Source organism: Acipenser ruthenus, chromosome 1 (assembly GCF_902713425.1).
Source record: "Acipenser ruthenus chromosome 1, fAciRut3.2 maternal haplotype, whole genome shotgun sequence".
NCBI classification, from domain to species: Eukaryota; Metazoa; Chordata; class Actinopteri; order Acipenseriformes; family Acipenseridae; genus Acipenser; species Acipenser ruthenus.
This window is the reverse complement of record NC_081189.1, coordinates 8,454,182-8,555,581: the sequence shown is the minus strand read 5'-3', so window position 1 is coordinate 8,555,581 and position 101,400 is coordinate 8,454,182. Positions and strand designations below refer to the sequence as shown.

At 40.2% G+C, this 101,400-nt stretch overlaps 1 protein-coding gene across 3 annotated transcripts; it reads right to left on the bottom strand.

Annotated features, from left to right (window-relative positions):
* Window positions 1-413: 413 nt before the first annotated feature.
* Window positions 414-97,274, bottom strand: LOC117403502 (synaptic vesicle glycoprotein 2C). 3 transcript variants are annotated; one of them, XM_058992839.1, is made up of 13 exons: window positions 97,252-97,274; window positions 49,078-49,775; window positions 27,733-27,913; window positions 25,059-25,210; window positions 16,456-16,589; window positions 15,505-15,594; window positions 14,973-15,083; window positions 14,031-14,119; window positions 11,415-11,579; window positions 9,968-10,101; window positions 6,175-6,378; window positions 5,357-5,516; window positions 414-4,096 (listed from the first exon to the last, which is right to left on the bottom strand). In XM_058992839.1, exons 2-13 carry the CDS (start codon window positions 49,655-49,657, stop codon window positions 3,913-3,915), a joined length of 2,184 nt encoding a protein of 727 aa, XP_058848822.1. In that variant the 5' UTR covers window positions 49,658-49,775; window positions 97,252-97,274; the 3' UTR covers window positions 414-3,912. The 3 variants fall into 3 exon arrangements, with proteins under 3 accessions (XP_058848822.1, XP_058848778.1, XP_058848872.1); XM_058992795.1 differs by lacking the exon at window positions 97,252-97,274 and adding an exon at window positions 60,663-60,896; XM_058992889.1 differs by lacking the exons at window positions 25,059-25,210; window positions 27,733-27,913; window positions 49,078-49,775; window positions 97,252-97,274 and adding an exon at window positions 17,298-17,624.
* Between the last annotated feature and the right edge of the window lie 4,126 nt (window positions 97,275-101,400).

Genomic DNA, 101,400 nt, shown 5'->3' with positions numbered 1-101,400 from the left:
ATTAATATCCGATATCATGTTTTTGAATTTTGTATATGTTTTAAAATGTTCAGTAATAAAGCAATAAAAACATCACTGAGGGGATTCCTCTCTCCTAAGCGCAGGAATCTGAAGCTGCTAACTGAGTCACTGGTTTTCTTCATGCTATGCAGGGGTCATATAAACACAAAACTTTCTCCCTTTGTCTTGCAACAGATTGTGCATAACATTACGGTGCACTGTTGCTGTAACCAAGGAGACATTTATTTTCCCAACAGGTATGATTAACCTAATGAGAACTTGGGTAAATTGTCCATAAAGCAATTATAAAGATGAGTTTGCATGATCAGCGGCATGAGCACTAAACGCACAGCTCATTGCTCTTCTTTATGGTACTGTATACCAAGGTAGGGAATAAACTGCAAGCACATAAGAATTATTATAGAGAACATAACTCTTTATTTTAATACCCGTGGAGCAACAAAATGCAACCACCTCTATAGGATTTACATTACACCTTTTTTTTTCTTTTTTTTCCTTATTACATTAATTATAATTTTGGCAAATAATTTTATACACACTTTCACATATTTTATATATCTATACTGTACAGACAGTCATCCCACACATGGCATGCCCATTCACAACTATAGACACGACTTTTCAGAGATTCAATGAATGTACACACTTTTTAAATTTTCAAAAACAAATACATTTAACAATAAATAAATAAATAAATAAATAAATAAATAAATAATAAAAAAACATACAACCTGGAAACCAGACACTGAATAGCTTTACCAGAATGACACGGTACATTCACATTGTTTTTTTAAAAATAAATTATTAAATTATCCTTTTTTCAGGCGCTCCAGAGAACCTAAAAATGTAATGAATCGACAAACACACACACACACACACACAGAGAGGACAAAGATGACAGACTTTGTTTGTACTGTCAATCACAGAGCTGGTCGAGAATAGAAGGACCATTGCCAAAATCTGGTCAAGAGAGTTGTGGAAGTCACCAAAAAAAATGTAAATAAATAAAAGCTGCGAATAAATTAATCCTCACGACAACGCCTACCGATATATACAATGTTTACAAAAAATAAGAAAATAAAACATTCTTACAAGACAATGTGAATCACAGTCCTAGGTGTAAGTGAACACCCCTGGACTTTTTCAGTACCCTCACTACTAACAGTTGCCTCCTCCTGCATACGTAACACATATCATTATAAAAGTCAATTTCAACACCACTGTGATTGTTTTTTTAATCCACGTCATCTTTAATCAGCTTGAAGTAATTTCACAACAGAAAACGCGCGCGCGTGTGCGTGTGCGTGTCTATATCTGTGTGTGTGTGTGTGTGTGTGTGCGCGTGTGCGTGCGTGCGTGTGGCTGTGCGTGTGCGCGCGCGTGTGCGTGTCTATATCTCTGTGTGTGTGTGTGTGTGTGTGTGCGTGTGCGTGTCTATATCTGTGTGTGTGTGTGTGTGAGTGTTGCTGTTTTTCTGTTTCAACAACAGCAGTGGTTCTGAGAGACTTTTATTTCGACGGAAGCAACAACTTTCAGTGTTCCGAATGAAGACGTTCTTTGGAGGTTGTGAAATGACTTCAGTATAGTAATGACCAAGGTCATCAAAGCGTAAACACATTTTCAATTGAATGTCGGTCACAAGAGGAAGCAACAGAAAGGAGTTGCTAATGTAATCAAATGAATTCAAAATGACAGCGCCGCTATAGCCATTGTAGCACTACAGAGCTGCTATGTCTATATAATAGTATTTAATTCAGACATCATTCAAAGGTTTCTGTAAAACAGGTATGCTATTTTTTTCCCCCAAAAAGTCCTGGCAATGGGTCTTTGCAAGCAAACCAGAGTTGACACATCAGAAAGATAATTGTTACAGTTGCGGTACGGGTACAGTACAAATACAGAAACAACAGGCAGACACAGAGGAGACAAAATGGGTGTATAGTACAGAGAGGTTAATATGTTACAGAGAAGTGACGGGTACTACAGGAGAATCACAGTCGCGAGAGCGCAGACTGGTAATTGGTAATTCATATTGATGAGGAATTCATACATTTTTAAAACATGAAAATATGTAGAAAGTGAATTGTTAATAAACTTGGATTTGGCACTGCATGAAAACAAAAATCATCATAAGAGATCTAAAAAAAAACAAGGACGCTATTCCTTGATATTAAAGGATTCTAAATGAAACAGAGGCACAGCATTAAAAAGGCCATTTAGTGTTTTAAAGGATGCGAAGATCAGGCTTACACAACAGGTACTGCCACTTTAGAGGCATTCAGTACAGAATATGCACACACAGTAATGCCAGATAAAGATGAATTCATTGACAGAGGAAGCTCTTAACAAGCTTGCTTAACTGGGAAACAATGAAAGTGTCAGAAGACAAGTCTAATGTGTGTTCCCTCCAATGCATTGGTGTTTAGAATTATTGTTACTTCATTATACCAACAAAAAAAGCAGAAACACAATCATATGTTTAAAATGGCACACAGTTTAGATATCGATATGGAACTGCATTTGTATTTGTATTTACTATGGCCTTTTCCATCTTAAAATGTAATCTGGTGCAAAAGGTTCAGATATCCACAGCTTGATTCTCAAAGATATCAGACTTAAGGTTTTGAAAAAGCCGGGGGTGTATCTGTATTCAGATTGTGGCATGTAATCTGGTATCCTATTCCTAGATACATTGCTATATGTCTATATACTGTACCATCCACCTCTACTAGATTTGCATCAGACTGCATTTCACAAGTGAGCTGTAATGTGTTTAATACACAACAGGTGGTATACACATGTATCCTTTATTTTACTACTCGCTCCCAGCTCGTTCCTACCAGTGCCTAGTAACTGATTGATCCCTAAACTTAAAGGCTCCCAATGACTCAACAGCAACAACATGGCTTGGTAACTCTCTGTGCAAAAGTAATAATCAGGGATAAATGTAGAAAATATAGATTGTATATGTTGATAGAATAAATTATATATTTTTTAAAAAATCAATAAAACAATGTAATTCATTTTGTTATTTGTTCAAAGTTCCCCTTTGAAAGGCTGCAGAGAGCCTTCTAACATATGCATGCTGGTATAGAATGAGCACGCTCAGTGGAACAGAAGTGCCCCACACACGTGGATACACAGGTGACCTGCATGTTTGGACAAAAGTTTTGGCTAATGTCTTGATCATTGTCAGAGCATGACACACTGAGACATGAGCCAAGATGTTTGCATACTTGATACATGTCTTACTGTTTTAACTTGAACTCGTTGTATCTAAGAGTGTATTATTGAGTGTTTAAGGTTGGTTTATAATGCAGAACATGTGGATATGTGATGAATATGTTGAAAAACACTTTGCAGGGATATGTGCCGCATAGGAGAAAGCAATGCTATGTACTGTAATAAAGTCTAAACTCTGCACAGGGTCCTATGTTTCTGCTGTAACCTGCTACAGATTTAAATACAGCTGCCTTTTAACTCTTGATTAATCCTGCTGGTGTTTTTCCCCCAGCCTGTGTGATGTATTTAACCCACTTTTAAACATCACAAGACACAATAAGAATACAGTGATAGGAGTGGGTTGAGAAGCTTGAGGGTCGCTGTGGGTGCTTTCTTAACACAATACAGTGTCTCAATTAATGAATGTAAATAAACCACATACATGTAGTGGCATCAAAGTGTACATGGAGAATAGGCTGACTAAGAATGGGTAATATTAGTGACTGTTTAATTCTTGTTATCTTCAATCCCAAAGCGGATATGCTGGGACGGTATTTAAAACATTAAGAGATGTGAGTAGTTTCTTTTAGCTGCTGAGTATCTAACCCTTTTGAACCTCTACAGCCCGCGAGCGAGACAGCCGGAAGCAGGTCCTCAGAGCTCGGCTGGTTACATGAGCACGTTGGCTCTCGTGTCCGGAAGCCGGAGTCCCACAAGGCCGCCCAAGACCAGGACAGTGGATGCTAGTAGAATGGGGATGGCCTTGGTGATGCCAACCAGCGAGCCGAATATCAGGTTTCCAAGCACTGCTGCCAATTTACAGAGTGCATTGCAGAATCCAAACCCAGTCGCCCTGGAACAGAAGAACACAAAAACCTTAGAACCTGAAGGTGATTACAAACATGCACGCACGCACGCACATTCATAAAGCACAATATGAGTGCCTCGGAACAACATTCCGGATCCACTCCAGGATACATTCTGAATGAATGATGAATGTACTGTATAGTTTTGTGGTAATATACCTAATGTGTCTTAATTAAGTAAACCAGAACATTAATAACAGTACAGACTTTACATAAATGTGAATAGATTTTGTTTGTAAATCCAAGTGTTCACAATCAGGACCAAGCGAAAGTTCTTCAATTCCAGTAAGTTAGCGTGACATTGAGCATGCAGTTAGATACTCCTACCCTCCTCTGTGCACACATACAGCACACTACAACCATAGATAAAACATGAGCTCCACTCTAAAAAGAAATAGCAGCCTGTTTTCAATGTACAGCACTGTGTTTCTGTGTCTGTGGGAGAAAGCCACACTGTCCTTCCATAACATATAACCCCAGTTTGCTGCATTGTGTTTACTCCCCATCGTGCTTACTACATATCTTGGGGTATCCCTAACAGACCGACAGAGAGTGACTGGAAGGACATTTGATGTTTAGTTCCTACCCGGAAATTGTTTTCTGCCATGGTGACTGCCAAGACTTCTACTGCATTGAAGGACAACACAATGGTCTCATATCTGGTGGGGAACCCTCATGGCAAGACTGTCTACAGTAGTTTAGTGTTACAAAAGCTAAACTCAAACCCGACCTGAAACCCAATTCTGGGCCTCCCTCAAGTAAAGAAGTATGCTGAACTGTGTGACGATTTTGGTTGATAACACCAGACTCAATTCAAGTGACACCAGCAGGCCAAGAAGCTAAGGAATTAGCCTCCATCACCACCTAACCAGGTTTTAGTGTGACTTTCATTGTAAAGGGATTTTGCTGAGGACCTGGTTCCACCTAGTGGATACAAATTGTTACTGCGTTATTCACTTTTAAAGGAAGTGCCATGTTTCTCCACGCAAGTCATAATATAAAGTTCACCACTTCGCAAAAGATTCCCATTGACCCAAGACGTTAAATCCTTATACCCGATATAAAGATGATTATACATCTGTGGTAGCAACATTGTACAGCTAAAGGTTAATCTCTACTTATAATAAATATTGATCTTTGATTTTACTCATTGGAACCAGATCCCTCTCCTCTTTAAATCTGCAATGAGAGCCTGAGCAAAGTGCAGTGCTGCCTTGTTCAATGCTGTGCTCTGCTGTCACTCTTACCTCCTGTCTGTTGGATAGAGTTCCACAGTGATCACATCCAGGGAGTTCCAGGCTGATATAGTAAGGCCATTGTAAAGGCACAGCATTCCTATCATCATTGACTCACTGGTTCCAAACCACAGAAAGAAGCAGCTGATTCCAGAAAGGACCATAGAGCCACCTACAAACAGCAAGCCAGCAGAAACGTTATCACAAAGAATTGAGCCTGAACGTCTCAATGTTAACAGTGTTGATACGTGCTGTGTGAAATACTACATTTTTAATACAGTATCAACTATACAGCATAGGGTTATTTATTGAATATTCAGTATTTATTCATAGTCTACACTGTATGTACGTTTCTGCTGTTCACCTGTTTTTTTACACACATGGATATTGTCGTCATGTATCTTAAACTCTATTTGAGTGCTTCTTGTTATGGGATATCAGATGCCCACAGTGCTGCAGTGCTTTGAAATGGGGCGAGCTGGTTTCCAGTGTAGTTAGACTGCAGTTAGAACCGACTACTGAATGCTGGCTAGGGAGAGCCTTACTCCTGTAACACAACATTAGCATTCATCCTACTATAACAGGAGCCTTCACTGCAGTCTCAGGAAGGTGGGCTGTTATCGTGAGTTATGAACAGACGGGTGTCTCTGATGCTGATTCACAATCCAAACAGGAGATGCACTGACGCCAATCATAGACATGTGTGTTACACTGGTTACAGAAGTGTCTTTATAGCAGAAAGAGGCAGCAGCAGCAGCTAGTGAACATCTACCGTTCATTTGTGTTGCTGGAAGTGCTCAGCAGTGCACTGCGTCAGGGGGGCACCATACCTAACATTGTCAAGCGTCCAATCTTGTCCATGAGAAGCGCTGACACAATGTTGCCAGGCAGCACTGCTAGCGTGCCCAGGAAGTTGACAAAGTAGACCCAGTAGGCACTATAGTCATCGTCAAAGGTCATCTGACAGCCGGTCTTGTTGTGATGAAACGTGCTGTTTATCACCTCTGTGTTGATGAACTTGGAGTCATCGATATCTAGTGGAAGGGAAACGGTACAGTATGTAAAGAAACAACGCTCATAGATTGACTTCATTGCTCCTTACCACTGTAAATGGATTAATGACATTCCATAACTCAAACTCTGTATTTTTTCGGAGTCAGATTTCTGCACATTTGTTGCTGAAAGATAAATCCCAGTGGTGTGACCCCCCCCCCCCCCTCCAAGCTATTATAACTTTCCTGACACCTCACATTGCAAATTGTGTTTGGAGACAGTTTGGCGAATCCTTTTGTGTGAAGTGTTCTTAATTGCTCCATTTACTGTCCCTTTAATGTCTGGATGACAATTTATTAGAACGAGTTTTACTGACTCATCTGTGGCATTCAAAATGACCAAAAGAGGCGCAATAAAAACTGTCCAGATATGGTTGCCTTGGAAACTTTAGAGTCAAAGCCTGAAGTACTAAGTATAGCTATAGAGTTTTAAAAAACCTAGTGTATATACAGTGTAAAAGAATCGAACCTCTTCGCGGTTCTTTGCCCCTTTAAAAGCACTGACCCAACACACAGAAATGGATTTTTGAAAGCGCGGTTGCGCTATTTTTAATGACACAAAAACAAAACAAACACCTAGCTCTCTTTGAGCACTAACTAAACAGAACAGGAACCTAAACTAAAACAGGACAGCTAAGCTGTTTACCTGCATCAAAAACAAACAAACAAACAAAACAGCACACACTCAAAAAGGCTTCACTCTACCTTTTCTTTTAATTACAGCTGTACCCACACACCAGCACAGTCGGGCCTCTGCCCTCTTCAGCAGCTGCCCAGAGCAGACTGACTGCTCTCTTTTTAAACCCTGCACCTGGCTCTAATTTTCAATAATAGCCAGGTGCAGGTACTGATTAAACAATAAAACAATTAACCAAAACAAGTATCAAAACAATTAAACAAGACAAATGTGCATTCCGCACATGTTTTTTCCCCAGAGAGGTTTTAACCCCCTCCCTGCCATCTCACACATCCCCCCCCCCCATGTCTTTTCAAGACACCGGCCATACAACGGCCACCTCCCTCCACCCTTAAAAGACCACCCACCCTCAAGTCCACAAATGTCAATTTTCGCCCTCTTCCACGGGCGGGCTTGAGGGTGGGTTGGTCCCTCCGGTGTTTCCAGGGAGGGACCCAGGACCGGCGAGGAGGGACCCAGACGGCTTGTCCAGGGCGACCATAGCGCGGACCGGTGACCGGGAGCCAGGACTGGCAGGCAGAGGCGTGCGCCTGTGGACCTGCGCAGCGACCTCTGGAATTCCAGGTGGAGCGCAGCACGATGCAAGGGGAGCGGAGCAATCAGCAGGGGGAACGCTAGTGACCTCTGCCCCTTGCGTAGCGACGTCTGCCTCTTGCGCAGCGACGTCTGGGATTCCAGGGGGAGTGGAGTAAGGGACCAGGTAAGCGACTGTGCCTGGCAGTGCTGCGACCTGGGAGCAAGGTCCAGCGCAGGGAGGTCTGGGCATTCCGGCCAGGTGTCCACGATGACGGGACTGGGGACCTCCCTCGGCAACGCCGGACTCACTTGCATGGATGATGGTTCTGGGAGAGGCGACTCCTCCTCTCTGGGCTCTGGTAAGAGCAGCTCCACCCCCTCTGGCTCTCGGGACGGCAGCTCCACCCCCTCTGGCTCTCGGGACGGCAGCTCCACCCCCTCTGGCTCTCGGGACGGCAGCTCCACCCCCTCTGGCTCTCGGGACGGCAGCTCCCACCTTTGTAATAGCAGCTCCAGTTCGGTTGGCTCCCGCTCTGGTATTATCAACGGAGCCACGCCCAGCTCCTGTCTCTGCCTCTCCATCTTTCTTGTCTGCTCCTCCTGAGCAGCGGTGTTTTTATTAAGCCACTCTATTAAATCTTTAAAATCCATTTTTGGGTCTCCAGGGGCGCCCACACTCGCTGCCACCATATGTAAAAGAATCGAACCTCTTCGCGGTTCTTTGCCCCTTTAAAAGCACTGACCCAACACACAGAAATGGATTTTTGAAAGCGCGGTTGCGCTATTTTTAATGACACAAAAACAAAACAAACACCTAGCTCTCTTTGAGCACTAACTAAACAGAACAGGAACCTAAACTAAAACAGGACAGCTAAGCTGTTTACCTGCATCAAAAACAAACAAACAAACAAACAAAACAGCACACACTCAAAAAGGCTTCACTCTACCTTTTCTTTTAATTACAGCTGTACCCACACACCAGCACAGTCGGGCCTCTGCCCTCTTCAGCAGCTGCCCAGAGCAGACTGACTGCTCTCTTTTTAAACCCTGCACCTGGCTCTAATTTTCAATAATAGCCAGGTGCAGGTACTGATTAAACAATAAAACAATTAACCAAAACAAGTATCAAAACAATTAAACAAGACAAATGTGCATTCCGCACATGTTTTTTCCCCAGAGAGGTTTTAACCCCCTCCCTGCCATCTCACAACAGTTACTAATTTAAATCTTGGAAGCATGGTAGATATCTTTTCAGGTGCTAGAATATGATACCACTAAGAGTACGGAAAGATCCATATAATAATGCACAAACTGCATTGTACTATTTTGATATTGTGATTATGTTTAAGCAGTTTAAACTACTCCTATGGAATCTCTCTCCCTCTGTTATGTTCTTTCTATGTGAAGCAGTTCGCTTAGAATCAGATAGACCAGATGTCTACTGAAATGAATGGGTTATGTTATTGAAAGTCTGTTTTTCAAGAGTGAATTTCCATTCCATGCAGAAAAGCTTATTGTAATAAAGGGTGAAAGGTCTTCGTTGTTCCTCGTTGTTTCTGCAGGTTACGACTGGTGTGTTGAATCTTAGCAATGTGCTTTAGAGCTAGGACCTCCGAGTCAACGGAAATACTCCATGCACTTTAATTGAGCTCTCTCTCTCTCAGAGGACTTTGCTTTTAGACCTACTGCTGTACCTTTCATTTCAGTACGGTCAGCACTCGTGTCACGGCTCTTACTTCAGGTTGCTTTTTAACCTCTGCAGTGCATTATAAACTGGTGGGCAGATGGATCCTGCGGTTGGTATCTCCCAGATGCTTACAAGTCTGTTTGGGAATGGGTTGGTTCTCTAAGCCGTTTGAAAACAGGGATTGCTATTTCAGAACAATGGGCTAGATTCTCAAAGCTGTTTACTTCAAATCGTCTATAGAATTCTAAAATGAAAAATAATCCACCCCCAAGCTCCTGAATAACATAGTTGTTTTCTTCTCATTCAGTACCGTTATTGGGTCATCCATAGCTATTTTACACTCAATAGTACATCATTTAGAAATACTACAAGAAACTCAATAAATTCAATGACCAATGTTTAGACTTCCTAAGTCTCAATGTCTTCAATCACATTGTTCATGGACTTTGACAATGTGTTCATATACGGTAGAGGCCACTTTCCATACAAAACCAGCTTCGATTGAAAGGCTCTCGTGAATCCAATCGTTTCAACACACCTTCGTTGTCAACTACAGGACATTGCCTCTTTATGGCCCACATTATGTCCCTGTTCCACAGCTCAGTTAGCACAGGGGGCCAGCGCTTCACTAAAGCGTCTTTGCTGCAGTAAAACAGCTTCGCAAATCTCACCTGTGTTATAGAAGGTGGCTTCTAAAAAGGTACAGTTCCTGAAGTACGTGCCCAGTGAAGTAACATCGTCAAAGTAACAGTTCTTGAAGGTGAAGTCTATATAGGTTACTGATTTGAATTTCATGCCGATGAACCTGTTAAACAGAAAGGAGGATGGTTATCACAAAAGGAGTGTTAGGGTGGATATGCTCTCACAGATGGAAATGAAAGCAGGTAAATCAATCCACAAAACAATTAGTGTGTGCCAAACTATTTGAATTCAGGACCTTGACTAGAAAGATTTATATTGAGTTAAGCTGCCAACTTTTTACAAAGTGTTAGAGAACACCCTGGTGTTACTGAGAAATGTATTACTGTACCTGTGCTGCCCCCCCCCCCCCCCCCCCCCCCCCCCCAATGTTACCTGTATTGCAGCAATATCTTTAATTTTAATGCCAATGGTTTGGATATTTTATTCACACATTATGGGAAATAATGATCTGGGAAATACATTTCCCCAGGGTCCAAAAGCACAAAGGGCTAGATTCTCAAAGCTATTTACCTCAAAACATCATCAGCATGATATTTTCATACAGAAATAACACACCGAATAAAGTTAACAAACCGGAAATAAACAATGGTTTAGAATTGCAATGGTGTTTTTACCTCCATCGGACAAAACTAATGCTAATGACGATTTGCAGTAATTAGCTTTGCGAATCTAGCCCAATGTGTGTTAATGATGATTTGGAGTAACGTTGAGAATCTGTTCTATAGTGTAGAAGTGTGTATAATGGAAACATTAAAATAAACAGGATTATGTCTAAAGTTACATCACTGCAATGCAGACAACACAGGACACAGCAAGCATTTGTTTCTTGGAAACACTGCATGTTGTTCTGTAACACTTTGTATTCTATTCATTAAAAATGCTTTGTTTAATTTGTCTGGGTTCATTAATGGAGTGTTTTACCAACAACGGGTATTGCTTTATATTCTTTATTATGTTTTACCTTTAATTTGACAATTATTTGCCTGAAAACGTTTACCATGGAAGTTTCCATACCACCTAACACGCAGACAGTACAGGGCAGTGAACTCAAGCTACAATACATTACTAAACCCCAAGGAAACGCCATACAAGGCTGGGAGCTACACAATTATTATTATTTGTTTATTTAGCAGACGCCTTTATCCAAGGCGACTTACAGAGACTCGGGTGTGTGAACTATGCATCAGCTACAGAGTCACTTACAATTACGTCTCACCCGAAAGATGGAGCACAAGAAGGTTAAGTGACTTGCTCAGGATCACACAATGAGTCAGTGGCTGAGGTGGGATTTGAACCGGGGATCTCCTGGTTACAAGTCCTTTTCTTTAACCACTGGACCACACAGCCTCCTCAATGAGAAAGCAAGCAAAGACAAAACAAATAAATAAATCCTGGCACTGCAGTCTGATGTCTAACCTGTTGTTGATGTATTCTCCGTCACTGTGGATCTGGTTCTCCAAAGTAAAGTTGAAAGTGAAATTGGCGAGTCTCTCCTTGCTGAAGGTTTTGACCCTTGATGCGTACTCATCAGACTGCAGGTGATTGATGACATCAGGAAACCAGACGGACAGGCCATAGTAACTGTTACCAACAACACAAATGAAGGGTTACACTGCCACTCATAACAGACATCATATTATTAGCTCCAAGGGTGCATTTTTAAACTAGACTGGAAGTCTGGTTAATTACTGTAGTTAATATAAATGCATGTCTATACAGTAATTAGTGCCTTTACTGTATTTTTGACAGTGCTGTATATTAGAAGAACAATAAGCTAATAGTTCAATTTTTATTTATTTAAGCAAAACATCCTTACACAATAATACCTCAAAACAGGTCTAAATGCCCAGTGCACACAAATATGCTTCTTAGGTAAGTGTGGTGCTGCTGGGAATTGTTTTGAGTGCATCATGACAATAACCCATCGCATGTTTCCTTATCTTAATAGGACCCGGTTGCTTCAAAAACAACAACCCTGTTCTGTTCACATTGTCACAGGGGAGCCCTGCCCTGACAGCAGAGCTCAATGTGCTGCTGCATGATGGGTATTGCTGGACTGGAAAGGGTACCTTTGTTGCCAGCATCATAAATCACACCACAGTAAGGCAAGATTTTTTTGTGTTGGACCAAACATTCCTAAAAAATGTTATTGTACAACAACATGTTTGAATGAAAGCAATCCTTGCTGCTTCTTCCACTGAAACACTCATTATAGACTGCTATCCATCTATCGCTATGGACCTGAATCCATCAATAAATAGAGCATAGTATGTTGGTAATGGGGGTTATGAAATGTGTGATGTAATACATTACAGATCCAATCCCACTGTAAACTTGGTCAAAAGTTGCTACTACAGTTGAAAACTTGCATGACACTGCCTTTAAATAATACAGTATTTGCTAATTTAACGTTTTAATGAAGTATTCAGCAGTATATCTAGTAATCTTATATAAAGATTAGCTCTGAATTTCAGAGGTGCTTTATTTTGTTAAACTCTGTCTGATTCTCAAAACCCAACCTTTAGAATTGCAGGAGAAGTCCTGTGTTTTGTTGTTTAATTTCTCTGTCTCATTCACAGAGGATGTGTCTGGAATGGATCAGCAGATGAACAGGAATGAAACGGAATGAATCAGAGAAGAAAACAAGCTTTGAAAAGGTTCTCCTCCCATTATACTTTCTGCGCTTTCTTTTCTGCCCTAGGTTAACACCTATACTGGGACCTCATGCAAGACTATGGGATTTTCAACACAGACATTCAATAACCAGCACTGTCCACCAAACACAATCTTCAGGGGACTGAGAGGATTTTAATACCAACATATCTCAGCCCAAAGAAAACTAATATTGCTTAGCACCAATACAGAATCACTCCAAGCCAGGGGTGGTAGCGGTGAGCTGAGCCTGAAAATAATTGTCCATTTCCAAATTGGGGAGAAAATAATTGGCAACGACTAAATTTATTTAAAAAAAATAGATGATAAACCATGTTTTTTTTACAATGCTATATACCTCACTGGCTCTACTAAGCTTTCCCTTTTTTATTACGCTTGTTGTGCTTTGATAATAGTAAATCAATAGGGGCACCTTCTAAACATGCTTCTTTAATCAATGTTAATTATTGATTATTAAGGTAACCAAGTTTGGGTATCAGTGGAAAGTTACAGTGCCGTTCGAGGGTTTACCTAGAAAGTCTCGTACATAAGATTTCTTCCTGTGTCCTGTCTGGACAGACAGAATGGCTGAAGCTGATAGTAAGTGCTCAGGCAGCAGATGCCTATGTTCCCTGTACAGGGACTGACAGTCTTCCTCACTCCATTTACGTCTTAGTTGGTGCTTATCTTGGCGAGAGCTGAGTTCAAATCAGCATGAAGTTTTAACATCTATTCTCGTGTAATGGAAATCATCATGTGACAATGCGACCTTTCAACTTCGTCAGCCCCGCTGCTCTCAGTCTATATCTATGTGGAGTGGGTGGGGTGAGCGCAGTTGAAAAAGCACAGTGTTACGTGATTTGAATAGAATGAGGATGGCAGTTCAGTCCATGCATTTAGGTTACTCCAGACCAGCTCAAAGCAATCTCAAAGCCAAGAAAAAGCAGATTAAGAGAAAAACATAACAACTTATTATGGGAGCAACAGAACCCAGAACCACTCAAAGTGATTACTATAAATATTACGAAATTAAGCTGCCAAAAACACACCAAAAAAAATCAGAGAGAGAACTGACAAGAAAACAAGCTTTAAATGGGTTTTGTTCCTGCCATTCGTGTGTCTGCAGGGTCATGCATGGCTAGTATCAAACCCCCAGACAATGGGAATCCTATCACAGCAGAAGATTTCAATACTGTACATTATAAGCCCCACGAATCGACTCAGCCAGTCAGGCACCGAGTATATATGAGGGCAACAGAACACAGAACCACTCACACTGAGGGCAAACACCATGACAGAAACCATGCTTGTTTTTTTAATTTTTGTAACTTATTGACTGGTACTTTTTCCAAAACAAATCGACCACATAATAACACTTACCCAAAAGACAGTGTAAACCAGACGATCGCAAGCTTAATGGTATTATCTTTCACAGGGTAGTGGAAGCATCTCATAAACGTCAACCAAATCTGCGCAGAAAGGAAGGTTCTTCCATTAAAACAGTGCCATGTTCCATGAGGCCAAGAGACGTCCAGTACAGGTTTGAAGAAAATATATAATTTGCTTGGAAAGAGACATTTTGAAGAGAATGTCTCTGTGTTACAGCAATGAAGAGAATGTCTCTGTGTTTAAACAAAGTTCACTGATTTATTTTTGCATTGAAGGGGCGTGTCGATTACCCTTGTGTAAAATAGGCTTCCATTAAATGTCTCTGTTCTTTCCATTCTAAGAGTTCTCCCTGGTAAAGCTGTTCAGTCATTTTACAGTTTAACTAGCTTTCCCTTGTTTGTAATATCATCTCAGTGATTAAATCATATTTGTCTCTGTGGTCTCTCTTTGTATTAGTGCTACACTATTGAGATGTACCTGTGCTGGCCCTGCAGGCACAAAGTGAAGAAACTAAACTAAACTAAACTCATTGTGCTTTCTATCCTTCCGCTAAGATTCACATTCTTATTTTGCAATGCTATGTATGCATGTACAGTGTGTATTATTAAGAATATGAAGGTTCTGGATTGGTAGACCACAGAGCAAAGTCAGCACGGGCAATTGCAAGTGTAACAGGCAGGGCTGTGTGATACCCTGCCGTTAGCGATTCTGTCCCGTGTCTCTGAGATGGGAGTGCAGGCGAGCCTGGCTCTTTTCATGCTGTTAAGACTATCTTGCAGTGTGCAGGGTCGCTGGTGTGCCTGGTTACTCACGGTGTCTTGAGATGGTCTGCAGAGTTAGTGCACGGTGTGCAGGGCTGTGTGTTCTTACTCCCACTGACTTTACATTACATCGGGGAAAGAGATTGTGAAAGCAGAACCTGGATGCACTCACCCCATAGAGCTCTGAGCGGATTTGTACAAAGCCCCTTGAAAACCAGTTTCCAGTCTCAGTCTGCATTTCAATCAGCTCATTAATCTGCTTTGGAGTCTTGATTCTGTTAACCTGGAAAAATGAACCAGAGCAGAGGGCTTGGAAGCTGCTCGCAGAGCAATGCAAATACTCTGCCTGCTTTTACATACAGCTCTGGCCCTATAACTATATATCAATCCTAAAATTCTAAGTGTAGCAAAACATTTGGCCATAGCTGTATATATAACAATTCTTGTAAAACTAGAATCCTTAGTGAATCTCCACTATACCCTTTTCCCCTGCAAGTGTTTATTTAAAAAAAAAAAATCTGAGCATATTTTTGTATTAGTCAGTATTCATATTTAACTAAAATCCTTTGCAATCCCTGTGCAATGTGTCACATCTACTGCACAGTAAACTATGATCTCTGTGCATTTCAAGGAGGATTAGAATGGATAACAGAACAAGCTTCTTAATGTCTGCCCCCCCAAGCTCCTCTCTGATCGGTACTCACAGTAAAGACCTTCTCCGGCTGCCCACGAGCTCTCATGTTGGTATCGTGGATCTGTTTAAGAATCATCCAGGCTTCATCATGCTTTCCAACCTGTTTAAAGAAAGAAGCAATCAGCAGAATAAGGTCAAAGGAGGCTTAAGGGTCTGCTCTTGAAGAGGGATTTGTGTCTCCCAAGCCCATACACCTACTCTGCTGAGTTCACACAGCCAAATACTGTATGTGGGAAATTTAGACCTGCAAGACTTTAGCATGGTATATGGTGTGTATCATTAGTAAAGCAATGTTCTTGTTAAACGCCCCACTCCAAGCACAGTATACCGTTTCTTATATTTTTACATATAGTTATTAAACTGAACAGACTGAAACTCGAACTGCCAGCTTAGCAGCTTTGCAAGCAAGCCCTCTACCCTCAAGACTTGAGCGGGCAGAGCTCCATAGGCGAGCTAGCTAAAGCTCTTGAGAGCGAGTATTCTCTGCAGTCACTCTCATCGCCCACTAGAGGGAGCAGAACACCAAGTTCCTTAACCCTGCCTGTAGGGAGGAGCTTGTGCTGACCAACCACATGTCTGGAATGAACTGAGCTCTGTTGTAGTGGTAGGAGGTCAGAAATGGGAAGGTGTAGGTTGAAGATGTTGTAGTCCTCAGGTATTAATCAAAGGAGGCTAATATCTTTAGCCATATCTTTCAATTTATTTCAAATCAGAGTATATGCTAGCTAACATGGCTATCAATATGGCTGTCTTACACATAGAAGTATGCTATCATTTCTCTATTTGAAGCTCAGATATGGACTGAGGTGTTTTATAAATAAATACATACATTTTGAAATGCATTCAGGTGTGTAGGCTGTAGTTAAGGAACACAACAGTTTAGAAGAGTTTTGTGAGTATTAACACAGTCTTTAAAATACCTTGTGGTACAGAGTAAATACCATTAAAGCTTTGTCCTTACCTCCAAAAAGTATCGTGGGCTTTCTGGCATGAAGGTGAGAGACACGACAGAGCAGACGCAGGGAAAGGCACATACAACCACAAACACTCGCCAGCTGTGAAACTGGTAGGCTGAGCCCATGCTGAAACTCCAGCCTGTTAACAGATAAATGAACAGCGTTAGTGTGCCACTGGGACAGAGTCCCGTTCGTTTTCATCAGCAGCAGACCAAGATAAAACCACTTTCAAATAGGACTCTGCCAGCCCCAGTCCAAACTGTAGGCTGGCAGAACAGCTCTCTTCACTTTGCATTGATGGGAGAGAAGCTTCAACTGGAGAAAAAAATAGGGTTAAACAAAAAAAACACAAGGCACACAGCTGATCTTTGAACTTTGTGTGATATCCGGTTGCAGGCTGCAGATGGAGCTGATATTGGAACAACATGAGATTGTGTTTTACAGATTGGCCTCATGGTGCACATTGTCTGCTTACTATTCATGGAACACCCCTTCTTGGCAGCAGACACAGATCTGAAAGAGTCACTGCTATTCTAGACGGCTGTAGGGCAGCATTGGCTACATCATAATAAATGGGTCTAGAAATGTGGGGAAAACACCAACTGGACTGATATAGTTTAATAGTGGCAGTATTTAGATCCATCACTGTTTAGATCATTAGAATATACCTCACTATCTTTTACTAGGAACTTTTAGGAATATACTCTAAAATAGTTAAGACAATTACGTAAGTATTAAGTAATGCATCTCTCAACAGCCTTTCTCTGGGACGACTTTTAAAATCAAAACTCCTTAAATCGTCTCCAAATAGCAATGCATTTTAGTGAAACTGTCAAAGATTCCTTACCTGTCAATAGCTATTTTAAAAGCGTTCCTAAAACCTAATCAATATCTACGTTACCCTTTAACAACAATAGATTTTCAGCCCAAGGATACATCCCCTCCCGACAACATGGCAGGTTATAGTTTTTTTAAATTTTTTTATTGCAGTTCCGATTGCGTGGTTTTCCTCCCTCTTTCATTAGCACTAGCATTATTATCATCCACTTTTCTTCTGGTTCTTTGCATGTAGTTTATGCTTCCGTTTGGAATACATGCTATAGATGAACACGTGCTGGTGCTGCTGCTACGCTTCTGTTCAGACTCGCTCAGTGGTCTTCCAGCCGCAGTCGTGCGCCCTACTGCAGTAGTGCAAGGATGCACCGCTGTGTGTTAGACTATCTGCATGTCCTCAATTCATGTACAAAAGACCACTGAAGAACCAAAACATTACAAGGGGGCAGGGTTAATAGAGCTAAAAAGAGGTAAGCATTCGTCCCTTTAAGTTAGCGATTATATGAAAATTATCTAAATACGTTGAAATGAATGACACACTAATACAAGACAATTACGTTGCCTAGTTGTATAAGGAAATGATTTGTCCAAGTACACAGCAGTTAAGTTGTAGTTGCTATTTTATATACAGTGCCCAGATGAACTATAATAATAATCTATGAATTTAAAAATAGTGTGTGTGTGTATACTGTGTCCCATACTGTACCCACGACTCCAGTCTTTTCTGGGCCATGACGTTTATAAAAATGCATCCTAGATGCTCATTAATCTTTAAGAAGTAGAGCTGAAGCTTTTTGCTGAGTTTCAATGACACGGGTACCATGAAGTTCCCAATGATACCCCAGGCTCCTAACAATAGCACCACTCTGTATTGTAGCCCAGCTGATGTCTTTTCTCAAAGGACCTGCAGGCGTTCTCCCCAAGGACACTACATTCTTATGGGGTGATACTGCTTCATACATAAAAGATGCTCGATAATCCCTGATAACCTACTGAGTCCTCATCATCGGAAGTTGCAAGTAATATCCCTACGCACCAAGGAGAACAAAAGAAAAAGAAGAAAATCAAACTACTTTCCCCAAGCGGAATAATACAAAATCTTTGACATATGATCACTGTAATACCCTCTTGGTTAAAGAAATCTGTGTAAGCCCTGCTTTCAACTTGTCTTGCATATCATTGTTGATTTTATCTGGAGTGTGTCCCCGCCCCTTCAATGCCTTCTTTCCTGTCAGTAACCAGCCAGCTGCTTCTATTGACTGATGCGCTTTGCAGCCAGTAACACGCTTGACCCTGAAGATTCTAATCAAAATGACCAAGGGGAAGTGAAACAGTGAGAGACTTCCTGAAAAAAGGCAAGCAAACTGTAAACTTTCTTTAACCTGCCCCGTGCAATGTTTTAATATTAAAATACATACTTGCTATAAAATGTGTTTATTTCTCAATAAAAAAAGAAAGTAATCCTATATTAAAGACTACTTGTAAAGAAGGACCACTGTCTTAAGTGTTACAAACATATCCTCAGCCCACAATGTGTAGCGTGAGTCTGGCATTGAATGTTCAGAATGGAGTGAATCATGTATCTGCACTGAAAGCACAAGGTGTAACTGAAGTAATTAAGCTACTCTTGAAGTGGAGGAAAGGAAATCTGTGCTTGTTGTCTGTTAGCTGAATGATTGCTATCAAACACATCTGCTGTGGGGGTAGTGTTCCTGGAGTATGAATACAAAACGGACTTCAAAAGCTAAATACATGAGAGCACATTAATGTAGGGTTGTGTTTGTTTGCATTCTGCTGAATGAATTCAAGCATGAAAGCCTTGAAGCGTTGAGGAAAGACAATGTAATTGAATCATTTTCCAAACGGCTATTACTGTGGTTTCCCCAGAGTTAAACTCTGCCCCTTTCAAGTGGTGCAGCCTCTCGTCATTAATCTTCACAGCAGCAGCCAGTTCCAGGGGTGTCACAGAGAGTTAAAGCCATCGTCCCAGCTGTGTCTTGGGAGCGCTTGTTCAGGACCATTGCACAGAACAGAAATCTTATCAGCCTCAGAGACCACAGCAGCCTTCCCCCTGCTCAATATCACCTTCTCACTCTGCTGAGTACCAAAAATGACCACATGAATCACAACGACAAGGCCTGCAGTGCGAGATATCAGGCTCTGACAGAGCAAGAAAAGATTGGTGCGTGGGCTTTTTCTGTTCGAGACACAATGAAACCAGGATAATACTACCATTATCAAAAAAATAAGATATATTCCTTTCAGGTGCATAGTCCAGCTTCTTCAAAATAATAATTAGATTTCCCATGCAATATCTTAAACGCTTTGGAATTCAGTGCACTTCGCAAGGTATAATAAATCAATTGACCTGTCATTAAACAAAAACACATTAAGCGCTGCTGTAAATCTGGGTAAAGCATCAATATTTTGCAGAGTCTGGTAAGGCTGGTAGGTTGTATTATTCCACTGCACAGATCGGATATGGTGTAAGCTCGCTATTTTTCATGTCCTGACTAAGAGATCCTATCAACGCTTGAAGCAGTATTATACTACCTCTGGTGTGCACTGCAATGCTGTGCCTTAGTGTTCAATAGATAGACAGATAGACAGATACTGTATATAGATAGATATTGTATAGATATATGCCTGAAGCTTCACCAAGGAGTGAGCATGTCAACATTTCAGCAGTGACACACAAGATGTGATGTTATAATTGCATTTCTTTACGAATGTAATGGAGATCCCCAGAGGGTTAATGCTGAGCTGATACCATTGAAAATCTCATTACAGGGATTATGTATGTAATTGAGTCGAGTGTACGGCTGGCTGAGTCAGCAGCCCATGAGATTTATGTACCTACAAAGATCTGCAGAGTCCTTGGGCAGGACTCCCTGACTCACTGACGCTGCCACTGCACCTTATGTTCTGCAAACAAGCCTTTTTGAATAAGCACTGAATCTTCCTCTGGTGATGCACTGCCAGTGGCAAAAGCAATGCAGCAGAACCAATCCCACTGATAAGGCTGTCACTGGAAAATGAATGCACTGCATATTTTTAAATCTGGGTACAAAGAGCAGCTAATCAATAGACCTAAATTATAAACCCACACTGCATTTCTTTATTTGCAATTGCAGTCCTTAAAGGTTTTATTTTCCAATTGTAAGCTTCTTATGTAAAATACACATGCACACAGAAATGTCCTTTTCTCCCACCTTGCAAAGCAGATGCTGCATTTCTTTACCATGAGGTGTGCAAGCTCAGTAAGACAGCTAGAGGTTTCAGCACACGATGCTGTGATTCTTAAGAAATAGTTGTAGTATTATGATTTGTGTTGGCATTTGCAAGTCTGTGTTTCACTAAATAGAATCCACTGCAGACCTAACTTTCAGCATGGGAACAGTGCAAAGTAAAGAGACCAACAACTGCAACATGCCAGCTCTGAAAGTGCTTTCAGTGCATGCTGTACTCTCATGGGAAATGAGGTAGAATTAGAGTAATTCTGTATACATTAATATAGTGGCACTCGTAAACCAGGGATACATGGGGGTTGTTATCGAGTTGAGGATGTTTTAAGTTAAATAAAAGTTAAATAAAATTCATAATTAGTTAAATGCATTTAAATAGTTGTGTGTAGCTTTCAATAATTAGTATTGTAGTATTTAGTAAATTAAAATGTAACTGACCATTTTCATAAGTACTCCATTCAGTAGTCCATGAGCACATTGTTGTTTACATGCTAATGATCTGTTGGGAAGAACTAGCAGGGATTGTGGGATAGTGGAGGACTGGTGTTCCTGTATGGTGAGTGTTCCATACATGCTAATCGCTGTCTGCCTCGTACCCCCACTTGCTATCTAAATGAAGCTGGTTGTTACTCCGAACCTGACACTGAATGTAATGTCATCAAAAGAGGGGGGGGGTTCTAGTTCTTGAATACAACAATTCACATAATGATTCATCCACACCAATCACTTGATGAACAACAATTTTAAATTCAATTTGGTTTACAAGGACAAGGACAAACTGCATTTACCTTTATAAATACCTCCCTGCATCCTTTTGGAGGTCAGAAATGGTTATTATTTATGGTTTACACAATACATTACCAGTCACCACATTTTGAGAGCTTCTACTGTATTTAAAATGTGTACCTCATTCATTTTTCCAGTTCCATTTCGTAATGAAATGAATAAAGCTAATTAGAACAATGTGTAGCATAGCTGGTGTGCAAGCTTGCCATTGCATCGTTTGCATTATGCTATTTTTTATTGATGATCCCCCTTTATTTCCTGCTTGGTCTGTGATAAATCACTGCTTGCTATCCCGCACTCCCCCTCTCTATTGCAGTAACTGGTTCATCCTTTAAATAACCCCAGCTCAGCTCCACATTAATCATTTAACCTGCACTCACACAGTCCAATCACTTAGAGAAATGACAGGTCACATGTGATTTGTGCAAAAGAGACTGAGAACAATCCAGCCGCTTTCCTTTTAGTGTCACCAAAGCACCAGCCTTGGCAACCCATTCACAGAAACACTGACACACATATGGGTCTATGCAGCGGAGTTTCAACTCAAAACATCAAAACGTGTTACTTGCTGTTTGCAACACTGTCTTGTATTCTGTGACAAAAAGTGACTGCGATAAAATGTGATTCAAAAAGACTTCAACATTACCTTGAAGGAGTGCTTGATGGTGGCAAAAATCTACTTTGAGTCAAAAGATATGTTGCTAAATGAATGCTTGTTTCCAAAAAAAGAATATAAATCCAGAAATGACAAAGACTGCAAAAGCCTCCATCTTACAGTTTCATATGTCTTCCAGCCTCCTTGACTGAATATTCTTTAATTTCCAACACAATAATAACCTAGTGCATGATACCATGGGCCATAGTGAGTGTTTCCTTTTCACTGGTGCCATTTGGGGAGAAACACTGTCAGAAACAGCACCCCCTAAAGTATAGGAGCAGTCCTACTGGGTCATCCATGTACAAACCTTAACCAAAACATGTTTGCTTATATTTTATATAATACCCCTTTGTTCAAGTCAATTCGTATCTGGGGTCTATTCAATTGGTCTAAACGCTGGTGGGTCTAAATACTGCCATTGTATAAATCATTGAAGGGAGACTGAGAAAACCAAGTCTCTTGGATGCATTTTAGCCTGTATTTAATCTTTGGTTCTATTTAAACAAATTCAATTTGTGGCTGCATTTAGATCCTCTACTGTTTAGACAATTGAATAGGCTGGACCTCCCATTCGTGAAGCCTTCAAGCAACCTCTCATATCTAATTTCATATCTAGGCAGTTGGACTGTCTCCAGGCCTATATCATTTCTCCAGGTGCAGTATTTGGCAGCAAAGTCACACAGGCAGTCCAACCCTGTCAGGAGACTGACACACTATCACTGTCATCGAAGGTCATCTGGGATTAGAGAGAGGACAATGAGACTGTACCTTGACTGACTGCAAGGTAGCACAGGGTTCCAAGACCTCAATGCCATTACTTGTGCTGTGATGTTGCATGACCACTGCATTGCTCAAAGGTGAGGGCTTTCGATGATGATGACGATGATGATGTGATGATGATGATGATGATGATGATGATGATGATGTGATGGTGATGATGACGATGATAATGAAGTGATGACGATGACGATGATGACGATGATGATGTGATGATGATGATGATGTGATGATGATGATGACTATGATGATGTGATGATGATGACGATGATGATGATAATGTGATGATGATGACGATGACCATGATGATGTGATGATGATGACGATGATGATGTGATGATGATGTGATGATGTGATGATGATGATGACTATGATGATGTGATGATGATGTGATGACGATGATGATGATGATGATGTGATGATGATGATGATGTGATGATGATGATGACTATGATGATGTGATGATGATGACGATGATGATGATAATGTGATGATGATGACGATGACCATGATGATGTGATGATGATGACCATGATGATGTGATGATGATGACCATGATGATGATGATGTGATGATGCTGATGACGATGATGATGTGATGATGTGATGATGATGATGATGTGATGATGATGATGATGTGATGATGCTGATGACGGTGATGATAATGGTAATGACGATGATGATGATGATGTGATGATGCTGATGACGATGATGACGTGATGATGATGACGATGATGATGTGATGATAATGGTGATGACGACGATGATGATGACTTTACTAATTAAGGGGGCAATCTTGCTTTAAGTTCAGGGCTGTTTAGCTTGAGAGCTCTGGGACAGGAAAAGTACAATAGTTGGCCACCCAAGGTACCTGTGATTGTATCATCTATCACTGCTCTCTCCCTCCCTGCATCAATACCAACAAGATAGTTCAGAGGGTTCAGAGGGAGCAGAATGCAAATACACACACTTTCCAGTTATTGCAACCAGCTTTTAGAAATATGTGACATTTTAAGCTGATATAACCATTGACTTTTAAAAACCATTATACCACATGGATTAACAGGATAGCTTTTTTTAAAGGACTACATCTTTGTGAACCACTTTATCTTCCACTAATGAAACATAATTACCAGATTAGAACACTAGGCTATGGCAGGCAGGCATTAGGCAGAATAATTAATGAGCTGCAGTGAAAAGTTATGTGTTATTACAAGCAAGTCCTTCAGCTGTTAAAGCTGTACCGCTATGGACAAAAGTTTTGCATCACCTAGAGTTTTTGGAAAATAAAAATATCTATACATAATTTAGATCTTTTATTTAACAACATGTAATCAAAGAAACTACAAAATGATTCAGAAGGGTTCATTCGACTTTATGAAGCAAAATTAGTTAATTCTATAGGGTGATGCAAAAATGTTAGTCATAGCTGTTGCCCCTCAGGGTTATAATTTATTTATTCATTCGTTTATTATAAACTAATTAACTTCCTGAAGATTTCATTTCAAATACATTTTCTTCACTTCGATGTTATAGAGTAGCCATCTCTTCCATGTTGGTTTGCCCCTACTGTATCAGCGTTCTGTATGTTTCTTTGCTAGCAGATAGAGTCCCTTTCCAGAAACATGCAGGGCTCTATTCAATTGATCTATTATTATTATTATTATTATTATTATTATTATTATTATTATTATTATTTATTTCTTAGCAGACACCCTTATCCAGGACGACTTACAATCGTAAGCAAATACATTTCAAGTGTTACAGTACAAGTAATACAATAAGAACAAGATAAATACAATGACTTTGGTCAAGTAATACAATAAGAGCAAGATAAATACAATGACTGATCTACACCAGTGATGCGCAACCCTGACCCTCAAGATTCTGCCCAGTCCAGGTCTTTATTCCAAGCAGGTCCAAAATGAGTTAACTATACCTTCTGAGGGAGCAGCCTGACTGGAACACAAACCCAGACTGAATGCATCTCGAGCCAGCATTGTGCACCACTGATCCAAACGCTGGTGGATCACAATACCCTCCTTGTCCCTTTACACATTCTTACTGGCAGAAATCCAGACTCACATGCACGGTCAGATGTTAGTTTTGTTTAATTGAATCCCCTTCGCTGTGCTTTACTGAAACTGGGTGAGAGGAGAATGAGAACGAGTGAGAGTGACACACATTAAGGGTCTAGCCCATTAAGCATCGGGGGGCTCTAACACCTGTTAACCAGCATCATAATTGATTTTCAAAGCTGCGTGCAGATATGCCTGGTGAAAATGATCTGATCATGTTTATTAACTTACCATAATGTGGTATGATGGCCCAAGCCATGGCTGAAGCATAGATTCCTCCTATCATCCAGAACATGCACAGCCAGCTCAGGTGCTCTCCTCTCTTCCCCCTCGCCAGCACCTCAGCGAAGTAGGAGAACACGACTGGAACGGCTCCTCCGATTCTGCAGGGAGAGGAGACCAGATCACTTTCTCTAGATCCAGAAAGAACAATTACACCTGACAACAAAATGTATTAGCATGTACGCTTCACTTCTGCTTGTTGTTCTCTTCCTTGAAAAACATCTGGCAGGACAGTGACTCTGAACACACCACAGTGACATTCAGATGTGCCTTAACCAATGTTTCAGGTTCAGTTAAGAGCATCACTATAATTTTAATATTGTTGCTGTTGTTGTTGTTGTTTAAATAATACACCTGGTGCTTAAAACAAGAACTGCTTCACTGGAAGATAATGGAGGCCATCTCAGTTACTGGCAGAAAAAAAAGAAAAGCAGCAATAAGCAGGACATCTGGGCTTGAGGAAAGGATGGCAGATGGAAAATCAATGAGACAAATAACAAGAAGCAAAGATGAGTTACGATGTTGGCTAGGCTCCGAAGGGCATGATGTTCAATCGGGGAGCTTAAAGTCCAACGTAGTCCAGTGAGGATGCTGATTAAATGTATTGTTACACAAGATGGTGAATTTGAGGGGTTGTTTGAATGATCTAACTGCCTCTTGTACTGAAGGCTGTGTTACTCTCTGGTGATAACATGAGAGACTTCCATCCTGCATAATACTGTATGCATTACCATCACTGTGCAGTTATCTCATTTTCCTGAATGAAAGATGCACACATTATGGTAAAGGTGCATTTGATTTTTTTAAGGATATTTTTTCTAATATGTGCCAATTTTAGCTAGCTGCCATCATATTGTTGGGAGGGCTCTTTCCACTTCAGAATGTATTTATTGCAAATCAATTATCTAAGGAAAAATACCCCCTCCTACCTGCAGAGCAGACTCGTATTTCAATGTGTTCAACAATTAGATTCATTTGAGCCATGCACGTACTTTCGGGGCTAATTCTGTATTGAAAGTACATCAGAGAATGAGGTGAATTGAATACTGCAGTAAGTACTGGGCAGTGTGAAATAATGCATTGTCTGTCAAGAGAAGTCTATTATGTAAAGCAAGGAGAAAAGCCTTTTTTGTCTCGAGCTGACAATATAAATGCTCTTAGCCAGCTGTCCTGTGTGTGTGAACACTGTAGACTCCAAATAAGCTATTGCATTAAGAACGTTTGAATAAAAGGTGCCCTGTAGTAGTATATTATTTACACTGACAGTATCACCTAAGGCTGCAAATAAAAAGAAAAAACTGTATAGTGGTTCACTGTAATTTACTTCTTATTTAAAAGTAATACTGGGATATAATTCTAGCACTGGGCTACTATAAGTAAAAGATGATTCCTGGCATTCTTTCAACAGATAAAATGTTCTCAAGCTGTTACTGAATGTCAAAAATAATGGTCTCTATTAACATATTATTTATAATTGTATCCTGCATTTTGACATCCACTTTCCATCTCTGTTACCTCTTGAATGCTATAAGGGAACTAATAGCTTGATCATATAAGTTGTTATTGTATTGTACCGAGAGATATTTGGGTCAACAGGCACTTTTCCCAAAGCAACAAAAACACCAGTTGGCAAAGGTGTGTATAATAACTCATGAGCAATGTTTTCAAAGAGCTAATCCAGCTGATATGTCCTGTAAAAAACAGTCAGTTATTATGCTAAACACATGCTCATTAACACCAGTAACAGAGCGACCCCAGCGTGAGCCGTCAAACTGAAAGGAATTCCACAACAAGCAGCACAGCACTCTGGCAGGATAAATATGCGCACCAGAGATGCTATAAAATACTGCACAGGGTAGTGTGTGATAAATGACAATGTAATGCCCACACTCGGGGTGGGATGCTTGGGTAAACCCCTCAGGCTTCACCCTCTGGGTTTATGCAGCAGGTGTACATTACATTCTCATATGACACACTACCCCATGCATTATTCTCTATATAATGCACTCTTTATAGAACATGTGGTACGGATGAAATCCTTCAAGGAGTTTCTGATTCTAAGTTACGTGTCCTTGATATTCCTCTCGTGGCCTCTAAGAAACAAGCTTGTCAGCTATAGCTCTACAAATGGCCAATACATGTTAGCAGTTCCAATTGCAAGGACGTGAATAGAAGAGTAGATTCAATTAATATGGAAAAGGTGTGACGCACATTTCCTGAACTGTTTATATATTACATTGCTTCTATTTTAGAAGTGTCAGCACTTTGTTATTAAATCTGCACACCTGTGCGGCGTGTCAACACCAGTGCTCTGTGTCTGCCTCAGTATTGTTCAGTGACGTCCCACACACGTAACACTTCACCCTGTTACAGGGAGCCATGAGGAATATTCTCATTACATACAGTAAAATGAACGAGAGAGAGAGAGAGGGGTACAACGCTACCCCTGGGTACCGCGTTGAAATTGCTAGTTTTACACAACTACAGCCTTGGGAAAATGATTACCTTTCAATATCAGAACAACAGATCTCAGAACCACTCTGATTGATTGGTGTTTTTATTCTAACTGCCAGTGGCAATGCATTAATACAGAATGGAAGACAGGAAAGAAAAGATGGCTTACCCAAACCCTGAGAACACGCGACAGAGCAGGAACAACCCATAGCCTTGAACAAAGGAGGAGAGGAAAGCGAAGAATCCATTGACAGACATGCAGATCAGCAGTGTCTGCCTCCGGCCCACCTTGTCCGCCAGGCCGCCCCAGAAGAACGCCCCCACCATCATCCCCAAGTACACAACACTGCCTGCAGGGGGAGGGAGAGAACACCTACATTCAGTATACCTTCTTCTACAGGAAAAAACACATGACACTGCTTACATCACTAAAATAGACACTAATTTGCATACAGGCTTGTCTAACCCTTGAGGCTTGCCACAGATTTTCATAAAACCACAAAATGGGGACTTGTTTAACAACTGTTTTAAATCGTTCATGACTTGACAATTACACCATTGGATTTTAGTGGAATATCCAATGTTAGTTCATGTAATGCAACACATAGTATTTGTTTATGTGAGTCAAGGCAGCTAATAGGCAGGTTAGTTGGGAAACCCACTATCATGTTCTCAACATCACCTTGCCAAGTTTACCAATGTTGTTTCTGCATTTCTACAGTTGAACAGTAGTGCTACATAGTAAGTAGTCAGAATTCTATTACTAGCATCTCTGACTGCAGGTACAGTAACCCCTTTGAAACATAGCACAGTAAGTCATTGCCATATAGCTGCTGGATGCATCTATGATCTGTAGGGCAAAAATAAATTAGAAAACGATTTGTCAGCATCTTTTGGTGAATAAGGATGTTTAAATCAGGCTACTGTATATAGAAATTGGACAAAAAACAGACCAAAAACAAGATGTTGCTTTTATTAAATCACAAATTATATTAATGTTATTATATACAAAGAATAAATGCTTCCAAAAGGCCATTGCATTTGCTCAGTAACACTCAATGGTCATTTTAAAGTTAGGCTGTATATTGGTACAGCACGATAAAGTCATCACAGCTTTTATACAATATCATCCCTGAACTCACAAGAATCTCACTCAGAGACTTGTATGGAGACAAATGAGAAAAGACATGCTCTTCAAAGCTATCTACTCAAAATGAAAGTACCAAATGACAACAGCAAGCACATGTTTCCATGTCAACTTCAAAAGTGGTATACAAATAGCCCTGTTGATTTATCAATGATTAGCTCTGCCACTGTTTAATTAATTGCAAAGACCTGTAATGATCCCTGGTTTCCTGATTACAGTGTTGATGGTTCTTTGCCACCACCTACAATCTCCCAGCGGCACAGACTTTTCTTAGCTATATAATGTGGGTTAAAGAGTAAGTAACGGGGTTCCGACAAATATAGAGATATACGTCCCCACATGTTGCTACAACTGTTTAAAAAAGCGTACCTGTCATTTCTCTTTTCATTATTAATATCCTGACAGCTCTGAGATCTTCAGAAATCACTGCAGGAAGAGCGATTAAAAAAAAAAGAGTGCTCTGGCTTTTCTGTTCCATACCACATCATGGATCGTTATTGCTGTGTTACCTTTTTGACAATGTGGACAATAATCCTCACACTAGCAGTGCACTAGAGCGGACCTTTTGAAAAGAGCTTTGAAACAGACTTTAAAGTTTAAAGGTTGTCAGGATGTTAACCACGAAAAAAAAATTATAGGTATGTTATTTAAACGGTTGTAGCAACACTTGAGGACGTGTAACTATACATTTATCAGAACCCTGTTACTTACTCTTTAACTGAAAAAAATAGAATTGTCTGACTCTGTGGAATATATGTTATTTAATGGAACTGAGGGACTAGGCTGTGTTTGGTGTGAAGAAGTTGACAACTAAAAGAAATGTGCTTGTCCAACACATCTCTGGACTGACTGCCTTCTGCCAGTCCACCGTTACAGACAAGAGTGCTTTCTGTTCAGCAGAACTTTCCTATGTTAAAGTGTAAAGTGTAAATAAACTATTAGCTTAGCATTAGGTATTCTATTAACATTTCACATGAAGTCTATCGGACCACACTGTATTGCACTGTAATAACATATACATAACATATTTCATTGTGTGGTTATAATACAATGCTTAATTATGAAAATTAATATACAGGAAGCCGCTAACGTCTTTTGTAATTACACTGTATTCACTCACATGGGTGTGTATTTACATTGTTATTCCAGTGTAACCACATGTCCAGTTATTCTGTAATTACAGTCGGGTACACTGAATGTAAAGTATACCAGTGTTGCTTTTCAAGGGGAACAAAAGACCTGATGCCTGTAAATTCCTCCTGGAAATGTAACATGGACCTTATTCTTATTGCTGTGTAATTCTGTGAATTACTGTTATAATAGCATTTGTATAAGAAAGTGATTTGGTTTTCGTACTGGAAATCATTACACCTCCCACTCGATATATCGCGGGTGTCGGGGTCCAGTATAAATCTGCTATATATCGAGGGCCGCGATATAGCGAGACCCATAGAAAAACAAATAGGCTAACAAATACTGTACAGCCACTCTCTCGTGTTATCGGGGGCGTCAGGGTCCAGTATAAATCCTCTATGCAACCCGCTTTTTCTCATTTTTCATAAAAAAGCAGCACACCGTTTTAATTCGTACTGCGGAGGGTAATTGCTTCTCATCAACTTAAGTCTCCAATTAATTTCATGAGTCTTCCTCTCCTTTCTCAAATACACAAACCCGCTACATTGAAAGAATCCATTGCCCTGTGACTGTTGCTAGTGCATTGCTGCCACAAGTGAAGACCTTGTTGGCTAAAATAAAAACTGCTTCAGCAAGTAGATATTTAATTTGCTTTGTGTTATTGTGCAATGCATGTGTATATAACAGTATGATATTAATGCTTTGTTTTTAATTGTTTTCTATATTTTTGTTTGTGATGTGCAGGACGAAATAAAGCGAACAGTAATTCTAAGTGAACTATATTGCAGCAAAGGCATACTCAGTTAGACTGTAAAAATGGGGAGCCAACTCCAGGACCGCGATATATCTGAATCCGCAATATAGCAAGGGGCGATATAATGAGGGGTGGGTGTATATTATCCTTAAAATAACAAGGTGAGCAATCGCTTATGGAGAAATGAAACCCAAGAAATGAAACCTTTCTTACTTTGACAACATGATCTCTTACTGGAAATGACTTACTGCAGATAATACTTTATTAGGAACAATTAAGAAATATATTAGATCCAGACAGTGAGGCGTAATATGCAAAGGTGTTGAACTGTGCAACATGTCCTGTAACCTGTGCAGTACATACAGTCTGGAGCAGTTAGCTTGAGTGGTCCATGATAGCTGGTGCTCATCCAGTGGAGTAGTTCTATCCCAGATGCTACACAAAAGGGCCACTGTTTCACTTTAAGAAAGGGCAAATACCCCAGAAGACAACTCTTATTGGGTCTCTGCAAGACTGTGAACTCACCAATCATTCTGCACAATAACCCAATCCACTGAATGCAGACAGTCAGAGCAATATCCAGAACAATGACAAGGGAACATCGTCTTTCTATGCATTGTTCAAAACCTTTCAATGGTAAATGCTGGCTGGATGCTTTTGTCAAGTGCTTTGAGATTGCTTCATAGCAAATGCAACATTAAAGGTATTGTATTGTACTGTGTTACCAACGCAAGCATGCACTGGGTAATTGTACTACTTATGTACCTTTAAGTTGCAGTAATACCAGTACTGTACAAACATAGCAACGAGCCAAAATGTAGTAGAAGTTCTTGGCATGCTTTTTAAATGGGCACTGAACCTGCAGAGGTTTATTATGCTGCCTGTAGCCATGACAATCACACATAGTTATTCACATCTACAGGACATGCTACAATAAACTGCCATTCATAAATGATGCATTTTTTATAAAAAGAGGCTATATATAATACTTTAATCATACATCAGATTAAAAGCAGTTTAGTGGTAAAACACTTCTTTGCTTAAGTCCTTTGTGGTGTGCGAGTCGCTTTGCAGTGGAGAGCACAGCCCTCCAGCGACTGTCAGATATAATGGATTGCAGTGCTGGCTGTGAAGCTGCCTCATCACATCTGTACGCATTGATAAGGAAACAAAGTTCTGGATTTCTTCAATATCAGCAGGGAAAAAGGGCAAATTCTCTTGTCGGTAGGGGGTTAAGAAAAGAAAAAGTACACTTGTTCTCATTCGACTGAAATTAGCATTTATGAAATCGGATGATTCTTTGATGTTGCCACCACTTGTAATATGGAGAGAGATCACTGGCACAGAACTTCCTCTAAATGAACTCAGCACAGGAAGTGTAGTGAAGTGCTCAGTCCATCGCTGCTCACAGTCGGAAGGTGGTGCAGTATTTTGTAAAAGGGGGCAGGGGTGTTTTCAGACCGCACAATTAATTTCAAGGATACCAAGATATTTAGTAAGCAAGGGGTCTGAGAGGATGAACAGGCAACAATTACCCCTTCTTCAACCAGTTCTTGATTTAGTGTGCCCAGTTACATTTTACCTCTGATGAATGTTCAATTAAGTTTCCCCACTTTGCTGCGATTCCCACAACAGCTCAGTAGAACTGAAGGTCATGTGCGGCCTCCTATCCCAAATTCAATTCATCTGTACACCCAGGAGTTTTACAGCACATGTCGGCAAGCTACTGGGCCCCAGAGAACAAAGGCCAGCCCTGCAGATGTCCACTTTGAGCACACTGGGCACCTGGTCAGTAGGGTCCACTGCAGCACTGTGAGGAGAAACGGTTCCTGTCGAATTTGCTTCCCTAACTTGTGGGAGCACAAGAGTCAATGCAACGCTCCCTGTGGAATCCCCAGCGATGATCGGCAACTTCACCAGCTGGTAAACCTGCACTCCCCTGACTGTATGATTCCATTAGACCACACTGCTTCCACCCTTTGCAATAGGACTACGCACTGTGTGACCTTTTGACACAAAAAAGCAGAAAATGCAAAACAGAGATCAATGTAATTTATGAGTGAGTAGCCTGGGCCCATTCCTGTAATAAGCAGCAATTTGTAATTGGATTCGTGACCTCTGTGCTGGGCTCAGCCCTCTCTTTCTTTAGAGGCTGGCTTTCTGTGCACGACTCTCCTTGTACAGCAGCATTATTATACAAGAAGGAGGGAAGTTCATTACATGAATGGTAGCCCCACTTATGAAATGGTCAAATATAAATAATTGGTCCCTTCCCCACCCTATTCCTCTAGGAGCTTGAATAAAGCAAATATTTTTTCCAGACAAATGAAAAAGAAATATTCATACTAGTGCAGTAGCTCTATTTTCATTTTCATTTGTGAATCCAAAAGGTTCCAGCTAAATGTACCCTTAATAGAACATGACCTTACTCCTGAACATAGCCAGAATTTTACTAACAAATGAATAAAATTGGGTTTTGATTATTTAACACTTTATTGAACAGTTTACCTATTACCTAACATTTATTTTCTTTTAGTTTTCTTTTATGCAAACTAATTTACTGTTCCAGTCAATTCTCGGTTTTAATTTCAATCAGGGTTTTTTTCAATATTTTATTTTTTGCAAATCAAATGTGTAAACGGTGAAACCGTGTGTGAAGGATGTTACTCAAACACAATATTTAGGAGTTTTCCATACATGTTGTAAACTATGCCAGAGCCTTTCTGTACCGTATATGAGGCTGGTTGCCAGCTATGATAACCACGCCAGAATTGAAACCAAATGCAGCCGTTAACGTAGATATTGATTAATTAACACTGTGACAGACATTACACATATATTGAATTGAAAGCTAGAATTCTGTGAATCATATGCTTTTTCGTACCTCTGAATGTCTTCAATAAAAAAACATCTACTGTAAATTAAAAAATAATAATAATTGGAGATAATTAGTTCACTCTGGCGGACGTTAAATCAAACCAAAAAAAAACAACACACACCATTTTAAAGTAGAACGCTTTTGGAAGAAATCCAGAAACTTTTGCCTACTGGACTAATTAGCCTCTGTATGGCTGGTTCTGTCTGATGCTAGAATAAAAATGACATTTATGTTATCTGTCATTTGTTTAGCACACTCAAATGCAAATGCCGGCACTGTTCATCATAGTTTTGCCAAAACTGCAGTCCATACTCTGTTCTTAACGCACCCCCCCTCTTTAAGATCTAAGGTCAGCAAAAGTTCCATTCTCAACACCCTTTGACATTCTGGAACGGCCACTTGTTTCCTGCTGGACTGGCTGTCATGCATTCCATTAACACTTCTTCTGCTTCTCACTCTTCCAATGGAAATGTGCTGTCCAGTGGCTGGGCATTCTTACACACATCACACTCCCCAAACTTACACTTCATTACTCCTGTCACAAACAATGTTCTCAATCCATGCTGATGATTTGCATGGAAATCCAAGAACATTTTGGGTGATGTTTGCAACATGGGATATATATCTGATATTGGTACCACATATTTAGGCTAATGTCATCACGAATATAAAAGTTCTGCACAGCTTTAATAATTGGCAATCTATTTCCAGGAGTGATCCTTTTGATACATTTAGGATTGCAGATGATGGCCTTAATACTGAATACACTGGAGTCCTTAATATTAAAGGTGACTTTATATTGTCTGAAAAAAAGTGTCCTTAGTTGTGATGGGGCCTTTGTTTTGGCTCCTAACAGTAATGTATGTATCCTCTTCACTCAGTGTCTCAAGACACTGTTATCAAAATTAGATCATTTTACGCAATATTCTCTACACAAAACGCCCTGTAGAGAATGTAGAAATGTGATTATGTTTTATTAGACAAATCCTCTTCGTCTGGTAGGGGTCTGGACCTGTTAACTTGCAAATGGCTAGAGATAGAGACTGAGCTGAAATTTAGTACAGCACAGTGTGCTTCTAAAGTAAACAGAAATGTTACAAGAAGCCAGCATTGCAAGTGAGAAAATGACTCGCACTGCATGTGGACCATGATATTTCTGATGTGGCTGCCGGAAGGAGAGAAGCAGACAAGTAGTGTGATCTGAAAATCTAAACTTAGCAAGTGAGAGAATGTCTAATAAATGAAATGGGCAGTACAGCAATTAAACCGTATCAGAACATGTTGTTCTGCCATTGATAAGGCAAAAGCACAAAAACACAGCCCAGACAATCCCAGACAATGGCTAGAAACAGCCAACTAATTGTGTTGGTAATGAAGCTGAACACATCCTGCTACAGAGGATCTTCCTTAATCCAATATCTCCCAGTGGTACTGGAACAAAAGGCCTAATTGACAAGTGTGAGATAAAGCAGACCCTGAATACTGATATTGAAAGCTCCCCTCCCCAGTGGAATTGAAAGAGGCCCTGCACAGCCTCTGGAATATTGATATTGAAAGCTCCCCTCCCCAGTGGAATTGAAAGAGGCCTGTCAAATTTTATTCTAATAAGGGTCCTAAAAACAGTACCTTTCAAAGGTGTAATTTACAGCATGCATGTTTTGTGTTGACCCTGGTAATGTTTAATGCAGTAAAAGCCCCAGGTTGCCTCCCTATCAGGGTAGCTGGGCGTTGCTATTGTGTTGGGAGGGGGTGTTGTGTGTATAGACTGAGTTCTAACAGGAGGAGTGAGCTGTTTAGCACGAGGCTTGAATAATAAACACCTGTTCTTCTTCGACATTTACAATAGGAAATAACGAAAGATTCATATGACATTTGAAGCTACAGTACGTACTCTTAAATTTACCATTTTAGCCCTAACCTTTAAGTCACTATCCGATTGAAAACTGCTATTCAGTCCCCCTGTGGGACTATTGAAATGTTACCCTCTACACAACAGAAGCCATTCAAAGGGTGGATTCTTCTGGTGCATTTAGTACTGGATGAATTGACAGACTGCTGACCACTAAAGATTGTGTGTGCTTCAATTAAATCACCCTTGACCAGCTTTTGTTCTGGGCTGAAGAGATTTTGTTTTTTGAAAAATTCAGTATCCTCCTTGGTCATGCTCTTTAAGCCTTGGGTCAGTCCTTCTCTGCACCTTCTCAAGTGCAATAGTAATGTTACAGCAATAAAGCTGGGAGATCCATGTTGACAGCTGACACTCGGGTTGTAAAGGAGAAAACGTGATGACAACACGTATATATTTTCAATAGGGGGTTATTCTTACACCACCTCTGACTGTAGATCAGTAAAATCAGAAAGACAGCCATAGTTCAGAAGGATTTGTTGTCAGCAACGTTATTCACAAATTGCACACGCAAGCACTTTTCATCTGCTGAATTTCTTTATGATTCAATTCAAGGCAAACATTCCTCTATCTGGAACAACACATTGGTGCATAATTACATTGCAGCAAAGTCCAATGTTAGTATTCACTAGAACGTTTAGTCATCATCCGTTTTTTTGTTCATTTTAAAATTAGAAAGAAAGTGTATTCAAACAACCTGCTAGCCTGTATTTGCACATGTATCCCAAGTAAATCTTTAGGGGAAATCAATATGAATTGAAGGTGTGCTTTCATTTTAATATTATCGCTGTTGACCTTTGAGCTAAATGCTGCATTGTCCTTGCAGAAGTGATCTCTGTATAACACATGTAACACACACAGAGGAAGATTCTGCTGTCCTGAATCATAACGGGCCCCTTGTCAATGAGTCTCGCTTACCCACTGGCCAAGGGTGCTGTGCTCTGGGGAGGGGGTGGGGGCGACTGCTTTAATGAAATGGATTTAGCATGCAGAGCTGTCGTCCTGGACTCAATCATTCTGTTCAATTCTCATCAGCGTATATTGAACATGCAAACAAAATAATAAATATACATTTCCAAAGTAAAGATTCAGAGCCCATCTTACATATGCATGCATTTAGTTATGTATCTTTGGATGTAGAAACATGTTAGTAGCACTGTCAAAGATGATTCTGAGGTTTAATATATTTTGTATCTTGTATTTTTTATAAGCTCTGTGTCATGCCAGTTATAAATCCGGTTAATGTCTGACAAGAAAGAATGATGTCAATATATACTGAGTAACTCCCTCCACCTAATCTTTAAACATACCAAGCAATGTAAGACTGTAGCCCAAACATGACATTAGCAATGTATTACTGTACTGTGGTCCCACAAGCAACAAACGTTTTAAAATACAGCTTTTTTAATAGAAAAAAACAAACATAAAATACATCTAGAATATCTGACTGCAAAGGGAACACTTTTAAAAAGCTGGTAAAAAAATATATGTTTTCCATTATTTAAAGTGCATTTAATTAAATGTTTCTGTTTTCTTCCATTTTAGCAGATATTTCTTGTGCAAATATCTTTATTAATATCAAGTATAATACTACAAAAATAGATTCATACATAAATAACATATGAAAAAGAACCAGTGCAAGGGTTGTTTTTTGAAGAAACATTTTATCCTCAATGCACTCATTAGGTCGTCAATCTCTGTGCTTGCAGCAGCAGCAGCAGCAGCACAGGGATGCCCTGCCAGCAAAGCTGATCCATAACCTCCCCTGCACCAGACTCCAGACTGCACCATCATGATAGACTCAACCACTGCATTCCGTGACCTTCTGACCTCTGTGAGGAGAACGACGCAGACGTTTAGCAGGAGCCCATCAGTGTCTCTTCTCTCTTGATGTGAGACACCAACACTGCGGACGGCTTCAACCCCCAACTGCAGCATGCCAGCCCCAACCGCGGGGCCCTTCACACCACTCTGCAATCTGTGATCTCTGAGATGAAAAGGGAAATGCTCTGATAACAAATCAAGCCTCCCTGTACCAGCCGTATTACACTCCACAGCCTCCAGTAATGAATGAAGGACGCGCGGATGATTAAGACCTTTTTAGAATTGCACTGTCCCCCCACATTAGTGAGACCTTTCCATTGATTTCACCTTCTCCCCAAAGATGGGAATTCATGATTAGCAGTAACCTGGCTGTGTGGGATTATCAGATACAGCAGACTGCAAAACCAGGTTCACTGATCAGCCTGTCGTATGGATCCCCAGCAGGGTTAGATTATATGTATATGGACCGTGTGTATCATGGGGTCCCTATTTTCATTATATTTTGAGAGTAGCACAGGTCTGTTCACACTACAGCTTGTGCTTAATAGGCCCACCCAGACCTTTTGCATACTTTGGACTGTTAGAAATGTTCATAAATACTAAAAGAAACTTAATAAAGTCAATGAAGAAAAAGTTTCAACTTGAAGTCTTTTTCAATGTCTTCATTGAATATATATATAGTGTAGCTGTTTTTGTTTTCACCTAGCAATTCTTTCAATTAAATCTGTAAACATTTGGACTGCGTTTTACCTATTAATTCCCCAGTATAAACGATACAGACTGTATCAATAAATTCAGTAATATGTGCAAAAATGAATGAACTCGAGTCTAAGTCAGAATAAAGAATGGTGAAAATGTTTTTCACAGTTTTTTTTTTTAACTGTGTGGAACAATGCAGGTTAAATAGACAGGCGAGAGACTCATTGCTTTACTCAGAGAGGCCCATGGGGGGAATGAATCACCTGCAGTGACAGAGCACTCTGGTGACCCTAGTGAGCTGAGCAGTGATACAGCGTCAGCCTCAGGATGCAAAAGCAATAAGGAACAGTGTGTGGCTCTGCCAGACACATTCAAATGAATTATCCTCTTCACAAGCCCGCTCATCTTTTCCATCAGGATCCATTTCAGTAATCCTCCTGTTTGTGTACGAGGATTCATGAATGATAAAGAGCTTCTCCAAGGAACGTCTGTGAGGTTTACAGCATTCACTTTCCTAAAGAAAGTGATACAGAAAGGGTTGAAAAAGACTTTGTGCTTAATGTTTCTATCCACTGCAGGGCTGTCTCTTACCTCCTGAACCTCGCAATCACAGTGGATTAAACCTTTTAGGATGCAAGACGTTATTCCAATGCTGTAAACGTAGTCCATGGTGACCTGCTGCACTGTTACATGGTACTAGTCAGACTGGTTAAGTCATCAAACTACTCTGTAACAACATTATTAAACTTTGCATGGATATTTGGTACAAGATGTCATTACATATGTTGTGAATGTAACTTACAGTGACCATTCATTGTTCTAAAACGTTTTTGTCTGCCTTATTGAAATATGTATCTATCTTGGGAGCCACTTGTCTGGTTTTGATAAATCTCCTATGTGAATTTGTTGGTGACTTGCTAGTTTGTTATGCATGTACATAATAGGGACCACCCTTTTCATGATACCTATCACGTATTAATCATACTTATGTTTTCAAATTGTGCTTGAGAACAAGAGATGCAAACAAGCTAGCATCATGATTGAAAAGTGTTGTCTTGTGTACTCGGGTTTGTGTTTGCTTTGCATGATATGAATGCAGCACAGACAAAGCAAACAACTAAGATGTGTTTTTCATTAACAGTATATTTGCACTAAAGCACCCCTACTGTGGCGAGAATGGCTGTTGGTACTGTTGCCTTAGCAGAAGAAGTGCCTGCTGTATATATTCTGAATAGACTGGCATGAGCATGCTGGGATGCTCCTATCACAATGAATGGTGTTGATTGTTTCAAATGGGTACGTCTGACAAAGCTAGAAGCATGGAGGTGAAGGTTATTAGTATTCACCTTTAAAGGGCAGCACACTCTTCAGCAGGAGGCTAAGAAACCCTTACCGCCTCTGAGTCATGTCTTCATCTCAGTGCTACGCTAATGGATTATATAGCCAGGTTATCCCAAGGCAGGATTTTAAAACTCAAACTTCTAACCTATTATCAAGTACATGCTCCCTTCATGCCCCCAACTGCCTGAGAGATATAACAATATGGTTCCAGGGAGGGGGATTCTGAGAGATATAACAATATGATTCCAGGGAGGGGGATTCTGAGAGATATAACAATATGATTCCAGGGAGGGGGATTCTCAGATATATAACAATATGATTCCAGGGAGGGGGATTCTGAGAGATATAACAATATGATTCCAGGGAGGGGGATTCTCAGAGATATAACAATATGATTCCAGGGAGGGGGATTCTCAGAGATATAACAATATGATTCCAGGGAGAGGGATTCTGAGAGATATAACAATATGATTCCAGGGAGGGGGATTCTGAGAGATATAACAATATGATTCCAGGGAGGGGGATTCTGAGAGATATAACAATATGATTCCAGGGAGGGGGATTCTCAGAGATATAACAATATGATTCCAGGGAGGGGGATTCTGAGAGATATAACAATATGATTCCAGGGAGAGGGATTCTGAGAGATATAACAATATGATTCCAGGGAGAGGGATTCTGAGAGATATAACAATATGATTCCAGGGAGGGGGATTCTGAGAGATATAACAATATGATTCCAGGGAGAGGGATTCTGAGAGATATAACAATATGATTCCAGGGAGGGGGATTCTCAGAGATATAACAATATGATTCCAGGGAGGGGGATTCTGAGAGATATAACAATATGATTCCAGGGAGAGGGATTTTGAGAGATATAACAATATGATTCCAGGGAGATGGATTCTCAGAGATATAACAATATGATTCCAGGGAGGGGGATTCTGAGAGATATAACAATATGATTCCAGGGAGGAGGATTCTCAGAGATATAACAATATGATTCCAGGGAGGGGGATTCTGAGAGATATAACAATATGATTCCAGGGAGAGGGATTCTGAGAGATATAACAATATGATTCCAGGGAGAGGGATTCTCAGAGATATAACAATATGATTCCAGGGAGGGGGATTCTGAGAGATATAACAATATGATTCCAGGGAGAGGGATTCTGAGAGATATAACAATATGATTCCAGGGAGAGGGATTCTCAGAGATATAACAATATGATTCCAGGGAGGGGGATTCTCAGAGATATAACAATATGATTCCAGGGAGGAGGATGGAAGTGCAGGGCAGTCATTCACTACACATGTTGTCAATAGTAATTAATAACAGGAGCCTTGTTTTCCACTTTGCTGCAATATAAAAGGCACATCTTGTTCAAGAGCTGGTGTGAAAACCCCACCCTTTACTCCTGGGACATTTCACTTTTTTACTTAAATAAATGGCCAATTTCAATACTGCTTAATTAAGGAAAATAAAAAAAAAACTCAATGTCCCCATGCTCTTTAAAAGATATTGATTTCTGATACTGGTTTTCCACACAAGCAAAGCGTCCACTGAAATCACTAATGAACCACTATTGAATTACTATAAATCTAGTACATCACCTAAAACCATATTAATCTTTAAGTAGTTTGTAATGAAAATCAAACCATATATTACCCTACTGTAAATAATTAGAAGAAGAAGCAGAAGAAGCAGAAGCATTGTTATTGGTGCCTAGCTCATGTGTATCCATTTCCCTTTCCATCCTACCTAGTCCAACACAAAACACAACATATTCACTGTGTTATGTTTGCATTGCCTTTTTGATTCACAAAAACTAGACTGTCTCCGTTTTATTCAAGAAGCTTCTGTAGCGTCAGTAAGAAGCTGTCGATCAACCTCCTGTTTTTTTTGTGTGAAATGAAGATCCCTGTGCATGATAATAATTGTTGTCTTTTCACAAAATCAATATTTAAAAATAATTAAAAAGGAAAAGAACGGTATTTAATGCTGGTGTCCTTTAATCACTTACTGTATGTCGGTTTCATTTTTAGGAGAATTTTTCAAACTTGTTGATATCTATATTGCATGATTCATACACTGAAGCGCTTCAAAGCTCTTTATAAAGCAAACGAATGACAAAACAGGCAACTGCAGCTGCAAATACCTGTGTCGCAATTCTGGTTGTTCTGCTGCCATTTTTTCACTGTGTTTTCAAGTGAGGTGAATTTGGAATAAATACGACACGCCCCAGAGTGTATGGGTAGGAGGGACGGTGTGGAAAGGTCAGAAACGCAGTTGGCCAAATTTTCGAATGTGACGGCTAAACAACTTCTCAGTGGTTAAGCATCTGACAAATTCCAATGGCGAAGGGGAGGTTTAACGAGGACCAGGCAATGCATGCTATTATAGTTTATAGTAGTGTTGCATTGTATCACATGGCTAGTATCGCATGGCAGGCTTGTATTGTAATGTGAATGAGATGTCAATCCACAATCTGGTATGCACCACTTGAGGACAAGTTCTAGATAGCACTCTGCCTTCTTTGTTGTGCTCTAGCATCTTGCATTGTACAAACATATTCTCTATATATAGTACCCTACAGAGGGGCGAATCAACAAACATCAACGACTTAAGTGTTCAAACATGTCTGTGCTGGGGTTTCTTTTTTTTTAGTCTCCTTTTAATTATTCATGAACTAGCTTTTTAAAATGTAATTTCATCAGCAGTTTAGAAAGTTGGTTTGATGCGTGTCAAGCAAGAAATGAAAGAAGAAGAAAAGACAGGGTTGCCTCTTCATGCTGGTCAGCTCTTGTGAGCAATAGCACTGAGCTGCATTGTGGAGCCTTTTCTGATTTCACGCCCTGATGCTTCCGCTGAGAGGGGGAAAATTATATTAGCAGCAACTAAACCAATTCTGGTAGATTCATTTTACCTGCGTCTTGTGTAAAATGCTCAGTCACCTGTTATACGGCGTGAACACAATTTTCTCCATTGGAAATGTAATATTCCTCAACCGCATAGTGAATACACTCAGCATGTAATTAAATTTGTTAAATATTATGTCAGGCTTTGCTGAATTCAATGTTCTCTCTGCAAATAAACCTTGTAACATTTTATTTAGTGGGAAGGAAAAAAAGAAAACGCTGGCAATGACAGGAAAGGATCCTTTGTATTCATCTCAATTATTACAGAATTCAATCTCATTTATATGAAAAAAACGAAATGGTAAAAAAGCAAATTCGCTGCTATGAAATTAGGTTCCTGAGACACGGAAAGTCATTTTTAATGTCAAACCCTAAAATGAATTGTGATCTCTCTGTTTTCCAAAGGTTAGCAGCTGCACTGGTGGTTATTGTTGGTACCAGTATTAAAAGGCTTGGTATGTTATTTGTTGTTTTATTAACCTTTATTTAATCAGTTGTTTCCATTGATTCGATCACTTGCTCTCCCTTTACTTACAATTGAGGAGAGGAGCCTTCAGCTACAGCAGCCTCAGGGAAGTGTCTCTGCAATGTGTTGCATTCTGCTTCAGGAAAGCCGTTATGTATTTGTTATTGATGACATTGTTCCAGGGTTCAAGAATCTGGAATACTGAGAGAGGTTACAGGCCTTTCAGCACAACCGTTTCCATTTTTCTAACGGGTCTAAAACTTGCAATTCCGTTACGCATGTAGCAATCAGTCCATTTTCAGAATTCATAAAAACAAAACACCTGACTACATAAAACAAGTACAGGTCATGCAATTGAGGCTGTACACCTATGCTTGACTGATAAAACGTTTAAACCAGCTTTGTAATGGTCATTATCCGCTTCCACTATCCTACACATTCTTGAGAAAGAATTTGATTTAGTTCTTGAAACTTTACTTTGGTATTTATTTCAAATGTGAAATTGATTTTCACAAGCAGTATTCAATTACAGTTATTTTAAAAGACGTCAAGATACTACAAATTCTGGAACTTTTTGAAAAAATGGGAAAATCAAAGCAATAGCCTCATAAAACAGGACATTTTGGCTTTAACGTTAGGTAAAATGCTATGCTGTTTAAATGAGGAGCTAACGGCAGACTTAACACTGTAGCATACAGAAATCATAAATAGTGTATTCACTGTTGTATACGAATAATCTTGGGGGTTTGATCAAGAGGATAAAACAGGTTTAGAACAGAAGCTGAGCTAAATCAGATTGCCCAATCTGAAACTGTGGTTAAAGATGCAGCCCCAGTGGTTATAACCAGAAGGTCACTGGTTCAAATCCCACCTCTGTCACTGACTGACTCACTGTGTGACCCTGAGCAAGTCACTTAACCTCCTTGTGCTCCATCCTGCAGATGAGATGTTAAATCAATGTCATATTGTAAGTGACTGCATATAATGCACAGTTCACAGCCACTTTGTGATGTTGGTCCACTATGAAAGGCGCTATATAAAGATTATATTATTATATAACAGGGCAAAGGCTCGGCATCTTCACCACAATGCCAAAGAGCTGCATTCACGGTTTTATAGCTTTTAACCTAATTTCATCTCACCGACAGAGGAGAGTCCGTATCACACAACACTGCTCGTTACACCCACAGCTCCCTATAAATCAAAAGGTTGCAGATTTCCCTAGATCTCTTTCTGTCTTTCTAAATTAGATCATTGGTTGAATGGAGATGTGTGGATACAGAGGGGTGCGTGTATTTGAAAGTAGCTCAAATAAGACCACAGGTACCTGTAAACGACAGTGCTGTAGAGTATCTCATTCTCCTAGATTGGAATGCAAGGACTCCCCACAGAGCTTATTACAGTGCAAGCGAAACCTTGAGATCTCAAAGGGGGGTTTAGTTCACGATTATTCTAACAGGGGCTGTTATGTGCAAAGACATGGGCAGCAGTGTGGAGTAGTGGTTAGGGCTCTGGACTCTTGACCGGAGGGTTGTGGGTTCAATCCCCAGTGGGGGACACTGCTGTTGTACCCTTGAGCAAGGTACTTTACCTAGATTGCTTCAGTAAAAACCCAACTGTAAAAATGGGTAATTGTATGTAAAATATAATGTGAAATAATGTATAATGTGATATCTTGTAACAATTGTAAGTCGCCCTGGATAAGGGCGTCTGCTAAGAAATAAACAATAAAATGCAAGGTATGAATTGAGGTACGAGGCTACTAGCCAAAGAAAAACTACGACCAGTTTATAAAACATCAAAATAAAGATGACACTTACAACAGACTAGCTTCTCGTTGCTTTCACTTTTGAAGGCTTGGGTTTGGTGGCCCCAAATAGTCCCCACTGGACAATAATCCATGCCATAAAAGGATAAGACGATTCAGTCCAGTATGTCAAATTGGTGGCCTCAGTTTAAGAAGGTTTTGTGGCATCTACCAGGACCATGCCTGATGGTAGTTATTGTGTCTCACCTTTCATGAACACTGAATTAACAAATGTATTAAACACACGCATACACAAAAATATAATCTGATGGAATACATACTGTAATAGTATGCAAGATAATTCAATTTCCATTTCAATGTATTTTATTTATATAGCACCTTTCATACCACAGTATCTCAGAGTGCTTTACATGTGGGTTCAAACAGAAAGAAGTATGAAATATCAAGAAGTAGAACAATTATAAAATACTACTACTAATACTACTACTACTAATACTAATACTACTACTAATAATAATACTACTACAATGTAAAATAAAGCAACTGAAGAAAGCAGAAAATTAATAAGAATGAAAGATAAAACACAAAATTACAAAAATAACCAAATAAAATACAGTAGATCAAAACAATTAGATTTGTAAATCAGGTTAAAAAGGCTAAACTATAAAAGTAAGTCTTTAATCTTGACTTAGAAATATTGACCAAAGCAGCATCTCTAATAGAAAATGGCATTGAGATCCACACTCGGGGGCATCATAAACCCATGCACTTTCTCCTTTCCTTTTACATTTTACCTTTGGGAGACACAAAAGGCCAGCGTTAGTTGACCTTTAAATGCTCAGTGGTTTATATAGGGACAGAATCCGGTGCCAAGCCATTTAGCGCTTTATATGTCCGGAGTTATACGAGCCTGTTTCGTTGCTGAAAGAACCCTGGCAGCTGCATTCTGTACAAGCTGCAAACGTGAGCAGGCAAGACCAGAAGCTAAGCAAATAAAGCATTGCAATAGTCAAGCAGACTAAACAAAAGCATGAATTAACTTCTCAGCATCAGACGAAAAAAGAAAATATCTCATTTCAGCAATGATAATACTCAGACAGGAAAATGACCTGGTGCTAAAAAGAAAAACCTATTTTATTAAGTCTTTTAAAATCCCATCTCTTTATTGTGGCCCTGCCTGTAACACTAGAATAAGCCATCAAACAGTCAGCTGCGCCTTCACTGCGCTGTCTGATGCTCAACAGAATGTCACAATGGGAGGTAAACAATTAAGATTGCTTTTTCAAAAGGATGAAGTGACCTTTCAAATCAGTCTTAATGGGCATGTGCAGCAGTGATAACGCACTGTTACCTTCCAGCAACAGTTTCCAGCCTTTCTCCCACCACCACTAATCTATAAACTGAATGAGTACAGTTTAGCATGCTGGTGTGTGGTGAGCCGTCTGTCTGCAAGTTCTTAATACTGGTTCACACCAGGTCTCCCTTATAAGTAAAAAAAAAACAACAGTGTATTTCAAGACATTGCACGATTACATAATATTTATTAAAACAGAAAAAAACTGCGTTGTCATGTTCAAAATTGATCATTTTCTCTAGAGTTATGATAAAAATGTTCCTAAATATTTAAATGCTTTACCTGAGAAACAGTAAATGTTAAATTGTGAAATATTTAGTGTTTATGTCTACCTTTTAAAGACATTCTATTTTCACCATCAGTGAATTATCAAACAAAATAAAAACATAAATAAATGTTAAAATAATAACCACAGACACATTAAATGTCATTTTTTTTGTATTGGACAGAGCGACCTTTAGCAGAAATATCTTTGATGCAACGGGTGTCTTTTTCCTTGAAGATATTTTAAAGAAATTGTGCCGCTCTATGCAGTGTGCTCAATCATTTACTGGAAGCAAACTAAAATGGCTGCCAGGTTCCTATATGCAGTGTAACAGGAAGTGCATCAATAAGGCAAATGTTTGCTGTATTTATTTAAGTGATAAAAAAATTTTATATTTACACTATTCCTTGAGAAATGGGAATTTTCGCAGGACCCAGAAATTGTGAAATCTGTGATAACCGCGAAAAAATACAACCGCACTTCCAACCAATTAATATACAAAAAAACAGACTAACATTAAAAAGGAAATAATGGAAGATGCACAATAAAGATATCCTTTACCTTTCCTCCCTTTATCTACATACATAGATGTATAGGGAAAACTCAGAGCACATTTAATATCCCCCACAGCAGGTTCATAAATGTAATTGCTTGAAAGCCATAATGGGATATGATATGCTGCTATGTGCTTTAATACATGCACCATCCATTTTGTAGTCTGAATGTTTTATCTTGTCTCTGAGCTTTTGAATAATATTTCTGCACACATGTATGAAGCTGTCTACTTACTTTGAGCTGAGTGACTTGCTAAGCAATGTTTTAAGACTCCTGCCCGTCGATAAAGAGCACAGAGAAAAATAATCAATTGTGCTTTCAAGGAAGGCTGGCCTTGGCCCATTTTAAATCAGCACAGAGAGGTTTAGTGCTCCTAATGGAACAAGTGACCTCTAAAACAACACAGTAGCCTATAACACATAGACCGCTCTAGAGATGCACGACACCATCCAGAGTCAATCTGCAGAATGGGCAGATGCTGCAGTGGAGGTGCTGCTGCTTTGTGGGTCCTGAGGACAAACTGGCGTCTCTGCTGGAGACCAGAAATTACCTACACCCAAGCATGGGCCAGTGACCATTTGGGGGCTTCTATACTTTCAACACAATACCCCCAAAAAAGTACAGCATACAAAAGTACCAATAATCTCTTCACACTGTGTGCCAATATTTAAAGCTAACACCGCTGTTCAATCCTTTGTATTTGATTCAAATCAAACCTACTGGCCGTAGGCTGTGGGGAGGATTTCATTACAAGGGGTAGCTCTCAATATCTGATCGTCCTGAGGGAGGCACGAAAGTGTGTTTGAAATTACGTGGAGCAAGACTGGAAATGCTAAATGGATGAATAGTTTAATATAATAAGTCACATAATAGAGGGTGGTTGCATAATAAATAATTGGAAGGATGTCTTCTAGGGAGATGACTTTAAAGGAAAACTGGAATCAGGTAATGTAGACATGCAGTTTACTGACATTTGAATAATCTCCCACAACAGAAGGCCTAAACACCTTCCCTTGCAAATGAAATGAGAAAGATACCTCTTGAAAAATATACTCTGTTTACAGTCTCAATTAAAAAAACAACAAAAAAAAACTGTGGCCCAGTTTTATGAAGAAGTTAAATTGAAGTACGTGTCAGTTTTAAAAGAGTGTTTGTGTTCTACAATGGGCTGAAGACATTTCAGTTTTCAGGGATAACTGTTGCATCACAAGCTGTTTTGACGAAGTAATGTTGAGTTTATAAGTTGTAGTGGCTAAATATAAAACACTTTACAGTCTAACCTCTGGGCAGGTAAAACTACTACTACTACAGTAGTAGCAAGCATTGGCAGATCCAGTCTCTACTGCTGAATGCAGCAGTAAATTCAGCTTGTGATGTAGCATTAACCCTTTGCAGTACTATGTCGGTACTGGTCCGACATTGCAATTATTCCTATCCGGTCCAATGTCGGACCCTGTCTGACATCATCAAAAAAACGCAAAAAACGGGTTTCTTGACGTTTTTACTCCGGAAAAAGCCGAGAAAACCATTCAATGGCCGAGTGGGAGCGACAGGAGCCGAGACAAGCCGAAAAAAAAAGGGCGTATCTCATGAATAGTCATACTTGCCCCTGGCATCAGATAACAGCGGCCATAAGGAAACAAGCTGGCTGTTACTGAATCAGCGCACAGAGAATATCACGGGCATTTGCAGAGCTTTTTTGAGATGTTACAGTAATAAAATAATGACTTGGATCGCATTATTGAGGAGATAAAACGAATGATCAGGAGATGATTGATAGGTATGTACGACTATTATTATTATTATTTATTTATTAGCATATGTGAAAGCTATAGCGAACGAAAGGGTGGGGCGGGGCTGGAGATGCCTAGTGAGTGCTTTGTTGATATGCAGGGCCTTTTAAACCCGTTTGACTGTGGAAAAAAATACTTTTAACCAGCGCGTCTAAAATTAACTGCGCGTGTGAAAATAAATTGGACCTGACGTGCCTGACACACACTTAATAAATGGACTGCAAAGGGTTAATTCCTGACAACAAGACGACATAGACATTTCTGCTCATTTGATGGGACCAACTGAGGAAAAGGTTTACTTGTCTGGCTGACTGTTGTTACTGGGGAATCCTTTGTGTCATGACAACCAAAGAACTGAATCAAAAGAAAGGAGTGTGGAAATGTACAGCTGCTTAGACAATTGCACTTTCAGGCCTTTCATATATCTGAACTTCCCAAAGTCCTGTGCAAAATAAACAACCATGCAAAATTGAATAAAAAGCCCACAATGTGGCAGTTTCCCCAATGGAGGGGGCATATTGTCGTCTGTGAAGGGGAGGGGGTCGGGTAAAAGGTCAGCGTCTACAGACTGTAGATTTCTAGGAATCCAAATCATCTCAATAATCAGGGGCCTAGTCTCGAAGTCAACACCTTCCACACATATAAAGAAAACTCCAGTAGACATTTAAAACAGTTCCCCTTGAATCAAGTGTCATTACAGCGGTAACTCACCCAGCCACCCCGCTCCGGAGTTGGGGACGCACATGTCTGTCTCCGCACTGGGGAGCACAAACCCCACTACGAAGACCTCCACCCCGTCTGCCATGAGAGCCATGCCCAGAACGAAGAAGAGCTGCCACTGGAAGCGGCCGTGCCCACACTCCTGGATGATGAGCTCGTATTGCTGGGCCAACTCCTCCTCGTCAGCCTGGCGCTCCGACTCCAGCTCCTGCCGGTCCTTTCCCGTCGCGGCCTGCCCCAGGTTCACCTGGTTGTCCTTGGCCTGGCCCGTGTTGGGGATGCCCTGGTACTCGCCCTCGTAGATCTCGTCTTCTTCATCGTGGCCTTCCGTGGCGTCACTGGAGCCCTCGTCATCGTTGGCCGGCTCTCCATACTGGCCGCCCTGCTTGTAATTGCAGTCCTCTTCCTCTTCCTCCTCGTCCTGGAAGCGGCTGTAGGAGCGATGGGTGTACTCGTCCTGCGCCCGGTCCACGGCTTTGTTCACTTTCTTCACAGCTTGCCGCTTGGCCTCCCTTGCGATGTCTTTCGCCCCCCTAACTAACGATGTCCTGTCCCGGTACGTATCGTCCATTCTGTCTTCGCCGATGGCAGAAGTAATAAGGAACTGGTGGGATGACAACAGATAAGGGGCTCTAATGGATCACCATTTAAGTCTGTCCCCAGCAGGAGTAGTAGCGGTGGTAACAGGCCTGTAAGAAGAAAGGACATTTCATTAAAATGCTTATGTTTGAAATTCTGTATGCAATGGATTGAGATTGGGTATAGGGTAAACACTTGTTGTGGTTGTTTAAGTTCCCAAAGTCTCAACGGCCAAGCAGATTCTCTTAATCCAGTCAAATACTGTATAATCAACACACTACAGAGAGAGCATCAAATTGTGAGTCTTTTACTATAGCCTCACACAACAGACATTATTAGCTAGAGGTGGCGCTAAGTGTCCGTTAAGTGTCACAATATCATGACGATATTGTTGTAGTTCAAATAAATATTGTAACATAAAAAAGCAAAGCTAGGACCTGAATGAAGTTATGAATAGTTAGTAGCGACAATATAGGGTGACATGTCATTTAGTTTCATAAGAGATTCTTCCTAAAGCCCAGCTGCAGCAAAGGCTCCAAGTGCTTGGGACACAATGACTGCCTCTAGTCCTGCCGTCCCCATCAGAGCAAGGGCGTCTTGTAGATGCAAACGTAGATACCTCCCATGATGAAAAAGCAGAGCATTACAGCCTGCCAGGAAAGAGAGAAGCAGCTCTGATTCATGGTCTGCGCTAATGAAAGGGCTTTACGAGAAAGACCCCACGGCTGTTTTCCAAATAAATACCAGTTAGTCTCTGCGATGAGGTGCGCGAAGCCCCTATGACACTGAAGACTTCAAGAGTCTGTCATCCTGGCTCCACGGTCTGCACTACATGATGATTGAATGCAGTACATCCAAGAAGTGGCTTGCTCAACAATGCATTGTAGTTTGCTTAGAGATGTGTCATGCGCCATCTCTGCTTTCTATCTCTGTCAGACACTACCTAATGCAGGGAGAAGCATATTTAATGTGCATATTGAATGGCCCCCATGTTAAAAAAACATGATTCTTTCAGACCAATTAATAGTAGAGAATATTAACAGACATGCCAGTATGTCATTTTTTTTTGTTGCTAATATTCGCCACTTGTAATTGGTCTAAAAGAATCATGCTTTTTTAACAGCGGCCATGCCATCATAACCAATGTAAACTATAATCCCTGTAAATTTAGTCAAATATGGTTAACAAATAAAAACATTTGATTCATTTTATAAGACACTATCTGCACAATAACTGACATAGTACAAATAATTCTTCAGAAATGCAAAGAGTATATATTATATAAATTGAACAGAAGACGGCAGCCCAGGTTAGTGATGAGAACAGAAATAATTCACCACCATCAAAATTCATATACAATGTTGTAATTTAATTTACATGAATGGATAGCCAGCTCTGGTCAAAAACATGCAGAGCAGAGATCCACCTTTTTTTTTTAAATTTTTTTTTTAAATAAATTTAGAGCGAACAATTATTATTGTTATTTATTTGTCCCCAATTTGGAATGTCCAATTATGTTTTTTCTCCTCACCGCAGTGAGTCCCCACACAGCACAGACGTTCTGAGGGCATGTGAGCATCCTCCGATCTCACAAGCTTAAAGCCACAATCGCTTTTACGCTGAGCAGTCCATAGCAGAGATGGGCAGTCTACCGATCCCAGAGACCAGAGATCAGCCCTGCTTTTTATCCACTCTGAATGTGCTTGGTGTCTGTCCAGTAGGGTTCGCTGTTGCATGATGAGGAAAATAAGCCCCTGCCGGTTTATCATCCCCACCCCGGGAGTGTCAGAGCCAATGTGTCTCTGCCTCTTTGCGCAGCCCGGATGTGAACCGGCACCGTCCAAGCTGTGTGACTCATCCTGCGCTCCACATGGCAGCGCTTTAACTGGATGAGCCACTCGGGGCCACAAGATCCATCTCTTCCAACGGGCAAATTGAATCAAAACATTGCAGCACACTAACTGAAATTTAAGCAGACAAGGCAATTAAAAAATATATTAAATTAACGGGTAGTATCTCCTAGGAAATGTCTTCCATAATCTATCTGTTTTGCCCTGTTAAATTCGGTTGTTTAAGCAATTACACACAAATTGTCTTTTCAGTTGCAGAACTTTATTACCAGAATGTAGTAAGTATAAGTTAGCAAGCTTTGCAAACGCCCTCTTTCTTGTAACAGCACACAGGTAATATGTACACACGAGTCACACAAGCCTACTATTCACAACGTCTTAAGAAGTATATTTAACCTCTGGTTGCACTTAGACACTGCAATCACCAATACATAGTCCTGTGTAGGAGAAGCATGCATCCCATAAACACCCAGAACAAGCATTTTATTTAATTTACTCATTGGAAAGTCACTAATGGGTAGTCAGTGTGCTCTCTGGTGCTTGTATCGTTGAGCACCCTATACAGTATGCCACATACACCAAGTGAAGGCAATCACTGCAACATTTCAGACAGCTCACCTCCATGAACTGCATTTATATTCAGTTTCAATGTATCTTTCATTATGCCCGCTGAAAAAGCTCTAAAGGCAAAGCTATACATAAAGTGCACATATTAGCAGCCCTCTCAGGCATTTCGTATTCAACAACTAGAGAACACATTAAGATGACTTGTATTGAAGAAGTACCCTTTTGAGGGCATTTGGCATCTCGAGGGAACAGCATCTGATGATGATATTTCCATTTACTAACAATGAATCCCAGGTCAACAATGGATCATGTGCAGTCAACTGTACAATCTTTATAGTGTGTAGGGGGGGCTGCATGTGGGGAGTTTTGTGGGGGTTTTTTAGCATCAATTTCCTAAAAAAATAAATAAATAAATAAATAAATAAATAAAACATTTTGGAAATCATACAAATCAATGTAATAACATGTTGAGCTGTATTTACTTTGGTTGATTTAAGACATCATACATAGATGATAAGTTAATCAAATAAAAAAGTGATATTGTTCTACATTCACTGTTTTATTGCATATTGTGACAGAGCAGGAGCTCTGCATGTGGAATGGAGTCTACATCTGTAACTATACTAGGCAGGTATTAGGACCGTGGTAGACTTGGGGTAGCTTGCTGCCCACAAGTAAAATGGTGTTTTTGGCATCAAAGCCATATTTGTTGAGGGCAGAGGACTTGATTGGCTTGGAATGTTTCCTTAACAAGCTTGTTAAGCACAGCCAATCATAGCCTCTCTGAGTATAAACCTGTTGAGTAGCTTCAATCCACAGGCTAGCAAGGACTTCATGTGTGGTATGAGAACTTGTTTCTTTGTGTAAAAAACGGTATTGTAAAAGACATGTAACTTGTGAAAATGTGTCCCTTTGTCACACAGATGATCTTTCACCAATTCACATTAACATGAACACGATGCAGACATGAACCCTTGGGCTCCCGAGTGGTGCATCTGGCAAAGGCAGGATGCCCTATAGCTTGGAGATCGCTGGTTCAAATCCAAGCTATGCCACTGCCAACTGTGGATGGGAGTTCCCAGGGAGAGGCCCATAATTGGCCAAGCGCTGCCTGAGTGGGGTAGGGGTTAGGTTGGGTGGCTCACTGCACACCAGTGACCCCTGTGGCTGGCTGGGTGCCTGCAGGCTGGCCTGTGTGCAATGCAGTGACACATTCAGGTACTATCTGGCAGCTTTTAATTGAGTGCAGCACTTACTTGAAATAAACTGAACAGCGTAATTCAACACAATGCTGCAGCATTGATGGGCTTCTAGCCAAGGGCAAGCTACACACAACTGAGTCCCCAACACCACGTCCCACAGCACCTGGTGTTACTTGGAGGGCTCCGGTCTAAAGCTAAGGGAACACAAAGACACTTTTTCAGGAACAGAGGCTTGAAACCTGGTTCCAGGAGATCGGGAGACCTAGTTTGAGGCAACTTTGCTGTATCAAACCCCACGTCTCCCTTTGTGTGCCATGCAGTGGCCTGAAACCGAGTCTCCTGAAACCAAGCTCCAAGCCAGAAAGTGGCTTTGTGTTCCCTCAGCTTAAGAAGTGATCAGGGTGAACCCTGCTAGATCCGATGAGGTCAGAGTAGCGTGCAGTCTGGTCACAGGGTGACATTACATTCACTGCGGTCTGGATTTGAACCGCTCACCCTGGTCACTAAAGGGGAATCCCCCCCAGTGGGGTTTGTAGTCATGTCTTTTATGCACACATACAATGTGCCTATTCGGCCAGTAGGAGTCATTCATTACAATACTCCAAATAACTGACTGGAAGGAAGCTCTGTGTCAAGGTGTCAGGCTATTGAATGGTAAACTTCTATAAGGAATCCAGTTTCTTTAAAACAACACATATTACATACATACTGCATAAACTGCTATGAGAGTCAACCTGTGTGCTTTTTTAACTGTTAGCTGCAAACCCTGTTTCACGGTGATGTTCTGCTTCACTGACTGCAGCACTAAATAACAAAGATCATATAGTGCGATTATCATATAGTCTATCATACATAACCCATATCCTACTACTAAATTCTGAGGAAGAAAAACTAATGGCGTTATTTTGAAAGTTAAGGTTAAAAGCACATTTTAAGCCCGCCTAGCCCGTGACTGAATTTGCAAACAAGGTGCGGTCAGAACAAACGATAACCACTATCCTGTCAGTTGTGATCCCATGCTTTGGAGTTGGCAGTCAGCTCACTGCTGAACCCCTTCGACTGGCTTCAGTGTCTCATTTCATCAAGTATTGCTGTTGTGACTCTTTGTCCCCTAGCTGCTCCTCAAATGTCAAAACATCACCCATCTTCTGAGATGATACACACTCTGAATGTTTTATGAGCTGCAGGGGCAATTTTCTGTATAAATAACTGTGGACAGATGGTTACAGAAATCAATTCTTGTTTTTTTGACTTGTATATATTACTTACCCAGTTCTTAAAATGATGACTTAATAACTACTGTAACACATCCAAACCGGCCTATTACTCTCTGACTGGGTAGTACGTGGTTTACAGAAGTTGTAATAGCATAATATGGGTTATTATATTATTTGTCTAACTCCTAATGTATCACCAGTTAGCTGCATAATTTGACAACTATAAACAGACAGGTATTATGTAAAGTCTATGCCATCTTTTTTTCAGTGTGTCTATTTAAAAACACAAACAATGTAAGTGGTAATACCAGGGTATGTTACCTATAAATCATTTAAAAAAAACAGGCTGATATTATTCTTTCAAAGTGTTTTGACCTTAATATATTTCTACACCGGAAACGTATATGACTGAATTGTATAACTGATACTTAACTTAACTTAAGACTGGGTTATGGGCAAGCAAGCCCCACTATTACAAATATCACAGCCCTCCCTGACGTGAATCAACTTGGTTATGTGTTAAATACAGTCATGGGTGGAGCAGTCAGCAGTGATAATGATAATTTACACAGTCCCTATATGAATGGACAGTATTTAAGCTGCAGTGCGACACACACACACACACACACACACAGTAGCAGACACAATAGCAGACCACACTTCACCCAATAGCACACTGAGATTTAGGCCATCAGTCGGTAAAGTTAATGCAGGGCACTTACCCAGGAGAGAGGGGGGGTCCTATTGTTGTCAAACTCATTCCTAGAAAAGTCAATGTCTTGACAGCCTTCTTGGAATGCAAGCTGGAGACTTTGCAACCACTAAATGGGTGAGTGCTGCATATGTAATTACATCAAGTGAAACAGGATTATTCAGGATAACCTCTCTGACTGCAACACCACAGGTGGTATATATATATATATATATATATATATATATATATATAATATATATATATATATATATATATATATATATATATATATATATATATATATATATATATACACACACACACACACACATACAGGAGGCTGTGTGGTCCAGTGGATAAAGAAAAGTGCTTGTAACCAGGAGGTCTCCAGTTCAAATCCCACCTCAGCCACTGACTCATTGTGTGACCCTGAGCAAGTCACTTAACCTCCTTGTGCTCCGTCTTTCAGGTGAGACATAATTGTAAGTGACTCTGCAGCTGATGCATAGTTCACACACCCTAGTCTCTGTAAGTCGTCTTGGATAAAGGCGTCTGCTAAATAAACAAATAATAATACACACTGTATTAAACTGTAAGGAGAACTCGCCTTGCTTTACCGAATTAATCTTGAAAGAAGGTCATTTGAAGCTTCAGTAAGTTTGTTACTGTATTACAGACTGCATTTTCACACTGGAAGGTTTTAAAGATCGCTAAATGATATGATGTTGCTGAGATTGCTCTTTTGTATTCCCTATCCAGTTTTATCTTGTCATCTGCACTTTTCAGTCACTCATTTTTGCACATCTCTTTCCGCTACTTTTGTAACACAGAAAAAGGACCCCCTATTATTCCTGCTCTCTCTCTCTCTTCACTTGCATAGCCAGACCTTTCAATTAAACGGTTGCTATCTCATTTCATAGCCACCAGATTCAATCCTCCACACAGTTATTATTCTGGATAATAGTAAGTCTTTATTTTACTGTGTAACTAAAGCCATGTCCCTGTTGTCAGTAAATCAGGGGGAAGCTCTGCCTTACCATTAACATCTCCTGCACATTGAAGATAAGGCTCTCCACTGCGCCCCTGTCAATGCATAAATTATACATCCTAACACACACACACACACACACGCATGCACACGCGCACACACACACACACACACACACACACACACACACGCATGCACACACGCACACACACTGTCACTCTCATCTCATTGCCAGTGCATCCCTCCCTCACATACACACACACACACACACACATGCACATGCACGCACAGACACACACACACACACACACACACACACACACACACACACACGCATGCACACGCGCGCACACACACACACACACTGTCACTCTCATCACACTGCCAGTGCATCCCTCCCTCACACACACACACACACACACACACACACACACACACACACAGTCACTCTCATCTCACTGCCAGTACATCCCTCCCTCCCTCACACACACACACACACACACACACACACACACACACACACACACACACACACTGTCACTCTCATCTCACTGCCAGTGCATCCCTCCGTTGCTCTTTTGTTTTAAAGCTCTTCACTCTGACTGATAAATGGTTACCGTGTTTTTGATTTTGACACTGAACGTTATTAAATGTATTAACAGGAGCTGTAGTATTACAAACTAATACATGTAATGAAATGGGAACAGCTCATATTGATCAACGTGGTAAAGCACAATCCACTATATTAATACATTCATTAAATAGACTCTTGCATTGCTGTATAACACATTCACCAGCTAAGCACATAGAATGCTGTCCTGACATGACTTTTGCTATTTGTATTGAGTTCCAATCCTCACATTAGTTAACAATACAAAGGACAGACTTTCTTTACAATACAGTTTCTGGCCAAATTTATTAAAGTCTTTACACCGATATGCAATTAGTGCCACATTTGATCAAATAAAACCATTCATGTTACATAATTAGTCATAAAACCAGTGTGTTAATTGTTTTCTATTGATTTATTTAATGTAAAAAATAAAAAAAATACATTAACAAATTGCATATTTGTGTAAAGGCCTTGATTAATCTGGTCCATTCCACAAGAACACTTGTAAACTGTGAGTCGCTGGTATTGAAGTAGAAACGCAGTCCCTTCAGATATTAAGTGGTTCGTATCATACGATTAATGTTTACCACATTACCAAACATGACTGGCCAATTAGTCAACAATCTAGAAAAGTTTAATATCTACCAAACTTTACTTAAAACTGACTCAGCATGTCAATGAACACTCTGTTCTAATCGACATGTACTATTACACCAACACACTAACCCTTCCAGTTTGCATGGGGGCTCATTTTGAACTAAGAAAAGTGTAATTATGGCATGAGTGGTCCTTAGAGTGGCAGCTATAGCAACCTCCTCACAGGGCAACAAGCAGGGTTAATCTGTGTGGTGAACATTTGTTTAGCCAAGCGTTTGCACTGTGATGCATGCATTCTGACAGAGAAATCCTCAGCAACATTTAGCATTGTGGATTTACCAATTGTTAATGACAAACTTACACTACAGTAGATGTCTTTACATCTCTTTCAGCAGTGTATGTGGTGTTTAACTGCTAGGGCTGCCTTACCAGTGTTGGCTCAACACAATCATTCAGATGATTCAAAATTAGGTAACAGCTTAGGGGTTTCAAATCCATTACTACATAGTTAAGTATTACATTAATGCTGAATAATACATAAACAATACCTACATTTATATTAACAAGCTAAATGTGTGTTACTGCCTAGTAATGAAGTCATAATAAAGCATGGGTATTACTACAACTATTGATGTACGCTTAGTTACAGGGTTATAACACAGTCATGTCTTGGTACATTTTAATCAATAGGCATACACCTTTATTGAGCATAAAAGGCGATGCTGGTAGTAACACACATATCGACTGCAAGAATGAAAGAACATGTTGAAAAGGTGTCTTTAGGGAAATTCATAGTAAAATTGTATTTGGAAACAGCAGAAGAAATGCTTGTTTTGTACAGTTTGGTTGCGTCCGTGGTGCATTATATATGCAATATATTTGGGACAAAAAGACAAAAGTAACATAGCAGTTTTAATAGATTAAGCCTTAAAGTGTTCTAAATGTAAGTCCCGTTAACATACACTAATTGACATGTGCTAGTCTTAGATTAAAGGATATGTTATATTACTTTTTTCTTGACGGCAGATGATTGCTAATTCACAATCTTGAAAAGATAAAAGCTACATTAGCTTTTAGTCTGCATTAGGATGTGATGGGTACCACAGTAAATTGCTGGTCTATTGAACACGTTTTGATGCAGAATGAGACGTGATAGGGGGCAGTGCTACTGAGCAATGTGTTTTGCTGTTTATTTAATCCAATTCGTCAGTATTCCTTTCAAAAGGATATTTTTTTATTGTTAAGAAAAGAACAAAAGCTCCATTAGCGTCACTGGTGTGTATAACAACTATACTGTATGCATCAAAGCTTGAATGAATCTAATCTATACTGCAGAATACGCACAACTCTTATCTGTGAAATTCCATTATGGAACACAACACACCGTGACGCGCAGACTGGCAATATATACTGTATTCATAATGCAATATGTCCACTGAATCAACTGTGAAACCACAAAAATATTTCATATTTAAATTTAAAACATTTGATGAACCCTGAACAACAGTTCACATTTAAGGAGAGAAAATTCATGTTTCTAATAAAAAATAAAAAAGCGAGTTTACAAATATACAGTAAGAGGTGAATCATTGTGTGGTTATTGATTAATAGCTAAGCTGCGCGCCTGCGTGCTTGACGATGATAAACTAAAACTCAACTTGAATCAATGGAAAGCAGCCACGGTTGATTATCTTGATTGACTATAATGTATCCACCGATAACGTTCACTAGTTCCACCAGCGACAAACCAAATTTGAAGTCATTACATTAGGAATGATATAATGAACTGTTACGAGGTTCTTAAAGAAATCTTCACAAAGGCTGAGACGACTTTCTTGAAGTCGATATGAACATTCGCACCTTGATGTTGGAATTAAACACATTCTGCGTTTAATTCAAAAAGTAGAACTGAGTTTAGTGCGCCCGTGTATTCGGTTATTCTACATGTCTAAATAACTGAACGTATAATATATCCTTTAACTCTGAGCACAATGTCTTCTACTTCAGTGCAACCAAGCATACTGTATGTCATTCCGTGCACCATATATGCATCCTTTACCAAAGGCTTCACCACAAAGTCATCGATCTAATAGCGTTTCCATGAACCAAGGATGACCAATCACAAGGTATAGGCTACTCTGACGCAAGCTAGCTTTTGTAATGAGATTTCTGCTGCCCTTCGTTGTTCGTTGAAATCAATAGAGTGCTTTCGGAGATGACTCGGTACCCGCAGCAGCAAATCCCTTTACACAAGTAAAAAAAAAAGAAAAAGATTATATCGCATAATGCAGAGCGATTTGTATGCGCTTGGAGATAACTACTGTGCTAGATATTTCACACAATAATATACACCCCAAGCACTTCAAATGGAACGAGAGACACTCCACGATTGAATGCAGGTACAATCTATGGATTTGCTTTGCACATTACAGATACAGTACAAATCCCTATGTTAACTGATAAACATCTGAACTCATGTAATCCATCTGTTTCTTATAATATCTAAGAGCAAGCTATTTGAACAACGAATCACTTACCCATGCAACACTTTACTAAACCGGATAACTTTTCCCGAGTGCTGGCGGTTATATTATAATATAAAAAGGTGCATGCAGCATATAGCAGCACTTGATTCAAGAATCAGCAACTCTTGCAAAGCTAAGCGCATTCACAAATATACACGGCTGACCCATGTAACACACCTGCACTGCATATACGGTAGGAACTTGGTTTAACACCACTGCGTATACATGAATGGGACTGGTTTTCAAGACATTAAAGGTTACGTTGTAGCTTACATTAGCCTACCGTGGTTTCGTTTTTGGCGATCTGTGGTTTCCCACATACAGTAGGGCGAACGTAAGTAGCGTATTTTAACAGTTCCACTAAGTTAACTTTCCACCAACCACATTTCCGATTTACTATCAATCTGAAACTAAACTAAAACCATTCGGAGAATACGTGCGATAACAAATTGCACCCAAAGTTATGAATGAGCACATGTAGTCATGTAGCTTTGTCGCTCTGAAAGTGTAAGGCATTTATGCAGATGAATTCTCCTATGCGCTTCACCGTGACTTGCATGCACTAAATCTCAAATCTATGGAGGAAGACCCGTCATAAGATGCTATCTACTTTTAAACCACACAAAATAAATTCTATGTCTACAGTGCTCCCTTTGTAACAAGTCTTTGAACAGAAGAACTTGAAAAAGGAGACATGCAATAGATTGTAGGCAAGGCAGACGATAGACTGAAATCCACACTTACCTGTGCCAGAGAGAAGATACAGTCAGCAGTACTAATACCGTATACCCATAGCAAAAAAACAGCTATTTAAGTCTTGAGGAGAATTTAGATGGTATCCCAGCGTAAAATGGCAGCTAGTGGGGTTTTTTTTTTTTTTTTTTTTTTTTTGGACGTTGCAGTCAGCCTCTGCGGTGTTGAAAGAGAGAGAGCGAGAGAGCGCGAGCGAGCGAGAGAGAGGTGGAGAGAGCGAGAGAGAGAGAGATGGAGAGAGAGAGTAGTGAAGGGTAGGGTAGAATGCAATCAATAATTCATTGTATCCTGGGAGTAGAATGGGCAATCCCGACTAATGGAACAATCTAGTTTTCAGCAGTAGTGGGGGGGGGGGGGGGGGGGGGGGGGGTAGAGACCAGTACAAAATAATTTACAAAATAACAAAGACAGGAACATTTCGCGCAGTAATGCTCAGTCTTTAAAAAAAAAAAACGGGGCTTTTATTTAGTAACCCATCAAACAGAGCTACGATTAGGTTTTCATAATCTATCGCCTTGTTTTGATCTATAAAACGTAGCAGGTGTAGCCTAGTATAGTAAAGTAGCATAAAGCTTGCTTCGTATGTAGACTTAATTGCCCCCTGCTGTAGTTGTATAGAGCTCTCCACTGTACGTTTTTGTATTTACAAAGCCTTGGCAACATTATTGTTTTATTGTTAAGGTGGCATTGAGACATATTTGTATTACTGAACCTGATACTTCTTTGAAGAAAGATTATGTTTCCTTGTTTATTTAAATATAAAAGCAAACATTCAGGTCATTGTATTAAAATTGGTTCGGACTGACACAACAGCGCTACCAGCACCTGTTGCTTGGTATAGTGCAGTGATAGCTACTGTTTTCGTTACATTTGAAATATGATTAATTTGTTTAAATGCACATCGCAAGACTATTGCTTGCTGTATTGTTGTCTTTGCAACATAAGTGTCTATTTGGTTCAGCGATGTTTTAGAAATCCATAGCCCAAAGCCTGGACACATGTAGGGAGGGATATGTTCAAAATGTTTCTCTTTCGTATTTTTAATATTGTTTCTATTATTCATAGTGGGCTTATTTATTTATACAAAGGGCAGCAGCATTTCATGAATTAAATTATACATGTAAAATGTATTTATTTATTTTAACTTTTTAATAAGCATGTATGGTCTCCGTATATATTATTTTAAATAACTTCATTAAATATATTTTCTTATATATATTTAGTTGCATTGTTGAAATATTTTTAAAAATGTTTTTATTATTTTTAGTTGTAATTATTGATATTTGGTTTTTATTGTTTTGTCAATTAAAAAAAACGTTTCTCTTTTGTCAAACAGCGTCAGGAGCAGACTTAATGCGCATACATCATTAATCAAAAAATGTGTTTGATCAAACAGTGGGTAAATGCTCTATATGTGAACACTTAATAGGAGATAAAAAAAAAACGACAGAACCTCGTCATCCAAAATATCTATAGTAAATCTAATACTCCAATATAGTATTAACAATGAAGAACGGAGGTCATCACTTTAAACTGCAGCAGCAACTGACAGCTAGTGACGCTGCGGAGACGACACCGAGATGATTCACTGCTGCGGTGGGCAGCGAACTCCTCTCTGCTACCCTCTACGATTGAACTGCGGTTTTGGCTCCTGACATTATTCCGAGAAACACAGGGCTCAGAGTGGGATATTTCCCCCCCCATGTAATTAAACAAAAATAAAGATATCATTTGAAACCAGCGGGGTAAACAGTTTTAATAAATCAGGACCACCTACACTGCACAAACATGTCTATAGCAACATTGTAAAGCATGAGACTCTGGCATTTGTTGCACAATGTACATAACCAATATCAAAGCCTTCATTATATTCACATTTTTACAATTGATTGGAAATGGTATGAAATACTGAGACTGAGAATCATCTATTGGTTAAAGTGTAGTGAATATATATCTCTTTCTCTGGCTGTGGTCAAATGAAGTGTGAGACAGGAGGCAGAGGCAACCCCAGCATTTCCAGCCCAGGCCTTTATTCAAACCATGTTCTTGATTATTACATTGAACTAAGTGAACATCAGATTCTGGGATCAATAAGCTACTAACAACCAGACGAGCAAGATGGGCTGAATGGCCTCCTCTCCTTTGTAAACTTTCTTATGTTCTTATGTTCTTAGACCAAGTCTGACAGTCCTTGTTTGACCCCTGTCTATACACTGCTCTGTATAAATGAGCTGGTACCTGTGCATTGGATAAGGTGATGCCAGCACAGGTAGAGATGAGCTGGTACCTGTGCATTGGATAAGGTGATGCCAGCACAGGTAGAGATGAGCTGGTACCTGTGCATTGGATAAGGTGATGCCAGCACAGGTGGAGATGAGCTGGTACCTGTGCATTGGATAAGGTGATGCCAGCACAGGTGGAAGTGAGCTGGTACCTGTGCATTGGATAGGTTAATGTCAGCACAGGTGGAAGTGAGCTGGTACCTGTGCATTGGATAAGGTGATGCCAGCACAGGTGGAAGTGAGCTGGTACCTGTGCATTGGATAGGGTAATGTCAGCACAGATGGAAGTGAGCTGGTACCTGTGCATTGGATGAGGTGATGCCAGCACAGGTGGAAGTGAACTGGTACCTGTGTATTGGATAAGGTAATGCCAGCACAGGTGGAAGTGAGCTGGTACCTGTGCATTGGATAAGGTGATGCCAGCACAGGTGGAAGTGAGCTGGTACCTGTGCATTGGATAGGGTAATGCCAGCACAGGTGGAGATGAGCTGGTACCTGTGCATTGGATAAGGTGATGCCAGCACAGGTGGAAGTGAGCTGGTACCTGTGTATTGGATAAGGTAATGCCAGCACAGGTGGAAGTGAGCTGGTACCTGTGCATTGGATAAGGTAATGCCAGCACAGGTGGAAGTGAGCTGGTACCTGTGCATTGGATAAGGTGATGCCAGCACAGGTGGAAGTGAGCTGGTACCTGTGCATTTGATAAGGTAATGCCAGCACAGGTGGAGATGAGCTGGTACCTGTGCATTGGATAAGGTGATGCCAGCACAGGTGGAAGTGAGCTGGTACCTGTGCATTGGATAAGGTAATGTCAGCACAGGTGGAAGTGAGCTGGTACCTGTGCATTGGATAAGGTAATGCCAGCACAGGTGGAGATGAGCTGGTACCTGTGCATTGGATAAGGTGATGCCAGCACAGGTGGAAGTGAGCTGGTACCTGTGCATTGGATAAGGTGATGCCAGCACAGGTGGAAGTGAGCTGGTACCTGTGCATTGGATAAGGTAATGCCAGCACAGGTGGAAGTGAGCTGGTACCTGTGTATTGGAAAAGGTAATGTCAGCACAGGTGGAGATGAGCTGGTACCTGTGCATTGGATAAGGTGATGCCAACACAGGTGGAGATGAGCTGGTACCTTTGCATTGGATAAGGTGATGCCAGCACAGGTGGAAGTGAGCTGGTACCTGTGCATTGGATGAGGTGATGCCAGCACAGGTGGAAGTGAGCTGGTACCTGTGTATTGGATAAGGTAATGCCAGCACAGGTGGAAGTGAGCTGGTACCTGTGCATTGGATAAGGTGATGCCAGCACAGGTGGAAGTGAGCTGGTACCTGTGCATTGGATAGGGTAATGCCAGCACAGGTGGAGATGAGCTGGTACCTGTGCATTGGATAAGGTGATGCCAGCACAGGTGGAAGTGAGCTGGTACCTGTGTATTGGATAAGGTAATGCCAGCACAGGTGGAAGTGAGCTGGTACCTGTGCATTGGATAAGGTAATGCCAGCACAGGTGGAAGTGAGCTGGTACCTGTGCATTGGATAAGGTGATGCCAGCACAGGTGGAAGTGAGCTGGTACCTGTGCATTTGATAAGGTAATGCCAGCACAGGTGGAGATGAGCTGGTACCTGTGCATTGGATAAGGTGATGCCAGCACAGGTGGAAGTGAGCTGGTACCTGTGCATTGGATAAGGTAATGTCAGCACAGGTGGAAGTGAGCTGGTACCTGTGCATTGGATAAGGTAATGCCAGCACAGGTGGAGATGAGCTGGTACCTGTGCATTGGATAAGGTGATGCCAGCACAGGTGGAAGTGAGCTGGTACCTGTGCATTGGATAAGGTGATGCCAGCACAGGTGGAAGTGAGCTGGTACCTGTGCATTGGATAAGGTAATGCCAGCACAGGTGGAAGTGAGCTGGTACCTGTGTATTGGAAAAGGTAATGTCAGCACAGGTGGAGATGAGCTGGTACCTGTGCATTGGATAAGGTAATGCCAGCACAGGTGGAGATGAGCTGGTACCTGTGCATTGGATAAGGTGATGCCAACACAGGTGGAGATGAGCTGGTACCTTTGCATTGGATAAGGTGATGCCAGCACAGGTGGAAGTGAGCTGGTACCTGTGCATTGGATAAGGTGATGCCAGCACAGGTGGAGACGAGCTGGTACCTGTGCATTGGATAAGGTGATGCCAGCACAGGTGGAAGTGAGCTGGTACCTGTGCATTGGATAAGGTAATGCCAGCACAGGTGGAAGTGAGCTGGTACCTGTGCATTGGATAAGGTAATGCCAGCACAGGTGGAGATGAGCTGGTACCTGTGCATTGGATAAGGTGATGCCAGCACAGGTGGAAGTGAGCTGGTACCTGTGCATTGGATAAGGTGATGCCAGCACAGGTGGAGATGAGCTGGTACCTGTACATTGGATAAGGTAATGCCAGCACAGGTGGAAGTGAGCTGGTACCTGTGCACTGGATAAGGTACTGCCAGCACAGGTGCATTCATTACAAAAAGGCATATAGCCCGAGCTGTTCAGACTCATACTTTAAGCTCTAATGTAAAATCTTTTGCAATCTCAACCTGAAGCCTCAGTATTTAGTACTTCTGTAGCTCTCCCCTTCTGCTATATTTTATCAGCTTATACAGACCCAGAACTGTGCCTTATAAATTGCTTTGACAGATTATTCAATAAACACAAATTAGTTTCAGTAGCCCAATGTTTTCTTTTGGCAGTGATGGAAGTATTCCATCTAAACTGTCAGAATAACTTGTACTTTAAAATAATGTGGCTTTCTTTAAGCCATGTGTAAACTGTGACTATCATTTTTATTGTATTTAATTTGACTGGGGATTTTACACAATTGTACCCAATTAAACTATTTTAGAGTTATTTAAACACACAGTATTTGTCTGATTATTTTGCGTTTCCACTGCATCTCTGAAATACTGCTTATTCTAGTTAAAACTGTTAGGCTATGCAATTACACTGCATGTAAATATACAGGGAGTCCCATATGACGTTGTCTAGAATGCCTTATATTTTGATGATTAGGATGTTCTTTGTTAAATCAGTGACTCTCTGCACCATCAACACAATCTGAATTTGTTTCTCTTTGCTTAAAAACACTTCACTCATTGAATGCCTGGCTTATGGAATAACCTGTATAGGCATTACAATAAGACAGGACAAATAAACTAACTTACCCCTGGGGAGACCTTTAAAATATTTACCAAAATCAAACTTAATTAATAGGCTCCATGAACGCAGAGCTTGTGATGTTTCATTTGGAGAAAATAACAGTTAACTGATGTGATAAATAGTGCACTGTAGCAAGGCAGGAGAGAGCCCTGCACGTAGTTAGTGAGGCAGGGCTGAAAAGCCTTGCACATAATGAAAGGGGGCAGGGCAGAGCCCTGCTGATTTTAATTAATTGTGTTTATTATTATTTAAAAGGGAATGTGTTTTTTATCATGGGAGAAATGTATTGTATGATTTAAATGTTATTGTTTGGCAGCATGGATGGGGAGCCCCATCCCACAAAACTTGTGTAGAATGTGACCATCTCCGAAATGGATTCATTTAGTGTTAATTCAGAGATAGTCACAAGTATAAAAGACTGCAGCTGTTCTGGTTCAGGATGGGGTGTTCGAGGAGGAATGTGTGTGTCTGTGAGGTAAAGACAGGAAAACTAAACCGAAAGTAAAGAAAGAAAACAATTGCTACACGTACTTGTTTAGTTGGTGTCAGTCTTTGTGACCTGTTTTTGTTTCAATATTTATTTTGCTCTGTGAGCAGTGTTTTTTGTACAACCTTTTTATTTGTTTTTGAGTTTAATAAAAACGGCGCCGCAGTGTGCTTCTCACCCGAGTACCTGCCTGTGTTGTCAGCTGTCTGGTCTGGGAACGTCACTGTTCGGCTACCCTGTCACATGCACATACAAATATAAAATGTCCTCGCCTTTAATGAAGGGGTCTCACAGCTCGTTTTAGCGCAAGCCCCTGTTGAATACAATGACAAATACCAGCAGCTGCGTTTCAAATCAAACAACTAATTGTATATATTACCAGGGGCACTCCTCAGATAATTGCTCCAGCAATGAAATAATACGAACACTGCGGTTTCTTTTTTTATATACAGAAACAAGGGGCATCTGGCCTTCACCCCCTCACATTTCAGTTCCTACTGGTTCATGTCATTTGTGCAATTACCCCCCCGCCTGCAATAAACGTGCACTCTGTGATAATGACCAGGTTGTGGAATTGCACGGCAGCATTGTGATCCTGATCCATAGGGAGTGACAGGGTATACAGAGAGCATATTAATATAATGCACTGTATTCATAAAGGAAACCTACTGTACAGAACCCCACATTAGAATGCTGCTTTTGGGTGTGGTTACCTTCAGGGACTGACGTTCCTGTTCAGTCTGTTTTCATATATGGTCCTGCACTCCACACAGCCAATGCCCTGCTAGTTTACACACACTCGACTCCCTTCCCCCAAATGTAAACATATTGTTTAGCACACAGGGCCGCATCCAAACTGGTTATACAAAGCACATGTTTTCAAACACACACACTCCCGTTATATGCAGTAAAGGTGATACAGAAAATGAGTTTCATTCCAACACTTAAAATACGCACAAACTCAGATTATACAAAGAAAATGTTAAGTAGAAAACAAAACCTATTCCAACAATATCTGTCTAAAATGGTTGATAAATATTGAATTTGCTGTTAGTCAGGTAGCTTGACTTCCCTTATATCTTGTTTTAAATGGACATGCACCATATAGCAGGTTTGGTCCTGGAGGTCCGTTATACATGCACCAGGTATACTGAAGCAATGAACTGCTTTACAACCTGGGTGGACATTTAATTGGTACAAATAAACAGTTAGAACCTGACTGGAACAAAGACCTGCTCTGGAAGGGTCAGGGTTCCCCATTCCTGGAACAACACCAGCTGCCATTCAAATGCAGTGCTGCTGTCTTAACTTTACAGGAGAACACAAATCAGCGCTGTTTATTAGGAGAACGCATGACAAAAGCTTGTCGTATTAAACGACTAGCAACAAAATCTTCCATCTTGCGGTGTTTGATATCAACAAAAATACTACTATCCTCTTATAATGGGTATTATTATATATACTGCTTGCTTTTGATAATGTGTTTTTTCTTTTTAGAAATGCCCTATTATGTGGATAGAATATTCAGTCTAACCAATCATAAGTTTGTTTTTTAGTTTTTCATTAAAACTTTATGAAAATGTGATGCTGTCCCCGTTCCTGAGAGCAGTTTGGTGAACGCAGGGTGTCATTATGTAGAGCAGCTTTTATTTGATCCCACATCGTTTTTACCTGTGTTTATGCAGAAATGTGATTACTACAGAAAGGCATCATTAACCTCTTCCCCCGCAGAATGGGCTGCCTCAAAGCTAATCCACACTTAAACACAACACAGCTCTTTGCAGCTGCACGACAGAGGCAGAGCTGTCAGGATTTGCATTGCACTGGTTGATCCACACTGTAGGTTGTGATAATGTGTCATTTTCTTTATCACTCGGTTACAGTGAGGAGGAAGGGTTGAATATAGCCTGGTTTTATCTTTATTGTTCAGAATTATTTATTTTTTTGTTAAATACCAGAATAATAAGTATGTGCATTTTAAACTATTTTATATTTACTGAATGCTAGTTTTCTTAAAATAAATACTGTACAAGAGACCTCCGAATCTTCCACGGCTAATTTATCATCCAAGCATCCTATACGGCTGCCAAATGTTCTATCTGGCTTCCTCCTCAAGAGTTAGCTCAGGACTTGAGATTTACCAAAAGCAATCCATGTAATGATCCTAAAACTTTAAACCAGCAAACGCATGTCATGACTATCAGAGGCGACCTGCTGAGATTGAGTTTCTGTAAAACAACTGGAGAGATTAAGATGAGACAGAATAGAACTGTCAAAAAATAACATTATAGCTAAAGCGCGCATGCAATAAAAATGATTCATTTTCAAAAGAAAAGACACGCTTTGAAGAGGGGCATGATAGTGGCGCTGCGTCAAGTAGCAGCATAAACAGCACGAAGCGAGAGGAAGTGAGGTCACAACAAGGTTAATTACATCTCTTAGCATATGAGAGGAAGACGGGTTGTTCGCTGGCTGAAAAGCATTCACTTTACTCCACGACTGACCAGCTAGCAGTCATGAAAAAAAAAAAAAAAATACCAAGAAATCAACACTACTTTTAAGAGTTCCTATCATTTTAAAAATAGGCTCTGGGTATTGCTTACCATAACAAGACATATGTGTAGAGTCACTTGGTAAGTATACAGTGTTAAAGGATAACAGTTTTATTTATCTGAAAATTATAGGTGAAATGGCGTCAAGAAAACATACTGAACACATTTAAAATGAAATTAGCACAGTGAGTAAGCTAATGCTGTTTGGACCATTAGCAATGGGATATGTACTCTATAATAAGGAATTAGATAGATATGCTCAAGCATGCTAATTGAAAATTAACAAATGCAGTTCTGGGCTTTAAAAACATCAGCTTTTCCCTGTTACATTTTTTAAAGGTTTCATTAAAACACATTTTCTTTTAACATCTTTCTTTCACCTAACCCTAACCAGACACCAAATGGCAACATATTAGCTGCGTGACAGTTGTAAAGCTGTTAGAATTTGCATCCGATTCACACTCAGCGGGTTGTCAGGCCGTTTAGTTTAATGTGGAATGTGCATTAAAACAGCAATCGGTTGTTTTTTATGCAGAGCTGGGTTTTTATTTAAAGTGGGAGGAGGGGGTTAAGAAGTATATTTGTGGAATATGCAGATTTGAAACGCAGAAAGTGAAAACAGCAGATTCAGTAGGTATTGAAGCCCAGAATATAATGCAGAGATAAAAGCAGGACGCACTCTTTTCCATCTGCCAATGGGATTGGCTTGAAAGAGGGTTGAATTCAGATTTGTTTATTTCCATCAGCAGCATCAAATTGATTTCAAGTGGGACTCTGTCAGTTCTAGCTGGGATTGTGCGCCGGCAGAACCGGATCACTTCAACTCTCGCTTGTGGTGAAACTTACCTTATGTGCGCCAAAGGCCAAAGACATGAGAGGTGGGGTTTAAATTGTAGACTGCAGCTCCAATTTGATATTGGAATATGATGAGAATGGATATTACAGGCTGGTGGCATGGAGGAGAGCAGACATGTAACAGTAGTTTCTGGGAGTCGGTGGGAAGACTGTGGATTCCATGAGTGAACAGGAAACTCTGTACCCTGGCATCCAGAAGATTGACTGCCTCAGAGTGCAGTGACTGGCATGGACGATATATAGCTGACAACATGCATCAATATGAACCCACTGACACAAACTGTGGAAGAAGAGAATCCTTCTCAAACAAGGATACGTGTTACTGAACACTAAATCTCTGATAATTCACTAGATACTCTAGTAGAGAAATTATAAGTAAAATCATAAAGGTGAAGATAAATGGGATTGCAGGTCCCAGAACCCCCCCCCCCCACATAAATAGGCAGTGATGCTGCTTTCCTGAAAAAAAATATATAGTGTTTATTCTCTAGTAGGTACAGGGGTAGTATACAGTACAGTACTGTATTATACAGGTGTAATGATATCAAATGTGATATGTTAATACGGTGTCACATGTGACCCTAAAAACCTTTCCTCCCTTGTACAAGGTGCAAGCATTTTTTTTTTTGTGAAAGTTGTATGTGGCAGAGATGCATGTCTCTTTAGAACCAGCTTAATTTCTTTGAAGTTGAACCCACTGATGATGGGAATGAGAATGCAAAGATGGGAGCCCCGCTAACACGATTTAAGTTTTTTGCAAGTATCAGGCTTTTGAAAGACCGTCAACCACACCTGTGATGTCCAGAAAGGGACTTTGAATCTTGCTGGAAGAGCTGATCTGCTTGACATGAACTGGATGTTGTAAACAAATTGTTAAAACACACTGTTAAAAAGATAATGTTATGATATACTCACATTATTGGATCTGTGTATGTCTGAGTAAAAAGGGAGCTGGGTTGAGCTTGTTGACCAGTAACACCTGTGAAATGAACTTTCAAAAGTTTTCCCTTATCTGAGAGCTGCCGGAGTGGAAACCTGTGTTAACCTTGAGAGAAAAGCAGAAGCGAGCATTTAATTCAATTAAAATAGAAAAGTGTTCACAGTGAAAGTTCTTATCAGAAAAGCAGTAACTTTAATTGGGAAAAGACGTCTGTAAGCCAGAAACACTGAGCCTCTTTGGTATTGCAAAGAAAAAGCAACCTTTGGACAGGATTACATTTGAAATTAAATTAGTGTACTTCTTAAATAAGTTTTACTGTAATAGAAAACAAGTATTGCAACAGAAAAACTGTAAAAGCAGAAATGAGGAACTCCTTTAATTAACTGGAGAATGTGTTCACAGTCAAGTTTCTTATTAGAAAGAGAGATTTGGAAGCTAAACACAGGTATTCCAATCTAATTGAAACATAATATAAGTGTTAAGGTTTTGCTGTAATAGAGCACAGAAGTATTTAATACAAGAAAACTGTTAAGTTTAAAAGTGAGAGAATCAGTGCAAAATGTGACCCAATAACCTTGGAAGCTAAGTCTGTATTAAGTACACAGTGGACATACTGAAAAAGGCCTCTCGGCTTTTGCCTGCATCAGCAAGGCATCATTAGACCTTCGGAGATAAGGGAATTTTGGCGTCCAAAGGGGAATTTCGATGGTTAGACGCATTCTTCAGCTCAAGGTTTTTGTTCCGTGTAAACTGTTATATTTCACCAACGAGAAGTACTGCATAATACAAGAAAACAAAAAGATGATCTTATGCTCATTACATCATTATGTTATCCATAAAATGAATGGGAGCTTAGCTGCTTGAAATTAGGATGCAAGCTCGTCTTATCTGTAGAGATACCGGTCGGAGCGGCTCTTGAATCCAGCAACAGTATGATCTAATGCAATGAATTTGGGAAAGTGCTTACAGTAGAGTTTCTTATTAATTAAAAGTAAACTCTGGTTAGAAAGTGGGCCCCTTGAATTCTTATCTATAAATTGTCAAGGACTACTGGAAGCAGGGGATATTTTTGGTTAGAGAAAAGCCAAGTTTGTTAAACACATTTATACATAAAGCAAAACCACTCTATTGAGAAAAAACTAACAAGTATGTTTTTACTATTGAGAAATAAATATAGTTTAGACCAAGGCTGGAATAATTAAACAGAGCTGGTGTTATATATTAAAAACATCTCTCTCTCTCTCTCTCTCTCTCTCTCTCTCTCTCTCTCTCTCTCTCTGGTAACACAGGCGGTTTGGTCCATTCTCTGAAGATCTCTGAAAAGCTGGTTGCTGTTTGGTCGTATTCAGAAGCATCTGCCTTCGAAGACAGCTTCTGTCTTTACTTATATTCTACACCAAACATCCATATATTGGGAGGTAAGCATAATCTTGAATTTATATCTGACTTATATTGAAGAATTTCTGTAAGGGCTATGAATTATATTTTAGCTTTAGAGAGTGACATATTAGATGCTTTAGGATTTTTAGCAGTGGGCGTTTATTAGCATTTCACATGTCTAGCCCAGCAAAATATGTTATAACCATAATTGTTTGAAGTATTAACGCGGTTAAGTTTGTACAGGCACTGGACCACCCAGATTGCCTATCAGCTAGGATCCGACGTGGTTTGTAACCACCCAATCTATTTTTAAGCATTTAATAAACCGAAGGAGTACTAATAATGCTCTGAATCATTTAAACTTCAAATTGAATGGGTCTGTGTGATTATTCTTGATTAAAGCTGTCTAAAGTCATCACACTGTAAGCCAGTACACAAACTATGCACTTTAGGGTTTGAACCATCTGTATATCTCCATGTTAGCCTCCCCTGGGTTCTCTGATCAAGAACCAAAGTAGTGATCAGATTTCAGGTAATGGTGTCTCTCTATGTGATACATCAAAAGTTAATTCAAGTATCCATGTGAGAATGTATTATTCCAAGGGATGTTTCCGTTGGTAACCCTGCAAACCACAATCAGCAAGCCATTAGTTCTCTCTCTGCTCCCTCTCACAGCCAGTGTTTATGTGGCCCGGCCGCTATAGACCAGGAAGTTAATTTCTTTTTTTTTTTTTATAAAATTAGTCGTCGCCAATTTTTTACCCCGGTTTTCTCCCCAATTTAGTATGCCCAATTATTATCTGTATCCTCGGCTCACCGCTCACAACCCCCCCGCCAACTCGGGAAACGGCGGTTGGAGTATGCGTCCTCTGAAACGTGCTCCTGCCAAGCCGTCATTTTTCGTACTGCAGATCCACAGCGATGCCACCAGACCTTTAGTGCCGGAGGACAACACAGATCTGGCGGCTCCACTGCAGAACCACAGGCGCTCTATCGGCAACAGGGGTCGCGGATGCGCGTTGAGCTGTGGATTCCCCTGCCGACCTAAGTCCTCCCTACCCAGGCAGCGCTCAGCCAATTGTGCGTCGCCCCCTAGGAACTCCCGGTCACGGTTGGCTGTGACATAGCCTGGTTTCGAACCTGCGACCTCCAGGCTATAGGGGGCACCCTGCACTCCGCGCGGAGCGCCTTTACTGGATGCGCCACTCGGGAGCCCCCGGAAGTTCATTTCTATGGAAGAATGTGTAGCATGTGTAGCATAGCCACACGCAAAAACACAGACAAAAATGACCAGTAATTCAAATAAATACATATTCATAAATTCCATTTCTTTTTAAACAGCACATACTCTATTTTGCATGTAGTGTAACCTAGCATATCCAGGAAAAGCAGACTTCAATAAGGTAACAGATTAAGAGGCACATACATTAAATTACATTTTAAAGTCAAACTGCTCTTCAAAGGTGGGTATTAAAGACAGGGCAGGGAAGAAGATTACAGTGTCTCAAAGGGAATCCTATAATTTGACAGCAGAGGCAAAGACGACAGCTTTACAGACTTCAGGACAGAAAGCAGGCATGCTCTGTAGAAGGCAGATTTACTAAAAGATAAAAGAGCAGGCTGTCAGGGAGGTGTAAAATGAAGGTTGTGCAGCTGTGCTGACAAATAGGATTATTCGCCAACAGATTATCTGCGATGTTAGGAGACTGTACAGCATATCGACTTGTACATTCTGTAACAGTAAATAGCATAAACCCTTTGACTGTTGCATTGGATATGGAACTGTGTTTGTCATGTAACTGATAACGATGAAGGAACTGTAATTTACAAAGAAGTAATGCAGTTCGACTTTTTTTTTTAATTTTAGGAAAAAGAATGCAGGATGTCAGTCATACGATTAATCCTGTCATGCAAAACTGATACAGATCAATACAATCACACAGCAAGACATAGTCAATTGATCTAAATAATGCCATCCTTTAACTCTGACAGTTTAAATATTTGTAGTATTTGTAAAGACAGGAAAACTGGAGTGACTGTTAGGGTTAATAAATAATGAGCCTTAATTTACAGTATTTGAATTATCTGAAGAGTGGCTGTGATAGGGCGGAAGCCCTGCACATGTAAATAGTGTGTTTGTTTAGTTTTAATAAAGTTTCAATATTTTTAATTTAATTACGTCAGGGATGGGGTTAATTCCATCCCTACCAGATCGATGTGTATAGAAAAGGAACCAGATCTTTTGTTTGTGGGTGAGTTTAGGAAGGTAAAAGTTCAGTGAAAGCGACTGCCCAGCCTGAACAATAAGGAGTGTTTGTTTTCATTAAACCTTTTATTTGAATCTTTCTTTTGCTCCTGTGTTTTGTTTGCTTCTCTGTTTATTTTGTTTCCGTTGTGTTGCTAAAAGTGTACAGCAGCGCTAAAACTGCAGCATTCTGCCTCTAGCTCTCCTGCCTGCCATTTAACAGCCTTGGCCGTGACGCTGTCCTGTCACAGTGTGTGCTGTTCAGTTTTTTGTATGTGTTGAAAAAAAATGTTGTAGCCTGGGTCAGAGATCAGAAGTATATGCATATGAGAATCCTTAGATGGACATTGTTGGATCAATGTTTTTTTGGTTCTTGGTCAATTGTACTTTGAGAAAGGTGAAAACAGAGGCTATTCTGACCTACTTGTGATTCACAGATTTATTTCAAATGCAAAAGGAACCAAGTTCATACCTGTAGCAAGGTAGCAGAAGGAAAGAGACTCCGAGGCAAGGAAGCTGCAGTTTAAAATAACAAAACATGATGCCAGGCTGGGCATTCGCCTTCCCTGAACACAGACAGAATATACACACACAGCAACACCACAGATTATTATTATTTATTTCTTAGCAGACGCCCTTATCCAGAGCGACTTACAATTGTTACAAGATATCACATTATTTTTACATACAATTACATTATTTTTTTACACATTATTTTTACATACAATTACCCATTTATACAGTTGGGTTTTTACTGGAGCAATCTAGGTAAAGTACCTTGCTCGAGGGTACAGCAGCAGTGTCCCCCACCAGGGATTGTACCCACGACCCTCCGGTCAAGAGTCCAGAGCCCTAACCACTACGCCACACTGCTGCCCCAGATTCAAACAAACTCACCAACTCCTCTCTCAATATGAAGCCCTGGGCTCTCCTTTTATAGGATGTGGCTGCTCCCAATTAGCATCAATGATTCTATTTAGGAGCAGCCACATTCTCACATGTTTTGGCAGGGACAGGAATTAATTCTACAAAATATATCCATATAGGACCATCAGTTTTACTCCCATTGTGAGAATGTCAAAAACAGAGAATCGACTTAGTATTCTGTGGCCTTGACGTGGAGGTCAAAAGTCAAAGGTTTCCCACATCCCTGTATATGCCTTACCGGTGTGATAGTGACTGCCATGACCTACTTCGCTTGAGTTATGGAGCGCAAAAAACAGATGGACAGACGGGTGGACGGAAAGCATCCGTTTAGTATTCTGCTCACTGCCTTGCAGATAAATACTGTATGTGGGTCAAACATTTGGGACACCACTGCAGTTGTGGTACATCTTTATTAAAATATTTGCCTGTTTTCGAAGAGATGATTATCATCTATTCAGTGAAACCAAGATGTATAGAGAACAATGGGTCTGAGTGGGATTACAACAAATGTCCCTCACTGAAGGATTACAAGCTAGCTGGGGAGGTTTACTCAGTTTCAGAGCCAGAGGGACTGTTGATACATTCAGAATAGGCTTGGCGTGTTTTCAAGAACTTTTACGTGTATTTTCTCACAACGAGAGACTGGTAACAGACCATTGTGGTTCACAACCGCTGTTTCTGATGGAATGGGAAAGGAGAGATATATGGTGGGCATCTCAAGAGACCAAAAATATCGGACCCACAATCAAACTAAAATTATAGATGTTGTATAATTTTCAAAGAAGAGGTCTTGGACAGGACATAAATCAGATCACAGATGGACAGCACATGTAAAAGATGACATGGTTATTATCCATCCTGATACATTGGCTCCATTCAGTACCGATTACATGTCCTTGATGGATAGACGTGAGAAATCCCCAGTTACTGATATCGCTCTGAACTGGATTAAAGCACATTTGGCCTCAAACAATAACTTTGAGACCGATTCAATTATATTTTTTAGGTGAAGAGAAGCATTTGGGGAATTGTAAAGGTCATGGTATTAAGGCTGCATCTTGGGGCTCTTCATTTTTTGTCAGCTGTGGCAAAAACATTCCTACCAGGGTGACGCTCAAACGTTTTTCTCATTCTGGCAGCCTCTCTGTCGTGTCTGACTTTGATGTATGGCAACCAGTTACAGATGGGTTAACACGTCTGATATACAATTAAAAAACATCTTTAGATTATGGGAATCTTAAATGCTGATTCTCCACAAACATACCAAGGTAGGCTGTGCATATTTATCAAAGCAAACCTCTTTTGGTGTGACAGTCCCCCTAATCTAAATGTACAGTGCTACAACATTACTGGGAAACCAAGCATCCCAATACTTCGTGCAGTGTACATCACTGTAAATATATATTACAAGTGGCACTGAAGTTGTTTGTTTCTAGTGTAACAGGTCGGAGGCTGGGAGTGAACCAGTGATCACGCACACACTGCAAGCAAGCTTTACACCTCAACTCAAATCACTGACTGGGGACAAAACCCCTATGGCAGTGCATCAAATGTACTTTACATTTGCCTTATCATTTATTAAATTATTCAAAACAGTGCCTCTGGTTTGATTGCACTCTGATTTTGGCACTTCTACACAGCAGCAAGGCATGACCAGCAGTGACTCTCGTTAGACTGCATGCTCAGTGTTTTAATTCTTCTTGTTAGACTACATGTTCAACATTTTAATTCCTCTTGTTAGACTACATCCTCAATGTTTTAATACTTAATTTCATGCCTGTTTCATCTTAATATTAGGGGATAAATCGATGAATAGTGCCTGTGATTGATTGATTTTCTTGTCTACATAAGCGCAGTATCAAAAAACAGTGTGCGAAAAAGAAACCTTGATAAATGGTGGAGGGTACTTCTAAAGACCTTGGCAAAAGGGCAACGGGAAGGGTTACCTAATATTTCACAATATCTCAGAACGAAGAAAAAAAAAGACTGCAACTTGCAACATTTGCTCATCGGTGCTTTCCTTTCAAGTTTAAGGGTGCATATCAATCGCTCCTGCAACAAACTCTCCCTGACTGAACCAACAGACTCACCTACACAGTTCACTTATATGTACCAAGCCCCGCCCCATTAACCCGCTGCAGCTAAACGCTACTCGATAAGCTGTTGCTGAAACCTCGGTCTTAACTAGCAGGAAACTCAGTACACCTGTATAGCCGACCTCCCCAAGATGGCCGCAGCAACCGGACTCTATACCTAGTGTATGCGCCATCTTGTTGAGGTCATGTCTGTCAGTCAACCTAGCACCTCCGTCTGTCGGGAGGCCAGTTTTTCCAGCCTCCATCTTCCTTCACCTTGTTGCCACAATATTCTAGGTTGTAGTGCTGCTGGTAATTTACGCTGTAATTTCTACCTCTTCAGCTGTGAACTAGGAAATTAAATATCTCTATACAGAGTTTCAGAGGGGACAGAAATTATTGCTGCGCTTCACTTCAGAAATACTCAGCTTTTAGGAGTCTTTTCAAGAACAGGAACATGGACATTAATTAGTAATCCTGATACATAATGTTCTGGAAGCAGAAGCCCCAATAGTGAATGATAGAGAACACACATAATACAACAATGAACTGGGAAGAAATTAAATATAAAGAAATGCAGATGGCATAAAGTATTCCTTTAACATTATCTATTTCATAAAACAGGAGTTAAATAAAAAATGGAGTAAACGCTTTGAAGATATGTTCCAGTATGCCTAAACTTTGCAAATCCATCAAGTGTAACTCTATTTATTACAGGTCTAGGTACACCATGTTATTTGACGCAGGGCATTGTGCATTTCAAATAGATCTTTATTTAGCTGTCTGAGCCTTGAGGGGCTACAAAAGAAATGAAACTGGGTTTATGTGTGTAAAAGAATGATTCCTCTGACAGTAAGAAAGTTTGGAAAGATAAAAGACACAATGGTATTGTTAATGTTAGCAGTATCAGTGACTGTGGAGACAAGCATCTCTGCATTGTGGAGAGAAACTGATGCAGAGACGTTTTCCACCTGCATCTATATATCAATCTGTCTATAAAGTGCAGTGAATATTATAGAGAGGACGTAAAGTGGTCACATCATAATGCCTGGTTTTGTAAAATTAAGTAGATGAGAAACAACAGTTCATTTAACAAAAAAAACAAAAAAACATTTCAGTTAAATTTGTGTCATGGATCCGAAGTTAAAACTAGACAAGAGAACAGTTGCATTTTGCACATTTGAACTCGGTGCTGACACTATATAAACAGGTTGCAATCCTGGGGCTTTTAAAGGGGAGACGCAGCTTATCCTGACAGAGATAGTGACTCAGACAAGCTCTCAAGCAGCACAGCCTCTGTCTTAATTAAACACACAGTGTTTCTGGGGGGGGGGGGGGGGGCGTCCATTAATTACATTGAATAATCGATTGGCCAATTGAGCAACCAATCAAGATTTTAACCACTGAATACAAAATAAAAAAACAGTGAATAAGCGAGTGAGATCGAATGATTCTTGGTGTTAGATCTCCCTCCCGACCTGTGTGGGCGCTGTGTAAAAGGAACAGAGTACCCTTAACTAAATGGCATGACAATTTATTCCTTAGAGTAGGTGGAAGTCGGTCATTTAGGTTCATTTAGCTACGTTACCCAAACTCAATGACTCGGACGGGAAACGGCATGGCATCCGAGGATTGGAGGAGCGGATGTGCTCGTTAACCTAGGGGTCATGAGCGAGGGTATAAATAGGGGTCATAGTGTAAGTAAGTTCCTTGGTAAATGGTTAGTGTTTCAAACCTAGAAGGAGTCTGTGTTGCAGTATCGTGAACCGTGAGTTTTGTCTTGTGTTTGTTAATGTTTGTTAACTGTTGTCTGTTTTTTAATAGACTACCAGTAGCACGATCCTGAGCTGTAGCTGAGAACTGTAATACACCACTAGCACTTATTTCACTATCACTAGGAACTGTGTTTGTGTTTTGTGTTTAGTGTTGGTGTTTAAAACTGGACTTTTGGTTGTGGGTCAAACCCGGGGATTTACAAATACCGACTGATACACGCCGCTGTTTCACTCCATCATTATTATTTACAGGTGTTCGCCATAAGGCTCTGGACATTGTTCAATAAATCAATAAACACCCTTGCACCTGGAAATCATTGTCTGTCTGTTTTGTATCCACTCTGCACTGCACTCACCTGTATTCACTCACCACTTTGCCACAGCGAGGAAACAAGTGTATATTCTCATAGTCCCCCAATAGCCACAGTTGAAAAACAAAGAGGGAAATAAAATATTGAAATGGGTAAAATAAACCTGTGTTTCGGTCAAGGTCAAAGCAGTGCAGGAGCAAGTGCAAGTGCAGGAAATTCATTAATTCAATTAAAACTTTCTGGTGTGAAGAAGGAGGACAAAACTATGTACACTGGTCAGTTTTGTAGGAATCCTTGTGAAAATATGCTTAGAGTTTATTTTTGATAATTAAAAAACTAAAACAGCTTTGGCAATATGATTCATTCTTCATTACTCTAACTCAATAAATAATTACAGACCTGCAGCATTGCTTTTCAACTCATTTTTTTTGCAAACGTTATGTCTTTAAAAGACCAGGAGTTTCTACCCAAGAACTTCTTAACAAGGACAGCATGAGCATGGATGTAATGAATGTATAGGATTTTACAATTTGTGGATTTGAACTTAAAAAATAAATAAAAATAAGTGAGCACATAGTCATTTTAATTAATGTATGCCTATCTCATCACACTCCTACCCCAGCTGCAGCTGAGAGAGAGAGAGAGAGAGAGAGAGAGAGAGAGAGAGAGGGGGGGGGGGGGGGCTGTACACTGAGCCAAGCAGATAAATCCATAAAACATAAAATGCAAGAATTGATCTGCCTTTGCATTAAGCTCATATCCAGCGTGAAATGTTAAGGTTGTTTTTCTAGCCTAGAAATCTCTTTTTTTTAATTCTCGTAATAAGAAAATCTGTTTTTGAAAGAAGAACATTGCTTTGTCATCTAAACCTGATGATTCACCCTGGAAATTGCCCTGCAGGTCTGAGTCTTCTATCGTTTTATAGTAACAAAAAGAGGCTTCCTTGGCAGGCTAACTCCATTTAAAATGCTGGAGAGCAAAGAAGCACTTCTCTTAATGCATGACCTTGACAAATAGAATTGGGCTTGGAAACAAAATCCAGAAATAAACTGAGTGCATTTGAATTCCTTGTTTTTAATGCAGTTTCTTTCCTGATGTAGAGTCCAACTGTGGGACCTGGCTTTGAATACAATCTTCAACAGGGGGACGGGGGGGAAAGGGGGGACTGGGGCATATTCCCACTGAATGCAGTAAAAAGTCAGAGATGATTCAAATAACTCCAGGGGATCTCTCTTTACAGCTCCACATTAAATAGATTGCATGCATTCAGACCCATACCGTGTCAGAAGAGCACAAAGCCCTCGGATTGCATTGGTCAATTTAGAAGATTGTGTTTCTCACAGAAAAAAAGCAAATTAAAAAGAACCAGTGCACAACTGAGCCCAGTCCCTGCTCAGGACTGGCCATGCTTCTTATCATAGTTGACAGATTTTGTTGGTTGTTTGTTTGAAGATATCAAAGCAGGACAGACCCACTGACATGTATTGTAACAAGGTTGAGTGTAGAAGCAGGGGGAGTCAACAGAGTTGAAAAGTCACAATAGCACATGATTTCTCAAGTCCAGGAAGCAATATGGTAAAACAAGACAGGCTTGCGAGCAAGGTGTCAGACATTTATACTGAACAGCAGAGACACATTACAATAGTCTCAATATTAGAGCAACAGGCTGCAAAAATCACACAAAGAGATGAAAACACTTTTAAGACAATGGAATGGATTTGATAAAACATTAAGCCTTTCACCAACAAGACAAGAAAGTCCAAGAGGTGTGGGTCTACCCCTCCAATACTCTGCTGTCCCTCACTGTGGAAACCCCAGAATCTGTCACAATGAGACACCTGGCTGAGCAATACTCTGAGTGAGCCTGGAGCTGACGTGAAGCTCCTTGAAGCTCATACCCAGCAGGATACTGCTGTCAAGAGAGGGTCTCGTTCAATTACATGCCTCAGTTACCTCAGTGACAACCACTGAAGAATCAATGTGCACATACAGTGAGTGCATTAAGGCTTCAATTCGTCTCTGGTTACCTTGGCATTCCTAAGAGCCAGCTGGACCAGGATGGTCCAGGAAGCGATGAAGAAGGCATTGATTCTCTGACTCTGAGATCAAGGAGGGGGAAGGAGAAGGTGAAGGTGGGTGGTGGTGTGAAGATGTGGAATGCATTTCTTCTATTGATGGAGGAGCAGATGAGGGAAAAGGTGGTCAGCGAATTGCAAATTCATGCAAATCCACAATAAATAGCTTCTCCATTCTGGACAGATAAGTGACCATTCCACCTTGATAAACCCATACAGTTCCTTCAGGGTCGTAGGGAGTGGAACCCTGATGAGAAGTCTGTTCTCCATAGAGACGTCACTATTGAGAGTGTTCCCCAGGAAGCATCAGTAATGTGTGCTGTCTTAGATACAGAAAAGCCTGCCAACTGACCTCCTCGTACATTAAACTTTCAAATCTTTTTTTAACAAATGTTGACTCCAACCTTCATTAAAATCATTATGATTTACATTGCAAAGAGGGATATGTTTGTGAGAGAATACAGTAAAGTGGCTGAGATCAGTGTCAGATTGTGATGTCACCATGCCTGAGGTATGTTTCTTTAAGTGACATCAGCTCTGGACTCTTGACCGGAGGGTCGCGGGTTCAATCCCAGGTGGGGGACACTGCTGCTGTACCCTTGAGCAAGGTACTTTACCTAGATTGCTCCACTAAAAACCCAACTGTATAAATGGGTAATTGTATGTAAAAATAAGGTGTAAAAAATAATGTAATTGTATGTAATCTTGTATGTAATTGTATGTGATCTTGTAACAATTGTAAGTCGCCCTGGATAAGGGTGTCTGCTAAGAAATAAATAAATGAAATCAAGTTAGAAACTCAATATGGCAGGCTGATGTATGAATGGGGTTTCTTTGTGATGTTTCGTGGCATACAGCAAGAAAAGCATGTTTTAGTTTCAGTGTTGTGCTAAAGGAAACTTGATTCACTGCTCAACTCTTCAGTTTATGGTTGTGAAAAAATGGAACATTCAGAACCCCTCCCATAAAAAGATTGGCGACACCTTTTGTCCTCTTTTTAACTGTGGTTGGGGAATGCTGTAAACAATAAAGGGGCATTTTATTATTGTATATTTGGATACTGCTTCCAGTCCAGATCATAAACAAGACAATACATGCTACAAGCTAGCTGTTAGGAAATATGTGTGTAGGCAATAATAAGTACAGGGGTTGTTCTACAACAACAGCTGATTTACTCAGGCAGAAATGTGTCCAAGATAGTTCAGCAGAAATGTATTACTTCAGAGTAGCTCCATTACTTCAGAGCGAACGTGTTCCAGTACATTGAACAAAGCTCTGGAAAGCTCAATTAAAAGAGTTTCTGTTCCAAAAATACAGGGAGAGCACAGTTAAAACAGAAGCATTCCTGTGGGCTCACTGAAAACATTTTGTAGCTTTTCTATGCTGAAGAAGAGACCCTTCCCAGCAGTGAACAGGAGCATTATGACCCCTGTATGTACATTATGACCCCTGTATGTACATTATGACCCCAGTATGTCCATTATGACCCCAGTATGTACATTATGACCCCTGTATGTACATTATGACTCCAGTATGTACATTATGATCCCTGTATGTACATTATGATCCCTGTATGTACATTATGATCCCTGTACAGGCAGAACGGGTTGAAATGTCCTGACATTATTTATCTTGTGATCGGACACATTTTTATAAAAAAAAAAAAATTCCACTGGCCTAAATTTGGTGGAAAAAAAAGCCAAATAAGAAAAGAGATGTGTGTACTGTAGATTTGGAGATTCCTTAAGTGGGAAATATTTTCTTGTATAATGATGTTATTTAGTTTACTCTGAATGGGTTGACTGTTATTAGCCGGGCTTACTCAATATACTTTTAGTTTTATTTAGTATTTCTACATTTCTTGTGTGCTTTAAGCGCATTGATTGTTTTGGGGGTACATTACATAAGAGCTTAGTCATCCCACTTAAATTAAACATAATTGTCTTCAGCAATGTATGCCATTAGCTGAATTGCTGTCTGTAACAAAAAACTAATTATTATGGACATGGCATAAATTAAAATGAAAACATACAAGTAAATTAAAAAAAAGAAAAATATATTCGGAATATACAGTAAACAGACATCACTTACTGGAGAGGGTGTAAATAACCCAATAAAAGACAACAATATTACAGTTTCTGCATGTGCAGTGTGTTCTTTTTTTACTTTTGCATACATTAAGCAAAATATTTGGATATACTTCAAAATACAGGTGAACTCAATTTCGGTATCAAATCCAGTTTGAGTACAAAAATAAAGCTGTGTTTTTGGAATCTGCAGACTTTTGCTTTGAGTATGTTCTCACATATTTCTTTAAGGATTCCAGTCATTAAATCCCTCACATCGCCATCCTGTCCTGCCCACAGAAGGCAAAATACTGAGGCTTCCCTCAGCCTTCCTCAACAAAGCTTCCCCCGATCATAATCTGTGAAATCCATTCTGAGGGGGGAGTGTGGTGGCAGGCCATTGTGTGTTGGCTGTTTTTTAATCAGCCCAAGGAGTAATGCTACTGACTATACACAGAATTGAGATTTCTATAAAACATTATGTTTGCCATATAATTGAGAACATTTAAAACAGCACGGAAAGCAGGGCCTAATATTTCTTAATCTCTAGCTCAGTATACTACAGTATGAAATGTGCACCATAAAATGTATACATAACATTTACTAAGTAATGCAAACTTTGCTATAAGGGAAAAGAAACTGGTATTTGCCCAATTCAGAAAACATGAACTCCCTTTCATTAACCTTTTGACTGCCACTCAGATTCAATGAGAAACATTTTTTTTAGTCGAAACATTTGTCATTACATTTTAGCTTCTTATAGTCTCTCTAAATGGGTCCCTGTGACAGAAAGACAATGATTCTTGGTGGTAAATCTCCCTCCCGACCTGTGAGGGCGCGAAGTAACGAGTACCCTGGACTACTTGGCCTGATACTTTATTCCCAGGGTTTAAAGGAAGTCGGTCATTTACAAAAGGGGGCGGAGCTTCAGTATACGAATTTATTGACCCGGAAGGGAAATTATGTGGCAGCCGCGGATTGGAGGAGCGGCTACAATAGTTTACCAAGGGGTCATGAGTGACGGTATAAACAGGGGTCGAAGTGACGTAATCTGTTCCTTCGTTTTGGTTATTGATAAAAGAACCCGGAAGGACCTGTGTTGTGACTATGCATATCATGAGTGTTTGTTTGTCTTGTCTAATTGTTGCTTGTTGTTATTAGACAGCTAACACGTTCCTGAGCTGTTGCCAGAGGCCAGCACAAACCCGGAACAGCACTGCACTCGTATCACCATAAACTGTATTTGCACCACAAGCACTAATTCACGCACTAAACTGACTTGTGTATGTGTTTTGTGTTTAATGTGGGGGTACAATTAATGGGATTATTATTTCGGGACCAACCCGGGGATTATAAAGTAAGTAAAACACACCGCTTACCAGCTTTATTGTTTATTTTGTTTTTTTGCCGTCAGGCACTGGACAGAAAACTAATAAAACAAACCTTTGCACCTGGATTATAATTGTCTGTCTGTTCATTGATCACCTGCACCTGCACACTATTAACCACTTTGCCACAGTCCCCTAGTGTTTAAGCCAGAAACGTTCTGCTATTCTGAGTTGAATATCAATGCCGTTGGAGCAGTAATTACAGTTTTTATAGTTTTTTTTGCTTTTCAATAGTGTAAGATTTTTGGATTATGTGCCCGAAGGTAATGGAGAATAACCAACACGTCACACAAGGATGCAAAGTTAACGTCTTTATTATTTACTTCTAATATAACAATGCATTATATTAAGCAATAGGCATAAATAAAGAAAATGTATTACCCCTTCCTATATGGGGCAGTCAGGCGGCCTGCAGGTGATCTGCTTGTCGTACTGTAACCTGAACTGACCACTGTGACCTAGTCTCAGTGCTTTTTATATTATCTGTCTCTACTGCTTAAAAATTATGCTGGGTGCAGATGCTCACCTCCACATATGGCCATGCAATTTCTCCACAAAGCCACCTGCTAGTTTACACAGAGTTAATCCCTTTCCCCCAAATGTAAACACGTGCTTTAAACACACAGAACCACACCCAAACTGGTTTATACAAAAAAGAGGTTTTACAAATTAATAACTGTACCAATGTGTTTTCAAGCACATACACACCCTTTATATAATATAGCGTTATTATTCACATAAATGCTTGATGCCCATAAACATTGATAATATAGCAATAGTCATTTGCAACATGATTTAAACAGCATGCTATGGGAACACATCAAAATTAATTGCACTATCAAATATAATTACATTTAACAATTAGAGGTGTCATTTTGGGGCGTAATATTCATTTCTGAAGCATTTGCCATTGGGGTGGTCAAACGCAAAGTATAACTGGCATGTTTTGCCTCAGTGTATTTTTTGATAAACGCTTCATCATGTTTAGATGAGGTATTTTGGTTTTCATGTAGTGAGCTGATATGTGTTCTTTGACATTTAAAATACTTCATCAACCACCATTTAATTACTGGGTTTAAGTTAAGATAAATAAAAGCTTACTTTAAAAAGTTCTCACTAATTTTTCTTTTAAAAAAATAGCCCCCAATAACCTTGATATTGTAATCATCATATATGTACATATTTGTACAAAATGACCCCATACTATGAAGCAAAGTCCATTTGCTTGACAAATTGAATGAGCCGCTGTATGCTCCAGATTACTAACAGGAGGTGCTCGACAGTTTTCTTGTAAAAAATGTTAGAAAAAAGAATGTGTTATCGACATACAGTAAAGGTTTGAAATGTAGAGATCTTGAGATCTTTTATCTCATGATTTTGACATAACACGTTTCTATTTACTTTTTGCCCCTCTGTCCTTAATGACCCACCGTAACATGTTGATTTTTAAAACTACAAAAAAGTATTATTAATCAGATCTGAAATCAAAACATTGTGCAAAGGTGTTTATTTGTCCACTCAGGTATGTCAATTGCCTGTCATTCTGCAGGGAAAAATGAATGTTCCTGGCCAGCTCTGTATAAACTGTGAGATCCCACCCACAAAGATGTTTAATGGCATCTACTGCTTTTCACACCGGGATCCAATTAGTCGTGACTCATCTCTCATCTCACAGTAACTTCACATTTATCCAGCCCCTGCAAATGAACAATTCTTTATGACTGAGTGGTTATTAGGAATATTGAAAACTCTAGAGACGCCTTAAGAGCTCCCATCTCAATGAACTTCCTCAAGAGCTCCCATCTCAATGAGGTTCCTCTAGAGCTCCCATCTCAATGAGGTTCCTCAAGAGCTCCCATCTCAATGAGGTTCCTCTAGAGCGCCCATCTCAATGAGGTTCCTCAAGAGCTCCCATCTCAATGAGGTTCCTCTAGAGCTCCCATCTCAATGAGGTTCCTCAAGAGCTTCCATCTCAATGAGGTTCCTCTACAGCTCCCATCTCAATGAGGTTTCTCAAGAGCTTCCATCTCAATGAGATTCCTCAAGAGCTCCCATCTCAATGAGGTTTTCATTTGCTCCACTTGTACCTCATCTGAAGTTTAATCGCTAGACCTCAGAGGCCCTAGCGTTATTTACATTGTTATAAAGGCAGTGTCATATAGAGGCCTCTGCTTCACAGAGTTCCGATCAGTGATCCCTGAGAGGCTCTACAGTCTGACATCACAGTCTTAGCGATTGTTGCTAATCCGTAAACATGTCTGAGACACGTATAAGAAACACAGATCTCTCATCTGGTATTTATATAATCAATAAAAATAATTGGCACATTTAGTTTTTTATATTTCAGGACAAACCCTCACAGCACAGAATGTGTAATGAATGGTATTTATTTGATGATTTTGGAGTATGGTACACGATGAAGCATTTGGCCTCAAAGCCATGTTGTTTGAGGATTGATCGCCTAGCCATTTGGACGAGACGATAGATCCCATGTGGCTAACCATAGGTAATTGATAAAGATAGGGGTGGCGTGATGTAAATCAATTGAATGAAAAGAAGGCAGAGCTGCGGTGAATTGTGACGTATATTCGAAGGGAGAGTAATGTCTGGTTTTAACAAAATGTACTCCAGTGTCCAGGCCTGGACCATCCTCTGGCTTGTAAATAAAAGTTCTCCTTTACAGTTCTGTATCTATTGAGCATCCCTGTGTAACGGGCAGTGCTGTGTGATACACTGCCATTACGGATTCTGTCCCGTCACTGAGATGAGATGAAGTTAAAAGCTTTAAAGCAATGAATGCAGACGAGCCTTTTGCATTGTGGTTTAGATGCTCGCTTGTGGTGTGCAGGGTTGCTGGTTTGTGCCCAGCCTCCATCTTGTTACAGCTTTATCCAATTGAGCTGCAATAACGAGGATAGAAACTCAATATAATCTAGTACTGAGGAAAGCTGCTCCGACTCTGGGCAAGTGCATGAGAACTCTTTCAAGATAATAATCTGCACACCTTTCCTTTTAGTATTTTCTTCTTCTTTGCAGCTGGCCTTGCGGAGGCGCTGTGCATGAGCCGCTGTTTACAGTAATTGCAGGTGATTGGGATGTGTGGTGTAAGGCACTGCAGATCTGTGCTGTACTGTAGTGTGCACTCTGTAATTTGTCATTTTATATTTGTCTGGCTAATAATAGATGGATTCTGACATTGACGTTAATTGCTTTTTTTCTGCAAGGCAGAAGGTAAAGGCTCCACAGAAAGATAACTGAGAGCTCCTGCTCTCAAACCTCACAGCTGTGTGATGCACCAGGCATTTAACTGCTGGAATGAATAAGGTAGTCACATGTTCGTTACTATAATCACATTTTCTTATTATCCAATTCTGCATAATAACCATTCATCTCTATACCTGATTTCAATGCTAATCCTTTTCATGTCAATAGAAAACAGGCCATTTAAAAAGAAATATAAGTAAAATATTCCAAAAATAGATCGCTTTATGTCAATTTGCTTCAAAATGTCAGAAATTCAGACATAAACGTTCTCATTTCTGAAGCACGACAACAGATCTTCCTGAACACTTCTATCTGCCCACAGAGAAACTAGAGTCTGCACTTCCTCAGCGTCCCGAGGCTGTACTTTTCTTTCATCACACTCGCTGCCGCCATGTTTGTTGTTTTTCTTTCTGGAGTGTACTGACTGATGCAACGTAATGATGACAATCCTTAACCCCGCCCCTGGCTCGGCCACAGAGAGATTAATGCACTCATGGTACTGTGTTAAAGGCTTAAAGACATGTCTGGTGTAAAGTGTGGTGGCTGAATGTTGTGTCATATCAGTGTTATGTGCTACATAAAACAATGCCCCTCCTGCTACAGAGCAAACTGAAAATAAAAGGGAAAAATGCATGTTTGTGTATTCATAAAACTAATATTCTTCTGGAATTTAAAACATATATATTGATATCTATAGTTCCTATATGAAAGACACATATGTTATTGTAAATGTGTACTAGATTCATAGACTTAGTGTAATGATATTTTGGTACTGGCTCCCTGTCTAAAGAGTGCAAGCTTCTTCAGTCAATCAAGGCCTGATTCTGTGAGTCACCCAATAACATCGCGAGTCTGAATGTTATGTATGCAAGTCTTAAATCGTCCATGTCAGTCGAAGGTTTTACTGATGAAGCCCTCTGCTTTGGCTTTGCTTGTGGTCATTTGGGCGATGTGTACCTGCAGTGCTTTCTGCTGACAGACAGACCTCATCTCCACGTTTAACTGCCAACTGGACTCATTTGTGCAGGAGCTTTCAGTTGCTATGCAAGGACAAGGTTGCAGAATTGTCTGCCCAGACACACGATTGGTGCACATTTTCACATTTTTAAAGCTAAAAGGCATTTGTCTTTATTTCAGTTAATAATGTATGGGTATTTATGTTGCAGTCCTGTCTGCACTTCTGTGTTGGATACTTGCACACAAAATGCATTATAGAAACTCAGATGTAATGTGTATTGCTCCAACGAGAATGAGAGTGACATTGTGGGCAATATGGTACTGCATATACCAAGTATTGGAATAAATTAGGCAAATGCTTGTTTTCTGATTGAAGCCTAAATTGGTGACGAACATTCAAAAGAAGTCAGAGGCCAGGATGTGAACGGTCTCACTGACTTCCAGATAAGGGAGCATACTTAAAATGAAAATGGATTTAAAAGCAATACGAGGTTTCCTGCTTGTCAAGTGAAAATAATGTAAAACTGCTTTCTTTTCATAGAAATCTAGGGACTGCAGCTAAATCAATGGTAGAAAATAGGAACCAGCAGCTTCTACTCAAATTGAAACTGAAGAACTACTTTAACATAAAGCATTTCACTGCAAACCAATTTATTTCCCGCCTGTTTCAGAGCTGGCTTAGCAGAGTTCCATATTCAGCTGCATAAGGCTTACACATCATATTAGTGGCCAGTATTGGATTTCTGACAGTTATAATAGTAGATATTTATAATCCTAAAGCATTGGCAACTGCAGTCATTCTAAAATGCATGATATGTGGATTGACTGGATCAAACACTGAAATTGATATTCTATCAGCAATATGTTATTTTTTGCTACCATTAAACATAAAACACATAATGCTTGTATTTATCTCTGTAAAACCATTACTTAAAGAAAACCTGTGTGCGCTCACAATATAACCTGCTTACTGTTGCACACAAGATATGATCTGTTTAGAATGAGTTACGAACTGGTTCTCATGATACTGACTGGTTCTCATGAGTTACTGACGGGTTCTCATGAGATACTGACTGGTTCTTATGAGATACTGACTGGTTCTCATGAGATACTGACTGGTTCTCATGATACTGACTGGTTCTCATGAGTTACTGACTGGTTCACATGAGTTACAAACTGGTTCTCATGAGTTACTGACTGATTCTCATGAGATACTGACTGGTTCTCATGATACTGACTGGTTCTCATGAGTTACTGACTGATTCTCATGAGAAACTGACTGGTTCTCATGATACTGACTGGTTCTCATGAGATACTGACTGGTTCTCATGAGATACTAACTGGTTCTCATGAGATACTGACTGGTTCTTATGAGATACTGACTGGTTCTTATGATACTGACTGGTTCTCATGAGATACTGACTGGTTCTCATGAGTTACTGACTGGTTCTCATGATACTGACTGGATCTTATGAGATACTGACTGGTTCTCATGCTACTGACTGGTTCTCATGAGTTACTGAATGATTCTCATGAGGTACTGACTGGTTCTCGTGATACTGACTGGTTCTCATGAGTTACTGACTGATTCTCATGAGATACTGACTGGTTCTCATGAGATACTGACTGGTTCTTATGAGATACTGACTGGTTCTCATGATACTGACTGGTTCTCATGAGATACTGACTGGTTTTCATGATACTGACTGGTTCTCATGAGTTACTGACTGGTTCTCATGAGATACTGACTGGTTTTCATGATACTGACTGGTTCTCATGAGATACTGACTGCTTTTGTGTGATACTACATGGTGAGTACCAGTCCATATGTTTTAAAGTTTTTTAAGGGCTCTATTAGAATGATTAAGTTGACATGGTTAAAACATTAGATTCTTGCTAAAAAAAGAGGCAGGATATTAATTAATATTTCTATTTTTACATGGAGTTTCAAATGGTCCTGTCTGCAGATCTTTGAATGGGACATTCTGTTGAGTAAAGGCCAATATATTGATCCTAAAGTACACTGATAATTGTTAAAAAGCTTTCTGTATGAAAGCTAGAAATAGCTGACGTTATTGAAATGAATATGATAAGCTACACAAATGGGTCTCGCTGTAGTTGGTTTCCATTGTGTGAAAACAGCAAGAGCCATTCTTTTTTTGTAAATCAATTTAGACATCAAGGAAGATCTTTCTCCTAGACAAAGCTAGAAAATGTTGATCTGAAGACATTCAAAGCAATCAGAACCTCAGACAATTAACTAATACTTCACCAACTATTAGCAGATGGAAGATTTAAAAAATGCTTTCATTACTCTGATTAATACAGCATAATCCCATGACATTCCGGAGCAACTGTCCTTTATTATTCGGAATCTAAGGTGTGTCCTGCCTGTGTTCTGGTGGTATGAATCTTGCACACACAGTATAAGATGCATGTTGTCGCTTGTCTACAGTTGAATTCTCCAGGAACATCCACTCTTCCAGGAGCTATAGATAAATAGACATACATCCATTATAAAATGGATTGATAGATAGGAAACTTAATGTGGAACAATTGTGCATGCAGTGACTGAAGGGGATATTTTAGAGTAACATATTCATTTTTGAGCCAGCTCAACATCATGAAACCTGCTAACTGTGCAACGGGTTTGTGGCAGGATGGCGTCAAGGCCAGAGCTGTTAATCATCAGGAGGGAGACTCAGAGACCAAGAGCTGCAGTTAAAGCGTTAAGGCACATGCTTATTAACACAAACTAGACGAAAACACTGAAACAAATAAACAAGATACAGGGAACCAAAATAAAAGGGTTAAACAAAGCACTACAAATACTTTAACAAACACACCTTACTGTTTCAGACTGAGCAGCCTCTTTTACTGAAACACCTCCAAAACTCCTTCAGCTAAACAAAGGATTTGGCTCCCCTTATACCCTGTAGCTGGGACTTGATTGAGGGTGAATTATTTAATCAAGACACAACAACATTCCATACATGGATTTGGCAGGGGTAGAATTAATTAACAGGGATGGATTTGGCAGGGATGGATACTTTTCAATATATTATTTGCTTCTGACTAGCAATGAAGCCAGGGTGGAGCTATCCCAGCTAACGAAGAACACAGCAATCATGCCTGACACTTTCCTATTGATGACTTTGGATGCTGGAATCTCCTCAATCGTGACATTTCATCAGCTGAACTGATCAGAAACAACTCAAACTGAATGTGGCTAAACCTGTTCTATAATTAACATGGTGTTGTAACGAAGATCCCCAGTCAAATTGATACTCCAAACGGTGAGTGATTGTCACAAAGACGGCCGGAGTGGGTGGTGTCAGACCAGATGCAGGAAATAAACAGACAGAGATGTGGTTTGGTGAAGCTGGGCGCGTGATCGCGCTTCAGCATTTAATAAACAGAACAGAAAATAAAAAGGTTTGCAACAAAAACACAGGACACGGCACTTGAGCCAAAATAAACAGACAAACAAAACGGACTACACAGACAAAACAAGGTGAGCAGATTTCACTACTATTATTTTAACAATTACTACCTCCGTCTCCAATCCCGTTCTCCACTCACCGAACACCCAACCACCAGTGAGTGAAAACATGCAGCTTTTATGCAGTTGTACCGAGATTCGATTGCTAGTCAATCATTCAATTGGAATCTCGGTACAACTGCACGTGAATTAATTAAAGTGCAATTCCCCGTGCCTAAATACAAATACACAATTTACACACACGTGAAACACAGACCCGCTTATATCCCGTGTACCAATGCTTATACACCAACATCTACACACAACACGTAACATATAACATACACAGTGCCACAGTGATTTGTGAATTACAGTATTTTGTGAGCCCATGAAAAATAAACGTTGAAATGGAGCAAGCCTACTGTACACAAGGTTTATCAAGACGTATTTTAAAATCTGCAAGTATAAAATTAGAACACAATACTGTATTCTGAGAGCATGTTAAATATCAAGATACAGAACAAAGGAACTAAATGTTCTCCACAAACACGGACGACAATTGCATAGTCAAATGCTTTGGATTACTGAGGTTATATTGTGAAGAGTCATTAGTCATTATTAGATTATCGGGATAGAGGAAACAGTCAACAGAAACAATAGCCTGAAAGGAATGATTAGCTCCTACTAGCAATGAGATCATTTTACTGCTCTGAGTCATAACTGTTTAAAATACAAGTTTTATTGGATTGAACAGCAGTCTAATCATTCTTAGCTGGATGTTTCCAGCAGACATCCAAACCCATGCTGGTATAATTAATGGAAATAATATGTCTGGCAGACTGTTTATCACGTCATGAATTAAGCTTGTCCGAAAGTCAGGCCTCCATTACTGTCAATGGCACCACAACTAATTGCTGTGTTATCATCATCCCCTTTTGTTCCTGTTGATAAAGGTCGTATCTGTGAAATCAGAAGCCTGGATCTGTTAATCCTTCCACCATAAGAAGGATTACTGACCTGAAATTACGTTATGAAGCATGTTATGATTAAACTGCCCTATTTTACACAATTAGTAGCAATACTCAAAAGTAGACAATGTCAAACCTGTTTGTGTTGCACTGAGCTTTCACCCAAAGATATTAATGAACATTTTTACAGAATAGAAAAATCGTGTCTTGTTCTGAAGCAAGTGCAAAGGTAAACGTCTTCTGAGAGGAATACCTGTAACACTATGAAACTGGGGCAGCAGTGTGGAGTAGTGGTTAGGGCTCTGGACTCTTGACCGGCGGGTCGTGGGTTCAATCCCTGGTAGGGGACACTGCTGCTGTACCCTTGAGCAAGGTACTTTACCTAAATTGCTCCAATAAAAACCCAACTGTATAAATGGGTAATTGTATATAAAAATAATGTGGTATCTTGTAACAATTGTAAGTCGCCCTGGATAAGGGCGTCTGCTAAGAAATAAATAATAATAATAATAATTAAGAAACATCTTGCATGGAAATATGGATGTTTGACATTGAATGTGAATATGGATGTTTTGCAGTTTTTTGCTAGTTTTATAGCATTTGAATTGAATTTTTCCACTCTGAAAATGTGCCTTTGTCTCTGCTGCATAATACGTCCCTATAAGTGACTGTGGCGTGTGTGGAGTGTCGTCTCATGCAGTTCGGACCAGAACCCTGAAGCAAAGCTACAGTATTGCTTTGATAACCAGAAAATGTAACACAAAAAATAATTAGCAATTACGGTAAAGATTCTGCATATATGTAAAAAGATGTTAGAAATTATTTTAGAATGTGATGGAATTCCAATGTAGCAAACTGAAGAAGGAGGACTTAAACGACACTCACAGCCCTACTGCTGCAGGTTCCTTTGAAGCTCACTGTGCGTGTGCTTTTACCAGGTGAGCCACTCATGGATCGATGAAAGCTGATTTTGACTTAAAATGATAAAAGTGAGTAAAAATGCACTTTGATTACCATCACATCTGTTATTCTAACAGCCCCATTTCAGGTCCATAGTGCACCTACCATTCTGAGACTCTTTCAATAACACCCACATTGATGTCAGAAGGCAACAGACCAACATTAGAACACAGGCGACGAATACTATGGGGAAGAAGATGCCTCACAGGCCCACGTCAGCACATAACCCATGCAATTCCAAAATAACTAGGGACAGCAAATCAGCCATCTCTCACCTGCTGGAGCTTTCTAAAACCAGTGTTTATTTTTTTCAGGAAATGTGGGGGCAAACTTAGTTCAAGGTTTGGTTACGTGTCAAATGGCAGAAGACAATTCATTGAAGGATAATGGGTTTTCTCAAGTGAGAGGGTCATTATATCGGGTTTCAACTGGAAGAAAACTCAATGTTGTGGGGAAAACCGCCTTGTGGTTTTAGAAGCCTGCAGCCTTGTAGTGTTTCTATTCTTCTAACGGCATTGCCCCGGGATCTGGGATTGGAAGCAGGCTCATGTAGGATCTATCAGCAAACATACTTGAGAGCTGCAGTAGGCAATGGCAGATGCAAGATCACTAATGTGGTTGCCATGTACTTGTTATCTTGTCATGATTCTTTATTTGGAAGCAATTTGAACATGCTTCACTGGGGAAAGACTTTGCTAGAAAATGGCCTGTGGCATTTTCCTGTTTCTTACTGAAGTAAGCCTGCATCTGTTTCTCTTTGAGAAATTTTAACCAAGGTATTTCATTTTTAACAAGCCCCAGTCTGCTTAAGATGATAGGCTACTCTTATGCTTTGTCAACAGCAGTTTCAAAACAAAGCATAATATTTGCACTGCACTATCCATGCGGTTTCAAAAGGATCATTAGACCTGAATAAACTGTTCCCTACAGTCGAAGAACCTACTGTACATGTTGCTATATTACTGCATGTATACTCTGCCTCTGTATTATATCACAACATAATATTATTGCAACACCTGGAAATAGCCAACATTATTTACAGGTCCAACGGCTGGTGACATATATTTTACCTTATGCTGAAATCAAGCAAATGTAACACGCAAGTGAGCGTCTCAACCACTACAGTATGCAAACAAGCCTTTTAGGGTTAGAGGTAGGGTTAGGGGTTAGGGTTAGGGTTAGGGTTAGGGTTATATCATGCTAAAAGATGTACACATTAAGGATGTTTTAACTATGCATAATAACACTGTAATTATGTGTAAGTACACATGTATTTACTAAGTAACTACTATGTAAATACACAGTAATTAGAGATACCTAATGTAAAGTGTTAACACAAAAATAACATTGTCTACTTCATAATCCCTTTATAATTACTTGATTTAATACATTCAATATTGTTTGAATATGTTTTAGCGCTTGCAACTTCATTGATATTGTTAATAAATTATAATGTATTACTTTCTTGTAAAAACTAGCCATGTACCTTTATATTTACGAAATTTGTACAAATGAGTTGTATTTATTTCACATTTCACGTTTCTTTGTTGTATATAAAAAGGCATTATGTTTTATGTATTAATTATTGTGCAATAAAAAATATAAATAATGCAATTAGTAATGGACCATGCATGTTTGCTCTGTTGCTTAGTTAATGCTGAAATCAATTACTTATATTCAGAACACATCTTTGGTTTTCTAAACTACACACACACACACTATGCAAAGAAATATGTTACACAGTACACTCTTTGAAAAGCTAAAAATTATGAAGGCTTAAAACATCCTCTATCATATTTACTTAACTCTCCTGGAAAAGTTAAATGCAAATCTAGTGCATTTAGATCAGAAAGCATTACATCTGATAAACGCTTGCATTGTGGAAAGAATTACAGTTAAGAATGCTTGATTCTAAGCAACTACCATCTACCTACATTCATCATCCCTCAAACTCTTCATACATCCACTAAAACTACCATCTACCTGAAAAACAGAAGCCATGCTTATAATCAAGAGGCATTCAGCATATTTCATAAGGTATATTTGCAAAATAAATAACTGCACTCTTACCGTAAACTTTCGAATATCCTTACCTGTGTATCTGAAAACTGTCTTTGGTAAGCAAAACCATTAATTTTCATCAGAAAATACGTTTTCATATTTAGAGTACAGTAAGCAGGCAGATGCGGTTTTCTGCTTTACTTGCACTTTTTCAGAAGTTCAAAGGACCCCGCTTTCAATGACACCTGGATTAAAATAAACAGAACTCATTTCACTTGTACTTTGTGGTCTGTCTTTTCATTGTGGGATTACTGCACCTGCCCTACACCTGCTCACCACTTACCACTTTGCCACAGTGATACAATAAAACTAACAAAGATATTGTGAAAACAGCGTCGCACCTGTATTCTGTCATGCGTGTGACAATCCATCCTGTTCTGGAGTAGCATAGCTCTGATTGCTATGCATGCATATTTCAGCTTGGGATCCAAACATAGATAATAACTGAGTGCTTCATATTTTAAAAACGTGCAGTTCTGAGAATATTTGTTTTTACACTGACAGGGAGAGGACGATACTGCCTGTGATGCAGTATAGAGGGACAGGAACCAGACTGAGGAGAGTGACTCACACTGCAGAAGCACTGTGGGAGACGCAGGAGGAACAACAACAACGTTTCTATAGAGGCACTGTGTGTGTCTCTGCAGAAAAGCTGACTCATATAGAATATACAGCACAGCTTGTGTTGTTTTATAATCATCCAGCTACACAAATTAGACACCATCGTTCACAAATCAGCATCACAATTTGTAAAGCACTGAAAGGCACCTAAACAGAATAAAACAATCCATTTAGTTACATTGGTGAATTGGAGATTTGATTGAGGACTCAGTCAACAAAGTGTATGCAAATCAAAAGAACTCTACTAAAGTGCAAATACAAAAGTGCTCCTAAACAAAACAAAACCAAGCAAGTCCTCAATCTCACCTCCAATGAAGTTCAGATACAGAACATCTGGCACATATTCCATTGACTAAATAATCCCATTCTCACAGCTGTCAAAGAAAGGAAATGGATTTTTATTTTACAGGCTAAATCCCTCCTACCCCTCTCACTACAGGCAGAGCAGCTGCCGAACTTGAAATCATCTTTCTTACAATGTAACAGTGGCGTGCCATCAGGACCTTCAAGGTATTCTCTGCTGACCAGACAGTGCCAGTGGGCAGCAGTGTGGAGTAGTGGTTAGGGCTCTGGACTCTTGACCGGAGGGTCGTGGGTTCAATCCCAGGGGGGACACTGCTGCTGTACACTTGAGCAAGGTACTTTACCTAGATTGCTCCAGTAAAAACCCAACTGTATAAATGGGTAATTGTATGTAAAAAATAATGTAAGTCGCCCTGGATAAGGGCGTCTGCTAAGAAAAAAATAATAAAAAAAAATAAAAAAAAAGTAAACCGTCAGTCAAATGACATTACGTTGCCTCACTCACTTGCGTACAGTGTGCTTGCTTATACTATGAAACATACTACTCTAATTATTATTTGTTCATTTGGCTGACGCCTTTATCTAAGATGACTTACAGGGTTTACTAGAGGTTTTTTAAGAGTCTAGGGGTTTCCTGAAGGGGATGTGATCAGCCAATAAGAGATCTGCATTTCCCCCGCATAAGTCTAAAACAATGACCAGACACTAAAAAAAAAACAGTTGAGGGTATTCTCCGTTTCAGTTGAAGGTCTTTCAGTTGGAACAACCTCCACACCTCACCCTCTCTTAACTGGAGTCCCCCAAGGGTCAGTCTTGGGTCCTCTCCTGTTATCTCTCTACACCCGCTCCCTGGGCCCCCTCATCGCATCCTATGGTTTCTCATACCATTTCTATGCTGATGATGCTCAGATTTTCCTCTCCTTCCCCACCTCTGACTCCACCATCTCCTCCCGTATCTCTACCTGTCTGTCTGCTACTTCCTCCTGGATGCACTCGTATCACCTCAAACTCAACCTCTCTAAATCTGACCTCCTTTTCTTTCCCTCCTCCTCCCCCTCCTCTGATCTCTCTATCTCTGTTCCTCTGGAATCTACCACACTCTCTCCCTCTTCCTCCGCTAAGAACCTCGGAGTCACCCTGGACCCCTGCCTCTCTTATTCCTAGCACATCTCCACTCTGGCACGCACTTGCCGATTCTTCCTGAGCAACATCCGAAGAATCCGACCCTTCCTCACCAACTACGCTACCCAGCTCCTGGTCCAGGCCCTGGTACTCTCCCGCCTAGACTACTGCAACTCCCTCCTGGCTGGCCTCCCTGCGTCTGCCACCCATCCGCTCCAGCTCATCCAGAACTCTGCTGCCCACCTGGTGTTCTCTCTGCCTCGCTTCGCCCACGCTACTCCACTACTCCGCTCACTCCACTGGCTCCCGATCACCGCTCGCATCCAGTTCAAGACTCTTGTACTAGCCTACAGATGCCTTGACCAGACTGCACCCAGCTACCTCCAAACCCTCATCTCTCCCTACACCCCCACTCGACCTCTCCGCTCCGCCTGCACTAGAAGACTGGCTTTACCTCCGCTACGCTCCCCTGCCTCCAGAGCCCGCTCCTTCTCCACCCTTGCTCCGCAGTGGTGGAATGACCTTCCTACAGATGTCAGGACTGCCCAGTCCCTGACCACATTCCGGCGCCTCCTTAAGACTCACCTCTTCAAACAGCACCTGTAGAACTCCTCTGTTTGTATCCTGGGACACTATCACCCTTCATTTAAATGTGCTTTATTTTGCTCTTATCTGCCCCCTATTTTACTGCATTTAATCCTGTACTTCAGAATACTGTAATCTGCCAGGTGTTTAACCTGTAGTATTTTGTATTTAATCATATCCTGATGTAACTATCACTATTATCTGCTGTATTATTGAATTGTGGTTTGTCACACTTGTACTTTGCTTGAACAAAAGTTATTGTATTTCTTGCTCTTATTGTATTACTTGTATTGTAACACTTGAAATGTATTTGCTTACGATTGTAAGTCGCCCTGGATAAGGGCATCTGCTAAGAAATAAATAATAATAATAATAAAGTTTAACCAATAGGCAAAGAATGTTCTTTTTTTTAGACAGGCGACAAATCAGGAGTGAGCAGAGGCAGGCCATAAATCTCCCAGGGTATTCTCTGCCTCACTTGAAGGCCCTGCTTTATCAACCAATGGGAAAGTCAAACGACTCTGCTACCCCAGTCCATTTTGTCATGGCACGCCAATGTAATTGTTATATACTGTACATATTTTATATGTACATGTTTAAGTGATAAGGATTTGACAGCGCAGTGAAACTGACAGCACAAGAAGTGCCATTTTTACCGTGTCACATTCAGCACGTACACTAAAGTGATATGTGTGCAGTGTCACACTCAGCACTTACACTAAAGTTATATGTGTACCGTGTCACATTCAGCACTTACACTAAAGTGATATGTGTACCGTGTCACACTCAGCACTTACACTAAAGTGATATGTGTACCGTGTCACACTCAGCACTTACACTAAAGTTATATGTGTACCGTGTCACACTCAGCACGTACACTAAAGTTATATGTGTACCGTGTCACACTCAGCACTTACACTAAAGTTATATGTGTACCGTGTCACATTCAGCACTTACACTAAAGTTATATGTGTACCGTGTCACACTCAGCACTTACACTAAAGTTATATGTGTACCGTGTCACATTCAGCACTTACACTAAATGTATATGTGTACCGTGTCACACTCAGCACTTACACTAAAGTGATATGTGTACCGTGTCACACTCAGCATTTACACTAAAGTGATATGTGTACCGTGTCACACTCAGCACTTACACTAAAGTGATATTTGCGAGGCAAGTCAAAGGGTTAAACTGCAAGGCTGATGACAGCAGTCATCTGAGTCTTAATAATGGATGACACTGTCAAGTCCTCAGTTTTATTCCTCCTACTTTTTTTTCAAATCCGAACAGAGAATAGCTGTCCTTCCTTGTTCAATAGCTGACAGAAAGCTTGCAGAGTTTTCAAATCGCAGCACTGAATTCAAACAACAGCTTGGAAGAAGAACTCTTGATGTGACAGGTGAGCGAGAGAAGTCGAAATGAGGACACGAGTTTACCCAAACAATACATCTCCTGCTTCTGAAATGCAATCACACAAACAACAGGGGTTCACGCACCCCCCCTCCCTCCTGTGAGGGAGGACTGTTTGCCTGTTGAGCCCAGCACGCCTGTAAGTGAAACACTGACAACCTGCTGAGATGAAGTACTGTACAAGAGCCATAATGTGCAAACCATTCCAAAAGTACAGAAACATGTTTTTAAACTCCCCATAGGCACCATGAGATAGTGCTCCGATGAAAAACATTGTGTTTCAGGAATCTAAATTTAGGCTTGCGAGAGAGTGATCCATTATGGAGAAAGTTGCATTTGAAAAGCTGAGGTTAGGGTGGGTGTATATGCATATTTTATGGGTAGAGTGATTGGCATTGCTGGATGGTTGTGCCGAGACCCATCAAAAGGTTTCACATACCAACAA

What these genes read in the sequence shown, in the direction of transcription:
- LOC117403502 (XM_058992839.1), bottom strand. Translation starts at nt 49,657, where the DNA reads ATGGACGATACGTACCGGGACAGGACATCGTTAGTTAGGGGGGCGAAA. An exon ending in AGCCACCTTCTATAACACAG is followed by an intron (nt 6,379 to 9,967) that starts GTGAGATTTGCG and finishes CCCTTCCACTAG; the next exon opens with ATATCGATGACTCCAAGTTC. An exon ending in CTCTATCCAACAGACAGGAG is followed by an intron (nt 4,097 to 5,356) that starts GTAAGAGTGACA and finishes CTTCTGTTCCAG; the next exon opens with GGCGACTGGGTTTGGATTCT.